Source organism: Mercenaria mercenaria, chromosome 11 (assembly GCF_021730395.1).
Source record: "Mercenaria mercenaria strain notata chromosome 11, MADL_Memer_1, whole genome shotgun sequence".
Lineage (NCBI taxonomy): Eukaryota > Metazoa > Mollusca > Bivalvia > Venerida > Veneridae > Mercenaria > Mercenaria mercenaria.
Genome location: NC_069371.1, coordinates 66,179,999 through 66,324,177, shown reverse-complemented (window position 1 = coordinate 66,324,177; position 144,179 = coordinate 66,179,999). Strand labels below are relative to the sequence as shown.

The following is a 144,179-nucleotide window of genomic DNA, read 5'->3' as shown; positions in this document are numbered from 1 at the left end:
TAAGTGCAATGATATAGAGTTTGATAACATAACCCCTATGTCTACAGACTTGGTTATGATATAAGCATTTATTATTAAGCCATGCAATAATTTGCATACATCTGCATCTGATATGAAACAGGTATAGTCAATACAAAGCTCATCTGACCCAATATAAGAATATCAGGGCCAATATGAAAACACCAGGGCCGGTACGAGTAATGGTACCAGTAGAGGAGATTCAAACATTTAGGGAATACAAATGTGACCATGTAATGCATCAAGGTTTCACCGTATGGATATGAACTGAGAAACAGTTTTACCTGAATGGATATGATGCCATACTTTAAAGAGAAATATTTTTACAGGAAACTTTAAAGTTTCATAAGGCTTTAAAATCAATGTTGAAACAGATGAAGCATGCAGTTCTCCAAATATATGCTATGTATACACTTACACTTACACGATAAGTAAATAAATACTTTCAATACTGGTCATGAACTCGGAACAATCATATCCATAAAGGGAGGTAATTAAAAGGAATGGATTCTACAAATTTTTGTTTTCACTGCAAGTGCTATTAATTCTACATATCTTCAGGCGGTTACATTTTGAAAGATATGTACAATATATTGCTATATCCAAGTGGTAGGATTTTGTTGGCAAATCTTCAAGCTCGGGCGGTGGATACTTTGCATAGTATGTGAGTTTTTCTTGTACTTTGGATACATTGCATGCGTGCATTCTGCGATCATGCTATTTATCACCTACTGACAGTTTACACCGAGTTTATACCTGGCGTTGTAAAAAAGTTATTAAAAGCTTTATACGGAAATAAATACCTCAAGTCCTATTCAAGTCAACTTTTCCAACGAGTTTTGTTAAAAACAGTACACGTTCGACCAAATTTATGATAACCAAGGCTTTAGAATCATTAATTCTTACTTACAACTGCATTAAACAAGTGCAAGAACATTTTATTGCCGATGTTTTTGCAAAACAGGCACACAGCATTAAGAAGCTGTAACGGAAATATATTTTAGATGGATTGCTTCAAAGATCCAACAAGTACATTTTAATTTTATGCAAAATATAGAAAAAGGAAAAAGCGGTTGGGGTAAAAATGGGGGGGTGGGTGTGAAGGGGAAGGTAGAGCAAGGATGAATATTTAAAAGGGAAAGCTACGTTCCTTAATCACAGTTACCCTACAACGTTAACCATAGCAGCAGGCACACGCACATGCCCACGCACACACACGCACGCACGCACACACACACACACACACACACACACGCAAAAGCACACACACACACGCACACACAACCTTCTTACATAGATAAACAGACAAGTAAGATAGAACAACACTGTAGGGCACCGTCCAAGATTCACCAGCACACATATGCACACACATAAGCAGGAAATAACAATAATCGGGCACCACCTATGGATATGAAAAATATGAAAATCTTGGGAAAAAAATGAGGATTCTATCTTTTTGCTATTAACAGGCTAGCCTGAAAGTGCAGCTTGATTACCTACTACTGTACCAATAGGACAAAATGGCATTGTATTATACTGTGTAAGTTTCCTTTGAATAGTAAAAGCAATTTAATTGCATAACAAAGTTTGTCCTTGTTGAAAACATTTTTCAATGTTTTTTTCTTCAGTAGTTGTCCTCAAGCATGTTTGTTATGAGATAACAGTTAACCATTTCTTCTGGTTGGAGATTATTTTTGCATTAATTTACTGTTTCATACTGAAATTTGCATTCATTCATTTCATTTATTTGGGTTTTACGGCGCACCAACATAGTATAGGTTATATAGCGCCAAACAGGACTACAAATTTTGGTTCCACATCTCATTTACATTGAAATATAAACATGAGGTATGCAAGCACTGTTAAATATACAAACTCTCAACTTTGGTAGCTGTAAATGTGTAGTATCGAGGCTCTGAATGAGCTCATTAAAAACAAAAACACCAAAAACAGTGAAAATGTACTTTTTGGTTTTATTTTCAATGTTTGCAATAAATTTCAATGAAATGTTCATTTACTATCAAAATCTGACCATGCTAGCTTATTCAAGTATCTGGACACACCTCTCTTTTCTGACGATGCTGTTGTTATAGGATGCACAGTAATAATTTATAAACTAACTGTTACAATATATGCTTTAAACATTTTTATTTTTTGGTTCAAGTTCCAATATGCTAAAAAACATTTTAATGGGTCATGGCAACTTAGATTAATTTTTATTTATTATTACTATTATTTGTGATCATTATCATACTTTATGCAAGTACCGATATATTGTTTGTTCTAATTAACTTAAATTTCTATAAATTGTATTGTATTGTCCTTTAAATTTAACCTATATCTAATATGATATATTCCTATGTCATACAGTCCTACATCTCAAGGAACACAATAAAAACAAAAGTTTATTTCAACCCTTTTTGTGTTATCCTTGACATATGATAGTGACTGGCATGGCAGTATTAAGCCATACATATTTATCGTTTGTTGTATGTATTAATATCATACCGGTCATGTAATTACTAGTATACATTTTATGTTGAAATAGATATATCGAGATATCTATCTATATATTGCAAAGCCCATTTTGAAAAAAAGTAGAATTTCTAGCCTTATGTTCTTAAATGACAAGACACCAAGAGAAGTAGGGGGCATATATCTTCTACGAGGGAGTTTCTGTCTGAATGAAAGCATGTGTAATAAGGCTTGTTTACAATTCTATAAATGCACAATTCTCTTTGAAAATGTTACCGCAATGTATAATGTATGTCCATAATGCAATAAAAATGGAAACTGGCTTAATTAAAACATGAAAAAGATATGATAAAGAAGATTCTTTTAGTTAAGGATTTTGTCACATTTTATGGTATGTTTAATATGTCGACATTTGTACATTTCATGCCAGCTTTTTAGGATGACTTTTAATCCTTTATGGGTCCAAAGAAAATGATAACATGTGCATCATCTTGTGCATATTTACTTTTCAGTGCATCAATTTATATATGATGATAAATGTAACGAAACATGTTTACTAGGAATCCTAAAACTCTTTCAACAATATTGCATTTACAATTTATGTATTTTTAGATGCAGATATCAAACAGATCACTGTAAATTCAGTTAAGCAAACGACATTTATTCATAGGACAGAAGATGGGACAATCGCATCCAAGGTGAGCACATTCTTTGGAAACATATAATATGTTAAGGAGGTAGGTTACCTTAATATTTGTATATGCGCATGTCCAACCGGAAGCTAACGTGATGATTTACGACGGCGTTTACGACAAACTAAATGTGTTTGTATATCCATTTTACTGAAAACAATTCATGAACCTGTCTCCGATCTGATGCTTTATGGTTTAATAATGCAGAAATAATGAATAAATTGCCGCAGAATCGCCTCAAAACAATGTTGCCTTAAAATGACGTCATTGACGTCATGACGATACGTGTCAGTTACCGCGCAAAATGAATTCTTATTATTTTGAAAGTACGTAATTCTGTGCATTTTCTTGATTTGAACTATTTACAAACAGCCATTATTTTCTGAAATATTTTTATGAGTCTTTTGCTTTGAATTATAATCAATATTTTGCTTCTTTTATGTAGTTATATTGAAATGTTATGCGGAATATAAGAAAATGGATGATGGTAACCAATGTTATTTGGAATATAGGTGGGTGAAAGGTTACTTGTTACGGCCATTTTCAAATAAAAACTTTCAGTTTGATTTGAAATATTTTCAGTTTCCTTGATATTTTGTAACATATATACTAAATAAAAACTAAGCTCTAAAATTGTTCAAATTTCAGTAGAAAAGTGTGGTTTCTTGAATCGAATTGATGTTACCATGGAAACGAAGCCCGTGACCTATATATCTAAATGTAAAATTCAAAAGCGTTGACACTGGTCTATTTAAAGAACACAGCTTCGGCTTTTTATTTTCATTTCAACAATATCTATGAGTATATAGCAGCATGCTGAACGATTTTTTCATGAAAAATGCCAGACGAAGGGTACTGCTGTAAATATTTTAAGCTGTGAAATTTGTTTTAGTAAATGCAAATAACACGAAAATATAACTTACGTTAGAAATAATATGTTTTAAAGCTACATTAACAAGAAAAATAATTTTATTCAGTATTTATTCAGTATTTTTTATAAGACATTACGACAAAGAGCAAGATATAAGCTATTTTAAACATCTCTGTTGCCATGGTTACTTAAACCTTTAAGAAAAATAGGGTACCATGTAAAGTGCTTGGTATTTTGCTAATAATATTACCCAAATATTCCATGTTGGTCATTAACAGAATTGCTCTGAAGCCGTCGAAACCCCCGTTTTTTTAAACATAGTTGTTTAGAAATGAGAGAAAATGCGTTACCATGGAAACACTAGCCCCGCGACATATACATTTTAAGCTTATAATAGAAAACTAACACGCATACAAGTAAAATTATCAATTATGCAGACTTCTACGGATATCAGTGATACTAAAATACACTGAAAAGTGTTAAATATCCGTATTTTCCTTCTTCTTTCAATATAAAATACATTTGGAGGATCATGTTCTTCAAACCCTGGTAACAAGGTAACCTACCTCCTTAAAGCGAAAAACAGAACTGGTTTTAATTACGAGGACTTAATTACTGAATGCCTAAACAAATCAAACAGGTTTAGATCTCTTTTTACCGGACACGTCGCAACAATACGCAGGGTCATATTTTTACGTTGTTAAGCGGAAGCTTCCGAGCACGAAGATAAAAGCGCCCTCTGCTGCCATAATGAGATATGCTCATTATGGCAACCCCATTATGCTTAATTCTATGCTGCACTCTACATAGAGACAAAGGAGGGTGTGCATGCTCGCTTGTCTTTAACTTGGAAGAATATTTCTTACAACTGTTCATGCTTACGAAGGAGCACATTCACCTTGTCAATGAACCACTTTTAATCATGTCATCAGTAAATATACAACATAGACACATGGTGAAGGGATGATGTAGATTTACCACACGCCAGTACACCGAATGTAGCATATGACCGAAAGCAAGATGTATTCTAGACCAAAGAAGGCCCAGTGTAACTATACGAGTAGCAATATGGATATTGTGGACAAATGAACAAGGGATGATGTAACTACATGTATATGAATATCATATAGAGACATTGGCATGTAAGAATGCAAGATGTTTAGTTGTCAAAATATTGATGTCAGTTTGTCCGATAGTGACTTGCATGTGTCACAAAGCAATATGTCTCATTATTACATACTCGTTTCTATTCCCCGTTAAGTTAAACTGGTACTGGGAACATCAATATTTTTCCATGCACTGACGCCTGAATTTCATATCGGGTGCGTGACGTAATTCAGTGTGTGTTGTTGCACTATTGTTTTTCTATTTAAATCAGTATTGTCAATCCTATTCAGGCTGTTGAACATATTTATGATATTTACATAATATTTATAAGTGTAGACGCATTTTGTAATAAAAAGGTTATTATCTTTGCATCGGGAAATATGCACTCTTTCTTCATCGGAGAAATATTGCGCTCCTAAAGTCGCGCAATATTTCCGCTGGAGAACTCGTGCATATTTCCCGATACAAAGCTAATAACCTCTAAATATTGTTCCAGAAATGTACGTCCCTTGTGGCATTTATGAAAACAAACTATTAATCTTACATAGATTTCCTTTTTTTTCAGACGATATCATGTAGCTGTCATTGGTTACTATGGGTCGGGAAAAACTTCGTTCATTAATTCCATGGAAGGTATGCTACCTGCAATGGACATCAAACGAATAGAAGTAGATGGTGATCAAGCGAAAGTCATTGCCGAAAAGCGAAAGAATAATTACCATTATAGAAGTCAAGATGACAGGGATCAAATGCTTTTTTGGGAATTCTCTGCTGAAAAGATGTATAAGTCTGACTGTATCTATGCGCTTGAATATACGATATTTAAAACTGATCCAGTATGTTTTTTGTACAAAAGCAGACTTACTGAAGATGACATGCGGCTCCTGACGTATTTGCATAAATTATGCCAAAACGTGCTGATTATTCGAACGGGTATCGATAAAGATGTCTGTAATTATAAAAAAAGTCATCAGCAAACTCACAAACAGAAAGATATTCTTAGTATAATGCAGAAATATATGCTTTGGCACAAACGTATACTTGAACAGTCAGGACGATCAGGACACAAAATTGAAACGTTTTTTATTTCAAATGATTAAAGAAGTCCATACGACCTAAAGGAGTTAACAGACACATTAGTAATCAGTTGTCGCAACTCAGGAGACTCATCAAATCGGGAATCACGACTTCTTCGATGTGAAATCGATAGTGTTTTGCATCAGTTTACTTCTGCCAATAGAGAAAGTGGAGACTGGTATGTATTTCGTCAGCAGTATGGAATGCAAGTTGTGAGTCTGTCACCTGTTATTTTAATTTCGATTGATAGGACTGTTACATATGATATTCTAGCGTCTACACTTAAACCTAATTAGATCCCTAAATTTTAAATAAATTAACCAATCCCATGATACACAGATTTCTGAACATTGAGATTAAATATTCAATTCACATCTTGCGTTTAACTAAAATGAAGACGCTTTAATCGCAAACCTGTTGCAAGACCTTTAAGTCATAAAGTGCAAAAAGTGCACATTATTAAATCATACATTAACGATTTGTATGACCTCCATTACATTTTATGTAATCCCAAGGCTTGTCCAATTCGAACGACATGATGGTATTGTGGTGGACCTGGCTGTATATTGAATATACCGCCAGCTCTCTGAACAAATGCACAATATTTCATTTTTGCATACACAGTGATTGTCTAGTACTTGTTTGTGAAAGCATTTATTCAAAATACAGTTGAAACTCGGTATCTAAAATTCAAAGGGATTGAGCGTTTACTTAGAGATAACCGAAATTAAACTTAAATCAATATATTGAACACATGATGACGCATTGGAATAATATAAATATATTCGAAATAACCGTAATTTTGAGATAAGTGAGTTCACGTTAACACACCTCTCAAAAATATCTGGTTAGAAAATGTCATGTAAACCTACATAAATGATATTGGTAAATATATTTTCATGACACCAATTTTCCGAGCATTTGTTCAGTATTTTATACTATATGATACTGCAAAAGCATGTTTTTTAAAATAAGTGTATTATAAGCAATCGGTTTTATTGTGATAATATTTCAAAATAACTGACACAGGTAGCAACGTGTGATTAGACATTCGTGATATTTTCGTTGAAACGTGATGTATAAAGTACTTGGCTTAGTTTCGTCCATTCTTTATCAAATTTTCTACGCGACTAACGCTTTCGAGTTTTCATCACAGGTACTACCTTCAACGCTCTTTATCACTTTATTTGCATTTTTGTTTACAATTACAAATTAATTGATGTTTCTTGAAGAATTCTGAAGAATTTGATATTGAGCCAGACGAGTTTCCCTGTCAGCACTTTTGATCAGTTCAATTTTAAACAAAAGACATAAAGTGTCTCATTGATTTCGAAGTAATAACTGGAAGGCAGTTATACATAGGAGAGATCGCCATGACGTCACACATTTTCTGTTCATCTGATGGTGGACAAAACAAATGTTTTACATGGTTTGTGTATGGGATCGGAATTTTTAAATCTTAATAACTTTTCGCTCATTATTGGATTTTCAAAATTCAAGTTTTGAAATACTTACAATTTTCATATTTTCGTATTTAAATATCTTTTTAAAATGAATAATGTCATATACAGATCAGCTCACGCGGAAAACCCATTCTACTCGATCCTCGGAGGTTGACCAAAACGAGTACCAAGGCTCCGACTCGAAGTTTCTTCGAGTCAGCCATTTTCCGTTAAGGAATTTCGCTATCTTACTCCGAGGATTTATGCGAAGTCACTTGAAGGAAATCCTCGAAGTGACTCAAGATGAAACGGAATACATACCTATATTGGTTTCTTTTGTTTCTGAGTCACTTGAAGGAATTCCTTCGAGTGACTCCGAGACGAATAATTAATTACCTGTACAAATTTAAAAGGGCCTTCGAGTAACTTTGAGGACAGATTTCAGATTACTCGGAGCAGGGTGATTATATTTAAATAGTGATAAGCGAAATAACACAGTATTTGTAATTAAAAAAAAAATACTGTAGTAAATACTTTAAAATATTTTTTTTTCTGTTTACTTAATAATATGATATTTCATCTCTTTTTGAGTGGATACTGTGGTAGTACTTTTATCCTATTTATAATTCCTTCCAAATAAAAACATTAAAGAAAGACCATTTTTATAATGAAAATTAATCATTACTCCTATAATTTTAATTAATTAATAAAGGTCACGTTTCTTTCACGGCCATTATCTTAACGTTTATCTAGTCTTATATAGTTTCTAATTTAGTCCATTTTACATCAATTTGTTTCTAAATCTAATTTGCACTATCAGAAACTATTTCAATATAATATTTAACAAATCACTATTTTTAACGGCAGTTATTTGAAATTTTATTTTGTTTTATATAATTCTTAATACTTATCAATTTACTTTTCTAGCGGGCGTATTTTCAAAGTTGATCTAGTTATAAATTTTTCATAATTTAGTGCATTTTCATGACTTTATTTCTAAATTAAATTCGCAAAGTCAGAAAGCAGTTTCCTTTAACGGCAAAATCTGTTTAATTATATATGATTAATAATTTAGTCCGTTCTACATAAAGTTACTTCTAAATCTAATTCGCATGTATTTCAGTATCATACTAAACAATTAACTTTTAGCGGGTGTTATTTTAAAGTTTATATATTTATAAATTATTCTTAATTTTGTGCGTAAATTAGCCCGCCCGCTTAGCTCAATAGGTAAGAGCGTTGGTCTACGGATCGCGGGGTCGCGAGTTCGATCCTCGGGCGGGGCCTGTGTTCTCCGTGACTATTTGATAAACGACATTGTGTCTGAAATCATTAGTCCTCCACCTCTGATAATTCATGTGGGGAAGTTGGCAGTTACTTGCGAAGAACAGGTTTGTACTGGTACAGAATCCAGGAACACTGGTTAGGTGAACTGCCCGCCGTTACATGACTGAAATACTGTTGATACGGCGTTAAAACCAAAACGAAACAAATTAAACGACTTTTTCCTAAATTCAATTCGCAAAGTCAGAAAATACTTAAGTATCAAAGTTTAACAAATTACTTGAAATCGGCACTCGAAATGACCGATTTATTGTTTATTACAGACTCGGAGTCGCGCGGAGTGGCCATAAAATACCCGAAATCATTATAGTGTTACCTGTATAATCTCGACTCGGAGTTCCGTCAAGTAACTTCTCGGAATGACTCGACGAAATTCCGCTTAAGTAATTAAACTATAACAGTCGGTACTCCGAGTCAGAATTAGGCAGTACTCGGAGGAATTCATCGCTATGCAAGATTTTTTCTTCGAGGAAAAGCGGAAAGTGGGTTTTCCGCGTGAGCTGATCTGTAAGTTAAATAGCGGCCAAGTGATGTAACTTTTTTCTTTTAGAAAAACAGTGTAAGTTAAGCGTTCATAATTAGTCCATTTTATTTCTAAATAATAATTAAAAGTAATGAATAAATTGCTTGCTTTATAACTTTTCCGTTGATCAAATATATATATATATGATGTTTTGTCTTTTAAGTGAGTTTAGGCCGTTAGAAAAACATCACTGTTTACAAAAAACATGAACGTTCGGCATCTGCACACCCGGTCAATGTCTTATCAGTTCTTAATATAGAAAATACGACGGATTTGTATACAAACACGAACTCTCCTATACCATGCCAACTGCAATATATATTCATGAGAAAATTTACAATTACATATTTATTTAGTGAACGAACTATGAAATATAAAAATGAAATCTGATATGTTCACAGCTAAAAATATCAAGTATATTTTAATGGTAAGAAACTGTGAAATCAGTACATACAATAAATGAACAAAAAAGGGTACGAGCCCCTTTTTTGGATCTGGGCCGATTTGGGCTCCCATTTAACTGATGATGTTGTTACTTTCAGAAGAATGCGTATGTTTACTAAAATAATAGTAATAATCTGCAGAGGTCATTATTTAAGAAGGTAGGTCACCTTGATATTTGTCTTTGCGCATGTCCAACCGAAAAATAACGAGACGATTTACGACGAGGTTTACGACACACTAAATATGTTTGTAAATCCATTCTTCTGAAAGATAATCATAACCCGTCTCATATTTGATGCTTTATGGTTTAATAATGCAGAAATAATTAATACATTGCCGCAGAAACGCTTCAAAACATTGTTGACTTAAAATGACGTCATTGACGTTATGACGTTACGTGTCAGTTACCGCGCAAAATTAATAGCTTTTACATTGAAACAACGTTATTCTGTGCATTTTCTTTATTTGAACTATTTTCAAACAGCCATGTTATGCTGGGATATTATTGATGAATCTTTCGCTCTGAATAAGGATGTAGTTATTGATGATAGTAACTGATGTTATTGGGAATATAGTTGGATGAAAGTTATTTATTATGGCCATTTTCAAATAAATATCGGGCAGTTTAATTTGTAATACATATTTTTCAGTTTTCGTTGATCCGTTGATAATTTGTAACTCATATACTAAAACTAAGCTTTCAAACTGTTCAAATTTCTGTAGAAAATTGTGGTTTCTTGAATTAAATTGATGTTAAATGTAAACGAAGTCCGTATGTAAAATTCAAAAGCGTTGACACTGGTCTACTTAAGGAACACTGCGTCAGCTTTTTATTTGAGTTTCAACAATATCAATGAGGCTAATAGCAGCATACAGAAAAATGACAGACGAGTGGTACTGCTGTTAATACTTTAAGCTGTGAAATTATTTAGATGAATGTAAATAACTCGAAAATATTACTTACATTAGAAAGAAAATGTTTTAAAGCTACATTAACAAAAAAGATATTTTTGTTTATTTTTTTTTTATAAAAGAACTACGATGAAATGCAAGATATAAGGTATTTTGAACATCTGTGTTGGCATAGTTACCTTAAACTTTAAGAAAGTGCTTGGTATTTTGCTAATAATATTACCAAAATATTCCATGTTGGTCATTAAAAAAATGACACTGAAGCCGTCGAAATAACCCGTTTTCATCCATAATTGTTGGAAAATGAATGAAAATGCGTTACCATGGAAACACGAGCTCCGCGACATATACATTTTAAGGTTATGTTTGAAAGTTAACAGGCATATTAGTAAAATTATCAATTATGTAGACTTCTACGGATAACAATGAAACTGAAATACACCGAACAGTGTTAAATATCCGTTTTTTCCTTCTTCTTTCCATATAAAATATCTTGGGATGGTTATGTATTCAAACGTAAATAAAAATTGTACTTGAAGGGACAGAGAGAAAGGAAATTGAGATTGTAGCAGTTGAAACATTAAATTACACGAAATACAAAAGCATTGCTGCGGTTCAACAAATTTGAATTTATCCTGGTAAAAAGGTAAACTACATTGTACCTCCTTGAAGAAAAATATATGTTTCAATGAATGATATTGTTCAAGAATAACACTAGCCTTACCTGGGTGTATACTAAATAAATCAGCCTAAATAGAATAAAGAAAGTTCCCATGACTAGCTTTTATTAGTGTATATACATGCACAACACATAATAGATAAATGCACATACCAATGGCAATAATGCCATAGAAACAGTTCATAATAAAGGAGATCAAACCCTAAAAGCTTTAAAACTCAAAATGAATTAGACATAGCATCTTTTTTGTTGACTCTGTTTATCACCAAATCAAAAGATGGGAAGAGAATGTATTTATATACAATATATACAAAGCAGCTCGTATTCTGTATCTATACAATAGAGAAATATATTTCCCATTTCGTTACCATCGCAACGTAGTGTAACACTGATATGTTTTGCCTTATTGCATATGTTTGTAAACATTATGATCCTTTTCTAACATTAAGAATCTATTCGAAACTCTGAATGCTTACAAAAATATTTCAGTAATGGAATAATTGTAAATGACCATGTCGTTACCAAGATAACATATTGAAAAAGCCAGAAGATTTGCTTTTGTTGCATTTTTTTGGAGGGGGTGGGGGGCGCTTAACTGTTTCTCTTTTTCAGATGTTTAAATACAATGTTTCAAACGGTAACACACATTTTGGCATATTTTTTATAGTTTTCTGATGTTAAAAGACTTAGCAATGTTGCAAAAGAAACACATAAACTCCTGTGGAAAATAAGTGTGAAGTTTTCTTTTGTTGCCTTGGTAACATTATTAAAAAGATAAACGTTTTACTTTTAGAAGAAACTGTTTAATATCATTTTCTGATGTTTAACGACCAATCGATTTGTAATTGACCGCCATCATTGCATTTTCCTTTTCAAGAAGACTATTTTCACTTTGTTTTATTGAAATACCCATTATAACAAAAATAATTTGTAGGAAAATTGTATGTACAAAACTGCATTATCATGGCTCGCCATAGGAAATTGACATTAGATTTTCATTTTCTCCTCTTCTGGAAGAGAGTGTTTTCAAACCCTGCAGGGTGTCCATGTGGTGATTAATGGTACACAATATCATTAAAGTAGGTCATCAATACTGTCACAGTAGTTAAGTTTATTAAAAGAAAAAGTAACAATGATACTGAATAATATTTTTTTTATTATATTCCCACATATCGGAGTTTTAAATCTATATCACATACAGTCAAACTTATCTATAAAGTCCACCCTTGGGAGAGCCAAAATGTGGTCTTTATTGTGAGGTGGACTTTATTCACAGGTTAAGATACACTGTAAATGTTAAAATGAGAAATAGATTATGTGGTCTTTAGAGCCATGTGGTCTCTGTTTGGAGGTGGTTTTTAACACATGTTTGACTGTACCAACAATTTTCGAAAATACATGACCGGCATTATACTGTTCTACATAACAATCAGCAACTTCTTAAAACAAACATGTATTTTGAACATTCAGGAGTCATAAAGATAACATAATTTTAAAAGTATGTTGAAAATATGTAAATAGCAGATACCAGACTGATATTATACATGATAACATGCCATAAAAGCACTATTATTCAAGTACATATATACACCTCATACAATTAGGAGCGTATTGGAGGAAATGGAATGCAATCAATCCAAATGTGCAATCATATATGCTTTTTAAAACTTTAGAACTTTTGAAGCTTTTACAAATATCTGAGAAAATATTAATATAACTTGGATTTTAAAACAAAGTTAACAACAAGAACTTGTGGCTTACCACATTCTAAAACAAGGCGTCCAGAGCCTTTAGGATTCATACTGAGTAAACATATATAATGACATATTACATTGGTATATATGTAAAGTAAAAAGTTCCTCTTTTGGAGTCTAATTACAGCTTATTTCACACAAAATATTACACGTCAAAACAACCTCTATATCAAATGAAAATATACAAGGGCTTATTCTTTAGTATGTTGTAAGCATCGACTTGTATTTTGTGTAAAGTCACGGGCTGTTTAGGATATATTTTGTGCAATGACAATGCACAGTATTTAATATATATATATACTGACTACTAACCAGCAGTTAGCTCAAGTATTTCTGGTTCTATTATTTATATCCAGTTGCTGGAACCCTAGCCACTTACCAAAACATTACACGTAAGAAATAAAAAAAATACAGATGCATGTATATGTCTGTTAATGAGCGTTTCTTTCAAACATTCAAACAATTATTAATGATGTTTGTATCGTTTTTATCATGTATTATAGTAGCATTATATATGATAAAACAATACAAATATGTTGAGCAACCAATTTTATCTACCTATGAATCTTAGGATGAACATCAATGAAAACACTTTCAAAACGCTGTGTCACAATGACACCTGTACAGCTTTGCAACCACTCACATCATAAATCACGCCAATACAAGTATACGCCAGATTGTATCTGTACTATTGACTATTGTACTATTGCACTAACACATTGCATTCTCTCCTTCTTCAGGGATCAAATCAATCCAGTCAAGCATAACTGTGCTTAAGTTTGATACTGTACAAATGAAGAACACCTACTCAGTCAGCCAGACATGGAATGGCCCTAACCGTTTTGGGGAACCCAGTGACAATAAACCCCTCAATCAGAAACAAAATTCAGAAATAATGTGTTATGAGAGGTTTACAAATATCCGGCTTCAGTATGGGAATAATTTATTTTGCGACACATAGCAATCTAACAAACAGTAACTCTGTACCTCTATTTCTCCGTCAACTTAACATTGTAGGGCATTTTTTTTTAAATGTTTTTATAATAGTATGTCTAAGCATTGATGTATATCATTTATCAAAGCAAGGGTTGCTATTGTGCAAAGTTTCAATATGAAGTGACCGAAATCGTCATTTTTGCGCAAATACCTACTCCCATGATGGTAGTTTAAATACACTTTATGTCAATACTTCTGATACCAGAGTACTAATAATGGCACGGTACATTTCCGTAATTTAAAGATTGCTTTAATGAAAACAGTCGTTTTTTCCACATTTGAGAACTCTGTTATTGTTTTTGTTATATATTTGGGGACCATCTGTCTATAAAAACGCTACGCCGCTTTTCTTTTGTTTTACATGTTTTTAATTAATGAACACTTTATTTTACATTTTCACTCATGGCTATGCCACTCGTGAATATATTTCATCTGGTATTCACTCGCTACAGGTATAACACTAAACAAACAAATATCTATCCTGTATGTCACTAAAGTCGCCATATGACCTTAAATTGTGTCGGTGCGACGTTAAACCCCCCCCCCCCAAAAAAAAAAAAAAAAAAAATGTATGTCACTAATACATGTACTAGTTATGACACAAAATACAATATATGCAAAGAACAAAATATGTACTGGTACTGATGATAAACTCGAACAGAAAATGAGGTTTTTTACATGTAACTTTTTTATTTCTGCAAATTGTAATCAATGGTCGATATCAAAATAAAGCTTAACATTTACTAAAAACTTTACATAATTCAAATTTATATTTAGTAAGAAAACTCACACGAAGTGAGGCCCTGAAACGGGTTTGTAAAATGGGGACTAAATGAACGTTGACTGATGATAAATTCGACCACTTTGTCATTTACAAAATTTTCTTCGTAGTGTTATATTGAAACTTTCCCCAAAAAGCGGCAACAGTCATTCCTGATCAAGTAATGAAAAGTGACCCAATGTCAGGCATTCATGTGGCAACAGTGAGCATGCGCAAAAATACACTCTCTTCCCTAGTAATTTTGGATAAATATTTTTTATATAAATAAATGTAAGTCATTTATTTATACAGAATATTTACCAATTTCGTTTTTGTTTACACCAGTTGGTGTTGTAAGTGGAAACTATTAGATGGTGTGTTCAGTTTTATAAATAACCGATTGCAATCGAATATTTCCAAGGTGGTCGACTTTATCATCTGTCCGGGTTTATCATCAGTACCAGTAGATCCGGAAAATGATTGATCATCACATGTGCTTTAATTTTATTTCATAATGTGTTTTCAAAAATCATATATATTTGCACCATTCTAAAATGTCAATGCATATGTTAGATTACCTAAAAAAAAACTAGAAATATTTCTAATTCAGGGGATGCAAAGGACCTGCTGCCAGTTGTAGAGAACAAATGTTTCAGAAAGCGATAAAGGCTAAAGATTTCTTTAGCAGCAAAGGGGTGGTAGGTTTGCACCAGTACTTGAAAGACGAACTAGAAACCTTGAAGAACGTCGACATCAACCTTGCTGTAACTGGGTCGTCAGGCACTGGCAAGTCGTCTTTCATCAATGCCGTTCGCAATTTGTCTGCGGATAACGAAGGTGCGGCAGAAGTAGGTGTAGTTGAAACTACAATGGAACCCAACAGTTTTGCCCATCCTTACAGACAAAATTTGAAACTATGGGACCTTCCTGGAGTAGGAACTGTAAGAGTGCCTAAGGACAGATATCTCAAGAACATCAGTTTTGAAAAGTATGATTTTGTCATCATTATGAGCAAATGCAGAATCACCGAAAATGAAGTATGGCTAGCACGAACACTGAATTCAATGAAATTGAGATTAGCTTTTGTTCGTACACATATTGACGACGATGTTGCAAATGAAAGACGTCAATTTCCAAAAAGGGATGATGTAATAACACGTATCAGATCAAACTGTGAAGTTGAGCTGCAAACAGCAAACTTGCCATTTATACCAGTTTTTTTGATAGACAACTTTGAGAAAAATGCTTATCCAGATTTCGCAAGATTAGAGCAGTACATGCTAAGCCAGTGCAATCTTCAAAAAAACGAAATCTTGTTATCTTGCATTTCTGACTTAGCACGAGATGTTATAGAAGCCAAGAAAAAACATATGAAAACTAGAATTCCTTCCATATGTGATGAAATAGCTAATATTGGTTCCTACGCAGAACAAAACAATCTTCTTAGACATGAACTGAATGAATTTAAGAGCTACTTTCACCTCGATCTGCCTTCCCTGAAAATTGACGTGATGTATACAAACTTTTCAGACGATGACATGCAAAATGTCTTAAACATTCTTGATGAAGAACCACCAGAAATAATTCAGTTAGTTGATGCACTGACATCAAGTACAAGAGGAATACCGATTTATGGAAAGTATAAGATAAAAAAAGCATGTCGCCACTTCTTAACTAGTTCCTTGAATAAGTTGGCTAAAATTTCAATTAAAACCACCGATACTATGGTTAGAGGAATGAAAATTCTACAGGAATAATTTTCCGCTGCTGGAAAAAGCCAAATCACACATCGTCACGTTCTCATTACCCATGTGAATAAAATGTTGTTACATCACTTTAAATGGTCTTATTGTAGTGTAAGGTGGTTGAAATTATAGATATTAATGATTTTGAAACAGAAGCTAACTTTCAGGACACAGCCAAAATATTAAATATATTGCTTAAATAGATAAGCTGAAAACTATTATGTAGAAGAATCATTTCTAAAACATAAATATGGGGGCCAATCTGACACGAGGGCGTAGTCGCGTGGTCGTCATTAGAATTGTAAATATGAAAAACCCAGGCTAAATATAAATTTACAAAATGTTGTAATTAAAGCTCAGATTGGCTAGCGGAAAGGTCGTCAGAACGAGGCTATCAAAAGCTCGTCTACAGATCCTATGCGTAGCGTAATAGGAGATGTACTTTAGTTAGACTGAAATTGGGGTATACATATCATCAAACTTTCAGTAAATCATTCTACACTTCAATAGGTTTATATGGCGAACTGGTTAAGGACACCCAGGGGCCCGTCCATGCCTGACGTAAGGGGAGATCATCGATGATCCTCCAGTAACAAAAGCTAGAAACGTTATCCTATGACTTATATAGAGACGGTATGACTACAAACTCAACACAAGCAAACAAATATGCCTCAAATTAAGTTCATGAATCTAAATTTGCCTTAAGTTTCTTACGAAAATACTGTTTGTGCCTTAATACTGAAAACTATAATACACTGATACTCATACATGATAGTACTTGTTTCAAGATATCGATTTACTTATTATATAAAATGAAGACATAGATCAGCTTTGATCATATCAACCAATCGAATAATCTGACTTATTAGGTTCCTTGCAAGTTTACTATTCGTTTGTTCCTGATATCTATATTTTCCTAAAATATGCATCATAATTTAAAACATGACTGTGTTGTTATTTTAGCATGCTACCTTTTTGTTACCACTGGACCAATACGTCAGCTCGCGTGCGTGAGTATAAGCGTAAGTTCATGTGTTTATTTTCCCTCGACCCCTTCAGACCATATGGGCAAGCAACACTTACGTGTACACAATTATTGCCATTTCCTTTATTTATTTATTTATTTATTGTCATGAATTTAAGTGTGTACCATAATTCTCTATTTTTGTCATTGTCAATACGCAAGAGATTAATTAAGTATACGATGGAAAAATGCCCCACAACTTAGGATAAAACTTGTTAAAGTGTTCAATAAACTCGGCGACGAAACACACAGACGCGTAAAAAGCGATTGGCTGATAAAAATGTCCGATAAAAGCGGTGGGTCTTTCAAAGCAGTGTTTTTCTTTCATAATGTACGCCATTATCTAATAGATGAACATATAGTGTGCAATGACGTAAAAATTAAAAAAGAAAAATGCTTTTCAATAAATTGTAAATAAACATTTAAGGTGTTGCTTTATTTGTTCCTTTCGGCGTTGTTGTGAACTTTGTGGTGGAAAGGAACATAGAACCGACGCAGTTGTCTAATGGGAACACTATTTGGACGGATTACACCAAACCGGAAGTGACTACTCAGTGTTACATGTGAAGTAGTCCAAAATGTAGTTCCATGCTATGGATGAAATCTGGTATAATGAGTGACATGAGGAGGTGACAGTTAAATATTTGGCTTATGTTTATTGCTTATTGTATTGAGAATAGATCTAGACCATTTTTATTGTAAATTTCCTGGAATAAGTTTTATTCTTTGCGAAAAATGTCTACCTACGCGTAACTGCTAAACGGCTGTTTTCGTGGGGGCATTTTTAGAGGGTGATGTTTCTCAGAACAGATTATTTTTCTTATATACAACATAACATGTCAATATTTTTCTATTTTTGATAAGAAGACATGTTATACTAAATGACCATATATGGTTTTCATATCATTGAAATGCTCTAAAGTGCTGAAAATGAGGTCTGAATGTTTTGTTATTAATATGAAATAAATAAGGAATTGAATTGGTAGAATGTAACCTATTTGACTTCAGAGTTACAACTTAAATTTACTAACACTGGATGATTTACATATTGCAAACTAATGACCAGGGTACAGTCTTCTGGAATCGGAACGTATTCTGTATTTTGCTCTATCCTCCCACTAACTTACTATAACTAACAGTTTTCATCCATATTGGTTTCCGATGGCGATTACAAATAAGTTTAAATTCGATCAAACAAAGAAGGGAGCAATGTGGCTTCCATTTTTATCTTTCCTCTATCACCAATAACGGAGCGTGCCGCAATCAGGCTTTGCAAAAATTAAGTTAAGTGTATATTAGACCAATTTAAGTATAGTTCGACCGCGTGTTTTGAGCCGGGACTAATTTATGCAGGACAGCTGATTAGCCCAAAAAGGGTAGGAACATATATGTAATACATAGGAGTGGTATAAGTTATCGATGAATGTAAACGGATGCTTGGCCAAGAGGATATGGCGTTATCTTAACAAACTGTCTTCCCGAGGCTCGAGCATTCGAAGGTTCACATTTTTTAAGCTCGATGATCATCATTTCTGGAAGATCGTCAATAGCAATATATTACGTGCAATGCTTACTGAAACGATTCATTTAATGCTTACTGAAACATTAAAAGAATCGTTTCAGTAAGCATTGCACGTAATATATTGCTATTGACGATCTTCCAGAAATGATGATCATCGAGGTTAACTCGGATTCCGATACACCATCTGGCTTTAAGACTGACACAGCTGAAGCCTCAACAGACAATCAGGTGCATTTGAAATTATGTGACATGAAATATTATTATTATTGAAATATATAAAATGGTATTTAAAAAACAGTCTTCAAATTTCTTTAAATAAAAATAATGTACTAGAAAAAAAGTGCGGACGTATTCTGGGTTGAATTTTCACCTCACGGTTTGTAATCATTACACTCTACCAACTGCGCCAGCGATATAATCAAACAGCAAAACATATATATCCACTTACTCTATAGAGATATTTCAGCCAGATATGGACCGAATATTGATATAACCAAAATAAACAAGAGCTGTCTCCATAGGATGACACATGCCCCCGATGGCACTTTAAATGAATAGTTATGGCCGATGTTAGAGTTTAGGACCTTTGTCCTACGGAGCTGGGTCTTGCGCGCGACACGTCGTCTTACTGTGTCACACATTCATGCGTAGTTATTTTAAAATCCATGCATGAATGACAATGATATGGACTGGACACGCCCATCAATGCACTATCATGAAAAATGACCTTTAATGTTTAAGTGTGACCTTGACCTTTGAGCTACGGACCTGGGTCTTGCGTGCGACACGTCGTCTTACTGTGGTACACATTCATGCCAAGTTATTTGAAAATCCATCCATCGATGACAAAGATATGGACCGGACACGCCCATCAATGCACTATCCTTTAACGTCTAAGTGTGACCTTGACCTTTGAGCTACGGACCTTGGTCTTGCGTGCGACACGTCGTCTTACTATGGTACACATTCATGCCAAGTTATTTGAAAATCCATCCATCGATGACAAAGATATGGACCGGACACGCCCATCAATGCGCTATCCTTTAACGTCTAAGTGTGACCTTGACCTTTGAGCTACGGACCTGGGTCTTGCGCGCGACACGTCGTCTTACTGTGGTACACATTCATGCCAAGTTATTTGAAAATCCATCCATCGATGACAAAGATATGGACCGGACACGCCCATCAATGCACTATCCTTTAACGTCTAAGTGTGACCTTGACCTTTGAGCTACGGACCTGGGTCTTGCGCGCGACACGTCGTCTTACTGTGGTACACATTTATGCCAAGTTATTTGAAAATCCATCCATCGATGACAAAGATATGGACCGGACACGCCCATCAATGCACTATCATTTAACGTCTAAGTGTGACCTTGACCTTTGAGCTACGGACCTGGGTCTTGCGCGCGACACGTCGTCTTACTGTGGTACACATTCATGCCAAATTATTTGAAAATCCATCCATCGATGACAAAGATATGGACCGAACACGAAAATTGCGGACAGACTGACAGACCGACAGACTGACAGACGGACAGACGGTTCAAAAACTATATGCCTCATTTCGGGGGCATAAAAAGGTGTATCATTCCGTCACGGCTCAAAGCACATGGTCGAACTATACTAGTACTGTCAAAACAGTAAAAATATACAACATTTACGCAACAAAAGCTTGAAGCCCAATCCATGAATATATGCATGTATGATAAAACCCTTTTCACACCTTCTACGCGATTTATTGTACTTTTAAGTTGACCTGTCAAAACATGTTTCTGTCTTTCGTGTTAATTTTATATAGGCGTAAAGAGAATATAATGAAAGACAGGAACACGTTTTGACAGGTCAAATAAATTGTACAGTACTATGAAAAAAGTTGGAAAGTAAACCCCGCATTTATCTGTCGTCGCTTTTTTACCTCTAATAACATGTTCAACACAGTGATTATCAATGTACATAACTTATCAGATAGAAGACAAAATATTCATTTTCTGTTAGGCTGAGAACAACTGACAACATAAATGTTTTAAGCGTTTATCTAGGAAGTTTACTTACGCTATCTTAATAGCCGTTTTAGTAGTCCGCCTTACCATCGCCAACTTCCGGCTGGAATATATAGATCTCATTTGTCTTCCTGTGTAAGACAAGGTTTCCAAAAACTCGAGGATACGCATGGAAATGAAAACCGAGTGCTAGCAAATATCTCGGCAAAGAATCTTTCTCCATCCAGCCTAAAACGTTTAATATAATATCCTTTAAAACAATCATGTTTCAAGACATTTTGATTATAATTGTAGAATATAGTTTCGTTGTAAAATGGTCTTAACTGATACAGCCGATTTTTCACTGTTGGTAAACGAACTGTGCAATTTTTTCAACTGAATCATATGCATTTAGTGCAATGTCTGATAATCAACGGACTTACGGTATACAAGTGTAAATCGCCTTCGACATATTAGACTATGTGACTTATGTCAGATAAAAAAAACAACAACTTGTGTTGTGGCTACTTATATTTTGAGTAAAGCACATCATATTGTCTGCTTATTCGACTGATACTAACAAAAATCAATAGCAAAAGTTACACACAATACTTATTTATTCACAGTTATTTACAATAACTGAACAGATGCTTTGTAAAGGGAGTGAACTCTAAAAGAAGCTAGTGCGTACATTGATGGGGGCAGTACGTTTGGGGTTTGAAACTGATACAGCTAAACATACTATGGATTACATTGTATCTATAATGTTACAAGAAGAGGTTGTTATGGAAGAAACAAGACGCAGATGCCAAATATCAGTGTGCGCAAAAATACATACATAAGTCCCTGGCAAAGCAAAAATAAAAATTGTGTATAAAGAGCAAGTGAATTGCCTTGTTTGCACAAGATTTTTCTCCCGTTTATACTTGGGCGGATCCAGTGAAAAAAGTAGTATTTATGCAAGAATGTATTAAAAGATACGTTCTACGTTCAAGACAGCTGTTATTGAAATTAAATATTAATTCAGCTAAATGGCATCCAGTAGGAAATAAAGTATAATAAGTATAACCACTTGGAATAAAATTAGGTAGACGTTTTTACTGAAAAAAATATTTCGGTTTACTTTTGGACACTTTGGTCAAAAGCTATGACATCGATATAATGGGGAAATGACAAAATAAACCAACAGTTGTACAAAGGTAGCTTGTTGAGATATATATATTTTTTATTTAATCGCATTAATGCTATTGCTGATGAAATAACATACATAATTTGATTTAAGAATGTAGTATAGCATTCACAATTGATATTGGTTTCTATTTGGTTTGGTATGGCCTATGTCAATTTTATTTCTACCAAACATGATGTAAGCCTAGTACACGTTAGTGTGAAAGAATAAAATTTTGATAAATATAACTGTTCAAGCTAAAGAATACCCTAACACCAATTGTTATTTTGGCTTATTCAAATAACAACCGTAACATAGTGCGGTTGGCACGTGACTTCTATTTTTTAGTATCTTATTTTTATGCCTGGACGAGCATGTAGTAAACAAAAGATAATAGGTAAGGGTAGATTTCTCGGAAGCACAGAACACCAAAAACACAGCCCCAGAGCCACGCATTTGTATAGTATGCCCACAACAAAAAGAAGCTGTAATGGAAAAACATTTCAGACGGGTTGTTCCATTATTTCATCACGAGCGGGCACCTGGGTAGAACCACCGACCTTCTGCAAACCAGCTGGACGGCTTCCTCACATGAAGAATTCAACGCCCCGAGTGAGGCTCGAACCAACATCGAAGGGGCAAGTGATTTAAAGCCAGCGACCACTCGGCCACGGAGTTTTGACTTTCAAAGATACACACATATTTATTTTAGCTAAACTGTAATGAAAACTTGCATTCGCGAGTCCGCTTTCTGGAAAATCAGTATTGGTCATGGCCGAAACCTCGGTTGGACTTGAACCTACGACTTCTGAGGGGCAAGAGGGAATGAAAACTATATTCACATAAGGACGTGATCAATGTTTGAAATACTCGGAAACGGTGACGCGTTTTCATTTAATGCCAAAGTGTAGTACACTTGTAGAAATGTTTTTCTTATTTATTTTAGAGATCAATTTTATATTTCTATACCGTGATTTATATAGAATAAGGTCCCGAAAAGCGTTAGTCACCCATAACAAATAAAATATACGTTATGTATATTAGAAGGAATGACATGCTCATTTCATATCTTTTTGAATTAAACTGATATAAAAAAAACTACTCGTGGAAAGTTTGAACACAGTACTATTGAATACAGAATATATACCGTACAATAATATACACCAAAATGATTTTGCACAGGTGTGTAATCGTATGAGAAATATTTTATCACGTTCATTGTAGTCAAAGGGAACCAACTCTTTTTCCATAGGGTTACATTGTGATGTTTTGTGTTATGACCCTTAACTTACATTTAACTGTTTGATTTCACCTACCTGGAAAGAACTATTCAGAAAACAGCAAGAAAAATACCTGTTGACCATCTCTTTCGGGCACTATTTTCTACCGGAATGCGGTAACTCTGTGTCCGGCAGTGATATTTATGAAATTTCTTTATTCTTAAAACATGCATATTTCTCACTTCAAATGCATCAATTAATTTTTGGCTGTTTATCATTGCTTACAACTTCAATTCATGAAATTTAACAGTTCTCTTAAAGATCAAACGGATATTCCCATATATATTTTCAACCGATCAGAAGCCATACATAGGCGTAGGAGCGATTTTAACTTTGAGGGGGAGGGGGGGGGGGGCAAACCTTTTCGACAGGGGGCCCAGTGCATTCATGACAAAGCCTTGTCCAGGGGCCAAATGGGCCGTAGGCCACCCTCAAACCCCTGTGTTTTAGCAATCATTGAGTTACTCTGATGCATTTCTAATGAACCATTGTGTTTTAAAACTGCAATAGACCTATTTTAGGAAATTCCGGCACAATCAGGAATTTTATCCCTAGTACAGACATATGCACAGTTTCACTATTGTTTCTCGAAAACATACCGTATAACAGTTTCAAGCAGGGATAAAACCCGTCCTTTTTACCTGGATACTTGCCGAATAATATACAACAGGATTTATGTGTAAAACATTTATTAACCTTCACACTTTTGAAAACAATATGGTTATGTCATAGTAACCGACATTAGTTCAAACGATACACATACTGGCCTCTTGGTTTTTTTTCGATGTTCGCTTTTAAGCGTTACTGTACTGTATACGTTACCAGGCAGAAGTTACAAACAAATTCTAAAACAGATATATTTTAATTAATAGATTATGTCCTTACGATGCTGCGGGCGTTTTTCTCCAGAAAATAGAGAAAAGGCGCTCAAATGTCAAAAGTGAAAACAATGGAAGGCACACAAGGCAAGGATAATATCCGTTACGTGCCGTACCTGATTCAGGGATGAACAGTTTTCCGCTCACTGTGGCCAAATCGCATCGCATATTTTGGTATTTTGGACTAACTATAACAGTTCGTCAAAAGAACCAAAATATGTGATGCGTTCTATACTACTACCAACAAACATTTTTGCAACATCTCGTATATTTAGTTTGTCCGTGTCTTCTTTGTGACAGCTCAAGAGAATTAGATTGTTCAGTCTCTGTTGCGTCATAGTTGAACGCAAGTAGTTTTTTAATCTGCGCAGCGCTGAGAAAGATCTTTCTGCAGTTGCAGTTGTCACAGGAACAGTTAAATACAATTTTAAAAGTTTGACAACACATGACATAAACGACTTTCCACCTGAAACCTTTAGCAGAACGTCGCATATAGTTCTGATACTGGTTACGCACTTGACATCAGAGGAACCTTTGATAAGATCAGATAACAAACGAAGTTGAGCTTCAAGCTTTTGCATGTCAATGTCAGTTCCGTAATTTGCTTTAACAGACTCCGAAATACATGTAAATGTCCCGTTTGCTGCATTTATTAACAACTGCTCAACATCCTGCATTGTATTCAGTTCGTTACTTTGCAAGCGCTTCTGGACCTGGCCTTTTACAGTTTCAATTGATTCAATATACTGTTGCCTGTAATAGTCCCTAGTGTTATCAAAACGCACGCTTTCAATTCCTTGGTCTAATCGTTTAGGAACACGTTTGTATCTCGGCAGTTTCGGAGGCTCTGTTAAGGACGCAGACTCTGACACAACCTGGTCATAAAACGTATCAAAGCTGACGTCTGTGCGATGACGATCGCAAAATGAGACAACAGCTTGAAGTCCAGCATCAACATCGCTGACACAACAGTCTTTGTACTGCAAAGATGTTGATAACTGTTCCGTAGCTGAAATAACATATGAGCCAGTTTCAAACCGAAGTAAGATGAACACTTTTGCATCAGACAGCTTACTCCACCTGCACGTCTTGAGTACTCATCGTTACCACTTTCATTCACTTCGTCCATTGTCTCTATAACTTCACTGTAGTTCTGAAGCACAGCCGAAATAGCAGACGCTTTAACGGTCCACCTCGTTGGGCATAATGGTTTTATTGAACTTGATGTATTTCCTGTATCCAATTTGATTCGTTCAAATAACACTTGTCTTTTCGGTGAGAATTTTATCAAAGATGCCACTTCCTTTACCAGATCAAGTGCGTCTCTCACACATCTCAGGTCACGACATGAGTCTTGTAAACTAAGATTCAAACAATGTGCAAAACAGTGTACAGGAATTGCCTTCGGAAATTCATTTTGAATTTTCCTTGCGACTCCATTAATTTTCCCCATGAAGTTACTTGTTCCATCATATGCTTGACCACGGCAGTTTTCTAATGACAACGAGAGACGTATAAGAACATCCTTGATGGACAAATAGATTGTCTGAGCTGAGGTATCAGTTAATTCAACTAAACCAATGAAATCTTCGAAAACTACAAAATCATCATCAGCCCAACGGATAGATATTGATAATTGTTCCCTATTTGCGATATCACGAGTTTCATCTGCTAAGATGCTAAACCATTTAGCCCCGTATATTTGTTTTAATTTTTCTCTAAGCAACGTATTGCCTAACAGTTTTATTTGTTCGTTTAGTATTGTTGGAGACTGATAGTCTTTTGATTTAAACCATTGTTGATATTGGGGACACGTTTCACCTAAAATATACTGCAATTGCTCAAAGTTCCTATCTCCTTCCTTTTTACCACGAATAGCTAAACCTTGACGAGCTAAATATCTAAGTGCACGCAACTGCTTTACCAGAAACTCCCGGCGAATAGCTTTTTCGTCTGTATTTTGCTTTGTTACCTCTTCCTTGACATTTCTTGCCTTGTGAATATAATCAAACTTTTCTTTTATCTCTCTATGTGTACTGCTGCTTTCATGATCTCTGAAGCTAACCGGACATTTCTTCCAATTATTAAATCCTTCAACAATAAAGTTTTTTTCGTATTTACTGCTAAATGTTATTAATGACATGTTGTACCCTTTTCTACAAACGCTGCAGAAAATCCGATTTCTAGTGCAACAGTAAGTCAACCAAGGGAACTCTTGAAACCACTTTGGAAGAAATGCCCTCTTTCTATTTTTGTACATTCGAACAAATCCTTCCAGTAATGTCTCATCTAGAGGTTGAAACGGAACGTCTATTTTACAGCACTCTCTGTTGCAAATTGAATCAGAACGAGTGCACTGAAACGACGATTCCTGTAAAACACAATTTTCATCGACAGTGTCTTTTTTTTGACAATTAACAACACTGCTTGATGTCTTGCAGTTTTTGTTTTGATCTTTGGAAATCGCGTGTTTATCATTTTTAGGTTGATCGAGCAGATGCTGTTTCTGAGTTGTATTACCCTGAACCTGTTTGTCTTGTTCCGGCTTGATTGGGTCATAATTTACTGAGCAGTTTATGTCCGCGTTTGACATATCATTTTTTGAGAAGAATGAAAACACTGTCGACTGTTTTAAACTAGATGCTTTATGTCTTTTATCTGATATCTTTTGGGGCATTTCAGAACATGTTCTCTTCTTGTTAAGATTTGTTTCATTACTAGCCTCAACAAACGCACAGAAGTGGTTTGAAACAAATATAGTTCCTGTATTAGAGTCCAGGTTACCATCCCGAGTCCACATTATCACGAGAGGAGCATTATTTCTAGTGTCAATTGAGGACAGATTTCGTATTCTAATATGTCCATTAAATAATGGACGAATGTTGAATGATGTCTCGGGATAAGCTGAATATACAGGTCTATTTATCACATTGGGCAAAGTCAGTACTTGAAGCATAGACGACCATTTCCGGTTTTCGCACATCATTTTAGCTTCTCTCTTGACACATGTAGAAAAATCTTCGTTGGCACTTTCATCAGAATGATTCGCCAACCAGAAACTGAATAAAAATTTGATGTCCATACTAATGATAACTTTGTGGTTCCTGGCTTCTGTAAGGAGTGTGTGCTTGCCATAGAAATCGGCATGTAAGTACAGTTCACATGCAGACAAAATTCGTAGAACGGATGACAGAGATTCATCACCTGAAAACAGGAAAGGTTTGATGTGAAAGAAATTTAAATCTACAATGGACTGTAGTTATCCGCAAAGTGGTCCAAACATAATGTCCGTTAGCATCCCCGCATCAGAAAGTAACTGTTTACGTATGATCACTAACTTTCCTCTTTTATAGCAATGCTTTAACAATCATCAAGCTATAAAAAATGACTCCAAACCTATATAATACTCGTAACAAATTTGATTTAAACCCTATTACCTGGTTTTTTTTTAGCTACGTGACAATTTTTCGAAAAGTAGCTGTAGATTATCAAAACTAATATACCGATCAATTTCATGAAGTTCTGACTGAAAATTCAAACTACAGATACCTTTAATAAAGGTGTTCCTACGATTGACCACAGTGACTTACTTTTTGGCCCAATGGGGAATTCCTTTAAACTTGAATTGAATGTCATACAGATTAATATGCTGAATTACTTTTATGAACCCTACCTGAATTACTTTTAAACTGCATATAGAGTTAAAAAGGCTTATATACTGTTAATCATTCATGTTGACCTTTTAATCAATTTTCATGAAGATAAAGCAAACACTCTGACCTCTATCGCGAAACAACCAAATTTTTGACAGACGACGGACATCTTGCAATCTCAATAGCTAACCTTTGTAAGTTAAAATAGCTTTAGTGTAAGTTTCAGTAATAATGAAAGAGAGAAACAACTAGCAGCTAATGATATTTTCTTCCTAGTTTTGTAAAATTCCCTGATGCCTTTGCTTTGTCCCCGGTTTTTCAAACCTGAATAATCGAATTGATTTACAATGTTATTTCTGTTAACAATGCGCGGTATACTATATTATGAGTTTGATGTCGGATGAAATATTCGACATTAGTTTTGTTTCAAGATCGATCAAGAAGAGCAACTATAGCAAAATACATCTATAAGACGTTTTGTATTAATAATAGAATGCTTGGCTTTCGTTAATATTTATAGATATAACGTTTTGCAGGTGTAACACACAAAGAATTGTTTGACATACCTTTTATGCATGTTGATACACAGTTGAAGAGACAATTTCCATCCCCTGTTGCTTTTATTGACCGAAGATTGGTATATGGGAGATCGGATGGTTTCAGTACCTCAGCCAGTTGATCTTGTTCAATGTGTAGAAGGTCAGCCTTTGTTTTGTTACATGAGAGCTCCTGTACAAAAGAAATATATTTCCCCCACATGCGGAGAACAGCGGGATTATCCCCTTCTTCTATGAAGCATTTCAGCAAATTTAAATCTGAGGTCGCAGTTTTTTCCCTGTAACAAATTAATAATACACATGGAAATAAAAAAGACAACATCTATATACTTAGCTTTGCTTGCAATGCATAAATATTAATACATACTACAAAAACATCCAGTGATCATTTTTTCAAATTGACAATATACAAGAACTGTTTACTAAAACAGATATGCCCCCATATAGGCGCGACTGATAACACAACAAAAATAATTCATGGGCCGTAACTCCAAAGTGCTTTGGGCGACTGGGCTAGTTATCGACCTTGACCGAGACATTATGCCTACAAACAGTATCCTAAAGTTTGGTGAACATTCAATGAAAACTGTTCAAGTTAGAAAGCGGACAAGGCTAACAAGACAAATTTTCAATAACTCAAGGGCCGTAACTCAAACGTGTCTGGGGTAATTTAGCTAGTTATTGAACTTGGCCGAGATATTATGCCTACAAACATTACCATCAAGTTTGGTGAAGATCCGATGAAAAGTGTTCGAGTTAGAGAGCAGACAAGGCTGAAAAGGCAAATTTTCAATATTTCAAGGGCCGTAACTCCGAATTGCACGGACTGATTTGACCGTTTAACAAACTTGGCCGAGATATTATTCCTAAAATATTATCATAAAGTTTGGTGAAGGTCTGATGAAAATTGTTTGAATTAGAGATCGAACAAAATGCTGATGTACGGACCGACCAATATTTGCAAACCAATATAATACACTGCCATTGTTTTCAAAATGGGGGGCGGGGAACATAGAAATATCAAAACTTAAAAAAAAATATTGGTACCGAGTGGTCGATACCTCTATTATAGGCGGTATGACTACGCGCTGAACTGCCTGCAATAGAACTTAATCGGTCAAAATATGTATCGTTCTAATCAAGCGTGCCATTTCTTTTACAGTCTTCGGTTGAAGCTCTGGATATACATTCAAATAGCGCTACATTTGTCTAATTGTGATATAGAGATGTAGAAATATTATTTTCCTTGAATAGATAATGATAAATGTAAATAGTATAATGTTTACATGCGTAAACAGGCTAGATACTTACATCGTTTTGCAGACGCTCAATATTTCGAAGAAACCGGAACTGAATGATGCGCTCGATATTATATTCTTTTTAAAAATATAATCGAACAATCATCGGCGCGTACGAGGTTTTAGTACTCACCTTACGAAAAGAGACAAGTCAGAATGCAAGGAAATGTCAAATGCAAATCAGAATTCAGGTTGAAAAGAATTATAGGATACTAAATAAATGTTATATTAGACTACAAGTTATATCTCTTTTCCAAAATATTGGAGGGGCCAAACTATATTTCGCTCCCCCCCCCCACCAACCTAGCTTTGGGGTGGCCAGCCCCCGCCCCCTGCCTTCCCACCCCCCCCCCCCCGGCTCCTACGCCTATGCCATATGAGATTATTAGCTTTGACCTAAAATATCAGCTTTAACGTCTCTGATATCCTTGGGACAGCGAACACAGTCTCGCCAGGCATGTGTTTGTTTTAACAACGCAGAAAATGACGTCACTCGACCTTCAGCTATTTCCGGAAGTAAAGAAAATGAAAGTAGACATGCTAAACTTGAAAACGAAAGACGCTTATGGATTTGCCGATAATAAGGGGTCACCCCGTCAAAATGTATGCGCATGGACTTCTTCCTTTTCTTCCCTTTTTTCTTATTTTTATTTTTTTTTTCTAATGGGGATTCAATTTTCAGCAGTTTCTAAGGATTTGAAATTACCTGGGTTTTAGCACAAAAGGCGACATGTCAGCTTTTCTTCTACGAAAACATATTTTAGCTCGGGATAAATGCAAATCCCGCAGTGGTCCGTAACGGAGCAAGGATACTTGCAGATTTTTGGAACTTGACAAATCGCTCGAAGGTCCTTTTTGATGTTGTCTGAAAATGTCAGTATCTAGCTCGGATGTGAGGTATTTCCGTATTTGAAAGCTGCAGACAAAGACATTTCAGAAATATTTTCAAAATGAATTTCTTGTAATAAATGTTGACTCTACGGAAGCTTGAAAGAGCCATCAGACGCTACTACATTTAATAGCGTTACAGGCGCGGAAAGGATTTGTAGGTTAGACAAAAATGTAGAACACAGCTTGATAACGATTAAAAATCTGACATTGAAAAATGATAATGGAAACCATTGTCCAGTATACTATCTTTTTTTTAAGGAATCAAAAAGTATGTTTATATTCCTTAATGCACATAGCGTCTATAACTACTTACGGCTTTTAAAAATATTATTAACTTTTTCTATGAACCATATACATTTATTTATTTATTTATTTATTTATTTATTTTATTGGGTTAAACGTCTCACCGACACAAGTATAGGTCAAATGGCGACTTTCCAGCTTTGAAGGCGAAGGAAAATCTCAGATGCCCCTCCGTGCATCATTTCATCACTAGCGAGCACCTGGGCAGAACCACCGAGAGAGGTTCAAACCCACATCAATGTGAGAAAGCGATTTGAAGTCAGCGTCCTTCTTCCATGGAGGCCCCATAAACCAAATACAATTTTTACACAAATTTTGATACCCCAAAACATAATATTTCTCATAATATGATTTACTATGTTAAGAAGTGTCCCAGCCCCTTTACAACTTAGATTTAAAAATACAAGACGTTAAAATTCAGAAAATAGATGTGGCGCTTTTTAAATCGTCGACTTTTATTCAATTGCTTATGAACAACACTACATGAAGTTAACACGTTTGTTTTTCAACTTGTAATACCGCAATATAAGTAATATATTTGACTTCTGGTATTTCAAGGGACGGAATGTAACGAAACGGAACAAGGTACACTATTAGGTGTAACTGCAATGTTACTAAGTATGGCTTCAAAATTACGAAATCATCAGTTATGAATAAAACTATAAAAGAGTTCCATGATAGCAAGGACTCAATTAAAGTAGTCAAATTCTTTTAAAAGTTTAATCTAAAAATGAATTTAACTTGTACCGTTACATTGTGTTGGAAACCATTCCCCATATGGGTATTGGTATTTTGTGGAATAGAACGGAACCAACTAAAAATATTATAAGATTCTTTCACTGGTTGTAGGTGCAGATAGGAATATACGGCCTCGAGGGTAACTGTTTAGGCGGTAACGAGGCTCCCTGCCGAGTTACCGCCTAAACAGTTACCCGAGAGCCGGATATTTCCATCTGCACCTATAACCAGTGACAGAATCTTTTTCTTGCATACCCATTTCAAGAAATAATAAAAAAAAATAAAATCAATCGAACGGCTTTCTTTTTAGAACTATTTCTTATGGCAGTGTATTTAAACAAAGCGCGGGAAACCAACGTCCGTAAACAGGAAAGACGTCATGACGTTTCAAAACAAACAACAATGTTTAGTTCCGGTTTTGTTTTATCAGTTGCAGCGTAACGTTATGAATTTTTGATAAAATAACGTGATTTGAATGGAGAAATATACTATCAGGAACCAATAGGAACTGTCAAGGTATTGAATTTTTATTCCGTTTTTTAAATAAAATATAAATTACTACATAAATCTTCATCATATATGTAGTTCGTTATACGTCATTTACAGCACGAGAGTCATCTTACACCCCGGGGTGTAAGATGGATTTTTCCAGCACCAGTAAAGATACCGGAAATCCCCGTCTGGTATGCAAGAAATCATAATATGAACTTAGGTGCTACCTAGAAGGCGGAGCTCCCTTAAAAAAACACCAGTCACGCCCCTTGAAAACTAAAGGAGTGCTGCTGGAAAGATCTGGAATTATGGATCCGTTTTAGAAAGTTTATGTTCTTTAAGATCTATTAACATTTTCATGAATAAATGATAATTCATGATTTCTGAATGAATGTCTTAGAATGCATTAAGATTAAATCTTGACATGCGAAAACTCTACAAATATGCTATATACGAACTAAAGAAAGTTACAGCTCTTTATAGAAAGAAGAATGTGTCCAACTTAAAGGCAAAATACTGATATGATAGACCTCTGGTATGGGAGAATGAAGACTAGCCATCTTAAAAAGTTAGTGATGAGAATTTTACCCAGAGAAAATCACTGTTTGCCGAAATTCTCGACAATTTCTGTTTTATTTACTGAACTGCTAAGTTAACAGTCTATGACATTTTTATGGTTAATCTTTTAGCACTACTGGTATAGAATACGAATGGTAGAAGACATCTAGGAGCCTTTTTGATAGAGAATTTTACCCAGAGAAAATCACTTTTTGCCGAAATTCTCGACAATTTCTGTTTTATTTACTGAACTGCGAAGTTAACAGTCTATGACATTTTTGTGGTAAATGTTTTAGCACAACTGGTATAGAATAGGAATGGTTGTTACTAAAGACTTTAGTAGAAGCCTTTTTGATGTTTATTGATAATTCATAGTCAGTAGTTTTTTTCCTAGTAATAAACTCTGGTCAGTGATTTTTAAGCTTGTGGATGAAATATATGTTAACAGGGAGAAGAGCATTTTGTGCTTTTCACAGTTCAATGCCATGTAAATTTTGATCCAAAAACCTTTTTTTAAAAAAAAAGTTTTATCTACTGACTACTGTACAGACAGTACTATGTACATTGGAACCTGACATCACTAACAAAACACTTGTTAAGTTTCACATGAATGACCTTATTTTTTACAATACTTTCAAAACCCATAATAAAAAAACAAAAAAAAAAAGAAAACAACTGAAATAAAAAAGAAATTTAAAAAAGAAAAGACGCTTCTGGTGAGGATCGAACTCCCGACTTTTGGACTTCAATGCGACCTCGCTAACCACTGCACCAATGTGGAAGAATGACATCATTAACCCAAATATAAATTATAACATGTATGCTCCAGTTAATGGAGCTAATGGAGCTAATGGAGTTATAGGAGCAAAGGAGTAGAGTGAGCTTTGAGCTTAAAGGAGCAGTATGTCACTCCGCTACACTACCCCCAACATTATGAGACAAGAACTTCCACTGTTCTGTACATATTTAAGCTCATCCTATAAAATAATGCAACAAATGCACGCTCATCATGTAAAGGTAATAAATGCCAAAATCTAATACAATGGTTATTCCTGGAAAGAACCAGTACTTGAACCAACATATGAACACAAACTTAAATATTACATGTCTAGTTAAACAAAACAAAATAATGATTGCTCAGAATCATATGTCTGACGATTCATAAGTTTAGAAAGCAAAAAAAAAATACACACGTCTGTTGTAAATTTCATACAACATAGAACAGTCTTCATTTCTATTATCGAGCATTACTTATGCTTCTCAAAAATCATTATTCTAAAGTTATAGAGTCATACTATAGTTTGTTTCCCGAAATTAAGTCACTCATCGTCATGTCCTTGGCTGCCTTGGTTACGAAAATGTCTGTCATGTTCGCTGAATTCCCGTTGGAAAAGCTCAAAAAGCGCTGCCGGGTCCAAAGATCTAGGATTTACAGTGTCGCTGTAAGACAGCGATGATGACCTCTCAGTTCTTATTATATCGCCTCCCCTGTAGTAAGTGGTTGTGAGCAGTGTCAAATTTATACTTTGGACGACTGCATTTTCGACGTCATCGGAATACGTGTGTTCATTGGCGTCACTATTTTGATTGGAGCAGTTTTCCCCAGGAATTGTTTGACTAGTTTCATAACTGTCATTATTGTCAGAAGAGCCATACCCGATCGGTTGTTCTACAGTCTCATGTTCCGTGCCGTGTTCATCTTCGTCCAAGACTTGGACATCATCTGCATATTCAAGCCACTCCTCTGATTCATCTTCAGGTACATTTAATTGATGATCAACGTGATCACACTCCTTTTCTATATTAACATCCGTGTCACTTTGTATTAAGCTGTCTTTTACATCCGTCTCACAGTTTACACTACACTCAACTATGATAACTGCATCGCTCTCTGCAACATCCTGAATCATGTTTACATCAAAAATATCACCTTTACCACTTTCATCATCGACCGTAACACATCCAGCATCTCCAGTAGAAATTATACTTTCACATCCTGAAACACAAACGTCCTGAAGAACACTTTCACAACATGGCACACTACGTTCGCTCACTGAAGCACTACATGCAGCATCTTGACTATAAGCACAATCTGCAGAAAAGACATTTTCAGCACAATTCTCCTGTGTAGCACAAATATCTTGAGATTTCAAAGCATTCTGCATTTTGTCAAACATTTCGACATCACTGTCACTTATTTGTATATTACTTCCCGTATTAATCTGGTCCAGTAAATCCAAGATACTCTCGTCACTACTGACGTCCTCTATTCCCATGTCATTTGAATTTGCTTTAGGCATACTTGGGTCAATGCGAACTGCATGTGCAACCTTCTTGATAGTTTCATGCTTTGAAAAGTTGTGTTTCTGTGTTAAATGTTTAGACAGATAACTTCTCCTGATAAATTTTGAGGTGCAACCATCCTCCGTACACGCCCAGTATTTTATCACTGAATGCTTCTCACGGATATGCCTTGTCAAATTTCTTTTATTTGAATAGTTCTTTCCGCAAGTATCACAATTAAACATTTTTGCATTCAAACACAAGTAATTCTCTAAATAACTAGGTTTTTTAATAATACGTCTTAGCTGCATAGATTGACTAGGATTAGCAATGGGTGAAGCACGATTTTCACGTGCAAGTTGTGGTACATAATGCTCCGCTGAGCACTCCGACTGCTCCGCCAGCTCGTGTGAATTTTCACGCTCCGGTAGGCCGCTCCGCTCATTATGCAGTTCATCCAAAGTCGGTTCGTACCCTTCGGTCCGTGTTTGATTTTGTACTGAATCAAAGCCTACAGCACCTTCTGAAATACGTTGAAAAGATGTATTTTCTCCGTTATGTTGAATTGCGATCGATTATGTATTCAACTGTTCATCAGCAACTACGTCATTATTTTGAAGAGTTCTTCCCACACCTTGAGACCCAAATTGCACACCTGTGAATGAATTTATGTCCGGAAACAAAATTTCGACGTCTCTATTTCCTTCTTCACTAGGATTTAATTGCTTTTCTCCAGTGTACCTTTTTAATTTGTCACCATGAACAACTACCGCAGGAGAACGCGGGCTATGTCGAATGCGGAATAACACATCACACAGTTTTTCAGTTATGACCCACGGACCAGTCCAGTGACGGCTTATTTTTGATTTCAGACCTGGCAAACATTGTTTTTGGTTTCGCCACACCAAATCACCAACACTATAATTTTGTTCTTTGACACGGCTATCATATTGCTTTTTCTGTCTTAGTGCCGCGGTTTTTAAATTTTGTCTCACAAATCTGTAACACTCTGTCATATTTGTTCGGAGATTTGCTACAAATTCGGATTCATTGACGTGTTCTACTTCATCGCTTTCCACTGGGCCTGTCAGTATATCAAGTGGAAGTAACATCTCTTCTCCATATACTAACCTGTGGGGGCTTATACCAGTACTTTCATGCGGTGTTGAATTATATGCCATAATCACAAAATCCAAATGAGTGTCCCACTCTCTCTGATCTTTCTCGACAAATTTTGAGAGTATACTATGTATGCTGCGTATTCGTCTTTCAGCTAGTCCATCTGATCGGGCATGAAGTGGTGTAGTTCTTGTTTTGCTGATTTCTAAAAGTTTGCACATTTCTTTAAACACTGAACTTTCAAATTGTATCCCTTGATCCGAGTGAATCTCCCGAGGGCATCCATATCGTTTAACCCAGCCTCTAACAATGCAATCAGCAACTGTAACTGCAGTGATATCTGGTAAGGCAAACAGTTCCGTTATCTTCGTGAAATAATCACTAATTACTAAAATATAGGCATTGTTCTTTCTGCTTCTAGGAAAAGGTCCTGCAAGATCACATGCAATTCTCTCGAATCTGTGACCTAGAAGATACGATTGAAGTCGATGCCTTTTATTTCTTGTGGGATTATTTGCCTCACCGCATAACTTACATGACCTAATATAGTCTGCAATGGTCTGATTCATATTTCTCCAAGTAAACGGACACAATCTTGCTTTCTGTATTGATTTCTTGATTCCTAGATGCCCCGATACATGTGCATCGTGTATATACCACATAACAACTGGAACTAGATTGAAAGGAATGCAAATTTTCCAGCGATGGTCACTTTCTGAATGTTCCCATTTCATACACAATAAGCCGTTCTTAATTGCTAAGAGTTCCCATCTTGACAACCAAAACTTTACATCAAGACTTTTTCCCGAAATGTCATGCCATGAAGGTTTTGGTGAGTCTGTTTCTATCAAGGTTTTTACAAATTTCAAGTCTTCATTCAATTCTTGTTGTTCATTTAGCACTTCGAATGTTATTTTCTTTTCTGGTTCATTTTTCTGTGTTGCTGGAGGCGGCCTTTTCGGTTTTCGACCACGTTTTTGTCTTTGTCTTTCAGTTCCTTGTGGCGAGTGATTGCTAGTTTGCCTTGCAGCAATTTCATTGCTTCTCCCGTTAGATTCAGTATCACTGTCTTCATCTATACTTTCAAACAAGGAATGAATCTGAAAATCAGACACGTCTATGCTGCTGATCCATCTAACGGCATTTCACACTGAGAGCACACATTTTCGTCATCTTTAGCAATACGAGACATGAAGTCAGCATTTCTATGTGTGGTACCTGGTCGGTGTATAATTTCATAGTCGAACTGACTTAGTTGCTCCAGCCACCTATGAATCTGTCCATCAGGTTCTTTAAATCGACTAAGCCATCGGAGTAAACCATGATCTGTCCGTACTATGAAGTGACGTCCAAGCAAATAGTGTTTGAAATATTTCGTAAAAAACACGACCGCTAACATCTCCTTTCGCGTTACACAATAATTTCGCTCTGCTTTGTCTAATGTACGACTTGCATATGCAACAACCTTCTCTTCTCCATCCTGAATTTGAGATAACACACTTCCTAATGAAAACGAACTAGCGTCACAATCGAGAATAAATGAACCTCCATTGACATCTGGAAATGCCAAAATCGGAGCTGACATCAACTTATCTTTCAATGTTTGGAAGGAAATTTCACAATCCTCGCTCCAGTTGAAAACAGTGTTTTTCTTTGTCAAATCGTACAAAGGTTTGGCAATTTCTGAAAATGACTTTATGAATTTCCTGTAATAGGAAGTTAAGCCTAAAAACTGACGAACATCTGTAACACATTTCGGACTTTTGATACTTTTAACCACTTGCACTTTACCCGGATCTGGTTTGCAGCCGTCTCGTGAAGCTAAATGCCCTAGAAAAGATATTTCATGCTTAAAGAAGTTGCATTTCTTAGCTTTAAGTTTCAGACCTGCTTCTCTCAGTCTAGCATTCACACAAGCCAAATCTTCAAGATGTTTTTCAAATGAGGAACTGTACACGACTATGTCATCTAAATACAAAACGGCAATTTTCCATTGTAACCCTTCTAAAACACGTTCAGCCATCCTCTGAAATGTAGCAGGGGCATTGCAAAGTCAAAAAGGCATGGTAACATAATGAAAAAGACCGCCCATTGGTGTTGCAAAAGCTGTCTTTTCTTTGTCTGTTTCAGCCAGTGGGACTTGATGGTAAGCCATATCACAGTCGAGTGTCGTAAACCATTTTGCTGCTTTCAGTGCGTCAAGGTTATCTTCTATTCTCGGAAGGGGATAGGCATCCTTTATCGTTTTTTCATTTAATTTGCGGTAGTCAATACACATTCTCCACGAATTATCTTTCTTCCTAGCAAGAACTATTTGAGCTAACCAGGGGCTATTTGATTTTTCTATAAGTCCCTGCTCCTCCAATTTCTGGACTTCATTTTGAATTATGTCTCTTTTGAATAAAGGTATCCGTCTTAGCGGATCCTTTATAGGAGTCTCATCTTTCAGCCTTATTTTGTGTGTTGTGAGACTAGTGCGACCAATTTGGCCTGACCTTGAAAAGACATCTTGTTTTCTAATCAGAAATGATTTAAACTGGTCTATTTGCTCAGAATTCAAGTTTTTACAACCAGTTTCAAACATATTATGCAAATGCTCAGGAACTGAAAAATGATCTTCTTCTTGTCTAACATGCAATATTTGCTCGGTCTTGGTGTCTTCTCTATCGACAACTGCAGATACAGGTTCAAAATAAGCAATTACAGAGCCCTTACTGATATGCACATCCTCACTACCAACGTTTAATATTCTTGCACAAAATGCACTCTGATTTGAACTCACTAAAGATCTTGCCACCATGACTTCATGTTTCTGAACACAATTCATATCGGGCACCAGAACACCATCACATTCAACTGGCTTGTCCTTGAATTTCGCAAGAAACACTCCTTCATGTCCCACAAGTAAGTTTATTGTTTCTGAAGTTATCACACGTACGCGACGCTTCTTCCTACTGTTAAAACATGTGTCTGAATCAACACCTCCTCCCATCTGAATACTAAACTTTTGTTTCTCATGGTCAAAGTTGCACTTAAAATGTCTAATGAAATCTTCACCTAATAAATTCTGAGTTACGTCACCAACAATAACAGGAAAATACACTTCGGCATCTCCAAATTTCATTAGTAAAGCTGTTTCACCTTCACACTGTACAATAGAGCCATTTGCTGCTGAAAACACTTTTTTAGTTGGCTTTAAACCAGGTCTAAATGCGAAAGGTAACTTTTTAAATGTTTTCGATGTAATAAATGTTGATTTTGCACCCGTGTCAATTTTCCACAGGACCGGTAGGCCACAGATTTTCCCAGAAATTTTCATATCTAATTTTAACTTAACACTGACAGAATTTTTTGTAGGCCGCTGTGTTTTGTTGACCTCCTCGTGGCCTACCGAGTCGGTCTGTTTTAGTTTAAATGCTTTTGATCATCCCCTTTCTCAAAACATTGTCTTCGACGCCCATACTAGGATTTCTTATTCCCTACGCAGGTTCTACTATTTCGAGTTCTATCTGTATAGTCGAGTGAATGAGCTCCTACATTGTACAACTTCAAGTTTTGATCCTTCGAACTATGTTCTCGTTCCGTCAAGCGGAGACACTCTTCTTGCATAGCACTCGTAACTGCCTCTTGCATTGTTTTCGGATATGTGCGTTTTACCGCCAATCGAAAATTCGAGGAATCGTAACAGTTATCCAAGAATGTAGTTAGTGATTGCTCTTGGACAATTTCTGGATTGTTTGGATACGCCTTCCTATATAAATCTTCTATTGCCTGTCCATATTCACGGTAACTTTCATCTTTTCGTTTACGTCGTAATTTCGCGTCTGCAATATAGCTAACTTTCATATTTATGGTACCAAATCGCTCTTCCATTTTGTCTAATAAGAAAGTAAAGTTATTTTGTATGTTTGAGGGCAAGCCGTATGCATAAGCCTCTGCCTGGCCTCTCAAACAACACAACAAAGTTTTCCTCGAAACCTCAGAAGACCAATTATTTAACTGAGAAATATTCTCAAAATATCTCCTAAAGTCATGCCAAACATCACAACCTTGGCCACTAAATGTCCGCCGACAGGGAAAATCATGCTCTGTGAGCTTCTCGGACTCCGTCCTTGAGACTGGATTTTTCAAGTTCGCTTCATTAACGGGTACCCTTTTTGAACTTGAATGCGCACACTGAATCGGGGAAATGGCACTTTCTTTCTTATAGCAAAATTTTGAATCACTTTTTGGCCATAACTGGAAGGCAACCGCAGATAAGATGAAAATACCAAGTAGAATAAGGATTTTCCATAACTGGTTTCCATATTCAAGAATCCATGTTTGCAATCTTGTATTCATTTCGTTATACCGATGGCTCGCGAAATATAACAGAGCAGTAAAGAGTGCGATGATAAACCATACTGATAAAAATCTAAACCAGTTCTTTTTGTTCTCTAAGTTGTGTTCGTATTGGGCAGGCACGTTTGAATCCGTCACATTTATGTATGGATGAATAGGCGTGCTGGCTACAGCATCTATTGCGAAATCTGGGGGGAAAAAGGTACGCCAATACCAGAGTCTTTGAGACTTACACTGTCCCGTTTATCATCCTTTGAACTTCCGACAACATCCGGTGTTCTAGGTGATAAGGGCAAATATCTGGCTACTGGTGTCTGTTCCGTAAAACTTCCAAGCGGAGCAGGAGTTTCAGGAGATTCAGACGAAGTTTGCATTCTAGTCAAAATATAAAATGTACTCACACGTTTTGAAGACTGGAATCCTATATCTCATGAAATATAAACGATCCCACCGCTGCCACCAGTGTAACGAAATTCTCTTCAAGTGTGGATATACTAGAAAGCAAGACGTCTACCAGTTTACGACCTTTATTTCCCCCAAGTAATTATGTCTATATCCAACAAGCACTAACAAAGAAGGATCCGATAACTAGAATAAACATCACCTTTTATAACATGTATGCTCCAGTTAATGGAGCTAATGGAGCTAATGGAGTTATAGGAGCAAAGGAGTAGAGTGAGCTTTGAGCTTAAAGGAGCAGTATGTCACTCCGCTAGATATATATAATAAATTTCAGTTGTGGCAGCGTGACGAAAATCGTTTCACATTGAAAATGTTGTATTTTACCTTTCTTTCTTCGTAGAAAATGTATTTAGCACTAAATTCTTATTATCAGGCGCTCATTTACATTTTTATTCAACGTTCAAAGCAGTAAGCGAAACGCTTTTGTCAACCGTAAACAGCAAGCGTCTATTGACGTCTAACTGATTAATTACTATGAGCATTGCGTACTGGAAGAAACCCGAACAACACCGATTCCAAAAGCTTACCACGAATTTTCAACTCGATAGTAATTCAATACACAGTTTTATTCATTTTCTTTTTCACACGTCTAACCGTAATGCGACACTGTCGGCGCCGCTTCGCGGCGCCTGTAGCTCTGCTATTATTTAACGACCTAAGTAAAATGACCTGCTGTAATTTTCCAATACTATTGACAAAGTTTTGCCCCTTAAACCTCATAAAAATATAGTTTGAAAATTACCAAGCAACTATTTTTTAATAAAAAGATATACGGAGTTCAGTCACATCAACAAAAATAAGATATCGCATTCATCAGTGGTTTCTAATTTTTCAACACTGACGAGAAAGTTTTGACACTGAAAATGACCTGTAGATCTATGCATATTTTTATTTCTATTTGCCACTGACCGTTCCAATTCTTCGCTAATTGTTGGTTTTCGTCTTATGCTCATAATTTTCATATTCTTTTTGCATATTTCTTTTGTATGTATTGAGTTTACTGGGTGGCTGTGTGTATCATATGTACTTTTTGATATTCCTGTATGTATTGAGCTAATTAAAAGTAAAGTTTCTTGTTTAACGTGGGTAGTCGACGAAAGTCCCCACATGGAATGGATGGAACAACTTATTTCCAGCCGAGCCCACGGCAGCTGTCATATTTACCTCCCCAGCATCCATACTGCTGGAAACAGTACCAATTTAAGCATATCACCCAGCACTGAACACTAGTCGGGATATCAGCCGCGACCGGGAATCGAACCCGGACCGCTGGCGTTGTAGTCCAACCTGCTAACAACTGCGCCACAGACTCCCTATAATTGGGTGGCTGTATGCATCCTGCTGACAAACGGTCATGTGCAGTTAAACAGTCTATTCCCTTCCGCATGTTCATGAAAATCAAATATGACACTTAAAGCTAAAATGCTCGGAGTCTTTTAAGTAACTGGCTTCAAGGTCACCTTTCATTATTCAAATATAATCTGTATAATAAGGGAACTTGAAATTATATCAAAGTTCTAAATAAATTCAAATGCTTGTGTCTGTTATTTTATGGTTGAGGAATTTCTTGCTAAACATGTTTACACTGAATTCGCATTCAATTTTCAACAAAAAATACCATCAAGGTATCAAGAAGAAATAATAAAAAATAATACTAACTTATTTCGTAATGACAATTCCGTTATAATCTGGAGGCATTTTATGTTTCATTAACTTCTTCGAAGTCATTTGAAGTCAAATTTCTTGCCTTCTTTGTGGTCTACTTTAAACTCAACTGCTGTGAAATCATTTAATTCAGTGGTTTGGACCAAAACGGCTTTATTTTTTCTTACGTTGACAACACGTTGGTTTCAATTCTTGAAGGTTAAATGAATAGTACTGTACACATGTAAGTGTATATTTCCGCGGGTCGAAATAATAGCGAATTCGGAATTCCAGACATTTGGCGTGCGGAAATATTAGCGAATTCCTAAATTTCAGATTGCGTAAAAATAGCACTTTATATGAATTACAGACTAATGTGTCGTAATAATTGCATTTTTTGCTGCATAACAGCATTGTTATACATTATAGTGAGCTAGACTAAAGTAAGGGAAATCATCCAGTTGAAAGATACGGTCATTTATTACATGAGCCACGCCATGAGAAAACCAACATAGTGGCTTTGCGACCAGCATGGATCCAGACCAGCATGCGCATCCGCGTAGTCTGGTCAGGATCCATGTTGTCCGCTTTCAAAGCCTATTGCAATTAGAGAAACTGTCAGCGAACAACATGGATCCTGACCAGACTGCGCGGATGAGCAGGCTGGTCTGGATCTATGCTAGCCGCAAAGCCACTATGTTGGTTTTCCCATGGCACGGCTCATATATCCTTTCTCATCTTTTTTTTTGAAAGAAATTCATACAGTTATCATCTCAATATTTATATACGTTTAAAAAAATAAGTTATATTAAGATATCTGAAGGTATAAATATAACACACGATAGTACTTTAAGTTTTTCGCGAAGGTTCAAATATTAAATAACGTGCTACACATTACTAAATTACTTGTTTTTATTATATACATACTGAGGAAATACTGAAAAATATTGATGAAATATAATTGAAAATTTTCATCGTATTTATATTTCACTGCAGTGAAGTTGTTCTGTAAATTATCGACAGTAATGAATAAAAATAATTGTCTTTGAATTATTTCGTTCGAAAATGAAAGATAATGCTCAACTTCTTTTGGTTTTTATATATTATTCATATATCTTGAAGTAAACTATATTTTTTTTTTTGGGAAACACATCCGAATCTATGCGTACTTTGTTCACATAACTAAATAGTCCTAGAAGAGTTATCTGTCACTGGCTTTACTTTTCAAAGTAGGACCAAATTTTTCAGATTAAATATTGCCTTTCAGCATGAAAATTGAAGTATGAAAGTAAAATAATTATATATTTGAGGTACTCCGAGTTTTTAACAGAAAATAATATCAGCTGCTATCCGAACTTTTAGGTACTACCATCTCTACAAGGGGAGTTATTCCCAGTTACTTTTAGATTTTGGTCCTTAGTTATCGCTCTCTTATTCCTCTTAAGGTGAGTCGATACCTTATTCGTCAAATATGGCATTCCCTTCGATTTTGGTGAAACTTGGTCCAACTGTAGCACTATGGTTCTAAACTATTTTTCCGTCGTCTTGGCAACAATGCGTTATCAGTGATGACGTCACGAACGTCACAACTAAGGGCGCCAAAATGTCGAAATACTGCCGTTTTGAGTCCTCTAAAATGCCTAATTATGATTTAAAATCAGCGAAACTGTACATTTTGACACTTTATTTAATTTATATTAGGACTAGCGTGTTTGGAAGTGGTATCGCACCATATTACAACAAACATTTATCATTCGATAAAGCAAACCCAGTTCCTTCTGATATAAAATTTTGACAAAAATCGGCAAATATACGCAAAAATGACATCTTTAAAAATCTACAGGCCCATTAAAAGTCTGAATTTCGGCACAAGTGATCAATTTGCAAATGAAATGTCAAATAAAAAAGGGAACTTTACGTTTTCAGTTTTTCGCAATATTTTGTTGAAGACAAACTGTCCTTCCGATTTTTGGACGTACAACGTTAGATGCCATGTACGTATAGCGCGCCATAGCAATTTGATATCTATACACGTGTTTGTTCTTCGTTCTACGAGGAGATCACATAATAAGCAAATATAACTAAGTGTAAATTAATTGTAAACTTTGATATCATATCGTATGTAGTTGATAAAAGTAAGTGAATGTTATAAGGACAGTTCCAGAATTAACTGTATTGGAGGGTCGGAAGGCACTTTTTGAAAAAAAAAAAAAAGAAAAAAAAAAAAAAAAACACCACCCATACTTTTTTATTTTCCTCCAACCCCACTTCCCATGATTTTTGATTTTCATCTACCCCCACTACCTATAATTATGAATTTTCTACTAACTCCCACCACCTACAATTACTAAATGTACAAAAATCGAAACATGGAGAGAGTCTGTGGAATTTACCGTTTTCCCTTTCTACATCTCAAAAACGTCTAAGAGTCACCAAACTGCTTCATTCCGCTTTGAAAATTTGCCGTTATAATGGAAAAATGTCTAAACCCCACCCATCTGATTTATTATAAGCTCACCCGAAAAACATGTTCGTTTACAGCTTCCAACCCAGCACTTCAAGAAGTGAGTCGCCAGAACAAGTGAAACAATTGTCATTACATACCTGTTAGTGTTTAAACGTTAACATCCTTTCTTAGTTTTGAAACCATGAATATAATATTAAATACTCTAATAAAAAAACTCATAAAAGCCTGTGACGGACGAACAGACACGATATAAATTCAAGCTCTTAAGCATGCATTTTTATTTGGTTGTAGAGCATTTTGTTAACAATAACATAAAAGCTTCAACACAATGTTGACGCAGAAATATAACACCAAAACGTAATTTTCTATAAGCATCCAGTCATTACGGAAGGAACATCCTGGAAGGAACATGCTGTTTTCCCGCCAAAATACAAAGAAAGAACGTCTGCTTCCCTATCTGTCAAGTAGACCCGATATTTGCGCATATTCAAGCCGAATTTCAATTACGTTTCCAGTTTGACGTTTATATCTTCCGAACAGTGTGCGAAAATGTATATAGTGATCTAGCAGTTTCTACTAAAATATGGTACATGTATCGGAAGAATCATGTTGTGTCATTAAAACAAACATGTATCATGCCTTCATCATTCATGCCCTGACGCCGTCAAGACTTGTGGTTTATTTGAACAGTCATGATTTATAGAAATTCAGTCATCCGTTTTTCAAATAATAGAGTCAGCGGTGCAGTGGTTAGCAGGTTGGACTACAACGCCAGCGGTCCGGGTTCGATTCGCGGTCGCAGCTGATATCCCGACTAGTGTTCAGTGCTGGGTGATATGCTTAAATTGGTACTGTTTCCAGCAGTATCGGCCTAGACTGGCTGCTGGGGAGGTAAATATGACACCTGCCGTGGGCTCGGCTGGATATAAGTTGTTCCATCCATCCCAGGTGGGGACATTCGTCGACTACTCACGTTAAACAAGAAACTTCAACGTTTTTTTAATGATTTCACGCAGTACATGTTCTTTTAAAGGCATTGACCTCTAGATCTTACGACAAAAAAAGAAAAAACATAGATATCAAAAATTATTGCTATGTTTCTTAAGGTTTTAAAAGTACTCTCTTGATTTGGTAGTTTAAGATTAGAAACAAAAAATCATGTTCTAATGGTCAAAACATGACTGAACTTCAAGCGAAAATCTAGAGGCCAGTGCCTTTAAATGGCTAAACGTGAAAGTATCTTGTGATTTTTGTCTACATACTGTTTAACCTATAATGGAAATAATGTAAGACTGGTTATATTTAGGAAAAGATGTGAAATATTTCGCATGTCACATTTTTGTTTTACTTCAGCGTAATATAGGTTTTTAAAAAGTTTTCTTTTTACGATGCTGGCTTTGTCATTAATACTTCTAACTGCAAAAATGCACTAATTTATGATAGGTCTGTCTATTATTTACATTAATCCGGGTGGGGGGCAAAATATATCTGGAAACTAAGAGAAGATAAGTTCATATTGCAAATCAGATAAGCATGCAGGTATTTTAAAGAAACCGATGTTCGCGATTTTTTTACAGTTTAACTTTGCAGTGATGCATTAGCGATTTAACTGAAAAAAATATAGTTCAAATACATGTTAAGCCACGTATTAGAAGAGAAAACATTTGCGTAACTCTGTAGTAAATATAACTGTATGCAACATTAGTGACTTCACATAATTGTAAACGAGAATGACTGCTGGAAATATTATACTGTTGGCTTTCTTAGAGATTTACACATTTTGCTGTGGAAAAATGGTTTCCGAATAGGCTAGTGCTTTGCAAATATATCAAAATACCTGACACAGATATGTCCTTAATATGGATGATGACGATATAACAATTCCGTCGGCATTGGATAATGAAATCGGTAGCATTGATTTATCAACATATGATTGCGCGATGAATCTGTATGCCTGTTTTAAGTAGTCGTGCAGCATGTAAAAATTCGACTAATATTAGGGAAAAGTGATTAACATGCAAGGAAAAATACACAATTCATGCATGTTTTCGTTTCGGCCTGCCTCGATGTCATTTAGCTACATTTTATTTCTTTTTCCACGGTTCAGTTTTTGGTGCGTATGCGAAACAGCCATTACTAACTTAAAGATACTCATACGCGCAACGTGCCAGACAGAATTCACGTGCGAATGAAGGTCGGGATTAAGGACACTGACAGTGTGACTGTAAATTCAGTGGGAAGGAGACAAAAAAAACAACCAACTAATATTAAATGAACATAAATAAAAGGAAAGATCATATTTCTTAGATCGATGATGTCAAAATTACGTTCCGTGTATCGTGGTCAGTTAAGTAGCGACGTGTAGTTAAAAAGGAAGGAAAATGTCCTTGCGTGAAACCCAGATAGCTGGTAGTGCGTCAATATTAGAAAGACTGATGCATAATAATTTATCAAAGTGGTTGACTCATGAATACAATTGAAATGGACCTAAGATATAATGCAAGCGTCCAAAGCGCAACGATGCAATCAATAAACAACGTCGATAAAACGTTGCGTTTAACGTCCAAAAATCGGAACGGCAGTTTGTCTTTAACGCAATATTGTGAAAAACTGAAAACGTAAAGTTCCCTTTTTTATTTGACATTTCATTTGCAAATTGATCGCTTGTGCTGAAAATCAGACTTTCAATGGGCCTGTAGATTTTTAAAGATGTCATTTTTGCGTATATTTGCCAATTTTTTGTCAAAATTTTATAGCAGAAGGAAATGGGTTGCTCAATAAAATTATAAATGTCCGTTGTAATGTGGTGCGATACCACTTAAAACCACACTAGCCCATATGTGAATTAGATAAAGTATCATATTGTGAAATTTCGCCTATTTTAAATCTTGATTAGATATTTTAGAAGACCTGTTACGGCGGATTTGGGGCATTTTGGCGCCCTTAGTTGTGAGTTCGTGACGTCATCACTGATTACTTATTGTTGCCAAGACGACTGAAAAACAAAAAAGGAACCATAGCGCTATAGTTGGACCAAGTTTCATCAAAATCGGAAGGAATGTCATATTTGATGAATAAGGTATCGACCCACCTTAAGCCTGTACAGTTTTAACAGAAGTTTAGTGCAAATTCATTTATCTCAAATAGATACACGTATTAATTCCATTAACTTAAAGTGGTTTCATTTGTAAAAAATCGCAACATAAACAACAACGCAGTGTACATGGTTATCTGAAAATATCACGGTTTACAGTTTAAGTACGGCTATAACAGTGTTTATGAAGATACTTTAACGTTAAGTCTCTGTGCAATTCGTTACATGTACATTTAACGTGTGATTATTAAACCTGATTAGATACTACTGTTTGTTTATATCATGTTTATATCATGTGAATGCGATAACCGATATGAATTAAGCTGAAATTAATTTGGATATAACAGTTAATTTAAGTATTTTCTTTTCAGTCAATACTTCGTAATAATTGAAATTATTATGTATATAGTCATTGGACAAAAAAGACATTGTATGTAGATTTTCTTTTATCAGTAATAGTTAATTTTACATTTTCCTAAGTAATATGTACTGTACATTTTGATTATACAATTCAATTTTGATATAAATTTTTTTTATGTTTGAATGGCAATTTTGTAACATATATTAAAGGTGTCTCATTCTTAATTAGAGCAAGTTCGAATAATCTAGAATAAAAAGCTTTCTGGGAATGTAAAATAAATAATGTAAACTATACTAGTATTATTATCTGTTTTAGTTATTGCTTGATGACAGAACTTTAAGGGACCTGGATTTCGGATGCATTTGGACATGAAAGTCAAAAAGATATTGGCTGACAGATGGCTTTGCATGAAAATGAGTTATACTGGCGCATTTATCTTCTTCTCCATGAAGGTGTGCCGCTTGTTTCAAAGCTCGTTATATCCCGAGAAACAGGCAAACATGGAAGTGACACAGACTTTCTTTTGCTTCAAAATAAGACCCAACTGAAAAAGAATTATCATCATTGACTGAGTCTGTCATTGACGGTAGTGAAAATGCAAACCAACAAAAAGGCTGTGAGGATACAGCATTGGATATGATCGCAACTAGAAACACAAGGTGATGGTACATACTTCACCGTTTGTGTTGGTACTAAAAACAAATCGAAATTCAATATAAAAAATAACAAGAAATATCTTTAAAAATGATGGTCATCTTTCATCTAACATTTTGCAAAACTAAACACCGCACTTTAACAACTTAAATGGTTCTCTTTTAATTTTTCGCAAAGGTTTCGTAGGGTTGCAATTTTGTTTCGTTTATTCTTAGACGAATAATTACAGCAGTAGTGTGATGAAGATTCATGAAGCGGGTCATGAGAAGAGGTCATTAAACGTGTTTATATTTTTAGCTAAATTGGTCCCTATCCCCATTTGTAACAAAATAGCAGGAGACCTTACGATATTGTTACACATCGAGTTTGATAAAAATCCATTACATTTTAGTGGTTACTGCGAAGAAAGGCATATCTACTTTTAGCTATAGTGGTCCCTAATAGGGCCCAAGTTCCTATATAAATAAATCTGGAAGAGGACCTTATAATGATGCTCCAGACCAAGTATGACAAAGATCCACCAAGCTGTTCATGAGACGCTGTATAAAGGCATTTCTAGTTTTAGCTCTAGCAGCCCCTAAAAGGGGTTAAATGTCCCAGCTGATCAAAGTTGGCTGCGGGCCTAATAAAGATGCTACAAATCAAGTTTGATTAGAATACATGAGAAAAAATCAATTAAAGGATTTTTTTTATCATTTTTATTTATTTCTAAAATAGGCCAACTGATCCCGCTTTAACAAATGCATATTCGCTATTCATGAATCTTTGGACAATGACGTCACACCTATAAAAAAGTGAAGGTCAAGCAAAACATACAATTGTAATTATTTCAATACTTCTGTTTTATAAGCAAAGTTAGAGCGTAGTCATATCACATAGATAAACTGTATGCAGCGTACCTTCATTTCAGTGTAATGAGATTCAGTCAATATATAGCAGATATATAATAAAGCAGATTTCAACTGAGTTCAATATTTGCATACCATACTAAAGAAATAATATTCATATATAATAAATCAGTTAAATGATTTATAACAAAATATCAAAGCAAATAAGTACTCATTTTAATATGCAATCTTAATAAGTCACAAAAGCAAGAAACCTTTTCATATACAAACGACAATTGTAACAAGGAAAATCTTTTAAAAAGCACTTCTCTACATAAAAGACTCTTATCACACCCTTATTCCTGCGATACGCAGACCGTATTCAGCTCTTTCTTTAATTTGATATATGTTGGTATTTGAACAGGTTTTTATCATATTAAATTTTATTAAACTGACTTATCATTTTGAGATATATCAATATTCTTGCTAAATATACTGAGCCAAAGTTTTAGCTTTAAAACTGTGAACAGCGTCGTTTGGGATAAACGCTTTGTCTACATTTCACTCAGCGTAACACAATCAACAGAGTGAAAGAAATTGACACTCTCGTCCAATCAGACAGAGTGTTACATAAATCTTCCATTTTGATAAATTATCTATAATGCGTTATCAAGTAGTTTGATTTGCAAACTGAAGTCACGTGGCATAGGTAACGAAAACGAATTTAGACGACGTTCGCCGAAAAAAGACTGTTGATTGAACTGACAGTGACGATGAAATCGAAAACAGAACATTACACAGATGAATTCACTAGGTGTCAGAAAATGCAAAATGTAATGTATTGAATGATTGCCGATATCTTTATTTCTCGCCGAAAAACATGTAGTTACCATGAGAAGGACATTTGCGTGGAATCTAGAATACTGAGTCTATGTCATTGACGCATTGTTCAGAGTCGATAGCAAATTCATCATTTTCAATGTTGTTATGTGCGGAAAGAAAAACTTGTCAAAATAAGAAGTCTCAAAAGATATTATTAATAGTCCTTTTACACGCCACTTCCAGTTTGTTTGTAGAAGGTCTTGCAATTTCTTTCCCCTTGGTCTTTAAAGTAGAACGAACGGACATTTAAAAATGTTGCCGATAAATGAAACCTTTACATTGGTATACAATTTATCATTTCCTATCTGATTCATGTGGGGAAGTTGGCAGTTACTTGCGGAGAACAGGTTTGTACTGGTACAGAATCCAGGAACACTGGTTAGGTTAACTGCCCGCCGTTCTATGACTGCAATACTGTTGAAAAACGGCGTAAAACTCTAAACAAAACAAAAAACAAAACAAAAACAAAAAAAAAACTTTACAGCAACTTGTATGTTTTGGTATACGGAAGTTTAGGTTTTGTTTTCAATAACTGTTTATCGTTTCTTCCTCGGTCCGACATTATTTGGCGTTTACATCCGGAACGCGCTGAGGAAATTTGTGCAACTTTTATAATCGCTATATAAGAGCCGTGGACGACAACTAGTTGTTTCGTGGTATTTCCTATCAAAATCTTTGATAGCACATTTATTTTAACGATTTTTACTGCCAAAAATATTTGACCACGTAAAAATGGAACAACTCTTTCTATAACGACATTTAATCGTTCTTAGGAAGGTAGATTTATGACTTTTATCATATCCCGCCCTTTTCATGAAAATGGTACTTTAGCTAAATAACACATTCTTGTTTTGTGATATATAAATCTATCTTCCAACTAAGACCTTCTTGTTTGTGATATATAAATATGTCTTCTAGTAAAATCGATAGAACATCCTTAAAGGTATAAAGACCTTAGCAATGAGCCAAGGCAATTCTTACTTCATTGTTACAGCAAGGGTTAGATATTTCCACATGCAAAATTATTAATTGATTTGAGAGGCGACTCGCGATGAAGTTGCTTGGAGCGTGTTAATTTGACACAAGAGAAACTTTTAAACTTTGTCATAGGCAAAGCACTATCCTTTTGAAAGATTTGTAAAGTTTGGCACATCTTCTTACAAAATTATGTACTTTCCTTTACCTATAAAACAATTTTAGAAAGATAATTTAAAGTTGAAAATATTTTTTTACTGAAACATGTTTTCCTATTGTAGGTTCTAAAATTCCGTTCTACTAGCAAAAAAAAAAGTTGTCCATACTTAGGCGTTAAAATAACTTTAGGAATATACTACTATTAAATTCTGCAAATTTTTCTTATTGTCCCAAACATTACAGTAACAATGTCAATATATTGTGAACAAATATTCAAAATCAGAAATTGAAATAATGAGATTATCAGAATAACAAATACAATTTCTGGTAAATTGGTATGGCTGGCGGGTAAGTTTTTTCTTGACATAACCATGTAGCAATACAAAGTGAACGAAGAGCACTGGTTTAGCGGCATCTATAGTAAACTACCTGACCATGCGTATTAGCTTGAAACCGGTTTCAAATACTCCGGTACCTAGAAGATAAAGAAAAACTATGGAACCAGTTATTAATCTTTATCGCATGGTGCTGCAATTTTCCTTTGATCTTTACCTTTACAGTATGTTAAACATGGTAACACACATTATTACTACAAAATCTGTGCTGATATTTTACAAAACTGTTACGATATATGTCAACACGGAAATCTCTATGGAGTTTCATTAGAAAGAAACTGTTGTGATATATATCAGCACAGTAAAATTGTTCCGATATATATCGCAACACCTTTTCTCTTACCGTGGCCAGGTCCTATCGAAGGAGTATAATTTTTTCCTTTCAAAGAAAAGATGATTTTAGCTCCAATTACCAGTTTACAGAATTATAACAAACACCTACATTTATAAAGTAAAAGAATAAATTAACTAGAATGTTTCAAAGACTCGATAGTTATTGCCAAATTCAGAAATACAATCATGAAATATATGAAATTCTGAGTTTTCTCAAATGTTTCTTTTTCTTTTTCTTTTTTTTTTTTACAAACAAAACAACATGTTTTACAATATGTCTGGCCAATGAAATGCAAAGTTTAAAACCAGTGCAGAAATCTGTTCGATACTTTTATCTGGGGAACACATTTTCTAAAACAGAAGTTTTCGTGTTTCAGTCAGCGAGGCGCAGAAAGGGAATCAAAAGTGTAAAAATAATAACAAACAAATTTAAATGAAAATAATATATAAATTTTAATGATAAAACAATGCGATAAAACAGTTATAATATGTAATGATCGTGTGTTACGAGGATATATTAGAGCTAGGAGTACATCTCGGTATTTTTCTCTGCACATATCTGTCTCGGCCTACCGGCCTCGACGATATGTGCAGAGAAAAATACCCTCGATGTACCCCTAGTTCTGATATATCCTCGTAACACACGAGCATTACATACTATAACTATAACATATTGTTTTGCTAAGCAACCAATAACGTGATTTCTCGGAAATAAATAAAATTATTTTTATACAAAAAAATTTACATTATTATTAATATTATTTGTAGCAACAACAATTATAGTAATGATAATGACCATTATTGGTGTTATAAATATTTCACTGGCTGAAGATTTAATAATAAAAACATATTATTGATCACGTTTTTCTATTTACTAAATAATTAATCTCTAAGTAAACTAGAAAATAAAATACTCTGCAGTGCCTTAGGTCAAGTACAGTCAAGTTAAGTACAGTTCTTGGCTCGCGAATTTTTCAAAGTCTGTGCTTCCCCGCGATTGGACCTAGCGCGAACAATTTTATGTGCCGCGGGGATGCGCGTTTTTTTTCCTGCATCACCATTATATATTTTACAGCTTCCGTCGCGACCAAAATCAATAAATCGATTGCGGTGTATTGCGGAGACATATCGCAGCGCACCGCGGTGAAATGCCGGTCTTTCGCGGTGAATTGGGGTGGATCGCCGCGATTTAAAGGTAAGAAAGACGATATAAATGCTACATATAGTGTAGAATGCATATAAACGGACTAGAATTTTAACTTTGATAATTTGTAGGAAAAATGAAAAAAATGGCTTTTCATTTTAATGATAATAGTTTCAAACATATTTTGCACTAATCCTTTCAGTTATACGTAAAATTTAACTGACAAAATTTGATAACAAATATCTTTATATAAATACGGCATTATTTGACTTGTCATTTCTAATATGTTATGTTTGTTTTATAATGGCCGTTTTATGTAAAAAGTAAATGAATGATTTTATCCTAAACGTACAATCACAGTTATTGAAATATAACACAATAGGATAAATCAGATTATTGAGTTTCACTTGTACAAGAAATGACAACACTACTGAATGAATAGGGAACATTACAAAGAGCCTCTCTTACAAGTAGTAAGAAATTCATTAAATTAATGATATATATGCAGTTGATACGAGCAGTCCATGCGCTCTATATAAGTGCTTTGATTTATAATTAAATAGGAGAATGTAACATTGCACTAGTGTAGACATACATGCATAAACTACAATCAAATTTACAATAATTGGGCAAAAGCAGACCAAACTTATTATAAAATCTAAATTTTACTATTTAACAATTATTGTTAACTAAACATTTAGGTAGTAAATGAATATTATTAAATGAACTAAACTTGGAAAAGTTTAAAAGATAGGAATTTTTGAAGTAAAGGGATGTAATTCAAAAATAGCCATCAAATTTTCTTCTCTTGTTTCTGTTAAAAATAAATAAAATAAAACTTTAAAGCATGAAATGAATAAGGTAACCCTTTAATTTTGCGAATAAAAATCTTTGTTTTTGTGTACAGAATTACTTGTTGAAATTCCAACAAGATGATAATAAACAAAATTATAAGAAAACGCAAATTAGCAACGATTCGCTTAATTGAATAGTTTCACTATTACAGAAAGACAAAATGCACTAGGAACTCGCTTGATTCAATAGTTGCACGAATATATACATGAAAAAAATGTAGTTTCTTTATGTGCTAGGTATGCCTTTAAAAATATTAACTTGTTAGGTAAAAGTAGGTGTTAAATTTTCCTTTTAGCCGAATATTTCAATACTAAAACTTGATTTATTCAGCACTCTTAAATGGTATTTTTAAATTACAAATCTTGTTACTGAATTATACTTTTCATTATATTCAATGCGGTTGACATTAATTCTTTTTTTTTAATAATAAGGACATAGACATTACTATGGTATGAGTTTCTTGATATAAAGAATATTTCTACTTCAGTAATAATATGCAAAAAAGAAATCTGTATTCAGAGCTTTATTATTGTCTAAAATGTACGGAACTAATCAAGATATATTTGATATTACAGATAGTGGTAAAAAAACTCCATTCGTATTTATAATATTAAAGTTAGTGTAAAGGCTACGTGTTTACCCTTCGCAATGACGAGATATTTCAATGTTGTTTCAAAGACCCACCACGACCTAGTTTCCTACAATATTTGCGCACATAAAGTTCATGAAAATCGTTCTTACAATACAGGTAGTATGCTGCTATACTTCAAGTTTTCAGGCTAACAATTTAGGCCCTTTCTGAATAAATGTGTTTTCACAACTTTATCTGCAAACTTATTCGGCCAATCTCGTTTCAGCATAGTTTTAAGAATATAGATGAATGGCTTTTTTACACTGCAGGAACAAAATGTGATTGAATTTTAACTAAATACACTGATTTATGTACATATTACTACATTAAATTCATAAATTGTTAATACATTAAACACATTGTCTTGGCCATATCTACGTCACTGTCAATATGAAACTAAATTCTTGTATATCTCATGTTTTTCATGTAAGTCACGTATAATTACCATCATGGAAATAAAAAAGAATATATAGTTATTTTGTGGTGCCTCTTTAACGCGTTTCATTAGATAAGGGGATAATTGACAACTTTTGCCGCTATATGATCCTTAAATGATACACTTGGTATAATTTGCACGTTTATTATATGTTATTTGTTGAACATTTAATAATGTTTTTAACATTATCATCAACAAAATGCATTACATGATTTATTTTGCATATAAATTGAATAAATACTGTATATTAAACGTGTGATAACATTTTCCACTCTGAAATATTAATTGGTTAAACTTTACTTTGTTTTGTAGGAAAATTAAGAAATATAATATATTCGTTAAGTTTGTATACTTAAGAAACTATCAAATGTTAAGTCTAGATACACTATTGAATAACTTTTATCAATTCAGTGTGTGATGTTTCAATGATAGCTAAACAAATAACGTGGCAGACCGTTCTTTATACTCGTATGAAAATAGATTAAATACTTCTTTTATATAAGAAGTATAATTGTAGCAAACCAATTTGAAGGAAATAAACTAGATTTAAATTAACGGCGCCGCTTTTATCTAATTCCTATTATTGTCAAGGTTTTCGTGATAAAAGTAAAACTTATATTATAAATATTACTGCAATTAAGTTATTAAAAGCGTATTTGTTATAAGTAAAGTAGTTTTTAAGACATCTGCAATAAACATGGTTTTTCAAATAGTACGTAATATCACTGGTTAAATGTGTAAATATTAGCCTTACCAGTATTTCGCGTTCCCTGCCAGTGATGCACAGCGATCCATCGCGATTCAGAGCGACCTGGTGTGAGTTTTCATCGCGAATCGCCTTGGGCATTTTATGTGTAGTAGATCGCGGGTCTTACAAAATCATCGCAATTTATCACCGTCTACTGTAGTGGTTCAATGTGAAAAAAAAAAACATCGCGATTTTCACCAAGGGTAAATATCTGTACCGGTGATAACGCGGAAAAGGCAAATTCCGCGAGCCAAGGACTGTACCTTAGAATTAACGACTATTGTGCAATTGATCATAAGCTGCAGAAAAGGGTCATACATTTAAATTGAATTTGGGGATGGGCTTGGGCGGAAGCTTGTAAAGGCATTTATATAGATGTGGCTCTATGCATTTAAGTGTAATTTCATGCTACACAATATTTTGACAGATAACAGAAATTGTAGTCCTTTGTCGTTGGGTGATTAGCGACTGCCTTTTATTTAAGTTAACTGAGTAAATCTGTGAAGATACAGTATAAATTCTAGCAAAAGTATGCTTAAAAAGCTCCTTCAGTCTTCGAAACGGAATAATAAGAAATCAACTATTTGAAAATTAAACTTTTACTTCTTATAATTATTTAGTAAATGAAGCTACAAAAGGCATGTCGGAAGATGAAAAGAACAAAAGCATTTTACAGTGGCAAGGTACAGACCTTCAAAACAGTTTGAACAAAAAAGACTTCACAACTTTAACGAAAAGAAAAATAGACAGTTGGGAAAATGAACGTGTAAATGTTGCAGTTTTAGGACGCACTGGTGTTGGAAAATCGCGCTTCCTAAATGCAATAAGAGGTTGTCACTCACCGAAGGATCAAGCTTATGCACCCATAGGATCAGTTGAAACAGCTTCTATACCAAAAGCATATCCCCATCCAAGAAATAAATTCCTACAACTATGGGATTTACCTGGAATTGGAACTGAAACTTTTCCTAGGAAAGAATACATCAGAAATAAAGATATAAAATTCTATTCCTACGATATCTACGTTATTATGGCGTCCGACAGATTTACGGAGGACGAAGTTTACTTTGCCGAGAAACTCGATGATTCCGGCAAAGTATTCATATTTGTGCGCACAAGAGTTGATATAAATTTAGATGGCGTGGATGATATTGAAGCCGAAGTAAAGAAAATAAGGAATGATTGTGAGAAGATCGTTAGCAAGTCGACGGTAAAATCAAAAGATGTGTACTTGATATCAAGCAAATTGATTGACCACTGATATCTTGACTTCGGGAAGTTAATAGAACGGCTCGTCGAAAGTTTATCTGGATTAAAGAAAGAAGCAGTGATGTATTCGTTGCAATTCAATACCAAGGAATTTATAAAAGATAAGACGGGTGCGTTGGAATCAAGATTAGCATGGACAGGTTTAAAGTCTGCGTGTGGTGGTGCAATACCTGTGCCCGGCGTTTCTCTTACAGTGGACTACCTTTTGATCTCCAAGAGATTGAGTTCTGTCGAAAGACATTAGGCATTACCGACAGCGACCTACAAGATTTGGCAGAAAATACAGGGAAAAATGTTGATGACCTGAAGCGTGAATACAAACTTAAAACGTTTGACATTTTCAAAATCACGACGAAGGACGTTACCAAACTAGGAATACAATTTGCACCTTACTTGAAACGAATTGTTATGTCAGAGGCGTTGGAGTCGACGGTTAAATTGCTACCCGTGATTGGCTCTGCGCTAGGTGGTGGACTATCTTTTGCAACAACATACTGCTTCTTAAGATCAAACCTACATCTCATGGTGAAGGACGCTAGAACAATGATGGACATTCTACTGAAGGAAACGGGCAAGGAAATACTGCCTACCAGTTAAGAGATTCTCAAAATAGGCACTGATATTCTGGACGAATAAGATGCGGCAATCACCAGAATCACCTAAATTATGTTTTAATTACTAGTACATGTATTATATATTAAAATATTTCGAGCAGAGTTGACTGACAATGTGCCTTACAATGTACAACAGCTAACTGATGTATGCTCCTCGAATATATCCTTCACAGGACGTGCATTTTAAAACATTTTAAAGAAAGTATGATTGTTTCTACTGGTGTATGCTGTAGTGTATGAAACTATTAACGAGATGAAAACAATCACTCTAAATTGGCGAATATGCAGGCGCCTTCATTACTGGGAGAAGAGCGTTTATACTGGGATATATTTCAGAGGATGTGTGTCATGACATTGTATACCGTAGTACATGTACTTCGTAGAGATACATTACGCGTATATATAAACGACCAAATGAAAGAAAACGTAATTATAATTTTATTTGCAAATAGAAGAGGATGAGTGAATTTTTTAGGGGTGGGGGCAATAATACTATTCAATCTGACTAAAGTACTTGATCTTTTAAACAAAGGTCTGAGGATGACCCATTCACATTTTTCTGTATATTTTGGATTTTCGATATTGCTATGTTTATTTGAACCAATCAGACGACCTGTTTCGGCAAGCATTTGGCTGAACCATCAGAAATAGAGTCGAATGTCAAAGGGTGAGAAAAATGTGCAGTCAGTCCGGGGATCAAACCCGGGACCTCTCGCTTACAGTGCGAGAGCCCTACCCACTGAGCTAACCGGATGTCTGGCACATTACGTGACCAAGTCCGTACCATGACATATGATTTCTCTCAAAGCACGAAGGCGTAGTCGCGATGTGGTCGCTAAGAATTGTAAATATGAAAAACCCAGGCTAAATATTGATTTTTTAAATTTCTACCTTCGCTTACAAAATGTTGTAAGTAGGCTCTGATTTGCTAACGTAATGATCGTCAGAACGAGGCTATCAATAGCACGTCTTCAGACCCTATGTGTGTAGCGTTAATTGGAGATGTACTTTTGTCAGATTGTAATACTATTGTATATGGTGATACATGTAATGACTGACAATATGGTAGTAAATGCATTTACAATACATTGAAAATATGATCCAATTGTTGTTTTTTGTTTGTTTGTTTTATTATTACTTTTCATTATTATTTTTGTTTTAGAAAGAACGATTAAGGGTGCATTAATCAGAGAAAAAGTATTTATATTGCGGATCACGGCAGTACATGTATATCCTTGCAATTGCGGAATTCGGTAGTATACGTAAATAAGTAATATGGTTATATGAGAAAGTATTGTATTGTATTTTACTTTCTTGCAAATAAGAGTCGGATCTGTTTATTAGTCTCTATGGAAAGGCTCCATAGAGATACATTCCTATATGGACCAGGTCTCTTGAAATCCCATGACTGAATGAGTTGGGTTATAATTTCATTGCACACTATACAGCATTCCACCGTTTCTTAAGGCTATAACTCCTTAAAGCAATCGCAGTACATTAGTACATTCATTGCCTGAAAACATACGCAAGTTCATATGATAGTGATACAATGTTGTACGTTTTGGCAAGGTGTCTTTAAATCTATATGAGTTATCATGTATACGGTTTCAGGATGGACGTTTTTACTGTAGTTTTAAACTTTGTAAATCGTGGTCAATAATAGCGTCTAATTTAATGCGGAAAGTTAACAGTTGGGTTCGAAGTCGATTGTCGGGACATGGAGTTGAAAAGTGGGTCTTTTGCACCCGACAATACATTACCACTTCTTCGATGGTCTGGGCACGGGTAGGGGGTTACCCTTATGAAACAAGCCTAATGTGTTAGTAACCGATAAGTGGGTCTCTTTGATTATAACTGATTGGTGGGTCAAGTGTATATACAAATTTAACAGAAACCCTTTAATTAACCAAAAAAAGAAATATGATTCTTCGTTTACTTTATTTTTTATTGATCATGTATGATAAGAATCAATCTATTTATGATAGCTTTATGTATGCATTCTGTTCTTTAGGAGTTAAGAATGTTTGTTGTTATTTACCGACTCAGATGATACTCTGTGTCAATGTCATATTCGAGCCTACGGTCTAAAATACGTTATTTATACATGTTTAGAGTAATTGTACAAGTATCATATAAAATGCTCTAGATAGTTTACCTTTCGCTCGTAATTCAATCATTTACTCATGTTGCTTGTTATCATTTTTGCAGCTTTTATGGGCAACCAAGCGTTAGGTTGGCAGGTGTCATAGGTTATACTCACAAAACAACAACGTATCAAGTCCTTTACTACACTTTCAGACTTTTGTCAAAGTTTGTGAATATATTCAGTTTAACAATTTCTTATAAAGTATTTAGTTTACTTACATATTTTATATGATATTGCTTACCGTGTTTAAAGTACTATTTTATGGATCTTATCAAAACATTTTGGTCTTGCCTAATAAAAATCTATGTCAGGATGTTGGTTTTGGCCTGTTTCTGTGAGCGTATGTAATTAAAGCTCCGTTTTTTTTGTTGTTGTTTTTTTGCACTTATATTTGTTGAGATCAAAATTATCAATATTGGTTTGACTTAATCTTACGATTTTCAGAAACTAAAGAAATACTACTAAGGTTTAAGCAGTAACATCACTTTGACTTGGGAAACTAATTGCTTTTAATTTGCTTCTGGACTGTTGATGTTTACAAATGTTTGTAATTTTTCATGCAATGTGTTTCTTTGGTGTACATTAGAAGCTTATGTATAAATTAAATAAACTTTTAGAAGTCGTTTGTGGTGGTTTTCAATTTTAAGTACTTCTCCAAGCTATCATTGCTGGAATTCAAACCTAGACCAGTTTTCCCTAGACCAGAGCTGTCATGACGTTCAAGAAAGGAAATAGAGAGTATTGAAGTCATTTATATGATGGCATATTTTTGCCAACCACTTATCCACTTAATATTATATATCTTTTCTTGATCGTTAAAATGTCTGTTATTTTCTTACAAGTGGCAAGATTGCGTGCTTTCCACTTTAGTATGTAAACAGGACAAACGTACCTCTTAGTGCCCACTGCTGCGATCCACATCGTCACTTAAACTAAAAATCTTGATTTTTGGCATTTAGTCAGTTCGGCCACGATACCTAAAAATACAGTATCTAAAAAAGATACATGTATGCCTTAAATGCGAAAAGGGATCTGTATAATTTTTTGTTCTTCTTTCCGTAAAAATGTAGTTCTTGTCATCTTTTTATTAGGCTAATATTTCCTAAAACATCAACAAGATGGTATTATTGTTATGGTGACGGTCGCTCCACTGGGGTCATGGTCACTCCTTCTTAAATAACACCCGTACTGATTTTATTTTTAATTTAAAAGAGAAGACTCGAGAGCTATTTAAATCAGCTTAAGTCTTCCATCACATCCGAGCTAAAGTATATAAGTTTAAACTAAATATGGCGAAAGGATTCTTGGTGTTATTACAGCAATCTTGTCCACTCGCTGAGATCTTTTGAGAGTTAACATATTCTTGACGACTGCTAAACACTACTGCCTCTATAATATTTCACCATTTTGACAATTTTAAGTTAGAGTTTTACCAATCTTGCGGCCATATGTGTGTACCAGTATCATATTATCAGTGTCATTAGGGATAAACGCTTTGTCTGAAATTTCACACAGCGTTGCACAATCAGCAGAGTGGAAAAATAGAGACTGTTGTCCAATCAGACAGTTTTCACTTTGATAAATTATCTATATGCGTTATCAAGTAATCTGATTTGCAAACTAAAGTCACGTGGCATGGGTTAGTCCATGTTACGAATTCGTTCTCAGACGGCGTTCGCCGAAAAATAAAAACGCTAATAAATACAGAATGAAATTACGCAGGTCGTGGTTGTGAGGTAGGTTAAATATTCATTCTAGCTTTCTAATTATAAAGAAGTGTCCATTTGTTTCATGATATGCCCAAGATAAACAAGGCACCAACTTTAATGTTTTCCGGGCTATAATCCCGCTTTTCCTTTCCAACCAGAGTTACGCGGCAAAATATACGGTATAAAAATACCAAGTTTACATTTTTTTTTGTCGGCTGGAACAAGCATTTATTCAATTAATGATGAGCGAGTAAGGGAGTGAAAGCGATTCAGTATGCACTGCTCATATTTACTGCGACTGGTTTAGAGGTAGGATTGGTTTCAAAGTGATTTAAAGTGATACACTGGAAGTGAACGTTTAACATCAGTTATCTGGATATCGTAGAATAAAGTCTGGATTCGGCGTACGTAAATGAAAATCATTTTATGAATTAATGACAACCCGTGAGTAACTTTATTCCAGTTACTATCTTTCTAAAGTTAAACATATGATAATATGAAATTAGGTGCTACCTATGACGCGGAAAGCCCGTTTAATTAAACAGACTCGGTTTGGTTTAGTCGTTCATGGAAGGTAATTAAATGTGCAACACACATCATGCTACCAGTGTATGTTTTTTTTTCCAGGAGGCTACCCAGATAACTATTTACTTGAGGCTTTCATCGAAATTCAGTTTAAACTGAGAAATATTTAAAGATGTCCAACTAGGATACTTTATCTTTAAATATTAACTTTAGATGTATAAAATCCTTATCAAGTGTTATTAACTTTACTATATATATATAAATAAAGTTCGCATATAGAACTGTATTCATAATTAAATGCCATGTAGTTACAGTTAAATGTTAAAAAAAACAGCAAGTACACATTTATACTGTGTTTATCTATACATGTTTACAGTGTGTACTGTTTTAAACCTAATGCATAGCACTGTTCATGCACTTAAACTTGTAAAGTTCATCCTTATATTTTACATAAAGGAAGTGGCTAGGAGTCCGGTAGCCATGTCTAAACCCAGAGTCAAGATGTTCGGAAATCAATATACATACTACTATGCACTGTATAACCAGTGTATGAGGTAATTGCTGGTAAAAGATATGATTAGTTGTCATAAAGATGCCATTATTACGAGTTGTTTTTTTTAATCTTATTTATAATTAACCCTCGCTCGTGTTCGAGACATATTGAATATGAAATTTAAACAGCGGTTTCTGGTAGTCATTGTTATTTATATTTACTCAAGCAAGCAAATGAAAGCAACAATCCATGAGCACAATCCATGTCTTAAATACTAAAGAAAATTGTTACATTAAGCTTATTATTTTAATTCATCAGTCCCGTGAAAAACAATAATATTATACAAGCCGATTACGGCGTACACATTTTTATTTATCATATCGACTTTGCGATCGTATATTTCCCGGGATTAAAGAATTACAAAGACTTCTGTTTCCTGTTTCTTACTATGTATTTAAAACGACAAGAAAACTACTAGAAAAATCTTTTGAAATCATCTTCCGTTTTTAAAGATAAAATATTGTCTCCTCGTTGTAAATACCGTTACCAGACCCATAGCCACTGCCTTACATAAACTATATGAAGTAACTGTTTATGCTTTAAATATTACATTCGGCTCTAATACACTTTTGAGCCAAAAATGGAGGGTCCTTTCATTAAGACAATAATAAACAAACTCCTAAACTCTTTACTGTTATATAACATTACGTCTGTGTGACATCAATGTTTGAGTTGTTCTTACTGCTTGTGCTTTATTTGTATTTTTTTTATTAAACTTAAGAAGTCCTCTTATAATCATATAAATGCCTTTTCACCAACTGCTGCAAAATAGAATATTTTCAACGTGCAATCTGTTGTTCAGTAAATTTCCAATTAAAATATGTATCATGTGTATGTAATTTCACGAACTGATTGAAATACAACAGGGTTTACTCACAAGTATGTATTTTCAGAATAAGTATTAACTATATTTGTATCACTTTCATTAATTGAAAAAGCAAACCTTAGTATTCTGTATCTGAATTTTATACAGAAAAAAAAAAACATTCTAGCAGAAAAAAAGATACAGATCTATTGGTTCACCTCTTAGTATGACAACACAATTATTTCACCCTCTGAAGTTTTGCACCCCAACGTGGACCAGTGATACTCTATCTAATTTATTAACAGTACGCTAACTCACAGAAATTTGTGACCTTGATCTTTAACGGCCCTGTCCATGCGTTCTGCACATCGTTTTATTCCCACCTACATATATGCTAAGTCTAAAAATACTACTTTGAATAGTTATTGAATAATGCTCCACACACAAAATACATCTGACAGATTTGGCCCTTAAATTCAGTTTGTTACCTTGAACTTTGACATACAGACCTGATTCTTGCGCCTTGCACATGATCTTATCGGCAGCCAGTTAAATGCTATGATTGAAGACAATGAGCGGCTCCCTACAGAATAATTTATTTCTTGCTATCAGAAAATCAATAGAATAAAGTAAGGCCCCTCTCTTGACACAAAGAAGATATCAAGACATTGTATTCATTGTTGTTGATATTTAATGTCTAAAAATAGCTAACAGCTATACGACTGTCATTTTCTTGTACTTAGAACAGCATATCAACATTAGAACTGACATTTTGATACTGCTTGGAGATTTGTATGATCTTTATTATTCCAAATATTGTCAGTGAAAAGCATGCAGTTAAGCAGGCATGTGAATAAGGGACATTTCCATTTGAATAGTTCGCTCATTTTTCAAGTAAAATTTAACCATACAAAATTAGACCGGAGACAGGTTGATCAAGTTGTTCATAAAGATAAATGTACACACATTTAGTTTGTTGTAAATATTGTCGTTATTAAATTTTCCAAAGGTCAACATTTCCGGTCTTACTCATTGAGCAATCGCGTGTAACTGTGACCAATAAGCGCCTAAACAAATAGACTTTCAAAATGGCGACCCCTATGTCAGCTGGAGACGAAATTCAATTTGCATGGCATTGAAAATATTTTTCACATTAATTTTCAATATAGTTCCATATATTTCACATACTTCATACATGTTATATCAAAGGTGCTTCTAGCCAGAGCGGGACCGAAGGCCCCATGAGGGCTTTCCGCGTATTAAAACACTTGACACCATTTATAGCTTACAACTGGATTGAAATCACCTTAATTATGGGCAAATATCTTAAAACAAGCATACGGACCTATAAATTTTATTTCACCATATTACATGTATAGAAAGTATGTCTTTTTACGAATACATTGTAGAAAATAATCTATTCGCGAAAATGTTATGAAAAATGTGATTTTCCCATGGACTCCGATTATGAAAACTTACGCGAAGTTCTAATGTAGCAAATAATTCAAACACATGATCTTATCTTTTTTTATTTTTCTAAGTATATTCTGAGGTTTTGAAAAATCAGGGTTTAATAAAATTCTCCCATTGTAAAAAAAAAATTAGATCCGAACATGCACAACTACCTTAATAATGGAGTTACAAGTCCTTATGTTTGTTTTTTAGCCTTTTTACATTAGGGTGTTTAATTGACCAATCGCCGGCTGTCAATCAAACCAATGAATCGATAAGCAATCAACCAATCAATGCGTTTGATTCGACGCACACCTCTAGACGGTGTTAATATAAATATTACCCTCCGACATTGTGACCTCGACAATGATAATAACAACTGATAGATTCCTTTTGAAAATGATTATATGTACAAGTAAAACTTATTACAAATGGTAAAAAGATGTCAGTTGGGGACTTAGCAAGTCCGATAGTCGCTTTCCAGAACGCCTAGTTTATCCCTTTTCCAAAACCTAAGTAAGGTTTTGAGAAGTGTCTTCGCTGGATTAAGACTTGTGGACGTCCTCACAGACAATTGAAAGTGGATAAGATCGACGGAAACCACTACATATTTGTATATACAATGGTATTAATATATATCTAGCTTTCACCTAATTCACATCTGACCACCCGGACGCCGTACGATATAATAGCCTAAATTTTACATCGTAAGTGACTATGGGCTACGGTGTATGTGTTCACATTAAATACGGGCATCGTGCGAATTTTTATTTTATTGTATTTTTTTGTACAACCCGGGAGAAATTCTTACAAACGCTGCATTGAGATTATACGGAAATCGTGCAATTTCAGTGCAATTGCCTTGCAGTCACCGCAAGCTTCCAACGGAAATCTTACGTACTGAAGATGACCAATATATATAACCATCTGAAAAACGTAATGCCATATCAAGGCCGCCGCAAGGAAATGGTGTGGCCGCTGAAGGGTTGCCGCGCGATGATTGCTCAATATCCGTGCGATTTCACTCAGTACTGCAGCAAGCAGGAACCTTGTGGCAGCTGTGCGAGGGCCGTGCGAAGGTCTCAGGTGTCCACAATCTCCGTACGATTTATTTTTGTTCACGTGCATCGGCTTCACGATCAGCGCGTGGCCTCCTAACGATGACCGTACGAAGAATGTGCAATGCCACCGCGACATGTCTACAGTCTACGGTCGTTCGAGTAATTCAGATATGTATAACCTTTTCGCTAAACAAAATTGTAGAGGCTGCAGGGGCCCGTGAATCCGTACAAAAATCACACCCCCCCCCCCCACCTCGTCCCCACCGCCCACCACTACCTGCCTCCACATGGAAGCCACACAGAAAGGAGGATACAGGCAGTCTACGGGCTCCGCAGACATATCGTAGGCCGAAGGTAAACTAGGCAATGTTGGTTCATTTCTAAGCCATAACACTTCTTATTGGGCATTTACATAACGAGAAATTGTAAAGAGAAAGTGCCAAAATGTTCAAGTAGCAAAAATATGAACTTAAAATGCTACATTATTCGTGCCAAAACTTTTCAGTTACATCGGTCAACATGTACGTGGAAAGGCGTCGGTGATGCTAATTCTTTTTAAGATGACGGAGAAGGGCTATTTGTACCTAAAATGTAAATGTATCATTATCCTTCAATGCACTTTTTCAAGTTCTGCACACTGGGCATAAGTACTGATAGAGTACAAGTCGAGAAAATACTAAGAAAATATCAAACTGAATGATAAACAAATATTTTTTATAATAATAAAAACACGCATAATCTTGTAAGTGATTTATTAAAGAAGCAACACACGATTTCAACATTAAAAATCACCAGTAACTGTCGTCGTGTAGCCTTCTTCCGTCTTCTTTTGACTTCTGAATATACATGCTTTCTCAAGTAATTCCGTCCCCGAATGTCGGAAAATCCTAAAACTATCAATGGAATACTCCTAACAGTACTTTTTCGCAATTCATCTAAATGTTTTAAAGACTCATAATAAGACAGAAATTTCTGGCCAATCTCTTCAGAAATATCGCGTAAAGTAACAGCAGCAGCCATTATCAATCTAAATGTCGGAGGTTAAGTATTTTGTGGTACCACGTTACCTGTAGGCGGAGGCTGGCGTATGGTCAATTGTGTCCGATGGAGCAGATAGTGGACTCTTGTAATAAGCAATTCTGAAAGACAACTAAGACAGGGCTGCAAGCACATCCACTAAGCTCAATAGGGAGAGCGCAGACCTACGGATTGCGGGGGTGTGTGTTCGAGCACAGGGCGAGGCGTATGTTCTTTTTCGTGACGATTTCATGAAAGACATTGTGTCTGAAATCATTCGTCCTCCACCTTTGATTCGGTAGGTACTTCAACGACAACACGTATAACAATTTCTGTTTGTGTGTATAGTAATTTATCTCATTAACGTTCATTAGGATAATTTACATACAATGCAAACAACGGACATGACATAAAACTGATAACGTAACGTCAAAGGACGGGAAAACGTTAAACAAACTATAAAAATGCAAATACATATAGCCTCCTTGTACCAACTATCGAACGCTACCATCTCTCGAACGATTTCAATATATCACCGGATTACCGCTTTCTGCAAAGGTACTATACTAATTTTTTGGCATTTTCATTGGTATTTGCCAGTTTTGAGCAAAGAATTTGTAAGTGTTTTATAGAATATTTTATTCATATCCTTATCTAACTGACAAAGTACACCGACCTCATAAAATTTACAAGAAAATCTAATTGTTTATGTTTTGATATGTTTCCCGTCTGTTAGATCTAATGTATGTGTTCAAATTTTCTCATTTTGATGAGACTATATATAAACGTATGGACTATTTAAATAAATGCATAAAATTTTATTGCTGAAATATTTGTCTGATTTGGTGTCATGACACCATAAAGGCAGTACTGGTGAAAGGTCGAGAATTGGTTCTCTGCAGAATGTGATTATCGATCAAACCTACCTGCATGTACATACCTGTATTACGTTATGTAGTAGAAGTGAACATCCCAAAATAGAATACAGAGCTTTGAAAAAGGTCAGTCTAGCAATCAATGTCGATATCTTATATTTGATTATTTTTTAACCTATTTAATTACCACAAAATAGTGTAAAACTGGGTCGAGAGATGGTACATGGAGGCTATATCTATAAGGTACGATCTCAGAAATGAATTTACCATTTTTATAAAAATATTTTTATGTGGGGAAGTTGGCAGTTTTTACGCTGACTATAAAAGCATTGAAAACATGAGTGTATCCTTGGTGACTGTATATATTTACACATACAAAGATTTTCCCTTTTCTTACTATTTCGCTAGAATCCACATTTTAACAATGTTTTGTAACTTAAAGCTTGAAGGGAAATAAGGGTTATTAAACAAAGACTGGTTTAAATTTTCTGTTGTTTACCATTTGGTAACAAACTGAATTCCTTCATTTGTACGTTCATTCTTTGTTATCTGTTTGTTTTATTTGGAATATAAGTATCGTGTAGACGCAAAAACAATTACGACGTAATACATACACTGATTTGAGAAGGCTGCGTTTTCCTGTATATCGAACTAACAGAATGAAACAGAATACTGTACATTAAAATAATAACAGAAGATGCATGTTCGTGCAATGTTTGTTAAAGCTTCGGAGATTACGTGATGCAGAAAATGATTAAAATTGACGTCTCTTATTACTAAGCATTTATATTAAATATTTCTGTGAAGACTGTAGATGATTACCAAAACATGTCGCGAAAATCGAAAAGAAATGGCTTTGTTAATTAGTTCTTCCTTTTTTATTCGAATGTTGGTATTGCACCATAGTTTATATTTGCAACAGAAAGCTTGTATTGCCATGCAACGACACTTAGCAACTGACTATTAGACATAATATATAGAGGTTTGCGTGTTTTAATATGTTCAAGCACGGCGAAGAGGTTATGTGCATACAGAATAACTATTCTATGCAGTGGATAACCGAATCGGAGTGTTTAATCGTATGTAATTTGGGGACTCTATATATTGTTTCAATTGTAGAATAGTTTTTGTAAATGTGCATTAAATAGGACAGCGGTGTTTTGATGAATTTATGGCTCCAAATAGTAGATCAACGTGACGTCAACGTGATCCGTTTTTACCAATACTGAAACACGAAAGGGTTTTTCATGTGCCGTAGAATTAAGGAGTACGTAGAAGTCTAATGCGCGGCTAATAATTGCTTTAGAATGTGCCAATAATGAGTTAATACCGTTCTGTTCTATAAATTTGATTCTACAATATCTTTTATATAAATCAATAGACCAAATATGGAAACACACTTTTCCTGTGCCTGCTGAATGTTCCGAATTATATGTGACGTGACGTCAATATTGCAATGTATATACACTCGGGTCACTCATGAATATAAGACGGTTCGACATTCAGATTAAGAAGTGTGCTTACTACTTGTTTTATCCATTCAATACATATTAAGTTCTGTTTACTGTAATCAGGTAGAAAGAAACACTAATTACCGGGTAAACGTAAAAAAAATATTCAGATCACAATAGGAAATAAATTCTGTATGTTTATCAGGATACATCCCGATTCCGACAAAAGCAACCGTTGTCATAATATTCTATCAGTTCTGCCTGTAAAAGTCCAGGGCAACGTTTCACTCTTATCAACTATAGATTTCGATAACAAATAATTCTTTTGTCGGTTACAATTTCCAAAAAAAAAATGTTTTCACTCCAATAATTTCATACTTTAAAAGAGGCAATTAAGTCCAAAGTTTGAAATGTTAAACAGTGTCAACTGGACTGAGTAAATGTTTAAAGTCAAAGCTGAACTGACAAGCTTGATCGCAGAGAACTCGTTCTGATGTATTTCAAATATTGTCAAAACTTCAAAATGCAAGCAAATATGATTTCGGAAGAACCAAACACAGTCTTTATTGTTCATTGTTATTTTTTCACCACTTAAACATCAAATAAATTGTGTTCCAGCCTTACGTCATTTGAAGGAAGCAACTATTTAAACTGATATTTGGAAGTACACTTCCTGGCCCCGGAAAGGACCGTCCCTTTTGATTTCCTACTACCAAATAAATGTAATCAACAAATATTTCTGGAGATATAGTTCTTTGATATAATTAAAGAAGGTTACATTTGTAAATATTTCTGAGACGCACAACGTTGCTACCTTTTCATAAAACAAAGAAACAATGGACAAAATATGAAAACGATAAGTATGCAAGCTATTATATGCAAAAGAAACATGAAAAAATATATCAATAGAAGAAACAAGTAATGCAGTTACGCACAAGATCAGAGTTTGTATTAAAAATGTTAAATTAACAAGTTTTAAAGGTAGGAATAAATGTAATAAAAAACGCAAGTTCATTCATGCGTGCACATATTAAATGTTTGCTCATGAAATCGTCAGAACGGCTCCTTTTCAGGGAATTTACATCGCAGAGTTCCCGTACACATGTTTATAATGCATCGTAACATTACACAAAAAGAACTTAAAGTAATTTCGCTAGGTCTGTTAAAGACTGATATGCAACTAGACAAAATCAACAAATAACAGCGTTTCCTTAACAAAATATATACTTTTTACATAGTAGTAGTCTGCTCTACATCATTATTTACATCTAATATAAAACATCTGTACACATATACTAGTACTAGCAAACGTAAGAACTACCACCTAACAATGATGGATGTATAAACACATATATAGTTTTATCACAAAAGTAATGTATTATAAAAATGACTATACGGTCTTGATGCATAAATTATGTAATGTACAAACTCAAGTTCTAAACTATGTTATGCACATCAACAGCAAGGATAGTAAAACAAAAGTAAAATATTGATGGCCTTGATATTTAAGGCACATCCTAAAAAGGCAGGATAACAATGAGCCAAAAATACAAACGAATATTCTGTATAACATTAATTCATATCACCGATCTATAGCTGAACCTCATAGTTTCACTGTATTAACTGAAGGGCTATCCTTTTGACTTGAACACTTAAAAAAAATATAACAATCAAGCCCTACATTCTAACACGATCAGATTCATTTTCCTATTAAACAAAAAAAGCTGGAAACTGTGAATTATTATTCAGCAATTCACTGTTCTGACGTCACACGTATTACGTCATTGCATAAAGCGGCATAGCGGCGAAATTTAGTGCTCTTGAATGAAATCATTGTTTGCCGTTCAAATGCGTATTATTATATCACTCAGGCTGCGCCCTCGTGAAATAATACCTTCGCATCTGAACTCCAAACAATGATTTATTCAGCGACAAATCACTAAATGAAATGTATTATTTCTTAAACAGAAACACTGTAATAGAAAGTCTAAACTATGACATAAACAGAAAAATACTTATTCAGTCGTAAATAGTTTTAAGCTATTTAGTATTCAAAGCCGTTTTACAGTTGTCCTTAAATCTTTAACGGTGGTATGAGGAAAATCTTTTCGTCAAGTACATCCTAGGTTTGTAAATGAATTTTACCGCATTAATAATCTTTAGAAACAAAACTAAAAAAAAATACATCCGGCTTCACTTAAAGAAATCTTTGACAAATAATCTGAAAAAGGACAAGGAGAAGCCCTAAGTCTTGTAAAAAACTACATATTTTCTTAGGATAATGTGTTTCACTATGTAGTTTGTGGCAGTATTTGTTTTTAATATCCAAAACGCATACCTTAAAACTATGTGATGAACACTTTTCCTACAGGTATCCATTAAAGCCGTGCTATTGAAATTATGATAATATGTACAATCTCATCTATATATATTAATAGTCTGAAGTCTGTCTTTCAAAACCTAGGTAAATCCTGAAAACCAAATCGGCTTGTGCAGTCAAAGCTGATCTAGTTATAAGGCAGAAATACTTGCGTATAAGTACAAAAACAAATTTTGTTTATCGTTCACTAAGGTTTCAATATAAATGTTAATGGCTTTCAAGCCACTTCGCAAAAATATACATACAGATACCACTTCTCACAATGTTTGTGATATGTACTACTTAATTTGGTACTATTATTCTGATTGCAGTGAGTGCTGTTCTGTTGCTATATCGTGTCTATAACTTTATAAAAATATGTACAAATATAAACAAATGTAACAGTGCCACTCTACTACTTTGTATTCACACTATCAAGACATATTTGAAGGACGCAGAATATAAAAGAATATGTTAGGCTAAAGTTCAATGTAAGTAAACTCTACAACAGCTTAAAAACAACCAGTTTGCAACTCATTTATGCGAAAAAATAATTTCTCAAAAAAAATCAATAAGAAGTGCGTACTCTGAAAGTGACTGGTGATACAAACTTCTTGACATAACATTTTTGCAAGATATTCTTTTAAATAATCACACATATTGTGCAGAAGGTAGATTTTATATTATAATCGTTGTAATGCTTTCTAAATAGTGCAGAAATTTTTTTCTTGCATTTCTACCAATATCTAACTTTAAATTTTTACTCAATTTATCATTTTTCAATGTCATATATGCATTTTAAGCCAAACTTAGTAGAAATAAATATGTTGAAAAATTTTACCAAAACTATGGGTGAGTAGCTTCAAACCCAATCTTTCCTCATGTTTATTGAGTAGATTTTCTTTGTTCATTCATGAGAAAACTGCGTACATGCTGTCAAAACACTTACACATACAGGCACATTAATAAAATATCTTTGTAGAAACCTTTAACCAAAGGGTATACGACGGAAACAATCTAATTGATCTTAAAGAAAGCAAACCCTTTCAGCAAGTCATTTGTCAAGCTTAATTTGCTTTTCATCTGCGTGAACTATTAAGAAGATCAATGCTTTCTTTTATACCACTCAATCTAAAGGGTTCAAATTCTGATACTCCCAACCTTTCCTTCACTTCTGAGATAGGTATAACCATTCCATTTCCGTTTAGTACCCCGATTACCATACCAATACAAACCAAATCGCGGCCAACTCCTGTCTGAAATACAAGTGCCCCTGAATCACCGGGCAAACAAAAGTTACCTCCGTTCAATGAGCAAATATCTATCACGTTCATGAAAAACTGAGTCTGATCTATTTCTACATGATCGGACCTACAAACAGCTCTAGGAAAGTACACAACACCCTCAGTAAACTCGGTAGCAGATCCAAATTTTCGTACTTTTCTCCCGTGAAGAAACGGTGATTGTTCACACATCTTACCAGATTCATAGATCATATCTGAAAAAAAATCTAATTACTTATAATGTTATTTCAAAACTAATTTGCCTAAATACTGAATAAAGAATTTTAGTGCGTGTAATGACACTCGTACGTTGTGCGAAACTATATTTTCATTCAGCTGTAATATTTGATATTGTTGTCTTCATTCTCGACTACACATACTTAACTATTTCTTTTCTAGCATATTTAAGAATGGTATGGTAACTCAAGAGATAAATATCTGCCATACCCGATTATCAAATATGTGCCTATGATAAAGTGGTCAAGGGTGAGTTAGTTTATACTAATTTGGTTTAGCTCGAATGTGATGAAAGCTTCATGTTTATTGGAACCACTCTCGAGTCCGCTTCCTGGATAAACCATTACTGGTGTCAAATGAGAAGTCTTGATCGTGACCCCAGTGGGGCTCGAACCCACGACCCCTGGATAAGGCGGCCGACTCTTTATCTACTTGACCACCGTTCCCATTATGGTGAATTAATGAGATTACCCTTTTTTCATTCGTCATCCGCCCGTCTTAAAAGTTTTAATCTTAACAAAGAAATATGTTTTGTATGGTGAAATCGTTCTCTTGTATTATCGACCTCTGCAGTGGTAATGGCGATATAATTATAATAAGATGCGACAACAAATAATACAATGAGACAGCTCGATAACATTCTAATACTACATGAGAATACGGTGCGATAGCACGACAGCATGATGGTACTATAGCCGCCTTGTTTACCAATTTTTTTCACTGTAACAGAAGTGGCCGAATTTTAAACCGACAGTACATTTGCTGATGGAAGTTTGGGCGGTTACTGAGTATTTGCTTTACATATAACAAAATAAATGTGCCAGGGCTGTAGCACAAAGCCTATTTTTGAATTAGCATTATTGTTTTTATAGCCAAAGAACGATTATTATTTAGGGTTTTGGGCTCGGATGCTATGTTTAGAAATAAAGGCTCTGATTTCTGACATAGTTTTGACCCTTTTTCCTGTAAATATGCCCACAATTTCTAGCCATTTTCTTTTACAGTAAGCCCTTTGTTGGTTGAGCGAAAAGGCAAACGTATGTAAATATCAAAACATTTATCTGTAAGCATTGCTACCGTGTGCGAAACCGTCTATTTCTGTCTTTACAGTTATTCGCCTAATATATATACGTGCAATGTTGATTAAGAACAGTCTTTGCACCACAGCACTGACATATTTGTTTTGTGAAATCCAAAGCAAACACCCACTTACCAGTCATTACCTTTTTAGCACACGTACTTTCGGTTTAAAATACGGCTGTTTTATTACATCGAAATATTTCCCTCACATAATCCTTAAAACCTACGACCGTATAATGGTTAAGAGCATTATCTCAAATTATTGGCCATAAATAATTTGAAATTGAGGTAGTGATCGGTGTCCGATGAATTGCTGAATTAATTTTCCTTAGAACTAAACCAAGCTGAAACAAGGATAAAATCTCGGGAAAGCTCAAACATTGGTCAATTGGAAACTTTATGTATAGAGTTATTGCGTTTATTTTAGTAAAAATTGACTTTGTTCTCTCTAAAAGTATTTCTTTTTAACATTACAGAAGATATTTTACATTACATCTGATTCAAGTCCTATAACCAGTTTTAGAACATTATCTCAAAACTTTTAGCACTTGAATTAGTTAAAATCTAGGTGTTTGCCGATAACAATAGTTTTTTTTTGTTGTTTTTTTCATTCAAACTTATACAAAGTGTGCATCTTTTTTTTTAAATTTGTGTCAAGTTGATAAATAAAAAGTTCAATTCAGAAAGAAGTAGACCATGCCCACTCGATAATATGTGCACTCTTAATTGGAACTTTATTTTACTTATATTGTACCAAGTTCATACTCTTGAACAAATTTTTATCACATTACAGACCACGTTTCTTGAAATATTTTGAATCTTACAAGAAATTCGTATGGCTGAATTATCTCGGATAAATTCCGTTATCAGCAAGATTGCCTCCGTAAATAGTGAAATGGCTATTAAATTAGTCAGAATTAAAAAAAAGGGTAAACTTTTAAGAGATACTTCCTTCTTCACTCCCTCTCAGTCTTCCATACTTCTTCCACAACTGGACTAGTACTAAACTTCATTGTTTTGACTTCTCAAAAGGCACATTGTTTCCATTGAATTCTTTTCGACAAATCTGGATACTAAATTCTCTCCAGATTTTATTTTTAAACTATTTGAAATGTTCAAGACTCAATGTGAAAACTGTTTCAATCCTTGTTACATATTAAGGACACATGTCAATAATAAATTTGTCTTACTTCTTTTTATCATTCTAAATCCTTTATTAAATATCATTTATGTTACGTTTTTCTTACTTTATTATAATCTTGAATTTGAATTAAAATTAAAAGATGGCTAGAAATGTCGTTAAAAGATCAAAACGTTATTTATAATTATTTCGTCTGATTTTTGAAAAACAAATCTACGAGATTCAGTCGTCTATTGATCGTCGGCGTCGACGTTGGTTAACATTTGTGTTTCGGTTAATGTTTTTCTGAAAAAATGTAGGATTGGTAGCTTTGAAACTTTACACACTTGTTTATCGTTATTAGGTTAGTAAGAAGGCTAAAACCTATATCTCATAACTTTCGCATGTATTTATTTCAGAATGAAGGCCTTTTCTTTGTTTAGAAATGTTAATTTCTTTGTTTAGGTCCACTATAATCTGATACTATTAAAGCTTTGAACGTTTGCACACTTATTTATCATAATTATGTGTGTTCTTTTATAATTTAATTTCTTTGTTTAGGTCCACTCTAACCTGATACTATTAAATCTTTGAACTCTTGTACACTTGTTTATCATAATTATTTGTGCACTTTTATGAACTGTATCAGAGTTATGGACTTTTATTCATTTAGAAGAGTGGAATTTCTTGGTTAACATTGTCCAGGTCCATTTTTCACGAATACTGTAAGAGTTATAGTTTTGAAATCTTGCACTCTTGAATATTACTGTTAGATGGGTAATTATGTAAAGACCTATATCTCTCTCTTGCATTTTGTCAGAATTATGGTTAGATAAACTGTCTGTTTAGGTGGTAGATTGAAACTTTATATACTTTTGATCATCCATAGTTGAGTAAGAAGGCCAAGAACCATACCACTTTTCTCTCGCTTATTGCCTTACGTCAGACAGTTATAACCGAGCGGTGGCACCCGCATGCGGTTCTCTTGTTTAAACAATGTTTTTATCTCCTTATCTTTGCATTTTTGTATTTCAGATGCCATTAAATAATTGTGTAAATTAAAAACATATGTATCAACCATTTTGAATAAAATCTGAAACAATTGATAAAAATTGTGTGAAAATATAGGAAAATAAACATAATGCTAGGGATTTGTTAATCCCCGAATATGTTGTTAGACTTGAAAGTAAATTTTGAATTTATATAAAAAAAAAACAAACAAACAAAAAAACCAACACTATTTGTGTTACTGTTGAGTATAAAAGAATGTGAATAACATCTATAAGGGATTTGCAATATAACGGTAGAAAGAATAGTCCCATAAAGCGTTTCATGCCATCGACATATTAACATTTGTGTGTTCTTGACAAGGGCCACAAAATGATAAATTTAACTCCGTTCTAAATGTAACTAAGAATAAAACAATATTATTAAATGAATAAATATGTATGCTGTTCAGATATATATAAATAAAAAAAATGATTTTACCTACGTCGACACCCTTAATTGTAGGGAATTTTCCAGAGTTTGGAGGTCTATCTTCAATTTGAAAAATTGCTAGATCGATCCCGTAACTGCCTTCCTCACTAGCTTTGAAGAAGGTCTCTGTCACTCTGCCAACTTTATCGCCATTTGCTGGTTGACAAATGATCTTTTCATCGTCTTCCCATGTCCTTTTTCCGTAATTTTTCGTGACTGAGCTTTTTAATTCAGCATTGGAGAGTACAACGTGTGCACATGTTGTCGCACACAGGCCGTACTTTGAATGATGTATAAAACCGCCAAGAGTTCCTGCACCAAGAGTGGAAGCAATTTGGCATCCCATGCGTAAATTTGGAAGGTTATCGGTCGCGTTTAAACTTGCACTCTCAAATCCTCCTTCTCTTACATCCACAGGTATTCCATCTAATTCCGTTGGAAGCAACTTCTCAAGCAGTGGCACTTTACCCTTTATTTTCACGTACATTACAACAGTTTTTCCAGGTATGATTTGGTGGTTGCTGTTGTCATGTTCATCGTAGCCTTTGGAACGAAATCCACTGCCAGAGATTACTGAGAGTTGAGAGTGGCATTTTAACAATTCGGATGTATGCCTATTTATTACTTCTTGTATGTGCTTTACATCCTTGAACTCCAGCATATTGTCTCTAGCTTCTTTCCTTTGCATTGCTATTTTGTTCTCGTTGCTATACTGACTTACAGGCCTGACATACACAGGGTAATCGACATCGCTGAGTTCTGGTAGTTTTTCTTTAGTTTGAACTATAAAGCACATTTCGTTTGCTTCATCTGTGGTATATGCCGGCCAGACATTCAGGATACTATCAGATTTGTTCTTGATGAACGTACAAATATCGTGGCAATAGGAATGAAAATTTTGCTCTGATTCCCCCTTCATTGTCGTTGATATAATATGGTCTGACCACATCTCCTCAATAGTAGTTCGACTTGGTAATGGTTTTATTCTTCCATTACTTATGTCTGCAACAATCGCATGCATTCTGTCTGTTATTTTTAATAAAAATAGACGTTATAATGATTGCTTAAACCATTCACAATGAAATTACGTGATCTGTTTACATCATTACTTGATTATAATAAAAACATATATCTCAAATATATCATAAAACCATGAATTGCAGGATCACTCTAGACTTTATTTTTGGCAAAAGCGTTTCAACTTTCCTACATATATTTAAGAATTTGTTTATAGGCAGTTTCATGATGGTAGGTATAAAGTCAGGACACGTCTCGAGTGACATACGTGTATCCTACTACGTATTCATCAATATACCTTTGAATGACTTCGAATATGGTCGAACATGTTTGGGTAAATTGAAATTTTAAGCGAAAACAAAAGGTTAGTTAAGACAAGACAAAATGGCTGACATCATCATTAAAATAAGATACGAGGTGAGTATTTTTTAAATTATGTTATTTTAACATTACTGAATAGCGGGTTAATTCTGCGTGTTTTTTATTTCTACTTATTTTGCGGGTCGAGGCTGTCACGCAGACATAAATTCTGGACATTGAATTTATCACCAGATTTTTGACGCAGAATTAAATTTTGATATTTATATATACTTCACGAATCCACGATTTCCACTTCACGAATTTACGATTTCCACTTCACGAATTCACGATTCCCACTTCACGAATTCACGATTTCCACTTCACGAATCCACGATTTTCACCTCACGAATTCACGATTTCCACCTCACGAATCCACGATTTCCACTTCACGAATCCACGATTTCCACTTCACGAATCCACGATTTCCACTTCACGAATTCACTATTTCCACCTCACGAATTCACGATTTCCACCTCACGAATCCACGATTTCCACCTCACGAATCCAAGTTTTCCACTTCACGAATCCACGATTTCCACTTCACGAATTACGAATTCACGATTCCCACTTCACGAATTCACGATTCCAACTTCACGAATCCACGATTTCCACTTCACGAATTCACGACTTCCACCTCACGAATTCACGATTTCCACTTCAGGAATCCACGATTTCCACTTCACGAATCCACGATTTCCACTTCACGAATTCACGATTTCCACCTCACGAATTCACGATTTCCACTTCAGGAATCCACGATTTCAACTTCACGAATCCACGATTTCCACTTCACGAATTCACGATTTCCACCTCACGAATTCACGATTTCCACTTCAGGAATCCACGATTTCCACTTCACGAATCCACGATTTCCACTTCACGAATCCACGATTTCCACTTCACGAATTCACGATTCCAACTTCACGAATCCACGATTCCCACTTCACGAATTCACGATTTCCACCTCACGAATTCACGATTTCCACCTCACGAATCCACTATTTTTACCTCACGAATTCACGATTTCCACTTCACGAATTCACGATTTCATGATTTTCACTTCATGAATTCACGATTTCACGATTTCTGCTTCCTGAATTCATCAGTTCAACTTCCCGAATTCACAATTTCACGATTTCCACTTCAAGAATTCACGATTTCACAATTTCACCTTCATGAATTCACGATTTCCACTTCACGAATTCAAGATTTTTCCACTTCACGAATCCACGATTTCCACTTCACGAATTCACGATTTCCACTTCACGAATTCACGATTTTTCCACTTCACAAATCCACGATTTCCACTTCATGAATTCACGATTTCCACTTCATGAATCCACGATTTCCACTTCACGAATTCACGATTTTTCCACTTCGCGAATTCACGATTTCCACTTCACGAATTCACGATTCCCACTTTATGAATCCACGATTTCCACTTCACGAATTCACAATTTCACGATTTCCACTTCAAGAATTCACGATTTCACAATTTCAACTTCACGAATTCACGATTTTTTCACTTCACGAATCCACGATTTCCACTTCACGAATTCATGATTTCCACCTCACGAATTCGCGATTTCCACTTCACGAATTCACGATTTCTCAATTTCAACTTATGAATTCACGATTTCACCATTGTGAAATCGTGAATTCGCGAAGTGGAAATCGTGAAATCGTGAATTCATGAAGTGGAAATTGTGAAATCGAGAATTCGTGAAGTGGAAATCGTGAATTCATGAAGTGGAAATCGTGAAATCGTGAATTCATGAAGTGGAAATCGTGAATTCAGGAAGCAGAAATCGTGAATTCGTGAAGTGGTAATCGTGAAATCGTGAATTCATGAAGTGGAAATTGTGAAATCGAGAATTCGTCGATTGGAAATCGTGAATTCATGAAGTGGAAATCGTGAAATCGTGAATTCATGAAGTGGGAATCGTGAATTCAGGAAGCAGAAATCGTGAATTCGTGAAGTGGAAATCGTGAAATCGTGAATTCATGAAGTGGAAATTGTGAAATCGAGAATTCGTGAAGTGGAAATCGTGAATTCATGAAGTGGAAATCGTGAATTCAGGAAGCAGAAATCGTGAATTCATGAAGTGGAAATCGTGAAATCAAGAAATCGTGAAATCATGAAATCGTGAAATCAAGAAATCGTGAAGTTTTTTCGTGAAATCGTGAATTCGTGAAATCGTGAATTCATGAGGTGGAAATCGTGAATTCAGGAAGCAGAAATTGTGAATTCATGAAGTGGAAATCGTGAAATCAAGAAATCGTGAAATCATGAAATCGTGAAATCAAGAAATCGTGAAGTTTTTTCGTGAAATCGTGAATTCGTGAATTCATGAAGTGGAAATCGTGAATTCAGGAAGCAGAAATCGTGAAATCGTGAATTCATGAAGTGGAAATCGTGAAATCAGGAAGCAGAAATCGTGAAATAATGAAGTTGAAATGTCACCATTGGTCTTTCGTAGTTTTCTTATACCTTTGGTGAAATGAAGAACACATTAGATTTCAAAACTGTGCTGTAATAAAATGCCACGACTTAGTAAAACTCAGCTAATTGAAGCATAAACAATGCTTCAACGGGGAGACAATGTTATTTACGTCAGCAGAACGTTTGGGCGCCAAAGTAATGTCATATATTTTTTGCACCAGCAATTTCAGCAAACTGGTCGAGTTGATGTACTATGGACGGCTGTTACCGTCAAAATTAGTAAATATACAATCCATTCATAAACAAGTCAGTCAGTGCAGTGCATTTCAGCTTCATCTAGTCTAAAACTCCATCCCGTCCGATAAATTTGCATTCAACGCATTGTATTTTGAAACCATTTAACACAAAACTTCATTCCATCCATCTAAACATGGAACGATGCATTGAAAAACTTGTTGCGATGCACCGTACTATGAAATCATCCAACAAAACATGATACCATCCAGCTCAGTGTGAAGCCGTTTAACACAACATGAGTACGTGCAGTGTAAAATGAAATGATTTATTACAACTTGATGCCGTCTAATGCATATTGAAACCGCTTTGTGCAATTAAGAGCGTTGTATAATAACTTGGTGCCATGCAGTCCAATGTGAAGACGTTTAACGCAACATGAGTTCGTGCAGTGTAAAATGAAACGATTTTCAGATATTGTATTTGAGTCTAGTATACCTTTAGAGGTAGATGATAATATTTCTAAAACCAGCTGTCCCTTTAGGAAAATTTGAACCCAAATACATATGGCAAACTTTAAATTTACCAAAAAATTACCATTTGCAATATCGATTTTAATGTAAGCGGGTAATTATATTAATTAAAATTCCAAAATGCACAGCACCAATAAAAAACCTTATTTTTTGGAAAATCCCGCCGAGTGTGAGGACATAAGATAAAAAGAAGAGATATGATTGCAGTCTGATTAGTAAATAATATTATAAATATTTGCAACAGTTTGGCGTGTTGGTACCCTAACTAGTGTTCCTGGATTCTCTACTTCCATTCTCATTTAACATCTCCGCGTGGATCGGAGGTGGAGGACGAATGAGTTCAGACACCATGTCCTTTTTATCAAATATAATATTACACTAAAATAGTAAAAGTGAAAACTTCACAGGTCGCTCAACACAACAAAAACGAAAATGTTGCAGGCTCGGTTAGTTTGAGCCTGTTCATGGACGGTAGTGGAAATGCATGCTACCGTCCACGCCCTCTAGCCCCGGGTTGAGCAGAACTCAACATTTACACATGCTAAAAGTACAAAAAGTAATTTAGAGACATCCGCAGCTTTTTCTTGAGAAATACGATATATATATACATATATATATATATATATATATATATATATATATATATATATATATATTATTATTTTTTTTTTTTCATTTTTATTTTTTTTATTATTTTATAAATTCTGCATCAGTATTTAAAATGGTAAACGATATTACCAGATATGTGTTGAAATGTAATTTTGCTTGTTATTCCTATAGCTGATTCCCACTTTACCTGCTTCAACAAACCATATTTTAGGCGTACAGGTATGTCATGTAACCAATATACGTACTTACACTTTGTGAATGCGTTTTCTGTATATAATCAACAAGTGAGTGTCACTTCTTTGTAATTCATTCTATTGCTTGTTTGCTACACTTCTTCACTAAATTATAATCCCTATATGTCATTTAAGGTAGAACGCGACACTTTGCGACTTTTCGAGTAGCGTCTTGAAATTTGGCATATGTAAAGTTGACCATATTTCCAAAAAATGTGAAGTTTATTTAAAACCAATAGAGCCAACCAATTTTTGAAGACGAGACATCAAAGTTGACCACTAAAGCCCGTTTTTTTAAAATAACGTCGCCGCGTATCCTTGGCAACTGTTACGAGAACTGCAACGGCACCAACCAAAACATTTTCTTAAATTATACACTATTCGACGAGAATTTATTTTTCCTTCATGGTGATATAAAAATTCTTGTTTTACACCGACAAATATTTGAAAAATAGAAAGAAAATCGTGGTTTTTGACTAAAAAATGACGTTCAGTTTCGCAGCATTTTTCGGCTTTAAATCAGCATATTAAAATTCCCTGAATTAAATTGTTGACTTTTATTCAATAAACGGTGTTTAAAATGTATACCGAGTCCAAATGACAAACACCGACTTAGTTTTTTCGGTACATGTGATTTTATTTCCCCCATCCCATGCGTAAATTTTGTACCATAATTCGACGTCTGCAGATACGTTCGAGACATCATAATTCGGCCGTTTTGAAAATCGCTTTAAATATATTTTCTATTTAATAATGAATATTTTATCTTTTTTCTTAAAGTACCAGTTAACAAGTTTTTTCCCGTTATAATACACTGCTAAAATGAAGAATTTATACATATGCAATTGATAATTCGGAGATTTTACATTTGAAACAAAACATTAAAGCATCATTATTGTAAAATATTATAGATCAGTATTATACAACAGTTTCATATATTTTTCAGTTTGCTCTCCACGAGAGTAAAGCTTGATTGTTTCTTGTTTTTCTTGATATTATCCCTAATCCTCCATAAGCACGCACGAGAACGCATTCACGCACATCTCCAGGTCATACATTTGTACTATTTCGTTTCTTACTTCTCCAGCCTAGTAACATATGACAATAAGGTAAGTTTCCATGGGCTTGTCAGGTTAATTATCCGCTCCATGCAAATGTTCACATATTTTGACGGTGTTTTTTTTTTTACTAGTCAGAGTTAATTTTTTCATTATTTAGAAATTTTATAGTAAAGGGCACTATCTGAGATATGAGTTCCATGACCATCATGATATTAGAGGTTTCGCTTTGAATACTATCCCAAAGTTACATAAACGCATAAGCGTAGCTTTATAAAATTCTGATGAGTGAACTGCTAAATTGTTTAAAAATTGTTACATTCTGAACGTTGACATCTCAGACGCTTATTAAAATGAAATAAAAAAAATGAAATCATACACATTGTACTCGTTCAAATCCTAGTATCACGTACATACGAAACCAGGACTAGCAGGTTTGAGCCGCCGGTCCTACGTACAAAGTTACGATTCTTGAGTCGTCCATACAGATAATTGCAACATAGAATTATACATGTTTAACTGCATTCAACCGCTGTTGAGTTACAGCGAGTTTCAATCACAGACACTGTTTTCTGTCTTTCTTTCTTTTATCCCACCCGCTTAGCTCAGTTATATATGAATCGTTTGTTCGATCCCTGGGAAGGGCGTGAAAATTTGATATGGTAGAAGGTATCTGAAATCATTCGTCCTCCACCTCCGATTTTTTGTGGTGAAGATGGAAGTTACTTGTTGAGGAACACTGGTTAGGTTAACCGCCTATCGTAACAGAAAACAGTGCTAAACCTAAAACAAACAAACAATTTTCTTTCTTTTTATTTTATGGAATATTTAACATTTTTAGCAGTGTATTTACTCGTATTTGTTATGTTTGATAGGGGTGTAATGTTAGGAAAAATATTATATATGGAATATGTTTCTATTATGTGTCTATGAATACAAGGATAACCTTTCTTAAAACACATCCCTGGAGAGCTAAAACCTCTTTGTAAAGGATGGTGTATTTCTGTCTAGAGTTGTTAGATAAATTAAACTTTTCAGACCAACAGCCTCCGTACAACAAATATATTCTGTTTCCCGTGGCTGCACCTCATTTGGATCGGGGTGTCTAACTAGTCTCCAAACAATCGAAATATTTCTAAAACGTAATTTTTTTCAAGTTATATGGTATGCTAAAATGAATATTTCTCATTTTTTACATACGCTTTACTGACCTTTTCGCACTGTGCCGAGGTTGACTAGGTTCTGTATACACCAGTCTTATTTTTTGACACCGCTTCATTAAGAAGACACATTATATTAACTGATAAATATTTATAGCATATACATTGTATTACAAGTTCTTTATGTGACCATTTTTACGCATAGATAATACGTGACGGAAACAGAGGCACGTAAAGTAATTCTATACAGGTACTTGTTACTATAAAAATGGTTGAGATAATTCAAATAAAGGATTTTCGTTATATTCTGACGTTTTCTTTTTATTTTGTAAATGTTTACAATGTCGTGTGCATCAATCATGTATAATTATGAACTTGAGAGATAATTCAAGAAATCCTTTCAAAATTGTAAAGGACTCTTTTGATTAACTTCTTTCGAAATAGGTTAAAAATTGATCACAACACATACGAGAACCCGTTAAATTACGTATTTTTATCTGGGGTAGGGGTAGAGTAATGTAATTTAGCGTGATAACTTCGCTCACGGTAACAGAGTTTTAAAGGCTATTTTGATCTAAATATACTAAGAAAAATGAATAAGTAGAGTTTATCTTAAAAAGAAGATATACAGGCAAAAAATACTTTGGCGCTAAAATAAAGTTTTCATCATTATTTTAGTTTTTAGTCAAATTATATTTTAGACAAGATTAAAGCATTGTTTTATTCAAAACTTAACGTCATACTTGTCGCTCTGACGTAACTTTGACGTAAATATCGACTCTAAGGTTAAATTATCACCACAAATTATATACCATTTCAAATGCAGATACTTGTTGACTGAACAGAATGGTCTACGAAAACAGTCCGACGGACGTGAAATCACGGTTCATCAAAAATGGACATCTAAGATTTGCGGAGAAAAAAAGTTACAGAAAAATCAAAAATGTAAAATACGCATTATATGGGGAATATGCAAGATTTTAATTTAAACCAAATGTCGAAAAGGTACCCAATAACTTCTGAAATTAGGCGCATTCCACCTTAATTATATCAACTTTTGTCCACTTGACGCATCTGAAGATACCAAACGCTTCGGATTTTTGCGCCAGTATTACAGTACAACCTCAGCGGCCCTCTCTTAAGCAAAAACCTCTCTATAACAACTTCATCAAAATTTCCCAAAGCTGAAATATACTATCAAATTTACCTCTCTAGAACAACAACCTCTACATAACAGTCAATATTTGTATCTCCCAAAGGGTGTTGCTCTACAGAGGTTGCACTGTATATTGAAATGTACTAAGATTTTACTTATTTAATATGCCTTTCATCATTGTTTTATATATTAGCGTCTTGTCATGGATCAAAGTGTTTGTTCTTGTTTTGTATAAAGGTCTTTGAGGACCAGTAAATCACTAAATGGTGCAGATGATAAGCTAAACACAATGGCCGAATTATGATGTCTCGAAAGTATCTGCAGACGTCGAATTACAGTACAAAATTTACGCATGGGGATGGGGAAATAAGATCACATGTACCGAAAAAAATTAAATCGGTGACCCCCAATTTTATTTGTCATTTGGACTCGGTGTACATTTTAAACACCGTTTATTGAAAAAAAATCAAAAATTTAATTCAAGGATTTTTAATATGCTGATTTAAAGCCGAAAAATGCTGCGAAACTGAACGTCATTTTTTATTCGAAAATGACGATTTACTTTCCATTTTTCAAATATCTGTCGGTGTAACGGATAGCTCAGTGGTTTGCACACTGGCCTTCCAATCCTGAGGTCGGGGGTTCGATCCCCGGCAGCTACTCGGGAATTTTCAGAAACGCTTTTCAGTGTTTCCCACCTAACTAGAGGTGTACTGGTCCAGAACCCAGACAATCCTTGCGTGTATCAGTGCTATACACTCGGCACGTTAAAGAAGCAGGCTGTCTATTCGCAACGAGCTAGGCTAAGTTAGCCGGACAAGCCTGTATCTGATTTCTGATCTCTCTGTGGTCGGGGCTTTGTCTCACTCTGTCCTTCTGGTCAGATCGCTCTGTGTCTGTGCTAGTAGAGGATGAATTATGCGCCCAGTGTGGCTGCATTTGAACTATGTAAAGCGCCTTTGAACGTGAAATTGATCATGAAAAGGGCGCTATATAAATCTGGTATAATAATAATAATAATAATAAAACATTGATTTTTATATCACCATAAAGGGCTTTGGTGTTCAACTTTTACGTCTCGTGTAAAAAAAAAAAAATGCTTGGTTCTATTAGTATAAAATAAACTGCATCTTGTTTGAAATAAGGTCAACTTTACACAGTCACGCAAAAAGACGCTACTCGAAAGTTCGCAAAGTGTCGCGTTCTACCTTAATCGTTTCATTTCAGATTTCAGATGGCATGTCCACGAGTTGTTTACAAACACATCAACTTATGTATTCAATAACTTTTTTAACACGCTTCATCGCGCGCTGTTATAATATGTAACATATTGTCCAGTGTAGTCGTCACACGATGTACTGACGACTTTGTTCTTTAAATTAGCAAACTTGAGATGAAATAGGTAAAATGTGTGCTAACCTACTTTCGCTTTCGCCTATATCCATCATTTTGTCTTAACTAACCTTATGCTCCCGCTTAAAATTTCAACGTACCAAAAACAGGTTCGACCCCTGGCCAGGTTTAAATATAACTAACCTCATAATTAAGTATTTACTTGACAGATTTTATATATTTATTGTAACTATTATTTCTTATATTTATGTAGATAACAATTCTGATTCTTATCATGGAATATATATGAATTTTGAATCACTAATTCCTGTTAACAATTAGGATTATATACTCGTTTTTACACTCCGTTAAGTTAAAGTGGAAGTAGAAACGTCAATGTATTTCAATATTGAAGCCTGGATTTTATATCGCGGCCGTGACGTCATTTTAATGTGTGTCGTTGCGTTATTTTTTTAATTCACCAGTACGGTCAATTTTATTCAAACTAAGAAACAAATTCATAATAATCATATAATATTAATACGTGCAGATAAGGTAAGTTATAAAAATAGTGTTGCATGGAGAAATATGCACTCTTTCTTTAAAGTCACTCCTAAAGTCGTACAATATTTCCGAATAGAACTTGTGCATATTTATCGATCCAAAACTAATAATATACAATTATATAACTATTTGGCTTATCAGCAAGTTACATATAACGTAATTGTTTATACAGCACAAATGTTTTCAACAACTCTTAATATTTAAGTTCACTGAATATAGAACAGTGTGAAAAGATAAGTTTATCCCTCACTTAACTCTTATAGGAATCGCATAGAAATGTCTTAAGCCCATTTGGACTGTACTACTTTCATATTCGTCTTTATCTGGCAACAAAAAAGTTAATATCCAAGTTTTTTGAGAAACACTTTGTACGTGCGTGTATTGTGAGGTTATATGAATTCATACGAGCATATTCGCTTTGGTTTAATACGAAATTTTAAAATGTCTTTGTGATCCTTTAAGGCGATAAAAGGAATATAGATAAATAGAAAATTGCAGTTCGACTTAGTCTATATTACACCCGGTTAACTTGATTTTAAAGTCATTCCTTTCAGCAGTTGTTTGACATCAGGAAATAAAACTGAATTCATGCTTACCAAGAGATATTCCATCTATTTCTAATTCCTTACGGAATGTCTGGATAGCAGAAAAGTCAGTCAAAGGCTAAGATACATTCTGGTAAGTTTAATTTCCTGATACTGTAATTATTTAGCGAGTCTTTTCTACGAAAAATATCAAACTGTTACCTGTATCATCTTCCCCATCAGATCCGCCCGAGTTATATGGTTCCTTGTCCTAATGAAGAGAGTTTTTCGTTGAAATATCAGACAAGCATCAATTTATTTGAATAAAGAGAGAAATTATGTATTTTATCGTAAGGCATAATTCAGCTAGATAGTACTTTTTTATCATTTTACAACAGCTTAATTCTCATAAACAAAATTTGACAATATTTTGATATAACACATGACATTAATATAAGTCTTAGTATCGAACTTATACAACATTTTTGTAATATATCGGGTGTAATTTTATTATATTGACCTGTGACGAAATTTGTAAAGCACTTTCCTCCTAATTTAACAATATTTATGCTAAGCTTTGGAAAACAGTTTCTAGACAAGTAGTTTGCATTCCTATGGGAACAAATTATGCACCCCTTGTTGCAGTTTTGTATCCATTGTAATGAAAGAGAGTGTAATTTCAGCCGCTGGCAGACATTATACCGTATTTAACAATATATCACGCTATTTGGACAATATTCTAATTATGAATATTCCGTTTTTGCTAAACTTTTGGATACTACTTTCTACCCGAGAGTGGATATGATAGTGTACCACTGCTTCATTTCAGGTTTATATCTCTCTATTTAAGACAATACTATACAAACCAAAAATCAAGACAAGATTGGTGCTTTTGATTTTAGTGTTGTAAAATTAAATTTCCCAGGTTTGGATTGGTTTGTACTACAGGCGACATCTTTCCAGTAGTTCCCTTTACCAGAGCGGGTAGTCATGTTGACGATTTCAGTGAACGTAATCAATAAACAAAGTCATAGAGGTATAAACAATTACCTGTTTTGTGTCAAACTTCAATTCTGTTTTGCTTGTTGAAGATGCTGGAAAATCATAAATGTTATAATAAGTGTGGAATGTTATAAAGAATGAAATAAATAAGATCTTGCATTAAGACTTACAATTTTTAAATCTTTTGTATAGTTTATATGTAAATATCGTTCCTGTTTTATTATTTGTGGGACTCGCAGTTTCGCTTGTAGGTTTGAATTGAATGTAATTTGTTGTGTTAAGACGCCTTTGAAAATCCAGCTAAAATTAAAATTGTTCGAAATTTGTTTGTTGAACGTAACTATTAGTGTCTATAAAGTCGTGATCCTTTTGCTAAGTCCAAAGAGGTTCCAAACGTATTCTCTGATAGAATTACGTGATATTGAGATGAATGTTCAACAAATAACTATGATGAATACCAAAGAAGTTACCACATTTAGTAATAATGTTTTTGACAAATTTTTACCAAACTATCAACTGGATCCTATCGTTCTTAACAAAATAAACTAGACATTATAAAATCACTCTTTCATCAAACTGAGACCGATCTGTTTGACAGGACCTAGAGCCATTTAAGGTAGCAAGCCGATCAACAATCGACAATGCATAATTTAGTGTCTACGGTGGAATTAATGAAAGGTTTGCTACACCACTAGAAACTTGTGCGATAGCATTAGCGGGTGAAAACATTGGATTTCTTAGACAGTAAGGTGATTACAGGCTTTCGTGTCTGATTTTCCTGAATCATAGAATTCTGGAAAGAGTATTAAGGGGCATCTCGTGTTCAAAGTAAATTCCTTCAGACATTGTAGTGTACTAGAGGTTGGTTAAATGAGACAACTTTTTTAGATATTATAGTAAAACAATGGTCAGTAAATCGATCCAGTCAGTTATTTGACACTAGTCTGCATTCTATTAAATTTTACAATATATGTGTTGTCACAAACATGACTTACTTGAAAGGTAAGATGGAAGTTACACTATTTTAAGAAAGAACCTCCTATATGTCTAACTAATACTAAGATAGAGGAAATGCTTATTAGCGTGGTATTTTAGCGACTGAATTGATGCTAACCATAAGCTTAGTCAGATCCTTAAATGACTAAATGATTGAAAAGTAGTATCTTAACTTCAACTACTGTTTCAAATTCGTTTGTATAATTGTCCTAAAAGGGTTGATTAGTAAATCACGTCTACATATTATGCATAAACTTACCATATATCGGTATTTTGGACTTCATAATCGAGTCACCTTCTTCTTCAGATTCGCCTGCATGATGTAATTCCTAAATGTATGGATAATTGGTCTTAAATAGTATAGGCACATTGATTCTTTATGAATTGATTTAGTTCTGTTTCGGATAATCTTCAATAATACACAAAAACCCATTTCACGAATTATTTTCCTAAGGGTAAAGGGAAACAAGAGGGCCAAGATAGCCCTAGGTCGCTCACCTGAGAAACACACCATAACAGTGTAAACATGTTTGACCTAGTGATTTTATGGAAATAAATATTCTGACCAATTATTATTAAAATTGGAGTAGAAATCTTGAGTATGAACAAGTGTTTTCTTTGATTTGACCTAGTGACCTAGTTTTTGACCCCAGATGACTCATATTCGAACTTGACCAAGGCTATCATTCTTACCAAATTTCATGAAGATCAATTGAAAAATACAGCTTCTATCGCATACACAAGGCTTTTCTTTGATTTGACCTAGTGACTTAGTTTTGACCCCAGATGACCCTTATTCGAACTTGACCAAGGCTATCACTCTCACCAAATTTCATGAAGATCACTTGAAAAATACAGCCTCTATCGCATACACAAGGCTTTTCTTTGATTTGACCTAGTGACCTAGTTTTGACCCCAGATGACCGATATTCGAACTTGACCAAGGCTATCATTCTCACCAAATTTCTTGAAGATCAATTGAAAAATACAGCCTCTATCGGATACACAAGGGTTTTCTTTGATTTGACCAAGTGACCTAGTTTTTGATTCAAGACTACCCATATTCGAACTTGTCCTAGATTTTATCAAGGCAACCAATCTGACCAAATTTTATGAAAATCCAGTGTAAAATGCAGCCTCTATCGCATACACAAGGTTTTTCTTTTAATTAACCTAGTGACCTACTTTTTGACCCTAGATAACCCGTATTCCAATTCTATCTAGAATTCATCAAGGTAATTATTCTGACTTAATTTCATGATGATCAATTGAAAAAATACAGCCTCCATTGCATACATAAGGTTTTTCTTTGATTTGACCTAGTGACCTTCTTTTTGACCTCAGATGACCTATTTTCAAACTCGGCCTAGATTTTATCAAGGTTATCATTCTGACTTAATTTCATGAAGATCAATTGAAAAATACAGTCTCTATCGCATACACAATGTTTTTATTCGATTTGACCTAGTGACCTACTTTTTGACCCCAGATGACCAATATTCAAACTTGACCTAAATTGTATCAAGGCATTTATTCTGACTAAAATTCATGAAGATTAATTGAAAAATACACCCTCTATCACATACACAAAGTGTTTCTTTGATTTGCCCTAGTGACCTACGGTTTAACCTCAGATGACCCATTCTCAAACTCGGTCTAGACTTCATCAAGGTTATCATTCTGACTTAATTTCATGAAGATCAATTGAAAAAATCTCTATCGCATACACAAGGATTTCCTTTGATTTGACCTAGTGACGTACTTTATGACCCCAGATGACCTATATTCCAACTTGACCTAAATTGTATCAAGGCATTTATTCTGACTAAAATTCATGAAGATTAATTGAAAAATACACCCTCTAACACATACACAACGGTTTTCTTTGATTTGACCTAGTGACCTAGTTTTTGACCCACGATGACCCATTTTCAAACTCGGCCTAGATTTCATGAAGGTAATTATTCTGACCAAAATTCATGAAGACTAACTGAAAAATACAGCCTCTATCGCATACACATTGTTTTTCTATGATTTGACCTAGAGACCTAGTTTTTAACTCAAGATGACCTATTTTTGTACTCGGCCTAGATTTTATTAAGGTAATCATTCTGACTAAAATCCATGAAGACTAATTGAAAAATACAGCCTCTATCGCATACACAATGATTTTCTTTGATCTGCCCTAGTGACCTAGTTTTTGATTCCAGATGACCCACTTTCGAACTTGGCCTAGATTTCTTCAGGGTTATCATTCTGACCAAATTTCATAAAGATCAGTTGAAAATTACAGCCTCTATTGCATACACAAACTAAATGTTGACAGACGGACGACAGACAGACGCCGGACATCGAGCGATCACAAAAACTCACCTGAGCATTGCTCAGGTGAGCTAAAAAGAATAATCTTGTATGGTTTGTAAGTCAAAGGAGTATCAAACTATCGAGCAGACAGTGGTGTCACCTGCATATAGCTTAGCCTCATTTATAATGGAGCAGGAAAGATCATTCATATAGGCTAAAAAGAGAAAGAAACTGGTGACAGGACCTTATTGTCTCGTGCTACAATTTGATGGAATTGGTTCCTGAGAAATGACAGGATACATTGACACTCTAATAAGTACACTACCAGAGTGTCCAACTTGTAGCTATATATTTGTGTCAGAATTTGACAAAACTTCCATTCATGTCCAAAATACCTGAATACTTCTTACGAGGATGTAATAGACATTGTGCAGTGTACCAACGAATGCGTTGTTTGTTTGAAACAAAAAAGCTTTTATTTTTGGTCGTCAGTACAAACGTTATTGGTAACTAACAATATAAATACATCCAGCGCAAACTAGTTAGACATTTATATTTGATTTGACGTCTACTTTCATTTAAGAAATTAAAATTTAGTGTAACAAAGTGAATATTGCAAATTTTACAATCAAACACACTATATATTTTTTCTCTCGGAGCACACATTAAATTAAAGCTCCAAATGTAAGAAATATTATCATGCTGACACTGGTATCAATATCACAATGGTTAATTAAGAAAAAGGTAAGATCAGTACTTATGAATTTCACGAGTACTTATTTTACACCCGGTGACATTTCATTCGTTATGTGAACATGATATCAGAAAACTGATTTCCACCCTTTACGGAAATTTCATGTGTTACAGAGTAAAATCGAAAGTTACAGGTCTTCAGTCAGTGCATATGAACTATACACTACGTTCAATTATCATTAAACTTCTTCGATTTGTCATCTGAGTGAAGAATAGTGTTGCTACTGTTGCTGTATTACTGATCTGGACCATGTGAGATTTGTCCGTATAGTGACGCCTAGGTATTTAGCCGTTTCGATTGTTTTAGGAACGTTGCTCTAGGTGTATTTTAAATTATTGTATTTCTGTTTCGGACAATCCTCAAAAACACACGTAAACTCCTTTTACGAATTAGGATCATCTTGTACGGTTGGTAAGTAAATGGAGTATTGAACTGTTTTGAAGACAGTGATTTATCTACCTAAAGTTTGGATGGAGCCAGTGAGGTATTCATATAGGCTAGAAAGAGGCAACTACAAATGATAGGATCTTGTTGAAGCCCGGGGAGAACAGACAGATTATCTCTGGAGCAACTATTAACTACATTTAGTTGTAATTGGTTCCCGAAAGATGACTTGGTACATTGACATGCTATTGAGTACACTAATTGGGTATCGAACTTATACAGCAATTTATTTTTGTCTGATTTTGCAAAAGCACGAAGAAAATGTTTGATAAACGAGCCCTAGAGGTATTAAAATACCTGTTCTGTGTCCAACTTTAATTCTGTTACACTTTCTGAAGATCCTGGAAAACCTAAAAAATGTTATAAAAAGTGATTAGAGACTTTCGTCCTTGATATAGATTCTCGTCCTTGATTCTCCTGAATCGTACAATTATGGACAGTATTAAGTGACAATTCCCTCAAATAACGCAGTGTGCTACAAGCTGATTAAATGTGACAACTTTCTCAGATATTACAGGAAACCAATAGAAAACAAATCGTCTAAGTCAGTTATTTGACACTAGTGTATATTCTAGTAAATTCACACGTTGATCGTAACTTATGCATGTAATAATGCATAAAATTTATTTTTGTTTTGTAAAACAGGATACACTTCAATGTTGAATTATTGAGAATTCATACTGCATCGTAATTAACACCTATTTACTGATATTCTACAATATATGTGTTTAACCAATCAAATAAATAACATTCTTATCTCTCTCACAAATAATCAGATTTAAAATGATTATTGGCGCCATACTCTAACGACTGAATTGCTGCTGACCACGAGCTTTGTCAGATACCATATTGAGTAAATGATTAATAAAATACTATCCAATCTTTAAACTACTCTTTCTTATAAGTTTGTATAATTTTTCTGAAAGGACTAAAGAGCAAATCGGTAGGCTATTTTGACTTTTTTGGTTTTAAGATATTGTATAATCTTACCATATTTCAGACTTTTTAATTTCCTATTCAATTCGTCTTCGTCAGACTCATCAGATTCGCCCGTACTATTCAATTCCTAAATGTATGGATATTATGTTTTAATAGTGGACACAAATCGACCTCTATTTGGAAAGTAGAGGTATATTGTATTTCAGCGAAAAGGCTTATCTAAAATAAATGTATTATCTCTTAATTGGCTCGCTAGCGTTTGTTTTTTTGTTATTTGTTTGTTGATAGTTTTTCTAAATTCTTCTACAATTAACTTATGCTCGAGTTGAGTACCAGATAGTATTCACTTCTTCCATTTTATTAATTATCACAGCACTATTGTTTATGCATTGTAACAGCCGTATCATGTCTCCCCGTACATTCAATTACAGCTGCTATATTTCGATCTTTAAAGATTGTGCGGAAATCGGGGCAAGCCGAAATAAACTTGAACTTTAGTTGTTGTCTCAGTGTTGTTATATTTTCTGGTCCTTCGAGATCATTGATTTCAACTCATTTAGATTTGAAGATTGAATACTGCTTAAGCCGGTGCTAGGGGGCGTGAGCAGTGTTGCATTTTCCATTACTGCTCATGAACAGACTCAATCAAGCCGAGCCTGCAATTTTCACTGTTTGCCTTGTTCTCGGTGCTTCCAAGAGATCTACATTCCAGAGTTTATTTAAACTTAAAAGGTACAATACAATGAAAGAAACAATTAAAACAAATTAAGTAATTTCTGTTAATTAGTATTGATCACATGCTGTTTTTTTTTTCAATTTGATAATCATTTGCAAACTTTAATCCGATAAAAAAACACTGATGTACGTGGAATGCCGAGGTGTTAAAGTGAAATAATAATTCGCTGGAAGATTTAATGGCAATTAAATTATTTTGTACATCAGTAAACATCTAATGACGCATATGAAAAACAATTGTACAATTTTACATTTAAATACTTTAAACATCGTACATGTTTAAAGCAAATTAACAGTTAAAACCGGCAAAGTAGTTTTCAGTTTTTAGCTCACCTGAGCAATGCTCAGGTGAGTTTTTCTGATCGCTCGATGTCCGGCGTCCGTCGTCTGTCGTCTGTCTGTCGTCCGTCAACATTTAGCTTGTGTATGCGACAGAGGCTGTACTTTTCAACTGATCATCATGAATTTTGGTCAGAATGATTACCTTGATGAAATCTAGGCCGAGTTCGAAAATGGGTCATCTGGGATCAAAAACTAGGTCACTAGGTCAAATCAAGGAAAAACCTTGTGTATGTGATAGAGGCTGTATTTTTCAATTAATCTTCAAGAAATTTTGTCAGAATGATAACCTTGATGAAATCTAGGCCATATTCGAAAATGGGTCACCTGGGATTAAAAACTAGGTCACTAGGTCAAATCAAATAAAAACATTGTGTATGCGATAGAGGCTGCATTTTTCATTTTATCTTCATGAATTTTGGTCAGAATGATTACCTTAATGAAATCTAGGTCGAGTTCGAAAATGGGTCATCTGGGGTCAAAAACTAGGTCACTAGGTCAAATCAAGGAAAAACCTTGTGTATGCGATAGAGGCTGTATTTTTCAATTGATCTTCATGAAATTTTGTCAGAATGATGACCTTGATGAAATCTAGGCCAAGTTCGAAAATGGGTCACCCGGGGTCAAAAACTTGGTCACTAGGTCAAATCAAATAAAAACCTTGTGTATGCGATAGAGGCTGTATTTTTAGTTCACCTGAGCAGCAAATGCTCAGGTGAGTTTTTCTGATCACTCGATGTCCGGCGTCTGTCTGTCTGTCGTCTGTCTGTCCGTCAACATTTACCTTGTGTATGCGATAGAGGCTGTATTTTTCAACTGATCTTCATGAAATTTGGTCAGAATTATTACCTTGATGAAATCTAGGCCGAGTTCGAAAATGGGTCATCTGGAGTCAAAAGTAGGTCACTAGGTCAAATCAAAGTAAAACCTTGTGTATGCGATAGAGGCTGTATTTTTCAATTAATCTTCATGAATTTTGCTCAGAATGATTACCTTGATGAAATCTATGTCGAGTTCGAAAATGGGTCATCTGGGGTCAAAAAGTAGGTCACTAGGTTAAATCAAAGAAAAACCTTGTGTATGCGATAGAGGCTGATTTTTTAGCTCACCTGAGCAATGCTCAGGTGTGTTTTTCTGATCGCTCAATGTCCGGCGTCCGGAGTCTGTCGTCTGTCGTCTGTCTGTCAACAATTAGCTTGTGTATGCGATAGAGGCTGTATTTTTAAACTGATCTTCATGAAAATTGGTCAGAATGATTACATTGATGAAATCTAGGCGGAGTTTGAAATTGGGTCATCTGGGATCCAAAACTCGGTCACTAGGTCAAATCAAATAAAAACATTGTGTATGCGACAGAGGCTGTATTTTTCAATTAATCTTCATGAATTTTGGTCAGAATGATTACCTTGATGAAATCTAGGCCGAGTTTGAAAATGGGTCATCTGGGTTTAAAAACTATCTCACTAGGTCAGATCAATGAAAAACCTTGTGTATGCGATAGAGACTGTTTTTTTTAACTGATCTTTATGAAATTTGGTCAGAATGATTATCTTAATGAAATCTAGGACGAGTTTGAAAGTGGGTTATCTAGGGTCAAAAACTAGGTCACTAGGTGAAATCAAAGAAAAACCTTGTGTATGCGATAGAGGCTGTATTATTCAATTAATCTTCATGAGTTTTGGTCAGAATGATTACCTTGATAAAATCTAGGTCGAATTCGAAAATGGGTCATCTGGGGTCAAAAACTAGGTCACTAGGTGAAATCAAAGAAAAACCTTGTGTATGCGATAGAGGCTGTATTTTTCAATTACTCTTCATGAATTTTTGTCAGAATGATTACCTTGATAAAATTTAGGCCGAGTTCGAAAATGGGTCATCTGGGGTCAAAAACTAGGTCACTAGGTCAAATCAAATAAAAACCTTGTGTATGCGATAGAAGCTGTATGTTTCCATTAATCTTGATGAAGTCTGGTCAGAATGATTGCCTTGATGAAATCAAGGTCAAGTTCGAATATGAGTCCTCTGGGGTCAAAAAGTAGGTCACTAGATCAAATCAAAGGAAAAGCTTGTATATGCGATAGAGACTGTATTTTTCAATTGATCTTCCTGAAATTAAGTCCAAAATGATAACCTTAATGAAATCTAGGCCGAGTTTGAAAATGGATCATCTTGGGTCAAAAAGTAGGTCACTAGGTCAAATCAAAGAAAAACCTTGTGTATGCGATAGAGGCTGTATTTTTCAATTGATCTTCATGAAATTTGGTCAGAATGATAGTCTTGATGAAATCTAGGTCAAGTTCGAATATGGGTCTCGTGCTCTGGAGTCAAAAACTAGGTCACAGGTCGAATCAAAGAAAATACTTATTTATACTCAAGATTTTTGCTCCAATTTTAATGATAATTGGTCAGAATATTTATTTCCATGAAATCACTAGGTCAAACATGTTTACAACACTGTTATTGTGTGTTATGGTGTGTTTCTCAGGTGAGCGACCTAGGGCCATCTTGGCCCTCTTGTTTTGGAAAATACTTTATTTGTTTTGGTTAAACGTCGCACCAACACAATTATAGGTCATATGGCGTCTTTTCAGCTTTGATGGTGGAGGAGGATACTAGGTGCCCCTCCATGAATTATTTTATCACGAGCGGGCACATGGGTAGAACCACCAACCTCCCGTAAGCCAGATGGATGGCTTCCACACATGAAGAATTCAACGCCCCGAGTAATCGATGAGGGGGCAAGTGATTTAAAGTCAGCGACCTTAACCACTCGGCCACGGAGGACCCCCTTGTAAAATACGGTATGCAAGAACAATAATTTGCCATAATAAAATGCTGATATGCAAACGATATGCAAGAAAAATATCATCCATGTGTTTACGAATCGGATATAGAAACACCGGTATCCGTCCCTCGGCCAACTGCGCTCGGCAAACTTCGTACCGCCAAATGCGCAGGCTCCCTCGGGACGGATACTTATATCCGATTCGTAAACACATGACAAATGCTATTAATATTTCGTAGTAAATTTTATCGTCAACACTTTTATGTATCTCGATACGAAAACGTAATTTCGGACCAAAATAAATTCCGAGTTGCGTTGCACCAAATATATATTGTTTACCTACCTCTAGCATACTTTGGCATACATATCAATTCTATTGCTTAGAAAACATAGTTTCAGTCCGAAATTGCATTTCATTACCTTATTGTCACACAAATATTACTAAAATGTGTAAACTTCCTTCAGTTTAGTTCAGGACCTTCATTTAAAGGAATTAACTTGTCTCCATCGAACCTGCGACCACATGCTGAAGACATCAAAATAAGTTTCTTTTTTCTTATCAAATGTAAGTTTATCGTTTATTTTATTAAGGACTTGCTCGTTAATACATTATAATAATACACTTAATTATAATAAATGTATTTTTCTCAATTGAGAGTCAATTATACGTTGATTGATGTAAATATTACCAATTGTCGTGTTAATATTATATTTTGATATTAAAATGTATCGTTATTCAAAGTACGAGAGGTGCCCCATTTATATTTGAACACTATAGATATCGCTACTGTGGCTAAGATGCACGAGGTTTTCGAGTTACTTGCATTGCTTTATCTATGTTACTATACGGTAGATAATGTATATGTACCGTATGTCAGTATTGTCAAAATGGTACGACCTAAAATATCGGATAAAATTGAGGGTGCGGTGCTTGGTCTTTGAGGACTAACCACTCATATAGAAGTGTCCAGAAAACATTGAAATCAATGGGGCATAGCATATCATAGGGATTAATTTAGGAGCCAGTATAGCCATGATCAGAAAACGGCCAACAGCGGCCACACCTGACGTAGTTCGCAAGGTCGTTCGTATGATTTCGAAAGTGAATCCGCAGACCCATCGGGAGATTGCATCCAAGCTAGGTATATCTAAAGGAACTCTATATCGAATAATATCCAAAACGTTGGAGGCTTGACTAAAAAAAAAGGTGCAAGGTACAACAGTTGAACATGGTTCAGATTAAAAAGAGACGTGTCCGATCTTAGCGACTGTATCGCAAGCTACGTAATGGCAGACGGAACAATTATGTTACTTCTGATGAGGTCATGTTCTATTTAGGGGTTAGCTTTGGTCGAAGAAGTGTGTGTTACGTTAGAAAAGGTGAAGATCCGGGTGGCAAGTTGAAGCTCGTTAAGAGAGATTATTTTGCCTCTGGTTTTATGGCATGGGCAGGCGTGTCGTATAGAGGCAAAACGGAGATTTGAATCATCGACAAAGTGACAAAGGTCAATAGTATATATTATATCGACAAGATGTTGAAGCCATTTTGAAGGATGATGTACCTGGACTTTTTCCAGAGGTATCAAAAAATATGGTCTTCCATCAGGACAACGCATCAAGAAATTCTTCAAAACACACCTTGTGAACTTTGTAAAGCCTGAGGAATTGATGCCTAAGTCCCCCAATGCCCGCCCCCCCCCCCCCCCCCGATGGATTTTGGGATATGGGTAATCCTGAAATGAAGACGACAGAAACGGACAATTTACACCCTGTGAGACCTTAAACGAGCACTTCAGGGCGAATGGCAAATACTTAACCAAAAGACAATAGATAAGACTTTGGAATCATGGCCTAAACGCTGTTGTTTCATATACAGCTCTCACGGATCTCATATTGAGCATTTGTTATAATGAAATAAATTATCCGGTAAGATTATGCGTATATAAATTGTAAAATAGCGTGACATATTGTGTGTGAAACAAATGCAGCTACAAAGGTAACAAAACGTTGCAATCAAAGGTTGCAAAATAATAGTTGAGCTATTGTTTTAAGGGTTATTGAATGCAGATAAGGACAAAATATTTTGAAAAAGTTAACTACAATGATAATCTTGATGGGAAGTTAACATTGATGGATCCTAAACGACTATTCATTTTTTGAAGATACGATCGGTAAACACCTGTGTTTGGAAAAAAATGTTGTACTTTGGATTTATTTAAGAAATAATGTATAAAAACCGTGTTATTCTGGCGACGTATAACCGATTTTGAGTGTATTAATTTAGGTAAAACACGATTTTGCTATACTAATATTAATTCATTACTATGATACCGTGATGCATTTGTTTTAAAAAAGGAGTTCAAAACTTTCATTTGATATGTATAGTGGTTACATGATATGTTTAGTTTATTTTACTGTATGAGCAAGATCGTAACTGAACATGATTTTGCAAGCCTTTCATTCAAATTTAAAGATTCAACAAGGCTTTATTCTTTGAATGATAAAACCTACCAATAATGATTAAGATATATAAACTAGCCGCGTATTATGATGCTGTATTGTATTTTTCATACTTACTGTATATTTTCATATATTAGATAACAAACTTACAGCCATTTAAATAGCATGCCCTGTTTCTGTAGACTGAGACAGCATCCAAACGCTAGTATTTGCTCCTTCAATATAATGTTGTAACTCATACACTGGAATTACAGAAAATGGCAATGACATTGTGACAAGAAATATTGCATCTGAATTTAATTGTATTCCTATCCCTAGTACGTTATGAAACTGTCTTCTGCTTTGAAAGATCTTTTATTTCAACCTCATCTCTTCTTCCTTCTCTCTTTGTTCTCTTTCTCTCTCCATATCTGTCTTTGTCTTTGTCTAACTTAGATTTCTTTAAGACGTGAATAGTTTTCCTCACATGTAGTGTAAAGAAGCTGTCTACATTAAAAGCTTTTAAAGGTATTTTTCTCACTTCTCCTTCCTTTTGCCTTTTACTCTCTTTCTCATTTATCATCTGTCTGCTTCCACCTTTTCATGTAATTTTAGATGCAAAAGATCTCATATATGGAGATATATATTTGTCATCCAATACTCAGTCCTCTTTTATTTAATCAGTAGCATCTATTGTTAACATCACTCCGAACTTTTGTTTATTCATTTTATGTGACTTTGGGATGGAAAATAAGTTATTTTTATGAAATAAGAAACATATCTTAATTGTAAACACTGGATGTTACAATCTCTGTGTAAATGGTTATCTATAACGTAAAGTTAATTTAAAACCGTCTAATCGTCTTACCATAAATGATAAGATATATGACTTTTCATTCCCTTGCTAAATCAATTTTTCATGCAAACATTCCATCTCATCTCCAGGCGTGTGATCCTTTTATTTTTCACTGAATCAAATATTATTTTTTGCATTAACGTTCTCTTAGTTAATGGAACATGCAAATAATTAGTGAACAAATTCAGTTGATAACATTTTTTAAAATCGTGCAACAAACTGATTGCTATATTTGCCAAAGAAAACATGGTCCCAATTACTTTTGATCGCAATCAGTAATTTATGAATTAAATATTTCTTTTTATAGTTGTTCTCTTAAAAGGGGGGTAATTTTCTAAATCAACCATATCGTTTTACTTATAAGATAATTTTATCATTTTAAGCATTGCTATAATATGTCCCGGTACTTCAGAATGAACATTCTGATTGTAGTTTTTTTGTCTCTCTCCAATGTTGAGCTAAAACAATCAACTGCTGTTGTGTCATAAAGAGTGGTTTATTCTAAAACTTTAACTAAAATGAAATAGATAGGAAATACATTGACGTAATTTTAAGATATTCAGTTTGTACTATTATCAAATTATGGTGCATTTTGTGGTGTTTCATTTTTATTCTGTGGCAGCAATCTCAGACCAATGCAGGGCTGAGTGGTTAGAGGAGGTTGCTTTCGAATCACTCCCCCGTAACCTCTATGGGATTGAAACCCTTCAAGCGTTGTAAAATGTTTTCATGTTGTAAAGTAATCCAGCAGCCTTACCGGAGATTATTAGTTCTACCCAGGCACCTGTCCGTGCTTTTAATAATGCCAGGGGGTGAATCTAGGGCATTCCTCTACCATTCAAAACTAGAAAATTGCTATATTCCTAAGTTGTTTTGGTTTGACATAAAATCAAACAAAAAAGAGCATCATAGCCAAGTTCTTGAATACAATCTTATTTTGCACAATTATATCTTAAGTTTTACGCCACACCGATATAGTAACAGGATATATTGTAAATCTAGCTTTAATTGTAGAGGCAGACCCCAGATGATCCTCCTGACATTATTTTAGAAATGGGCGGCCACCTGGTAGAACAATTTACCTTCTGCAAGCCAGCTAAATGGCTCACATGACGACCTATGCGGGACTCGAACCTACAGTCAATGTGTATGGTCAAGTTTTTTGATACCAACAAACACTTTGACACATTGGTTCCCTGTTAAGTGTACTACATGACCAGTAAAATTGTCAAAAATAAAACACCACTGAAAAATAGATTGACGATTGAACTTTTATATTCTTTAGCTATGTAATGTAGTATTATATTACCTTATTATTAGTAACTAGTTAAAAATAGGGTTCTATAAGAGTAGAAAGATATTTCCCTTGCTATTCTTGTGATAATGGTTTTCAGCTCGTAATACATGTAGATAATTATTTACATTCAAACATTTATACTTAAAATGACTCTGGCTGGGCATTTCAGAGTCTTACTTTGGTAATTCACCGTATTGTTCCAAGTTCGCCGCCAAAAGAAAAACTAATCCTAATCGCAAGAATTACGCATAATACTGAAGGCACTTTTCGTCGCTTACCATTTGTTAATGCCACAAGAGGTCAAGGGAGTCATGCCATTTCAGTTGTGTTTTGCATCATTTTCCTTTGTATATTTAATTTTTGTCCAATCAGTATGTCGACATGTCAATAGATTGGTTATTGAAACCAAACTGCCATACACAATAAAGAAGTAGTAGACTCCAAGACCATTTTTGTACTAAATAATTAAGTTTAAATGTATGCCGAGCAATGTAGCAAGTCATTCAGGTATTCATAGCTCCTGCTATTTCTTAAAATATTGCATAAGAAGAAGGCCATGTTCAAGACTCATTCGCTCGCGATCGTGATAATTCATACCCTTTTTTAGGCTGATTATACAGAGCAATTGTTTAAAAAATATACTGGATTAAATGCAATTAAAATAAACTTTATTATAACATCGAGCACGAAAGACAAATTCTTACATTGCCTCACATACCCGTTCCAGTCCATGAAATAACTTCTATATACTCAAACTGCGAACATAAATTTATTATTATTGTTAGGTAGGTTTATTCTAGATAAACTTGTGTTACAAATAGCAACCATTAATACTTCAGAATCTTCTTGTATTCGGGAACATTTCCCATTAATTGTTTCATCATAAGAAAGTTAAATTCCCAAGGGAATATGTGCTATTTTTTACAGCATGCAGACAAAATGATATCACATGATCAAAAAGGCCGTACAAATTAAATGAGTTAAATTTAATTTATGTCTCTTTGCAGCATATTATAAACTTAATAACAAGATTCAACGAAGATCAACTTTATATAGCGCGAGAGAGAAACAGTTCTGAGATAATCTGTACCTTAGAGCATTTGGGCAACTGTAAATGTCCAGTTGATAGAACACAGGGAATACATACCTGAAGTCGTGACATAGTTTAGGTAACTATTTTGAATTGGATTTTAAATACGTTTGTTGATATTATACGTATGCAATTTAAGTAAGTAGAAATATTTATAGGAGGACATTTATTTAATCATAATGACGTACTTTTCCATGAAAGTTAAATAAACAAAAGTAGTGAAAAAATCCGTTCAAAGTTTAACATTTATTTTGTATCAATATTTTTCAGATTTAACGAGAGGGTTATTTGAAAATGGAACTGAGAACGAAACATGCAGGTAAAGAATATTATTATATTACCAATATTATTATATTACCTATACTTAAAAAAGATCACAACGGACCAGTATAGGATCCGCGAAGTAAATATAGTTTATATTTAAAAGGTATTTTATTTTCCCTAATGTGAGGAAATACTACAATTCAATTTAGTTTAGACCTTTTTTTGCTTTCGAGTTACAAAATCTGTTGAAATCCTTGTAAATTTACTCATTCTTACAGACTGACAAAAATGTTTTTTGGAAACCTCTTTTTTCTCTATGCGCATCTCAACAGATTCAGAAATAAGAAGTTAAACCGAGTATTGAATAAGATTTGTTCGGCTTTTGAACATGATGGCATTCAAAATATCCAGGCTGTTTTAGACAAAGTACATGAGATCAATGGAACAGGATTTCAAACATTGTAATCTTCTCATAATGAATGAAGTTTTTATGTTGGCATGTTAGTGCCGCCGTGGTCCTACTATGAGACTGACTTTAATATAAACCACGTGTAACGATACGAACAGGCCAGAATTGTAGTTTCAAAAAGTTGTCATACTTGTTTATCATAAATATTTAACATAAAATATTGTTATTGTAAACATACTTAATTATTTCTATTCTGTTTCTATTCTAGTGGTAAGCATAAACTGCAGGTATATGAGGTAAATGTTGTATTCTGCTTTAGCAATATAGCTCCTCAAGAAATCATTTATATTTTGTCTGTTGAATGCTATAGTGCTCAATGTCCAAGTTGATAAAATACTGAGTTTGACTAACCGTTGGAATTTATCCTAAAATTTTCTAATTCCATGTCCAATCTGACATGTCGAAAATAAATTTGCAAAAAGGTCCAGTGATATTGGGCTTAATGCTAAAATGCTAAAACTTATGCTAAAATGGGATTTAGAATACTGTAGCATTCATCTCAGTATTTGGTGAAAGAAACGTGTGTACAGTGTGGTGTGTGTTTTATATGCAGTGTATTGCTTATATGTTTCTTATATTCCCGACTTACTGATGCGTCATATGTATGACCTCGCAATGTCAGTCGCAGCAGCCACATGTATATCTTATATCGTTTGCTTTATATACTACACATAATACTGTACATGTAGTACTTTTCGTCTAACACTTCTGAACTTCGTGTAAATGAAACGAAACGTCGTTGATTTCAGATGTTCCAAGACGATGAATTTATTCAATTTCTTTGACACACACTATGTGGTTCAAGAGTGTTGGTGTCATACAATGTTGATTTATCTTACTAGTCTGTTTATCTATGTTATTTAGTTGTGTGTGGGTTGGTGTGTTTGTCTTTGGTACATGAATGTCTGTGCTACTGTGGTTTACATTGTAGTGTAACGGTGATTAAGAAACGTAGCATTCCCTTTGTATATTCATCCTTGCTTTACTTTCCCCTTCAACCCGCTCCCCCACCCACTTCCCACTTCATCCCCCTCTATCTACATTTTGCATATAATTAAAATGTATTTGTTGGATTTTTAAAGCAACCCGTCTGTAATATTTTTCCGTTACAGCTTCTTTTTGTTGTGGGCCTACTTTGCAAATGCGTGGCTCTGAGGCTATGTTTGTGGTGCTCTGTGCTTCCGAGAGAGCTACCCTTACCTATTATCTTTCAATATCAAATGAACCGGATAAAATACTGGACGACGCGAGTTCCATGCGTTTGTCCAAATATATCTTCGTACAGTAGTGTAAAAAGTTAAATTACCTTTTTATTACATAGTCTAATATTTGCTAACAATTTGTATAACAACAAAAAATTCCAAAAATAATCAATCGATAGATCGATTGTGGGAGATCGTTAGTTCATCCTCTGGCCTCGTCATACCAAAGACGTGAAAAATGATACTAGCAGCTTCCTTGTTTGGCGCTGAGCATTAAGAGGATAGTGCTAGGACAGGTTAGTCCGCTGTCAGTATAATGTGACTGGGTGGGGTATCATGTATCGTGTCTATGGCGTGATATTCCAGTGAGACAGCAGTATAAAGTTTGGAATTGCGCTTACTGCTACACGTAGACTGTCGTTTATATGACTGAAAATTTGTTAAACACACCAACAAACACCAACACACGCACGCTGAGTAGATCTTTTTTCAGCTACTGTGTCGAGAGATATACACCAAGGGTCTTCGACGGCGTTTCCCACTACAAGAAAACAGGTACTACTTTAATTTACACATGTGTCTTTATCGTGGCTGAAACATAATCATAAATGTCATTTGAGGTTCAATTGCTGCTACTTTTGTTATACATGTACGTTATCTCGCATACCAAAGGTTTACCTTTTCTTAATATATCTTTCTTTTACATTTATCAATATCTGAAGCCTGCGACTGTATTTTACCGAAAGCTGCTTTTAACTGTTGTGGTAGTTTAACCGGAAGAACCTGTTTTCAAAGAATTATGTATTTTGGTTAGCTTAATATAATTGTGTTGCTTCGATCGTATCCTCGTATTTAACCGTGTTTGATATTGTTTTTAAAGATGAGGGTCAAAGTGCACAACTTGGATAGCTTAATACTAGATTAAGTCAATTTGTATATCGGACTTATGGTAGAAAAATATTTGTGTTTAGTTTTGGTCTATTTTCGGGCAGTCATTTCTGTACGTCGTAATCACAACACCTAAATCAAGTTACGTTTACTATAGACAGAATACGTTTTTAGTTACACAGACTATTCAAATTAAAACGGCTACCATTTTCAAAGTGACTGTTAAATTCGATTAAACATGTACATATGGTCTTACTACACATGAATCACCTGATATTGATTTGAGTATGTTACAGAAGATTTTACCGCTCACTAAATGACCACCTGAAATATGTTACATGTACAAATATTGATGAGTTACAACTGCTCAAATGTTCATTATTCATAAAACAATTCAAAGGAAATTCATTTAAATAAGTATCATTTCAAGGGAATGAAGCATTTCGTTATTCAATAAATCTAATAAAGATACCGTCTTTTCAAAAGGTCAACAGAAATTAAAACAAGATGGTCATGGTCATGATAACCCTGGATCGCTCACCTGAGTAATATGAGCTACATGTTTAAAATGTCAAAGGGATGTTAAAATATTGAGAAAGTAGGTCAGTAGGTCACATTCATAGTCACTAAAAGTCAGTTTCGGTGTGTAAAACTGTATTTGTCATCCAAATTCAAGGCTCTAACTTAAGATATTAGGTCACTAATAGTAATGTTTACAAAATGGCATCTGCTTGGTATATTCTGAAAGGTAACCGTGTTTTGCACTATTTTACAAATTTTTAACAACTTTTACCTTGCCGTTTTTTATAAATTTTGAATAAGTTATCGTATCTCCTCAAGCTCAAGTAGAGACAAATTTCAAAGTGATAGCCACTATCCAAAACGTTGGCAGAGAACTCATTTTACCATTAATTTCAACAGAAGGAACATCAAACTATTGGTAAACAATTATAAAACACAAAATATAAATGTCAATGTCATTTTTTCTATGGTGCCTCAAGTAAACGGATTTAATGAGACAGAATTCATACTTCAACATTGAAAAAATAAGGTCGAATGATGTGTTTCTGTTTTGGATTATGCTTACTCCATTTAAAAATAACCTTAGGGAAGATGTAAAACCTACCTTAATTTCTTCCACAATATATAATCTAAGAGTGAAAGCAAAATAGAGAACTTTCACCGCGTGTAACTCAATATTTTTAAAGATGTGTAACTCTACCCCTTCTGTTTAAGTAGTAAATTCACTTTGAACACCAAGAAATCGCTTATAAGATTCATCTTTTTCCATTTATGTACAAAAAAATCAATAATAAGTCTTGAAAGAAGTAAAAACCTACTAGCAAACAAAAGAAAACAAGGGGAAAAAATGGTCCCAGTAGGGCTTGAACCAACGCACCCCTAAGAACTGCAGTAAAAGTAGGTTTATGGTAGGAACTGAATACTCTTCAAAAATAAGGTTCTCTATTAGTGATCTAATACCTTAAAAAAAAGTAGGTCAGTAGGTCGAGGTCAAAGTCAAGTGACCCCTAATTGCTTGGGGTCATCAGGAAATTATAATAAAACAGTCTAGGAAATATGATCAGAAAATTTCTAAAGTATTTTTTCCTATATAACTCATATTACAAGTGACCCGCGGGGCAGGGCCTCTTTTCACCCCAGGGGTATAATTTGAACAGTATTGTTAGAGAACCATTAGGCAATGCTACATACCAAGTATAAAAGACCTAGGCCTTGAACTTTCAGACAAAAAGATTTAAGAAAAAATCCTATATAAGTCTATATAAAGATTGGGACCCCTTGCGTTGGGCCACTTTTTTACCCAGGGTAATAATTTCAACAATCTTGGTAGAAGACCACAAGGCAATGCTACATACCAAATATCAAAGGCCTAGATCTTGTGGTTTCAGACAAGAAGATTTTAAAGTTTTTCTTCCTATAAAAGTCTATGTAAAATTGGGACCCCCGGGCTGGTCTTCTTTTCACCCAAGGGTAACAATTTAAACAATCTTTGAGGAAGTCCACCAGGCAATGCAACATACCAAATATCTTGGTAGAGGACCACTAGATGATGTCATATACTAAATATCAAAGCCCTAAGCCCTGTGGGTTTTCGACAAAAAGATTTTCAATGTTTTACCCTATAAAAGTCTATGTAAACCATGTGACCCCAATTGGAGGGCCATATTTGACCCTAGCGGATACTATGAACAACCTTGGTAGAGGACTACTAGATGATGCTACATGCCAAATATAAAAGCCCTACGAACTGTAGGTTTTTGACAAGAAGATTATTAAAGTTTTTCCATTCGGCTGCCATGGCAACCAGAGTTCTGTATGGAATTCAATTATTTGAAAAATCTTGAAAGGGGGCCACCTAAGAATCATTCCTGTGAAATTTGGTGTAATTCTTCCCAGTGGTTTTGAAGAAGATTATTTTAGAAATTGTTGACGGAGACACGACGCACGACGCACTACAAACAACGGACAATTAGCGGTCACAAAAGCTCATCATGGGCCTTTGGCTCAGGTGAGCTAAAAACCACATACAACAAATGAATAAGATATAGCTCTCATCGCTGAAATAGAAGTAACCTAATTTTGTTAAAATAATTGCCATTGAAAGCTACGTTAACAATATAACAATATTTCTTTTGTTTAAATCAAGATGACACCATTTTCAAAATGCTTTGCTGAAAAGACGTTAAATGATATATTTTCAATTCTGCTTTTATTTGTTTATAAACGTATTATTCTCCAATATCATTCAAAGAGTTGTATTTCCAATCGACTGACTTCTCGAAAACTCTCATACGTCAAATGTTAGAGTATATTTCTATAATCTGTTGAACATTGATTTATAATGTGTCTGCTTGTGTCGTTCTGAAACATACGTTACCGAAATTAGATAAAGGTAGTTACTAGACTTAATGTTTTATACACAGGTCCATACTGAGTTAAACTATATGCAAAAGTTTAAATACATTATTTCTTTTACAGGAATGAGTTTTTTTGTACTTATTAATAATTTTAAAAGACGCATATTGACATTTTAGTCAGAACTCAGAATTGACATCAATGACACAATAACCACAATATAAACATTGAGTCTCCTCTACTATTTTAATTATGGAAATATAATACGATTGTGCAGATCAATATCATCGTCCCGGAATATAGATGATATCAAAGTAGTCAAAGAATCATATCTATTTATCTACATTTGTTCCCCTACCCATGATGTGTATGTGTGATATGCTATAAGAACAACATCTGCAGTACTTATTTACATTAAAATTGACATCAGCAACTGAACATTAATACCTATAAAATCAAGAATAAATTTCTAACAGGGGGAGCAACAATCTAAAAACGCAGCCTCCCTGAACGCTTCTACCACGCGGACGTGCACACGACCAACGACAACCTGATGATTTCACTAAAGAATACAATGATCTTACTTTCCATTAGATATCAAAACATAAACACATTGAAAATACAAAAGCCACTGTACTTGAAGCCGCAACGGTACAACGAAACCCATACACTATCCTGGCTTCAGTATTACTTAACGTTATGTGCAATCTTGATGACGTATGTTTCATAATGTATGTTTCATTTCATACCCTATAATATGACTGAGTAAGTGTTTTGCAATGCCACTACGCATGATTTCTGCATAAGCGACCTTTAAAACATAGGTAACGTATGTCTGATTCTTAGATTTCCTCATTTTCTGTCTTTTTTTTTTTTGTTTGTGATGGCGTCGATCCGTACCTGAGCCGTACCTTAAAGTAGTAACCCGTATCAGTCCGTACTAGTCCTTACCGCTCAAGTAAGGATCGATACGGGTTACTACGTTTCTATCCGTAGCTAAACGTAGCTGTCCGCGCCGTATGTGTGACTGTGGTATTACATCTGAAAGTATCTTCATGTACTAAAAGTCAAAGTTATACACGTTAGCTTACTTTTACATCTGCAATAAAAGAAAACTAATGGTACCCCGAAACTTTCTGAATGGAACAGTACTTGGCTCGATGTATTAAAAACAGCTTATGGTCTATATGTATTACATTTGTACGCACGCTGTCTTATATATACACTGATTGCAAAATAGTATAATTTCAAGAAAATACATAAAATTATAAATCTTAAAGCAATTGTTTCACGTTGTCTTATCAAAAGATCCAAATGGAGAAAATTACGCATTTTGTCAAACATCAATTTACTAAAACGAGTATAAATTTTGTATGACATGTGGTAGGAAGCGACATACGGTCTTAAACGGTCCCGGAATAAATGCATTTAAGGCTGGTGTAGATGAACATTTGCCAAACTTCGGGGGTAATTAATCGAAAAACTATCCGACTCACCGAAACCGAACAAGTTAGAAAAGAGAGTGTAATAAAATAGTTCCCCGCTGAGAAAGGCTATGTACGTTTGTGACAGATCAACAGATTATATATTTAAGCATATAAAAATGGTCAATCTGAAGTATAATTACAACTATGCATTCAACAACTACTGTGAGGCCAGAACACCAAAAGTCATACTTTTAAGGGGACGGCTAAGCAAGTTGCAATTCTACTCCGTCTTTCCTTTTTTCGAAGTTAGTTGTGAGAGGATTTAACAAAGTCATCAAAAACAAGTCAAGTAATAACAGACATATGTTGTAAGTATACCTTTTTCGAAAAAAATACAACATATATCTAATTGCCAAAAAGGGGTAAATGTGTGTCATATTAAAGACATGTTTTCCTTACATTTAGGAATTAAAAAGTGCTGGCGGATCAGAAAACGAAGATGGCTCGGTTCGGAAGTGCATAAATCCGAAATATGGTAGGACTATACTACATCTTAAGACCAGAAATGTCAATGTAATCTCTGATTTACTCTTACTCGTCAATCTTTTTAAGACAATAATACAAACTTATTCGAACATTAGAAACGGTACTTGTAGCTAGAATACTATTACATTAATCATTTAGTCATTTAAAGGTTAAACTAAGCTCATACATGTAGTCAGCATCAATTCATTTGTTAAAGAACGGCTCCAATACTCATTATAAAAATCTTGTTATTGGTGAGAGAGATAGAAGGTTCTTTCTTTAGATAGTTAGAACTTCCATTTTACATTTTGATCCTTTCAAGTAAGTCGTGTGTAATTTTCTCACTTTATCTTATGTAACTACTGCTAAAGACAGCACATATATTGTAGAATATTAACAGATACGTGTTGAATACGCTTCAGTATATATAATCGCTATGATTCAACATTTAAATGTATACTGTTTTACAAAACAAATTGATTATGTGCATTATTATATGCATAAGTTACAATCAACATGTGAATTTCCTAGAATGCATACTAGTGTCAAATGACTGACTTGACCGATATGCATTCTTTTGGTTAACTGTAATATCTGAAAAAGTTGTCACATTTAACATGTTTGTACCACACTGCATTATCTGAGGAATTTTTCTTTGTACACAAGACGTCCCTTAGTACTCATTCCAGAATTCTACGATTCAGGAGAAATAATGACGAAAGTCTCTATTAAGGATCAAATTCTCTAAACACGGTGCTGTCTGAGAAATCCAGCATAACTGTCAGTTTATGCAGTCGCACAAGGTTTTTGTGATGTAGTAAACCTTTTATATTAATTCCAGCGTAGTCGTTGTATCATGCATGCAATATCCAATTGTTGATCGAACTGCTTGTCCCACAAATAGTAGTAGAGTAACGCTATTCACATATACACTATACTATATATATAACTATACAGCACTTTTGAAAATTGTATGACTTAAGTCGAAGAAGATCTTATCTATCTTTTTGTTATAACTTTCTACACCTATTATAACATTTGTTTTCAAACATCTTCAGCAAACGATACAAAACTGAATTTGGACACAATACAGATCCATAAAGATGAGATACGGAATCAGGTATATATTTTTATCTATCAACTTTTTTGAAATAGGCAATATCCATAATTAGAATATTATCCAGATAGCGTGATGTATTGTTTTACCTACGGTAATGATATATGCCTGTGTCTCAACATTCAGTCTCTTTAACTGCTGTGTTAACAAATCTACAACAAGGGAGTGCATAGTTTGTTCCCATGGTAATGCAAATTACTTGTGTGGACACTGTTTCCCCAAACCTATCATAACTATTGATCAATGAGAAGGGAATGGCTTTATAAATTTCGTCTCAATTTAATATACATTGTAGTATATTATTTAACAGTGCAACTAATAAAAACCTTTAATGAAAGTGCATGCGAGAAATTTAGCATTCTACCTGACATAAGACGTTGTAATTAGGGCAGTTAGTTTGACATTAATTAAACTACGCTATATGTGAACGTAATGTACGTTGTATAAATCATATGAACTGACTGAAGACCTCTTACATTTGACTTAACTCTGTAACTCATGAAACTTCCATTAAAAAGCGGAAATCAGTTTACTGATGTCATGCTAACACAACGAATAAAATATTAAACTGGGAACGAACTTGAGAAGCCACTAGACTGATAATAATTAAGAATTTGTCACTTTTCAACTTTTGTAATTTTTCTTTTATTCTATGTCATAGAATTTGACACAAAATTTCAACTTTTGTATTTTTTCTTTTATTTTATGTCATAGTGACAAGTGTCAGTCAGTCGTAGAGATTTTCGCAGAGAACTGATTGCAGTATTACATGATATTAGACATATATCAGTATTTTACAAATAAAGAATATAATGTGTCACAGTTTAGAATCTAGTCCAGGAAAGAACAAACCAAGTGCTTTTTTCATTAATTAGTAATTGTGAAATTGATTCAAATGTCAGCACAATGTTTCTTACATTTTAAGCTTCAATCCATTTTTTTCAAGAAAAGATAAAAACATAATTACTTAATACGTTTGGTTGTAAAGTTTTCAACATTACTTTTTCATACGAAATTTCGATTTCTTTAATGAAATAAGGAATAAAACCCCAAATGAATGTCCAACCACTTTGCGATGGATTCATTTTTGTTGTTTGTTATACCGTCGACATTATAACATCCTCGCAAGTTGCATTTAGGGGTTTTGTACATAAAGGATGTCTCACGAAACTCTTCTAGGAGCTTTTGCAAAATCTGTCAAAAATTAATAGCTGCATTAGATCGACACTCAAGTAGTATACTCATTAGCATGTCAGTGTATCAAGTCATTTCTCAAGAATCAATTCTAACAAATTGTAGTTGATGATTGCACCTGAGACAATCTTTCTGTCCTGCCATTAAACTCTGTCTCTTTCTAGACTATATGAATGACCTCTCTGGTTCCATCAAAAGTAAGGCGAATCTACGAGAAGATGGCACCATTGTCTTTCGGATAGTTCAATACTACCTTGACCTACAACCCGTAAAAGACAGCCTTTATCCCCTAATAGCTTTTGGAAACTGATTTGTAAAAGGAGTTATGTGTGGGTTGGAGGAATACTCGAAATAGAAATACAATAATTCAAAATACACTTATAGGCCCAAAACAACCGAAACTGCTAAACACCTGGGCGTCGCTATACAGAAAGATCTCACTTTGTACAAATAAATTAATAATATAGCAGCAGAAACATAACTGTATTTTAAATGACAAATCAAATGGCATTTGTTTTACTATTTTGTACCAGTAGTGTTTTCTTAAGCAAAAAAGAAAAAAAAAATACACAGGAGCAAGACCAGCAACTCGGTACTTGTACAACGTATATGGTCAATCAAGTGGTGTTATCCAAATGTTTTAAAGACTGAACCGGCAATCTTGAATAACCTATGTTTAAGCCTGCCTTATTTCGTATATTCCGTAAACTATATACACAATATGTTCCTATCATTTCACTGAGTGAAATCTAAAAAATAGTAAAATGTATCTGATTAAATTAAAATAACGCGTTATACTAAAATAGCGTCAAACTATGTTAATAAGTTCCGTTGCTAAATTTATAAAAAAGTACGAAATGTTTGATTTGTCTGAAATTCTGCTAGTAGCCTTACGATAATATACAGCGAAATTCTAACGATAAAACATCTATATCATTAAAGGACAAAGGATTATACAACTTGGACGGATCTGATGGCGAAGACGCTACAGGTAATATTTTAATATTTTCCTCAGAAAAACAATATGAGAAAATTAAACTTACCTGAATGTATCTTACCGTTTGACTGGGATTTATTTGTTATCCAGTCATTCTGTAAAGGATTAGATATAGATGCCGAAGTTCACAGTTTACATGACTTCAGTCTTTAGATCTTGCTGCAGATGGGAATGACTTTGAAATCGAGTTATCTGAGATGGAGGATTTAGAGGTTTATATAAACCCCCATCGAACTGCAATTTTCTATTTATTTATCTTCCACTTACCGCCGTATAGGAATCACAAAGACGTTTTAGATTTTTGTTGAATGTTTAAAACCAGAGTATAAATGGTCATATAAGTGTTATTAACTCACAATACACGCACGTGCCAAGTGTGTATCAAAAGACTCGGATAATAACGTTTTTATGAATCAAATTTAAAAAATAGTTCCATTGAAAATCTGACGTATATAACTCAGTGAACACAATTACGCGTAAATGATCAGTTGATAAAGTTTGAAACAAATCCATTGGTAGACCAAACTGATTACCCAACCACCAATATAAATGCTCTAAATTAAGATATTACTTCAAATTATTGACATACAAAATAAATGCTTGCATACAAAAAAGATTTGTGAAAAAACACAAGGTATAGGTAGTCACATTTATTCACGGGGACTAAAATTGAATTCAAAATGTAAAACGTAATTAAAATACGTTTAAAGAGCTAATGAATTGTTCTTTTTTAATGTTGTTGTATGATCAATGTGTGTGCGGTGTCCAACAGTCCGAGAATAACTTCAATCAAGTGTCTTATTAAAGTACAAACAATATTTTATGAACCAAATATTCTCTTAATACTTCAACACGTACTAGAACAATATACCGTTCAAGGCTTCCTGGAAGTTTTATAGATTATCAACAATTTAAATTTAATGGTTTTTAAGTTTTATCGGCGTATCTGTATTAGCAAAATCCTTGATTCTATCTATCATTCATTCAATCTGGCGAAAATCTAAGGTTTGAATTCAGCGTTGTTATATTTTCTGGTCCTTTGGAATCATGGAGTCCACTCAATAGAGATGTAATAGGGTTTAGCTAAAGCTGGTGCCAGGGGGCGTTAGAGGTGTTGCATTTTTCATTACCTCTCATGAGCAGACTCAGTCAATTCGAGTCTGCTATTATTGTTCTTAGTTGCATTCTATGCTTCCAAATGATCTTTGTATAGAGTGTATTGCTTATTCTTCACATATATAAGTATATGGATATAAAAAGTGCTGATCGCCAATCAGTTTAGTCAATTTTGGTTTCAAATTATTACTTTTTACAATTGTGTATAAACATGAAATTCAGTTTCAACAAACACGTAAAGGAATTTAATAGGACACCGCCAGCGAAAGTACAACTAGAGAGTTGAAACCGCGTAATGGCGCAACAAACGTCAGTCCCCCGCCATGTTTCGAAGTAACTTGACTGCAAGTTTTATCTCTAAATCAAGTTTTAATATCAAAAGGCACAACTCGTAAAGCACAAAAATGCCTGTGGAGGATAATATACGCCCGAAGGGCTATATCAAAGGAGGAATGGAGTACTTGGCTGTTAAAGCTCAAAGGTAAGGAACAACAACAACAAAAAAGAACAATCTTTACCAGGTACAGATATGTCAAAAAAAACTAAAACCGGAAGGTACCATCCATGTTGTACTACCGAAAAAGTGGTCTTGGTTTTTCTCTATGGCCAATTAAAGAAGTTACAAAAAAGCTATTTATAGTAACATTAAAGGGAAGTAATGCAATACAAATATTTCAAGCGAACAAAAAGAGATCTACCAAATAAAATCAAGAGCACCGCAAAGCAGAGCAATACAGACATAAAAAAGTCATATTACATTTGACCCCTAAGTGTGACATCGACCTTGAAGCGAGCCATCAATAACATGCGCTCTGCAAGTTGTCTTGATGTGGTGAACATTTGTGTCAAGTATAATTGAAATCCATCAAGAGGTTGAAGATTTACAGAGCGGACACGTAATTGCTAACAGACAGGCAGACGGACGGACACCGCGGGTGTTTTCACGATAGTTGTCCCGGTTTCACTGTCGGCTGCTGCACCACCATGTTTAAAAATTCATTCTCCATGTTCTTCACCTTAGGTTGATTTTTCAACTTGCGTATCGATTCAAGTTTCAAGTCCACCTTTGTTACTTTTAATGAATCAATGTTTCACTCTATTACAACACAATTATTTCACAGCGGACACTTTCAGCTATTTAATATATTTTCTTCTCAGCCGTGTAAATAGAGAATAACAGGTTACTGTGTTTTGAGAAAGGGTTTCTAAGACGAGGCTAGATATGGTCCTGGAAGGAGCGAGGCTTGCCGAGTCTGAGAAATCCCTTTCTCAAAAGACAGTAACCTGTTATTCTATTTATCATGCCACAATTTATTTACAACTTTTATCCTACCATTATGCGAAATAAAGTACAAAAGTAGGGGTGGACCAAATTTTGCTGTTTTGCCGGACTTCTTTTTTTTCTTCAAAATGACGCCATCTTGTTTTTTAGAATAACTGCTAAAAGACATTTACGCCAATATTTTTATAAACGCGCTCTAATAGGTACGTGAGACCATGCCAATAATGTATAGCGTATGCCTACCATATTTGCAATTACCACAAAAATGTTTTTATAACGGAAACGCTCGTAGGAACGGAAAATGTCTCATGCAAAGCGTTTGTTCAGGATTTTAGCTCTCTGCATTTACATCATGGAATATTGCATCTGGAATGAACTTTCATGGAATTTAATTCACTTCAAACGTTTGCCTTGTGAGAATGGGTGTCCGTCTAGCAACTGAATTTCGGATAAAATTTCACTTGGGAACAAATTGAAATTATTCGTTCGTGTTCAGCAAAACAGAGATGTAGTTACAAAACACAAGGTTAGCATTTGTTGTTTTTTTCCGCTTTTTCATATTTGGGATTTTAAAGACCTACTTCAGTGTCGTATGAGGGCGTAATAATTTTTAAATGCAAAATGGACACAATCTAATGTCCTTAGATTTAATCATAGTTTTAAACAGTGCAAAGTGTTCTCAAGTCACTGACCTGAGAAAGCATGCTTTTCTCAGACATGCTTTATCAGGCAGTTGCTATAGTAATGGCATGATAATATATATGCTTCAGATGTCTCTTAAAGGCTCTATTTGTGTATATAAAGTTTATGTTAGCTTCACAGTTTCTGTATATCAGTTATGTCACCCTTAAATCACCCATGAATGTACTGTCTAGAGTATTATCTGATTCGCGTTTGTTCCTTCTATGAACAATTTCAAAGTATCTATCTCGAGTCAATATTCTAGTATTCAATTATGTAGTTCATACAATTCTACTGTTAACATTCAATAATTTACTACTTATGCAGTGTTGAATCATTCAAACTCCTTCTTTCTTAATTCAGTAATGCGCTATGTTAAGTTTTAAATTGTTACACAATGGTGCTAACGTTACACATGCCGTGATTATTTATCATTTCACATTTTATATCATTTCACAGTACTCTTCTCAATTCCAGTATTATTCAATCAAATTTGATCAAACACATGATTTCAATCTCTCAAACTGTTTTTAAAAACTATTCATTCAATTAAATTTTAAAACTGTACTTTTCATCTATATTAGCATGTTTCAAATAAATAAGTCTCCTCATGTTAAATTGTAATATCCAATTAAAAATGTAGCCAAAATTTGTCATAGTGGCCAGGAACAGTTAAACTGCTACATGATGTTAACTCAAGAATGCTTGGAAGTAGGATAATTAAAACTCAAGGGCATGACCAGCAAATGGTCAAGTTCAGGATCAGAGGGACCAAGAATAACTGCGACCAGACCTAAAAGAAAATACCTCTGTACATGTTAAGTTCTACCCCTAGGTACTCTATAAGAACCATGGTCATGAACGGGAAAATATACTAACCTGTTTCAATCGGGCATTTCAATACTAAAACACGCTGTTCGGTAAATGTGTACTATGGATATCGAACAAGTGGTAATTTATCTTCCATTGTGTACTAGTCACATTTCTTCAATACTTATTATCTTAGAGAAACAACGCGTAGTTTATTGTTTCTTTTTTTAACGTGATATAACAACTTGGTTGAACGTCCATAGTGAAGTTACGGTCTAGATTACAAAACCATTCTGACTGGCTGATTTGAAAATATATGTCAGTCGTCGTTTAACTACACGTGTAGGCTAAAATGAGTATATGCAGCATAAATGTGAAAAATGAATTAAATAAACAGAACAAATATATGCCAATGTATGACTTTAAATTCAAAATCATATATAAAATGAATTACATTCATCAATTTTTTTATTGTAAAACTGTGAATATTTTGCATTCTGTTTTTGTTTGTTTACATTTCGCCTAACATGTGTTCACCGCCTTGTCTGACCTCTGGACCGGATGTTTATTAGGGAAGTTTACGCAATTTTTCTGTAACTTTGACGAAAACATAAAATATGTGCAGTATCTCTGCAATATTGAATATTGAGACAATGTAACTGGCGCAAGATGAAAGTTCAATTATCGCTTGTTCGATATGCTAGGTACCCATTTCCCGAATGCGCATTTTAGGTGAGAAGTGTACAAATAAAATGAGTTAGTGCACTTTCCCGTTCATAACCATGGTTCTTACAGAATACCTAGCGATAGGGTATAACATGTACAGAGGCATTTTCTTTCTGGTCTGGTGCCAGTGCCCTGAATAGTTAATTGGTTTCCGGATGAAAAATCAAGAACGTTTGGGCCTAGAATCAAGAATTTTAAGAAAAGGTTGGTAATGATTAACAGATGGCCCCTATTGATTTTGAGGTCATTAGGTCAATGGCCAAGGTCAAGGTGACACGGAAAAGTTAAACGGTTTCCGGATGATAACTCAACGCCTGGGCCTAGCCAGTTATAGAGAGCTTAATCATTGCCAGCAGATATTCTCTATTGGTTTTGATATAAGTAGATCAACGTTCGAGGTCACAATGACCTAGAACAATAGTACTTTAGCCCGCCCGCTTAGCTCAGTAAGGATAGCGTTGGTCTACGGATCGTGGGGTCGAGCGTTCGATCCCCGGGCGGGGCGTATGTTCTCCGTGACTATTTAATAAAAGACTTTGTGTCTGAAATCATTCCTCCTCCACCTCTGAAAATTCATGTGGGGAAGTTGGCAGTTACTTGCGGAGGACAGGTTTGTACTGGTACAGAATCTAGGAACACTGGTTAGGTTAACTGCCCGCCGTAACATGACTGAAATACTGTTGCAATATGGCGTTAAACCCAAAACAAACAAAACTTTCTGCCAAATTAGACAATGCCTTCATCTAACAAAATTTGATACGGAAGTCACTTGACGGATAAATGACCCGTAATGATTGTTTTGAGGTCAGTAGGTTAAGCGTCAAGTGCACAGTGAACAAATAATTTCTGTTTCTAGTGCAGTTACTGAATGCATCAAGGGGGGATATCTTCTAGCTTTATCTAATTAAATAAACATACTTTACATGGAAAGGAAACTAGAGAGTTCTAAACGGGCGTCTGAATATTAATATAATAATAGTTTACTCACGCTTAAATGCACGGAAATGTGATGATTGTTTGGATTTGATAACTGATTCGAACAAAAATATATGAATGCGTAATTTTGGTTTAAACATACTAACCAATTATTATTAGTCTGCCTGAATTGGTGATGGCGGCTTGATTGTAAAACGCACATGCAATTTCGATATCGGCTTGAGCAATAATATATTGTTCTTACGAAAATGCATGGTTTATAATATCAAATGTATCTCAATTTTCCTGTTCTAACCAAAATGCATGGATTTATTATTATAGCAGCTTGATTGTTGTAAGTAATTTGAAAATAAATGAATTTGATAATTATGTTGGTTTAATTTTGTAAAGATGCTGATGATTTACATATAGTTATTTGAATTTTCCGTTGCAATACATGTTGTAAATTAGAGAAATCGTCAATGTTGATACTTCAGATATTCAAAAAATAATGGCATTTTTATTTTGGCTGCCGGAATCCTGAAGTTGTACACGATTGTTTTTACCTGCTTTTATGGGTGCGTTTGGGTGCGTGTGAATCTAAAGCGGTGTTTTACAATGTTCTTGTATCTTACTTGTCTGTTTTTCAATGTTAGTTGGGTGTGTTTGTGCGTCTTGTTACGTCAGAGGGTAACAATTTCTTGTTACAGTGAATAAAAGTAACAGAAAGACAAACCAGCAACTTTACAAATAACAAAATTTTATTCATGAATTTAAGTAAAAATCCGAATACCTTTGAAAATGACAAAAAGCTTTAAAATTCAATCTAATAACTAAAATAGTCCAAATCCTGTCCAAGTCAAATCTAAATCCAGTCAGAATGAATTCGATAATGTTTCACACAGTTCAAAAGTAAATCCAAAATTTACAATTCCTCTCTTCAAACTGGTAATAATTTGCTTTTAAAAAATACAGGAAAGTTTCATCAATATTAGCTTCTTAGGTTTTTAGGTTCTATTTCAATCGAAACCATCTGACTATATATTGTATCATGGAAGGTTCCGGAATATTAAGGTAACAATAAGAATGAACAGAAATTTCATGACAGTCTTTTCTAAAACTATCTGACATACACTGTTTATCAATAGTTGATACATTACAGATAGAATTGTCTAGATTATAGTAAATACAGAACAATGTCTTAAAACAAGGTCAGTAAACAATGTTTTGTCTTAGGGAAAAATAGAAAAAAATATCTATAAATAACGCACCCCCACCTAAAGAAAAAGAAATTTTATAAAACTTTCTTTTAATTTTACAACATATTATACAAATGAAATATACATAATGCATGAAAAAGAAATATATCAATTTTACAATTATCACACATGTACTTCATATATAATTTTTGCAATCATAATACATATAATTAATATATCATTTTACAGTTATAGCACATATACTAAATAACATTGTTTATAACATATAAGACCCTTGATTCAAATCCTGGATAGGGCATCTGCTATAAGATTATCTTTGCCTTTGATGTGCTGAATATCCAGGTTATACTATTGGAGTAAACGACTCCATCTTAGCAATCTCTGATTTTTGTTCTTCATTTTGTTAATGAAAGTTAGGGGATTGCGGTCACTAAAGACAACAGTACGGTTTGTAACTGCACTTAAATATACTTCAAAGTGCTGAATAACCAAAATAAGAGCTAGACACTCTTTTTCAACAGTAGAGTAACTTCTCTGATGTTTATTAGATTTCTTTGAGAAATAATCAACTGGATGATCAACCCAAGAGTTGTCTTCTTGTAGCAATACCCCTCTAGCACCAATATCACTAGCATCTACTGCTACCTTAAAAAGTTGGTCAAAATTTGGTGCCAAAAGAACTGGTTCACTCATAAGAATGGCCTTTAAATTTTCAAATAATTTTTGACATTTATCATTCCAGACAAATTTTGATTTAGAAAGTAAATTGGTAAAATGTTCAGCAATAGAAGAAAAATTTGGACAAAATTTTCTATAATATCCAGTTGTCTTTTATTGGACGGAATTGGAATGTCAGAGATTGATTCAATCTTAGCATCAACAGGTTTTACTTGACCCTGTCCCACAACATGACCTAAAAAATTAACACAAGCTTTACAAAATTCACTTTTTGATAGATGGATTGTCAACTTTGCTTCACCAACTCTCCTGAAGAAATCCCTGATGGCTTGTAGATGGCTTTTCCAAGGTCGTGGTGAATGATGACATCATCAATGTATCCATCGCATCCTTTAAGTCCAGAAATGATTAAATTTACAAGTCGTTGAAATATTGCAGGCGAGATTTTCATACCGATTGGCATAACTTTGTAATGAAACTGTCCAAACGGTGTAACCATGGCTGAAACTTGTTTAGCTTTTTCAGTAAGAGGAACTTGCCTAAAACCTTTTAACAAATCAAAGTTTGTTACATATTGTGTTTGTCCAATTTGATCAATACAATCATCAATTCTAGGTATTGGAAATAAATCAGTTTTGGGATGCTGTTAACTTTTCTGTAATCTGTACAAAGGCGATAGGATTTGTCAGATTTTGGATTAAGAATATATGGGGAACTCCATTCTCTGTTACTGATTTCAATGAAATCATTGTCCAACAACTATTGAATTTCTTCTTTTAGATGATTTTGTTTTGTTGGGTTCATTCTGTATGGATGTTGTTTAATTGGTGTCGAATCTGTAAGTTCAGTCTCATGAAAAATTTTGTCAGTTCTAGAAGGTACATCCGGAAATAAATGTTTATATTCATGAATAAGTTGTTTCATTTGTTCTCTATGTTGTGGCTCCAAATGTAAAAGTTTTTCATCCAGGTGTTGAAGAATGTCTGAATTTTGAATTTTTGTTTGACCATAAACAGTGCTGTTATTTTGTTGAAAATTACATTCAGTTGAATTATCAATTTCCTCACAAAAAGGTACACTAACACTAACAGGATGGGGGACAGAGTTATCTCTATCAATGTATTCTTTTAACATATTTATATGACAAAGCTGCTTTTGCTTGCGCTTCCCATGAGTGTTAATCATGTAATTTAGATCCTTTGACTTCTTGTCAACAGTATAAGGGCCATAATATCTAGCTTGTAATGGTTTACCAGGGATAGGTAAAAGTGCCAAAACTCTATCACCATGTTTAAAAGTTCTTTCTACAGCAGATTGATCATACCTTGATTTCACAAGCTTCTGTCAATTTATTTCTGAAATCAGAAACATATTGAAGCAAATTTCAGAAACTTTCATCTTCTGAAAGAACTTTTTCTTTAAGTAATTTTAAAGGTCCACGGATAGTGTGACCAAACACTAATTCAAATGGACTAAAGTCAAGTGATTCTTGTACAGCATCCCTGACCGCAAATAACAAAAAAAAAAAAAAAAAAAAAAAAAACAACAAGAAAACATGAATAGCTTTTTCCCAGTCTTTTCCTGTTTCAAAACAATATGGTCTAATCATATTTTTGCAATGTCTGATGAAATCGTTCTAAGGCACCTTGACTTTCTTGGTGATAGCACTGCGGAAAATATGTGCATATACGGGAGTATACGGTCCCGTATATGTCTAATATACGAATATCATATAAAAGGTACCTTTCCTGAAAGTATGATCAAAACCTACGCCTTAAACATACTTTTGGACCTTGACAATCCCTAACTTTGAATACTGACATAAACTGATGAAACGTATTTATGCTAAGTATGAATGAACGGATCCATGTGAGAAAAACATGAATGTCATAATTATTTGTGGACATGTATGACAAGACCTACAAAATTTAGACACATCAGATTTCAAATTAGGCCAATAAAAATGATTCAAGATCTTTTGATATGTTTTATTTACACCGCAATGAGCTGACATGGGCGTTTCATGAGCCAGAAAAAGAATTAGTTCTTGCCGATAAAAGTTTGGGACCAAAATCTGGCAATTAACTGTCCATTCATCATCAGCAGGGTCATCTGGTGGCCGCCATTTTCTAATCAAAATCAAATGTTTAACAAAATAGCAGACAAAGACCTGTGAAGCTTCTTCTTCGCTAACAGCCTTTAGAAATAATTAGAAATAATATTAAAATAAGATGTCAGCATCATTGTTATGTTCCTGAATAAGCTGTGACCTTGAGAGCGAGTTATGACCTTGGTCATTAAAAAGAGCATGATCAGAGAAGTTGTCAGAGTCTGTTTGTTGAACAGACAGATTTTAAGAAACAGAATTATCTGTATCAGAATTAAATGTTATATTGATAAAAGTATCAGACAAATCAATGTCTGGCACAAGATCTCTCTCAATGGCTTTCTTAGCCATAGAACGGGTATCTGCACAACATGGATAAAGATCAGGAATTTCCTGTTCAACAGGATCAGGTTTTTGATTCAAACAAGGTGTGTCAGTTACAAGTAGATTTATCACAACCTTATCTCCAGCTAGGTCATTTCCCAACAATAAATGGACACCTTTTAAACGGCAAATCAGGTCTAACACCCACAGTCACAGGGCCAGTAACCAAATCTGAGGTTAAATAAACATTATGGAGGAGTACAGAAACAAAACCACACTCCACCCCTTGAATACGTACATTTGTATTAGAAGAAAAAAATCTGTAAAATCTGTAAAAAGTCTTCTTAGAAAAAGGCAGAACATCTGCACGAATAAGAGATTGAGAAGCTCCAGTATCCCTCAGGATTTGAATAGTTAACTGGGTAGAATCACCGAGAAGTGATATGAATGGCTCATAAACCTCCATAGTAGAATCAGACTTGGCGTCCTTGACCCCTATAACAGTATTAATATCAGAACAAGGCTGGGGTTTAGACTTAAGAGAAGTATGGCCAGTAGGTCTTGCCTCGTCTCTTCCCTGCTTCCTCTTTAGAGCAAAACATTGAGACATAATGTGTCCGGGTTTCCTGCAGTAGCTGCAAGTAGATAGCGACAAGAGTTTTTCAGCAGGTTTATTACCTGAATGTTTAACAGGTGTATTACCTGAAAATTTTGACTTTTGAGAACTTCTTGTATTAGAGTTATTACCATATGAGAACCTAGAATTATTTTGTGGAAAATATGGTTTCTTGTTCAAATAATTTGGTTTGTTGAAGGAAATTTTATGAGTTAAAGAAGAATCATCAGCCAATCTAGCAGCCTCTTCTATATTTTCAACCTGTTATTCATCCAAGAAGGTTTTGACCTTGTTGACAACACACTGTTTGAATTATTCAGTTAACATAAACCGCCTAAGTTTGTCATAGCTATTACCTATTTTCTTTATGTACACCACCTATCAAACAACTGTTTTTAACTCGGGCAAATTAAACGTGTGTCTGGTCAGACTCCTTTCAGCAATTTTGAAATATTTGCCTGTAAGCCTCAAGAACGAGCTCATAACCTTTCAAGATTAAATTTTTCACATAATCATAATTTGAACTTTGTTCTACAGACAGCTGTGTATAAATTTCACGGGCTTTGCCAGTCAAAACACTTTGTAAAAGTAGACTCCAATTTTCCTTAGGTCATTTAAGATTTTCAGCTATCTTCTCAAAATGCACGAAATATGTGTCAACTTCTTTTTCCTGAAATGGTTAAACTAATCTGATATGTTTGGTGACATTAAAGTGAGGACTTGGAAGTTCTGCACTTCTACTTGCCAATTCTAACTTTTTAATTTCTAATTCATATTGTATTTGTTTTTCTCTCTCTCTCTTTTCTCTCTCTCTATTTCTAACTTTTTCTCTTCTAACCGTATTCTTTCTTCCCTCTCCCATTCACTTTCTTGAAATTCTAAGTTTAACTGCATTTCTCTTAATTTCAAATCTGACTGAGTTTCTACAATAAATGACTCTGCAGATGAATAAAAAATATCCATGAGATACTGAACAACAATATTCTTAATTTCTTGTTTGAGCATCGAAGACTTTACTTCAGAAATATTATAATGCTTGGCAAGCAGAAGCAAATCATATTTCTTAGCTAACTTGAACATTTTGTGGGATGACTCAGCCACAAACTTATCAAATTCAAATGACATTTAGATAACGGCTGGTATGTATACTGCCCCAAAAATAAAATCTAAGAAGTTTTCCAATACAAAATAATCTGTAAAATTTGGCTGAAAAGTTTCAAGGTAATAAATTCAAAATATCAAATTCAACAAGAGCTGTCACTAATGGTGACAAATGCCCCCGCAGCACCTTGACCTTTGACCTGTTGACCCCAAAGTCAGTAGGGGTTGTGTACTTATAAAGTACTATCAGCATGTAAAGTTTGAAGGTCCTGGATGAAGTGGTTCGCGAGTAAAGTGCCTTCATGCAAAATGTTAACGTTGGCCCCTGCGACCTTGACCTTTGACCTGGTGATCTCAAAGTCAAAAGGATTGTTGTATTTAATAAGTACTATCAGCCTGTGAAATTTGAAGAAGGTCCTGGGTGAAGTGGTTTGCGAGTAAAGTGTCTTCGTCCCAAAAGTTAACGTTGGCCCCCTGTGACCTTGACCTTTGACTTGATGACCCCAAAGTCAGTAGGGGTAGTGTACTCAATATGTACTATCAGCATGTAAAGTTTGTAGGTCCCGGGTGAAGTGGTTCGCAAGTAAAGTGCCTTCATACCTTTGACCTGATAATCTCAAAGTCAGTAGGGGCGGTGTACTCAATAAGTACTATCAGCATGTGAAGGTTGAAGGTCCTGGGTTCAGTGGTTCGCGAGTAATTTATAAAGTGCCTTCATGCAAAAAGTTAACGTTGGCCCCTGTGACCTTGACCTTTGACCTGGTGACCCCAAAGTCAGTAAGAGTGGTGTACTCAATAAGTACTATCAGCATGTGAAGTTTGAAGGTCCTAGGTGCAGTGGTTCGCAAGTAAAAGGCCTTCATGCAAAAAGATAACGTTGGCCCCTGTGACATTGATCTTTGACCTGGTGACCCCAAAGTCAGTAAGGGTGGTATACTCAAAAAGTATTATCAGCATGTGAAGTTTGAAGATCCTGGGTGCAGTGATTCGCGAGTAAAGTGCCTTCATGCAAAAAGTTAACGTTGTGACTAACAAACGAACGAAAGAACGGGGGCATAAAAATATAGCTGTCTATGGTTGATCCCGGACGAGCCCCCAATTTCTGTTACATCAGAGGGTAACAATTTCTCGTTACAGTGACTAAAAGTAACAGAAAGACAAACCAGCAACTATAACAATAACAACATTTTATTCATGAATTTAAAGTGGAATTATATGCATTTTTTCCAGTAAAAATCAAGCTTAAATAGGTGTGCATGTAAAAAGGATGGAGAAAAGTATAGCTTTTAACCCAACATTCAAAACTCTTCCAGTTACCAGTACAAAATAATAAGTTTCCAAATATGGCTTTTCTTATTTTGACTGGGGCAGTCTTTTTAAAAGAGCGTCCAACTACAAGCAGGAGTTGCTTCCCTTTAACCTCAGAAATTTCCATTTTCAGGTAAGGGAGATCATTGCGCAGAAGATTGAAAAAATATCTATTATCTAATCCGTCCGATTTCTTTATTTTTAAAACATCAACTTCAAATACTAATGCGGCATTATCGTTAATTTAACACATCTAAATGCAGATCAACCGAAAATTGCTTTTATAGAACACTCACCCAAAACATACTATATGCAGTATTAGATGCGCATAATGCCACTTTAAGTAAAAATCCAAATACCTTTGAAAATGACAAAAAGCTTTAAAATCCAATCTAATAACTAAAATTGTCCAAATCCTGTCCAGGTCAAATTTAAACCCAGTCAGAATAAATTCCAAAATGTTTCACACAGTTCAAAAGTAATATCCAAAAATTATAATTCCTCTCTTCAAAGATAACTTTTTAAATCCAGAAATTTTTAATATTAATCCTTCAAATAATCCTTCCAAATATTAAATATCCAAACTGGTAATAATTTTTACTTTCCCGCGTTTCGGAGTATAGCGGGAAAGTTTTGTCTTTGAGTTACGGTTTATTGAACCGCACTGGTCAAGTATGTACCAATATTGTCCAATGGGAATTTGTTTATTCCCAAACTGACCAATTAGAAATTAACATAAGTTACAAGTATAATGTGTTGTAGATATTTGTCAGTTCTAGCGTGCACTTATTTAGCACTGGATGAATTTCAAGTTTGAAAATGGCTACGGGAGAAAATTGTGACGAGAATAGAACACGGAGTTACGTTATGGAAGATAGAATGATGGAACATTTAGAGGATTTAATTTCTACAAAATTTGCTTGTTTTGAGGAAAAACATGTGAAAACGCAGAAAAACATTGCCGACAATCAGATTACAACATTACAACAAGACATTTTATGTAATGACAATTACACGTTTAAGAGGAAGAGCTGCGAGGACCAATTCAAATTCAACGTGAAAGTGACGAAAACGCTGAAGGCCGCAGACACCAAAATTAAAGGCTTAGAAATGAACGAGGCGTCAAAAAGCATCGCAGAAGGTTTGCAACTTCTTCATAGTCGACAAAAATTGATAAGAATTGCCGATTCATCAGATCTTGGTTGGTCAGTTGTTAAAGAATACCAAGCCAATCCGTTAGCTTCAGACTCGGAAGATGAGAAGAAAATAGCGAGAGCAGAAAGTCGAGCGAATAAAAAACTGAAGGCTAAACGATCTTCTACGACTTCCAGGCGTTTCGGAGGAAGATTCGTACCTTACACTAGTACTTCCCAGACTCAACAAATGAAGACCGGAACAAGCATTCCAACGATAAACAACGGTAGCGTTGGCAGAACAAACAGGCCTGGGCTATGTTTTGGTTGTGGTAAACCTGGTCATTGGAAGTTTGAGTGCAGGAGTAACGAAAACAAGATGTATGATAAGATAAGTAGAAATTTTAATTCATTTGATTCTGTAAAGAGCAAATATCGTTCAGATACAAAAGATATGCAGTGTAGCCCTATACGGGCCTCAGAAATAAAAATAGGCATGTCCGATAAAAATAGCAGTGTAGTCTATTTATAGCGTGGGTAATTACACGCCAGTAAAGGGAGTATCGCCAGTAGGGCGTTTGAAGGATTGTATGTCAGAATGGGAAAAAATTGATGTTGATATTTACATAAAAAATGTCATCCAGAACGGATATAAGCTTCCGTTAAAAACTTTGCCAGGTAATTGTTTTTTAAAGAATAATAAATCTGCTAAGGATCATCCGCAATTTGTTGCAGAAGAAATATTTTGTTTATAAGAAAAAGGGTGCATATCAGAAGTTCACGAAAAGCCGTGTGTTGTAAATCCATTGACCGTTGCTGTCGGAAAAACGGGAAAATTGCGTTTAGTTTTGGACTGTAGACACATAAACCCTCATTTAGTAAAATTTAGGTATAAATATGAAGATGTTTCGACAGCAGCAGGTTTATTTCAGAGGGAAGATTATTTGTTTACATTTGATTTGAAATCCGCATATCACATTATTGAAATTTTTGAGGAACATAAAAAATTTCTAGGATTTTCATGGGTGAATGCTAAAGGCAATAGAATGTATTATGTCTTCAATGTACTACCTTTTGGATTAGCAACAGCTGGTTTCATTTTTTCGAAACTTATGCGAGTACCGGTGAGGTTTATCAGGTCACAGGGTAAAAAAGTTGTGATGTTTTTAGATGATGGGATAGGGGGACATAGTTCCTTAGAATGTGCGAAAACTCTGAGTTTTGAGGTACATTTTTTTTTGATAAAATTAGGTTTTTTGATAGCTGAAAAGAAATGCATTTGGGAGCCCAAGCAAGAGGCAGTCTGGCTAGGTTATATTTGGAAAATGTTATTTGGCACATTACATGCTACAGAAGAGAGAATATGTCGTTTAGAAAATGCTATTGATTCTATGTTTTTTCAAATGAGAGGAGATAGAGTAAATGTAATACCGGCACGTTTTTTGGCGTCAGTGATCGGACAAGTTGTGTCTTTACAGAATGCAATTGGGAAACTTGTACTTTTTAAGACAAGATCTCTGTATCACTGTTTGGACACTCGTTCTAGTTGGAACGGATATGGTTTAGTTGATAAGAATGCTATAATTGAGCTTCAGTTCTGGAAAGACAATGTTAGAGGTCTGAATGCTAAAGGCAATGATCTGTATAATGATATTGTATATGATATACAGTGTTTTTCTGACGCTTCGAATAGCGGTTACGGAGGCTACATCGCCCTTTGTGAGGGTGCCTTAGTTGAAGGCAGTATGGTAACAGGAAACTGGAATGAAAATGAGACATTTGAAAGCTCCACATGGAGAGAAATGGAATCTGTAGAGAGGGTACTGAAAAGTAATGAAAATTTATTGCAAAACAAGGCAGTAAAAATATTTTGTGATAATAAAAATGTAATTTCTATTTTAGATAAAGGTAGCAAAGTTCCAAAGCTTCACAATATAGCAGAACGTATACAAACTTTTTGTAAATATAAAAATGTCAGTTTTATTTCAGAATGGATTCCAAGAGAGAGTAATGTCGAAGCAGACCGTTATAGCAGAATGTTTGATAATGACGACTGGAAAATTCAGTCATGGGTTTTTCATTTGCTAGATAAAGAATGGGGGCCCCATAATGTGGATCGATTTGCTTCAAATCTCAACACACAGTGCATAAGATTTAATTGTAAATGTTGGTGCCCAGGTTGTGCAGGAGTTAATGCATTGGAGCAGTCATGGAGAGAGGGGCTGAGCTGGTGGGTTCCACCTCCAAAATTGATATGTAAAGTTATAGTAAAATTCCAGAAAGAGAAAGTTAGTGGTACTCTGATAGTTCCAAGATGGAAATCTGCGCCATTTTGGCCTTTGTTATGTGATGAAAGGGAAAATTTCAGGTCTTTCATTGAGGAATATAAAACATTGCCAAAAGATGATGTTATTGTTTCAGGTTTTGGTAACAACGGTGTTTTTGCAGAAAATCCATTGAAATTCTCAATGATGGCATTGAAAATAAGAAATTGATATTTTCTTTTATTGTAGAAGAACAGAGCAAAAAGATTTATCTGTTAAGTTCAGTAGAAAGTATAATGAGAGCTGGTTTATTATATGATCTTTAATATTTTCAGGTGTCGAATTAGGATCCAACATCGTAAGAAAACTACAGGAATCTGGTTGTAGCGATTTTTCTAAAGTTGACAGTTTATGTGATCACTTGTTAAAATGTAAAAGTGAAAACACTACAAAGACATATAACTCTGGATTCAAGAGATGGAAGGTATATTGTAGTAACAAAGGATATACAGCTTTGCCAGCAAGTCCAATTTTAGTAGCTGTATATTTAACTGAACTTTTAGATTCTTCATCATCATATCATACGGTTTCTAAGGCTTTTTACGGTATAAAATGGGCTCATGAGCTTAATGGGTTAGACGATCCAACCAGAAATTCATTCGTTAAAAACTTATTGGAATCAGCAAAGCGCACTTCAAGAAAACCAACTACTAAGAAAGACCCAGCAACGTCAGAAATAATCATAGAACTGTGTGAAAGGTTCGCATCATCAGAAGATTTATGTACTGTCAGAAATGTGTGCATGATAACTACTGCATATGCAGGTTTTTTGAGATTTGACGAGTTAAGTAACATAAGATGCAAAGATATTTCTTTTGATGAAAATTATTTTAAGATACATATAAGCAAAAGTAAAACTGATCAGTACAGATTTGGTAATGAAATTTTGATCAGTAAAGGAGTTACAGTAGCATGTCCATTTTCAATGTTAAAGAGATACATGTGTTTGGCAAGCATTGATACTTCTACTGAAGGTTTTTTGTTTAAACCAGTTTTTAAATCAAAATGTGTCAGTAAATTGATATATAAAGACAAAAAGATTAGTTATACTCGAGCCAGAGAATGTATTATTAAGCTTTTTAAAGAAGTGGCTCCAGATCTTAATATTGGCCTTCATTCGTTAAGGTCCGGTGGTGTTTCCACTGCAGCAAATAATAATGTTAACGACAGATGTTTAAAGAGGCATGGAAGGTGGAAGACTGATTTTGCAAAAGATATGTATGTTTCAGATTCAGTTGAAAACAGATTAAAAATTTCACAGTGTTTGAGTATTTAGTGAAAACAGTTGAAATTTAACTTAAATGATCAAGAGGAGTTCTTTTTATTTGTTGGTTAGGTGTACTGTTTTAAGTATTGAAAAATTGTAACTTCAGATTTGTACATGTAAACGGAAGTAACATATTTATTTATATATGTGTGTTAAACACGGAGATTATCTCCCCAAAATCAGATTCATTGAAATTTTATTGAGCGTTTGTTGTTAAATATTTCGTTCAACAGTTGAAATTAAGATCAAATCTTTTTATAGTTGTTTAAAGTAAGGAATTTAGGAAACATTTGCTTAGTACATGTAAAAGATGGTATCATGAATTATCTATATGCAGGTGTTTAATGCAAGGTCTTTCCAATTACAAATACATGTATCTTTATTCCTTCTAACTTTGAATGGTTCTAGCCAGAGTGCACAGCTACAAGGGCGAAATAGAGTTTGTGTTAAGTTTTATTTATAAGTAAAGAGAAGACTTTTTACTTTCCCGCGTTTCGGAGTATAGCGGGAAAGTTTTGTCTTTGAGTTACGGTTTATTGAACCGCACTGGTCAAGTATGTATCAATATTGTCCAATGGGAATTTGTTTATTCCCAAACTGACCAATTAGAAATTAACATAAGTTACAAGTATAATGTGTTGTAGATATTTGTCAGTTCTAGCGTGCACTTATTTAGCACTGGATGAATTTCAAGTTTCTTAATATAAAAAAGAAGTATATAATTTTTTTATAAGGATTTTGAATAATTTAGTTTTTACATTTGAAAGCTGTTATTTATTTGAATTTTGAAAATAAGCACAAGTTATCATTAATAAGTAGATCTATTGTAGATATACTTCATTTAGCACATAAATGAGTCAGTTTTTCTTGATAGTAAGAAGAAAGTTTTTTCTTAACAGTATAAAATATTTTTTATGCACATATAGAAATTTTGTGTCGTAATTAAATTAACACTTTTTTAATGTGTGAAGTCCACACACACCATTGAGGAAAGCACTGAATTGTTATTTTTTGGACACAGGTTTTCAGAGTCACATTCTCTGTTTTTTCCTGGACGTCGTGTTTTTCAATGATATGGAGAATTCCGATACGAACGTTTAATGAAACATTATAAGACAAAAGGTTTTGATTATACATGAATGGCATATGTAATGAAAGATAGGAGTTTGTAATAATGGATTTACACAGTAACAATGTTTATATTATACATCAGTATCATATTTATAAGATACAATACGAGATTTACGTATTTTTTGTTGATAGTATTTGTTATACAGTATGTCATTCATATCGTATCGGAATAAATGGTCCCGTAGCCAGAGTGCACAGCTACAAGGGCGAAATAGAGTTTGTGTTAAGTTTTATTTATAAGTAAAGAGAAGACTATTTGTTTTTAAAAAATACAGGAAAATTTCATCTATATCTACAGTTTAGCTTCTTAGGTTCTATTTCAATCGAAAACATCTGACTATATATTGTATCATGGAAGGTTCCAGAATTTGCAGGTAACAATGAGAATTAAAAGAAATTTCAGGACAGTCTTTTCTAAAAATAACTGACATACACCGTTTATCAATAATTGATACATTACTGATAAAAGTTTCTAGATTAAAGGAGAATTTTATAGTAAATACAGAATAATGTATTAAAACAAGGTCAGTAAACAATGTTTGGCCTTATGGAAAAATGAGAAAAATTATCTATACATAACAGTTTTCTTTGGCACATAAATGTCTATGTTATTGTGGTTTACAATGTAGTGTAACTGTAATAAGGTAACGAAACATTCCCTTTGTATATTCGTCTTTGTTCTACTTTCCCCTTCAACTTCCTCCCCCCACCCACCACCCTACCTTTTTCACCACTAACAAATTCTCCCCCACCCCCTCCACTCTCTCTATATATATTTGGCATACCTTTGTATGTAGATGTTAGATTTTTTAAGCAACCCATCTGCATGTTTTTTTCTATTACAGCTTCTTTTTGTTGTGGGCCTACTTTGCAAATGCTTTGTTCTGCGGCTCTTTTTGGTGATCTATGTTTCTGAAAAATCTATCCTTACCTATTATCTTTGTTTGACCAAACCTATCAGATTCAAAATTCTTTGTAGTTTCAGTAATAAATCTCAAAGTTTCGATTTAGGCTAAAACGCCGTCTTATAATTATTGAAATTTGTAAAGGTACTGTATCAATAATGCATATCTTCTATGATACAGTTTTATAATTTGAAAAAAGCTGTTGTTTTAGGTTTATATATACACTGTTTCATACGGAGATATGTTGGGACAAGTATATCGACTCTGCTCGGCGCATTTGGTCTGATGCGCAATACGGATCGCTGTGTCTAATATTCAAACATGTTACTCTGCTCATAGAAAAAAATCATTGAGCTTATCAAGGATCTTCTCCGACGACAGTTTGATGACTAACAGCTTTATAAATAACAGAAATATATATTGTATGGTAATGTATTTGAATCGAGAATATTTCACTAGAAGAGCGAAACTACAGTTATTGAACAAATGTTTATATTATATGACTTGAACGCTGAATACTTTTTCAGCTGCCACTTCAAAAGGTATTTATCAAGAGCCTTCTATGACGTTTACTTCGGAAAGAAAACAGGTACCAGTTTTGTTTATACATATAAAACAATCATATGCCATTTTGTTGTTCGATTGCTGATATATATGTTATACATACCAGAGGTATTCCTTTGTTCCTCTGGGATGTCTACTTTTGTCAATGTATGAAACCGGCGACTGGATTATTAACTATTACGTAGTTGAACCAACAATTTTCATACGTTTATGAGAAGGTAAAAGGGTTAACCTGTCTTGATTTGTTTGCGATTTGTAAAGAGCAGTGCAGTTATATTTCGATTGTACCAACCTATAATTAACCGTTAACCTGCTGGCGGCTAAGGATTCTGATTCTGCGACCAGTGCAGACCAAGATCAGTCCGCTCATTCGCGCAGTCTGATAATGGTCTGCACTGTTCGCTTTTCAGTCAATAAATTTTCATCGAACAACCCTTCGAATAATAAATGGTATTTCCCGATTGAATGATGGAACAGTCCATTTTAGAAATGTTGCAGGCTAAGGGTTAAAGCGTTACGGGTTTAAAGGTTTGGATTCAAGAGAATGTATAAATCGAAGTGATTGTTTACATGGTTCATGTTTGCAGGTGGACTAAATAAAATATTTAAATGTATCCTAATGGTGATTTTAAGATAGGTTTTGTCTTCTTAAAGATTTTATTGTCGAGTCAAGACCAATATTGAGTATAGATAATGAAAGCATAATGCAATTGCAAATTTAAGACAACGACAAATATATCTTAAGCACTGAATAGCTAAGTCCAAATACATAATGCATGAACATTGCAAAACCTTTTGTATCTTGTTTATTTCGAAATAATATCAACATATGACATCAATTCATGGATTATCATGATAGTATATTCTACGGAAAGAACATTCTTAAGCATTGATAAATACCAAAAAACTAGAGGATAAAGCACTTTTCCTTTTCAATTTGACAAATACTTTACATGGGTAGTATGTTCAATGTAACTGTATATTTCAGAAATATGGGAAAAGTTCAGTGAAAGATTCGGAAAACAAAAAGAGAACAGTAAGTATAGTCTATTATACTTTAACTCTATTGAAACTATAAAGAGAAACTTAAAACGAAATATGCCAAATTTTGTTTACTATATTATAATTTCTGTAATCAGAGCGAATTGGCTTCTTTAGTTTGAAATAAATAGTGGAACATGCTAAAGTCTACAGTTCAAACCCTTTATCATTGACAAAGCAAACGTACAAGCAAAGAAAATAACAATAATGATAATAATTATGATAAAGAAAACTTCTTTTACGAGGATAACACTTTTTGCAATGGCCTGCCAAACATATAGACTTTACAATTCAGTCGATAATATGTAACATACTAAGTGAATTAAATCCGAACTACCTTTAAAAACAGGCACGCTGTCACAAAATATGCCTAAATCAAAATAATGATAAAAAATTACTTATTGAGTTGTTACGTTGTCAATTTGTTCAGTTTCAATTAATTCATGGGTCATAACTTAAGACTGACAAAGACCATCTCGATTGTTATCAAACTCGGCAAAGATAATATACCAGAAAGCATTTCGACTAAGTTTCATAACACTCGTTAAGAACTGCTTAAATGATTAAGTGGACACTAACAATTTTCGCTACTTTATATACTTCACGGGTCATAACTAAACAGCGGATGTGAGTTTCCGGCTAGTTTTCCATTAACATAAAGTCCAGATTAAGTAGACATTTCTGAAGTTTGGGAACAGAAAATTCAGATTTTTTAAATCTATGTAATACAAGGGTAATAACCCCGGTCCGTATTTGAGGATCAAGATGGTTATGGAACTTGGCCGAGATATTGTGAAAGAAGAATAATTCTTTTCATATAACTACAACATATGCATACTGTTTAAACGTATATACAAGAGTTTAGATAACACTTACAACAAAACTCTAACTTCTTAATATGAAGAAAAAGAATATGCAGTCTTTTCCAAAGACAGCATTATTGTTCAATTTTATATAGTCAGATGTTTTCGATTAAAAAATAGAACCTAAGAAGCTAAACTGTAGATATAGATGAAATTTTCCTGTATTTTTTAAAAACAAATATTATTACCAGTTTGGATATTTAATATTTGGAAGGATTATTTGAAGGATTTATATTAAAAATTTCTGGATTTAAAAAGTTATCTTTGAAGAGAGGAATTATAATTTTTGGATATTACTTTTGAACTGTGTGAAACATTTTGGAATTTATTCTGACTGGGTTTAAATTTGACCTGGACAGGATTTGGACAATTTTAGTTATTAGATTTGATTTTAAAGCTTTTTGTCATTTTCAAAGGTATTTGGATTTTTACTTAAAGTGGCATTATGCGCATCTAATACTGCATATAGTATGCTTTGGGTGAGTGTTCTATAAAAGCAATTTTCGGTTGATCTGCATTTAGATGTGTTAAATTAACGATAATGGCGCATTAATATTTGAAGTTGATGTTTTAAAAATAAAGAAATCGGACGGATTAGATAATAGATATGTTTTCAATCTTCTGCGCAATGATCTCCCTTACCTGAAAATGGAAATTTCTGAGGTTAAAGGGAAGCAACTCCTGCTTGCAGTTGGACGCTTTTAAAAAGACTGCCCCAGTCAAAATAAGAAAAGCAATATTTGGAAACTTATTATTTTGTACTGGTAACTGGAAGAGTTTTGAATATTGGGTTAAAAGCTATAATTTTCTCCATCCTTTTACATGCACATCTATTTAAGCTTGATTTTTACTGGAAAAATGCATATAATTCCACTTTAAATTCATGAATAAAATGTTGTTATTGTTATAGTTGCTGGTTTTTCTTTCTGTTACTTTTAGTCACTGTAACGAAAAATTGTTACCCTCTGATAAAACAGAAATTGGGGGCTCGTCCGGGATCAACCATAGACAGCTATATTTTTATGACCCCGTTCGTTCGTTCGTTTGTTATTCACAACGTTAACTTTTTGCATGAAGGCACTTTACTCGCGAATCACTGCACCCAGGATCTTCAAACTTCCCATGCTGATAATACATTTGAGTATACCACCCTTACTGACTTTGGGGTCACCAGGTCAAAGGTCAATGTCACAGGCGCCAACGTTATCTTTTTGCATGAAGGCCTTTTACTTGCGAACCACTGCACCTAGGACCTTCAAACTTCACATGCTGATAGTACTTATTGAGTACATCACTCTTACTGACTATGGGTCACCAGGTCAAAGGTCAAGGTCACAGGGGCCAACGTTAACTTTTTGCATGAAGGCACTTTATAAATTACTCACGAACCACTGAACCCAGGACCTTCAACCTTCACATGCTGATAGTACTTATTGTGTACACCGCCCCTTCTGACTTTGAGATTACCAGGTCAAAGGTATGAAGGAACTTTACTCGCGAACCACTTCACCCGAGACCTTCAAACTTTACATGCTGATAGTACTTATTGAGTACACTACCCCTACTGACTTTGGGGTCATCAAGTCAAAGGTCAAGGTCACAGGGGGGCAACGTTAACTTTTGGGACGAAGGCACTTTACTCGCAAACCACTTCACCCAGGACCTTCTTCAAATTTCACAGGCTGATAGTACTTATTAAATACAACAATCCTTTTGACTTTGAGATCACCAGGTCAAAGGTTAAGGTCACAGGGGCCAACGTTAACATTTTGCATGAAGGCACTTCACTCGCGAACCACTTCATCCAGGACCTTCAAACTTTACATGCTGATATTACTTTATAAGTACACAACCCCTACTGACTTTGGGGTCAACAGGTCAAAGGTCAAGGTGCTGCGGGGGCATTTGTCACAATTAGTGACAGCTCTTGTTGAATTTGATATTTTGAATTTATTACCTTGAAACTTTTCAGCCAAATTTTACAGATTATTTTGTATTGGAAAACTTCTTAGACTTTATTTTTGGGGCAGTATACATACCAGCCGTTATGAAAATGTCATTTGGAGTTGATAAGTTTGTGGATGAGTCATCCCACAAGATGTTCAAGTTAGCTAAGAAATCTGATTTGCTTCTGCTTGCCAAGCATTATAATATTTCTGAAGTAAAGTCTTTGATGCTCAAACAAGAAATAATAATATTGTTGTTCAGTATCTCATGGATATTTTATATTCATCTGCAGAGTCATTTATTGTAGAAACTCAGTCAGATTTGAAATTTAGAGAAATGCAGTTAAACTTAGAATTTCAAGAAAGTGAATGGGAGAGGAAAGAAAGAATACGGTTAGAAGAGAAAAAGTTAGAAATAGAGAGAGAGAAAAGAGAGAGAGAGAAAAACAAATACAATATGAATTAGAAATTAAAAAGTTATAATTGGCAAGTAGAAGTGCAGAACTTCCAAGTCCTCACTTTAATGTCACCAAACATATCAGATTAGTTTAACCATTTCAGGAAAAAGAAGTTGACACATATTTCGTGCATTTTGAGAAGATAGCTGAAAATCTTAAATGACCTAAGGAAAATTGGAGTCTACTTTTACAAAGTGTTTTGATTGGCAAAGCCCGTGAAATTTATACACAGCTGTCTGTAGAACAAAGTTCAAATTATGATTATGTGAAAAATTTAATCTTGAAAGGTTATGAGCTCGTTCTTGAGGCTTACAGGCAAATATTTCAAAATTACTGAAAGGAGTCTGACCAGACACACGTTTAATTTGCCCGAGTTAAAGAGCAGTTGTTTGATAGGTGGTGTACATAAAGAAAATAGGTAATAGCTATGACAAACTAAGGCGGTTTATGTTAACTGAATAATTCAAACAGTGTGTTGTCAACAAGGTCAAAACCTTCTTGGATGAATAACAGGTTGAAAATATAGAAGAGGCTGCTAGATTGGCTGATGATTCTTCTTTAACTCATAAAATTTCCTTCAACAAACCAAATTATTTGAACAAGAAACCATATTTTCCACAAAATAATTCTAGGTTCTCATATGGTAATAATTCTAATACAAGAAGTTCTCAAAAGTCAAGATTTTCAGGTAATACACCTGTTAAACATTCAGGTAATAAACCTGCTGAGTTACTGCAGGAAACCCGGACACATTATGTCTCAATGTTTTGCTCTAAAGAGGAAGCAGGGAAGAGACGAGGCAAGACCTACTGGCCATACTTCTCTTAAGTCTAAACCCCAGCCTTGTTCTGATATTAATACTGTTATAGGGGTCAAGGACGCCAAGTCTGATTCTACTATGGAGGTTTATGAGCCATTCATATCACTTCTCGGTGATTCTACCCAGTTTACTATTCAAATCCTGAGGGATACTGGAGCATCTCAATCTCTTATTCGTGCAGATGTTCTGCCTTTTTCTAAGAAGACTTTTTACAGATTTTACAGATTTTTTTTTCTTCTAATACAAATGTACGTATTCAAGGGGTGGAGTGTGGTTTTATTTCTGTACTCCTCCATAATGTTTATTTAACCTCAGATTTGGTTACTTGCCCTGTGACTGAGGGTGTTAGACCTGATTTGCCGTTTAAAATGTGTCCATTTATTGTTGGGAAATGACCTAGCTGGAGATAAGGTTGTGATAAAAAACAAAGAAAAATATCAAACAGGGAAAGCCACGCACCAAAAGCGCAGCCTCCTCAAAACGAACCCCTCAATCTACTTGTAACTGACACACCTTGTTTGAATCAAAAACCTGATCCTGTTGAACAGGAAATTCCTGATCTTAATCCATGTTGTGCAGATACCCGTTCTATGGCTAAGAAAGCTATTGAGAGAGATCTTGTGCCAGACATTGATTTGTCTGATACTTTTATCAATATAACATTTAATTCTGATACAGATAATTCTGTTTCTTAAAATCTGTCTGTTCAACGAACAGACTCTGACAACTTCTCTGATCATGCTCTTTTTAATGACCAAGGTCATAACTCGCTCTCAAGGTCACAGCTTATTCAGGAACATAACAATGATGCTGACATTTTATTTTAATATTATTTCTAAAGGCTGTTAGCGAAGAAGAAGCTTCACAGGTCTTTGTCTGCTTTTCTGTTAAACATTTGGTTTTGATTAGAAAATGGCGGCCACCAGATGTCCCGGCTGATGATGAATGGACATTAAATTGCCAGATTTTGGTCCCAAACTTTTATCGGCAAGAACTAATTCTTTTTCTGGCTCATGAAACGCCCATGTCAGCTCATTGCGGTGTAAATAAAACATATCAAAAGATCCTGAATCATTTTTATTGGCCTAATTTGAAATCTGATGTGTTTAAATTTTGTAGGTCTTGTCATACATGTCCACAAATAATTATGACATTCATGTTTTTCTCACATGGATCCGTTCATTCATACTTAGCATAAATACGTTTCATCAGTTTATGTCAGTATTCAAAGTTAGGGATTGTCAAGGTCCAAAAGTATGCTTAAGGCGTAGGTTTTGATCATACTTTCAGGAAAGGTACCTTTTATATGATATTCGTATATTAGACATATACGGGACCGTATACTCCCGTATATGCACATATTTTCCGCAGTGCTATCACAAAGAAAGTCAAAGTGCCTTAGAACGATTTCATCAGACATTGCAAAAATATGATTAGACCATATTGTTTTGAAACAGGAAAAGACTGGGAAAAAGCTATTCATGTTTTCTTGTTGTTTTTTTTTTTTTTTTGTTTTTTTTTTTGTTTTTTTTTTTTTTTTGCTATTTGCGGTCAGGGATGCTGTACAAGAATCACTTGACTTTAGTCCATTTGAATTAGTGTTTGGTCAAACTATCCGTAGACCTTTAAAATTACTTAAAAAAAAAAGTTCTTTCAGAAGATGAAAGTTTCTGAAATTTGCTTCAATATGTTTCTGATTTCAGAAATAAATTGACAAAAGCTTGTGAATTCGCACGTTCAAATTTGCGATCTGCTCAAAACAGAATGAAATCAAGGTATGATCAATGTGCTGTAGAAAGAACTTTTAAACATGGTGATAGAGTTTTGGCACTTTTACCTATCCCTGGTAAACCATTACAAGCTAGATATTATGGCCCTTATACTGTTGACAAGAAGTCAAAGGATCTAAATTACATGATTAACACTCATGGGAAGCGCAAGCAAAAGCAGCTTTGTCATATAAATATGTTAAAAGAATACATTGATAGAGATAACTCTGTCCCCCATCCTGTTAGTGTTAGTGTACCTTTTTGTGAGGAAATTGATATTTCAACTGAATGTAATTTTCAACAAAATACAATAACAGCACTGTTTATGGTCAAACAAAAATTCAAAATTCAGACATTCTTCAACACCTGGATGAAAAACTTTTACATTTGGAGCCACAATACAGAGAACAAATGAAACAACTTATTCATGAATATGAACATTTATTTCCGGATGTACCTTCTAGAACTGACAAAATTTTTCATGAGACTGAACTTACAGATTCGACACCAATTAAACAACATCCATACAGAATGAACCCAACAAAACAAAATCATCTAAAAGAAGAAATTCAATAGTTGTTGGACAATGATTTCATTGAAATCAGTAACAGAGAATGGAGTTCCCCATATATTCTTAATCCAAAATCTGACAAATCCTATCGCCTTTGTACAGATTACAGAAAAGTTAACAGCATCCCAAAACTGATTTATTTCCAATACCTAGAATTGATGATTGTATTGATCAAATTGGACAAACACAATATGTAACAAACTTTGATTTGTTAAAAGGTTTTAGGCAAGTTCCTCTTACTGAAAAAGCTAAACAAGTTTCAGCCATGGTTACACCGTTTGGACTGTTTCATTACAAAATTATGCCAATCGG

The 144,179-nt window shown here is 34.5% G+C and overlaps 5 protein-coding genes and 1 long non-coding RNA gene across 7 annotated transcripts; 4 read left to right on the top strand and 2 right to left on the bottom strand.

Moving 5' to 3' along the window:
* Positions 1-5,753: 5,753 nt before the first annotated feature.
* Positions 5,754-18,156, top strand: LOC128546912 (T-cell-specific guanine nucleotide triphosphate-binding protein 2-like). Its single transcript, XM_053518315.1, has 2 exons — positions 5,754-6,418; positions 15,705-18,156. The coding sequence occupies exon 2, from the start codon at positions 15,742-15,744 to the stop codon at positions 16,849-16,851; it is 1,110 nt and encodes a 369-aa protein (XP_053374290.1). The 5' UTR covers positions 5,754-6,418; positions 15,705-15,741; the 3' UTR covers positions 16,852-18,156.
* Positions 18,157-57,633: 39,477 nt separating this feature from the next.
* On the top strand, positions 57,634-58,254 carry LOC128546808 (T-cell-specific guanine nucleotide triphosphate-binding protein 2-like). The gene has a single exon (XM_053518161.1). It carries the CDS (start codon positions 57,634-57,636, stop codon positions 58,252-58,254), a length of 621 nt encoding a protein of 206 aa, XP_053374136.1.
* Positions 58,255-69,102: 10,848 nt separating this feature from the next.
* Positions 69,103-79,056, bottom strand: LOC123532211 (uncharacterized). Its single transcript, XM_053517623.1, has 2 exons — positions 78,038-79,056; positions 69,103-74,327 (listed from the first exon to the last, which is right to left on the bottom strand). The coding sequence occupies exons 1-2, from the start codon at positions 79,047-79,049 to the stop codon at positions 73,909-73,911; spliced, it is 1,431 nt and encodes a 476-aa protein (XP_053373598.1). The 5' UTR covers positions 79,050-79,056; the 3' UTR covers positions 69,103-73,908.
* Positions 79,057-89,465: 10,409 nt separating this feature from the next.
* Positions 89,466-95,102, bottom strand: LOC128546911 (uncharacterized). Its single transcript, XR_008366216.1, has 4 exons — positions 95,049-95,102; positions 91,509-91,578; positions 90,302-90,345; positions 89,466-89,522 (listed from the first exon to the last, which is right to left on the bottom strand). It is a non-coding gene; the product is annotated as an uncharacterized LOC128546911 (long non-coding RNA).
* Positions 95,103-105,152: 10,050 nt separating this feature from the next.
* Positions 105,153-140,715, top strand: LOC128546807 (uncharacterized). The gene is made up of 9 exons (XM_053518160.1): positions 105,153-105,310; positions 105,502-105,550; positions 107,660-107,721; positions 112,824-112,893; positions 113,942-114,003; positions 116,137-116,185; positions 136,363-136,424; positions 137,388-137,435; positions 140,512-140,715. Exons 2-9 carry the CDS (start codon positions 105,526-105,528, stop codon positions 140,713-140,715), a joined length of 582 nt encoding a protein of 193 aa, XP_053374135.1. The 5' UTR covers positions 105,153-105,310; positions 105,502-105,525.
* On the top strand, positions 129,410-135,146 carry LOC123527851 (uncharacterized). 2 transcript variants are annotated; one of them, XM_053517622.1, is made up of 2 exons: positions 129,410-130,886; positions 132,808-135,146. In XM_053517622.1, the coding sequence occupies exon 1, from the start codon at positions 129,895-129,897 to the stop codon at positions 130,738-130,740; it is 846 nt and encodes a 281-aa protein (XP_053373597.1). In that variant the 5' UTR covers positions 129,410-129,894; the 3' UTR covers positions 130,741-130,886; positions 132,808-135,146. The 2 variants fall into 2 exon arrangements, with proteins under 2 accessions (XP_053373597.1, XP_053373596.1); XM_053517621.1 differs by having other exon boundaries at positions 130,680-130,886.
* Positions 140,716-144,179: the final 3,464 nt, after the last annotated feature.

What these genes read in the sequence shown, in the direction of transcription:
- LOC128546912 (XM_053518315.1), top strand. Translation starts at nt 15,742, where the DNA reads ATGTTTCAGAAAGCGATAAAGGCTAAAGATTTCTTTAGCAGCAAAGGG.
- LOC128546808 (XM_053518161.1), top strand. Translation starts at nt 57,634, where the DNA reads ATGTCGGAAGATGAAAAGAACAAAAGCATTTTACAGTGGCAAGGTACA.
- LOC123532211 (XM_053517623.1), bottom strand. Translation starts at nt 79,049, where the DNA reads ATGCATGCGATTGTTGCAGACATAAGTAATGGAAGAATAAAACCATTA. An exon ending in AATTAAGGGTGTCGACGTAG is followed by an intron (nt 74,328 to 78,037) that starts GTAAAATCATTT and finishes ATTTTTTTTCAG; the next exon opens with ATATGATCTATGAATCTGGT.
- LOC128546807 (XM_053518160.1), top strand. Translation starts at nt 105,526, where the DNA reads ATGGAACTGAGAACGAAACATGCAG. An exon ending in AAGATGAGATACGGAATCAG is followed by an intron (nt 114,004 to 116,136) that starts GTATATATTTTT and finishes ATATCATTAAAG; the next exon opens with GACAAAGGATTATACAACTT. An exon ending in TTACTTCGGAAAGAAAACAG is followed by an intron (nt 136,425 to 137,387) that starts GTACCAGTTTTG and finishes TGTATATTTCAG; the next exon opens with AAATATGGGAAAAGTTCAGT.
- LOC123527851 (XM_053517621.1), top strand. Translation starts at nt 130,799, where the DNA reads ATGTCAGAATGGGAAAAAATTGATGTTGATATTTACATAAAAAATGTC. An exon ending in TCCGTTAAAAACTTTGCCAG is followed by an intron (nt 130,887 to 132,807) that starts GTAATTGTTTTT and finishes TAATATTTTCAG; the next exon opens with GTGTCGAATTAGGATCCAAC.